The sequence below is a fragment of the Magnolia sinica genome, chromosome 16 (assembly GCF_029962835.1).
Source record: "Magnolia sinica isolate HGM2019 chromosome 16, MsV1, whole genome shotgun sequence".
NCBI lineage: Eukaryota > Viridiplantae > Streptophyta > Magnoliopsida > Magnoliales > Magnoliaceae > Magnolia > Magnolia sinica.
In genome coordinates this window covers 36,619,154-36,763,332 of record NC_080588.1, presented here as the reverse complement: position 1 = coordinate 36,763,332, position 144,179 = coordinate 36,619,154, and positions in this window count along the sequence as shown.

Below are 144,179 nucleotides of genomic sequence, written 5' to 3'. Positions count from 1 at the left end.
TCATCAACCGGTCCACGATCACCCGTATGGAGTCATACCCCTTCCTCGTCTTCCGTAGCCCTGAGATGAAATCCATAGAGATGAAGTCCCACTTCCATTCAGCAATGAGCATGGACTGAAGTAGTTCAGGAGGTCAGCAATGTTCGGCCTTGACCTGCTGGCACGTGAGATAGCGTGATACATACTCTGCTATGTCGGCTTTCATGTTGTCCCACCAGTACGACCTTTTCACGTCGTGATACATCTTCGTATTGCCAGGATGCATTGTCATCCTTGAATTGTGAGCAGCCTCGAGAACTTCCTTCCTCAATCAGGAAGGTTTGGGACGCTTAGGTGACCCTGGTAACGTAAGCCCCCATCCATACCAACTCTCCATTCGGCGTCATCATCGCTGCTAGCCTGTTCTCTTATCTTCGCCAATAGCGCATCGTCTTTCTGAGCCGCGATGATCCTATCATCAATAAGGGGCCGTACCTGAATATGAGCGATGCCCTCATACGGCTCCTCCACCGTGAGTTTCTACTCAAAGTCTCACACAAACTCTACCATGTTCCACTCTGCTATCATAAGCGGAGTCATAAATACCAATGCCTTCTTGTGGCTTAACCGTATGCCACAAGGTTGGCCTTGCCAGGATGGTAAGAGACTTCGAACTTGAAGTCTTTCAGGGTCTCCATCCATCGTCGCTGCCTTATATTCAAATGCCTCTGCGTGAATATGTACCTAAGGCTCTTGTGTCACAAAAGAGCTCGAACTCTTCTCCGTAGAGCTAATGTTTCCAGAGCTTCAGTGCAAAGATGACAGTTGCGAACTCTAGGTCGTGTGTAGGATAGTTCTCCTCGTGTTTCCTCAACTGTCTCGAGGTGTAAGCAATCACCCTGTTCTTCTGCACAAGGACATAACCCAGACCAACGCGAGACGCATCGGTGTATATAGTATACTTAACCCTTGCTCTGGCAGTACTAGCATAGGGGCAGACGTTAGCTTGTCCTTCAGCTCCTGAAAAGTTATTTTCGCCTTCTCATTCCAGGTAAATTTCAGATCCTTCCGTGTCAATTGAGATAGCGGTCTAACAATCTTGGAGAAGTCCCTAATAAATCGATGATAGTATCCTGCCAGACCAAGAAAGCTCCTCACCTCAGTAACCGAACCAGGTTGTTCCCAGTCTTGAACCACGGCTACCTTAGCGAGGTCAATTGCTATCCCTTCCTTAGTCATTACATGTCCCAAGAACTTGACTTCTTCCTTCCAAAAGTCACACTTCTTGTACTGTGCAAACAACTGGTTCTTCCTGAGCGTATCGAAGACTGCCCGCAGGTGCTCCTTGTGATCTTCCTGACTCTTGGAGTATATCAGAATATCATCCATAAACACGATGACGAATCAGAACAGAAAAGGCCGAAACACCTTGTTCATCAGGTCCATGAACACGGCCGGTGCGTTCGTAAGGCCAAACGACATGACGAGAAACTCATAGTGCCCAAAACTGGTCCTGACGGCCATCTTCTGCACATCTTCATTCCTAACGCGCAACTAGTGATACCCTGACTATAAATCGATCTTCATGAAGTACTATGCCCCCTTCAACTGATCAAACAGATCGTCTATCCTGGACAAAGGATACTTGTTCCTCACCGTCACCAGTTTCAACCTGCGATAATCAATGCACAATTGCAACGACTCATCCTTCTTCTTCATAAACAACACGGGTGCTCCCCAAGGAGACACATTTGGCCATATGAAGCCAACATCTAATAGATCGTCGATCCGTTTCCTCAGTTCCTCCATCTCACACAGAGGCATGCGATATGTCGGCAATGAAATAGGTGTTGCACCAGGCACAAGGTCGATAGTGAAGTCGATCTCGCTCTGAAGAGGTAGTCCAGGTATCTTACTGAACACGTCCTCAAACTCTTGAACCACTAGTGTGTTTTCAAGTACCGGGCCGTCAACAGTCTTCAGTAAGGAAGCATAACAAAGAACTCGAAAAGGGCAACTGACCTGCACGGGAAACGTAAAGGGCGTGCCCTCAGGCCCGTGAGCTGTCACTAGTCGGGTCTCGTAGTCAATCTCGGCCCTCACTTCAGTTAGCTAATCCATACCAAGGATGACGTCGAAATGGTATATCGTGGTGACAATCAGGTCAATGCATATCATCCTGCTCCCTAGATCTATCAAGTAACCATCACACATTTTGGTGGCATCTGTAAAAGTCCCTGGTGCTACGATAGCTCGTACCCCAACCATCGGGGTCGTATTCAGCCCTAAGTGCTGGACTGCAGAACATGATATCATGGATATAGTGGATCACGTATCCACCAACAGAAATATAGGGGTACCTTCAATGTAGGCGGTGAGCTCGAAGGCCAAAGGTACGATAGGTGTAGAATCAGGCGCTTCCGCTGTGAGTGCATGGACGCGCGCCTGCTAAGATCGGTTAGGCTGAGGAGCCATAGGTCGCTGAGGTGGCCTAGATCGAGGTGTGGGTGGCCGGAATGATGGATGAGCTGGTACCGACCGTAAAGGTGGTGCTGATATAACCTGGGGATGCTAGCGGTTGATCCTCTGGGGTGGTGAGAAGTCGCTATCTCTCATCCTGGTGAAGCAGTCCACCTCCATGTGGCCAGGCCTCTTGCAGTAGGCACACCACACATCAGGTCACCTCACTAGGGCAGGTGGGGCCATCAGCCTTGGCAGTGAGTCTGTGCGCGGCCTCTTACCGAGGAATGGTCTACTCGGAAGATCAGGTCGCGGCCTGGGAGCCATAGGTGCTCGCATAAGGGACTGCCTGTCCCCATCCTGCTTAGCCCGCATAGACATGCTCACTAGTTTAATATAGCTAGGTATGCTAACGCAGCACATCTTCGAGAGGATCTCGGGTTGCAGGCTCTCAGAAAATCTTCGTATCCGCATCGGCTCATCTGCCAGAATCAACGGGGCGTATCTGCTCAACTCTGTAAATCTGTTCTCATACTCTACCACTAACATCTCTCTCTGTCGAAGGTGAAGGAACTCACTCTCCTTCTCATGGCAATAGGTGATGGGATAGTATTTCTTGTGGAAGTGGGTCTTAAAGGCTGCCCACGTCTATATGTGTCCGACCGCAACAGTACGGAGGACACTGTCCCACCATAAGCTGGCATCCTTCTCGAACATGAAGGTTACCAACTCCACCTGCTCAGGCTTTATGCAGTGCAGCGGCTTTAGCATCTTAGAGATGCGGTCAAGCCAATACTCAGCCTCCTCAGGTCTATAAGTACCCGTAAAGGTAGGGGCCGCATGTACTGAAATCGCTCAAAAAGGCCGCTAGCACCCACATTCCTAGCAGGGGGCACAGGTGATGTAGGTGGAGCCACGCCCATGCCCTGGGCAAAAATCCCTGCCATGGTGGTAAAAAACTGCTACTGCTGTGCCTGCATTGCTTCTATTATACCTGTTGCTGCTGTATTAACAACATCATCTACTCCAACCTATCAGTAGGGGGAACTAACTGAGGTTCAGGTGACGTCGAAGAGGACGCACGGTTCTGCTTTGGAACCGGTGGTACAATAGGTGTAAGCCCATTGGTGGGGCTAGTGGCCAGCTGAGAATCCGGCATGGTGTCAGAGGGAGACGGGCCCGAACTGGGGTCCGTATGGCTATCGCTTAGGGGAGGTGCCCCGTCAAATGACTCGCCAATAGTGAGATGTGTCGTACTCTGTGCGACCTTAGGTGGCATTCCCTATACACAACATAGGGTGCAACCCAAGTCAGATTCAGCATACCCACTAACTCAACCACATAGCATTCACACACAGTTTTAAGAAACTTTATGCATTTCATTTACCAAAATTGTCACAATTACATTAGATACGACATTACATGAATCATGACAGGAAATGCATATGAGCTATTACAAGAAAGGCTGCAAACATTAAAACAAACTAACAAACACAAACACACTTTCTACCTACAATACTACTAGGCCCATCAACATTTAAAACATGGACATCCTAAAACGGCAACAAAACAAGCTACAGGGCAACGACATGGATGACTAGACATCTGAGTTTGGCAACGAAGGAGGGGCGCCCTTATCCTGCCGGCAGCATAGGATAACTTTCAAGGTGCGAGTCACCTTCTTAAACTTGTGTTTCATAAGGGCCCGGGTATCAATGATCTCCTGTCACAGGGCAACCTGACCCTCCTTAAGTTGAGCGAAGCGGGCTTCCCTAGTAGCCTGATCAGTGTCATGCTCCGGTGCTGTAGGAGGGGAGCTCTCATTCGTATCCTGAGCCTCCTCTACTTCTTCCTGTTCTTCCTCTATCTCTTCTCTGCTTTCCTTCTCACTTTCATACTCCTCACTAGCCGTCTCGTCCTCACTCTCTTCGAGTCGGGCTTGCCGCTGCCGTGGCCCAATTTTCATCTGATTGAGAGTAGTTTCGTTGATGTAATGGGTCGGCACCGGCATTTTCACCCCGAGTTTATAGCCAAACTCACGTGCAATCTTGCATATGAGTCAGCCGAATGGGAGTGAATCAGATGCTCTAGTGGAACGTGCGATAAGAACTATTTCTCACAGAACATGCATAGGCACACACAACTTCTCTCCCTGCCCCACTTGGTACAGAAAATCTACCATCAGACGGGTGCGCTCACTGCGGTTGCTCCACCTAAGGTACACGTTGTATGTGAAGATGTGGTGGAGCAAGCGGAAGTCGTTAGTCATATTGGTTGCTAGGAGGCTGTTGTTTGGATTCCAGTGGGCCAGTTGTCCACAAGGAATCGCGTGCGGCGATCCCTTTCACGTGCACTCCTCAAATTCTTCTCACTTGTATGGGTCTCGCCAAGCAGCATTCTCATGAGTCAGGCTATCAAGCCAGCATCAATTGTTGCCTCCCGATCTTTACCCACTGGGATCTTGAACTGCAAGGGCTCCAACATGGCTCTCGAATGTGGGCATAGAAGGCTCGGACTGTCCCACATTTGTGCGGTACTCACCTTCGAATACGGGACTGCACCCGGCCTCGACCAGGCGGTCCATCACCAGATAGTGCCCAAAGAGCCTCTCATCCACATGAGCTTTAAAAAGGACCCTGCGACCATGAGATCTCCCATGAGACATATCCGTCAAAAGGATCCTTTCGAGGGGAGCCCTGGGATCAAGCTCCCGCTCATTCCTTATCTCTCGATCTACGCTTGCACTTGCGGTGGCGCCTCTCGGGCTCCTTGAACAAGTAGGGCGACTAGGCTCGGCTTCATTCATAGGAGCCCTTTTCTTTCCCATGATAGAGAGAATGGTGAAAATCGAGAAAAAGGCCGTCACAAGCTCGAATAGAGCCGTTAGAGTGGAATAATATGTGGGGAATAGGATGGGTTGTTGGACTTGGAGGTATATGAGACACAAATAAGAGATTTGTACACTCAAATCAAAGGAAAAGAGAGAGATAGGAGAGGATTTTGATGGAAAATGATGGAAGGGTGTGTATATTGAAGGGAAATGGGGAAATGTGTGGATGGAGGGGAGATTTAAGAGAGAAATAAGAATTTTTGAAGAAAAAAGAGAGCTTGGAGGGGTAGGTTATAAAGAGGGAAAGTATTGGGAGGGGTTTAAACCAGCCCAACATGCATTAGTGGGCCACACAACGCCTTAGAGGCATCGGCCCGAACCGGCCCGCCCGGCCAGGCTCGCCAAGCGGCGAGGCCTCGTGGAATCGGCGAGGCCCTCACCGACCACTAGACAAACCGGCGATGGCTTGCTGGTAGGGCAAGGTCCTCCTACCCCCTGGACCCTAAAAATGTGTGGGTCCCATCCTGGGTCCCCCCGAAGGTGTCCCATTTGGCCCCCCACTCCCTCTTGAGTTGTTTCGGGTCATTTCGAGTACTTTCTGATGTACATTCGCATTTATCGATTGTTGAAGGCTGGGAAGGGGGAAATCATGGTCTAAACCCATCGATTGATGGTCTAGGGGTGATCCGAGATCATTTCACGTGATCACGGGTGTGAATGGGCTCGATCTTGGCGGTCGATTTCAGTGAATTTTGCCGATTGGCGAAACTGGGAATCCTATGCCTGTTTTTACATTTTCTCACACCCTCCTAGGTCAAAGTACGTCAGTGTATGTGTCGTGTGACCATAACCGAGGTCCAATTTAATCCAAATCATGCTTTGATACCAACTTGTAACGCCCTGAAAATCGGGGGTCGAGCATCGGCCCAACTCCCGAGTTCCAACGCATCACTTATGCAACATGGATAATGATGATTAAATGTTGTCCATATTAGTGCATTTAATATGAATGAGATTATACCAAAAAAACATATCATACTCCGGAGACAGTTACATTACGCAAGCGGAAGACTGTGATAAGTATATAAAGTATGTAAGTGATTGCGAGTCTCCCAAGTATGATCATGTTAGCAGGTCGAATAGTTACAAGTATTATTTTAAAATATAAAATGTCAAAATTTGGTGGTCCACTACAAAGTATCAGCCCTGAAGCCCCTTTAATTCAGAATAGTCTACACAAACCCGCTTGAATACTGCATGTTTGAGAATGCTTCCTCATCATCCTCAAAGTCTAGCTCCGCCTCGTAAGCTACACCATCACCTGAAACTACAACAGGGTCTGGTTGGTGTTTAAAACACCATCCCATAATATGGGAGTGAGTGATCAACTTAGTGGAACTATAAAGCAAAGGTTAACATGCTATTAATTCAGTCAAGCAGTAATGATAAAGCAACACAATCAAACATCCCTAAATACTTTGATTAATGCAAGAATGATATGAAATAATGATGCATGCCCTCGCCTATTCTCCCTCAGTGACTTCATCTCACGATCACGGCATGCAACCCTTCCTCAGTGCTTGACCTGCTACGCCAAACGTACATATAATGCGGTGCATGAACGTGATTACCGAGTTTTTATTAGACCTTTTTCACACAGCAAGATTGGGAAGCTAAGGTACCTCCCTTATATCAATTCCCAACAATGATCCATTCTAGGGTCGTCAGTCCTAGTAAATCTCATACGATGTTACAGTTCTAGGTCACTGTGAAGGGCTCATCACCTGATCAGTGCAGGCCTAGTATGTACTCTTGTTGTTACATAAAGGTTCGTCGCCTCTACACGGTCTTAGAGTATGCTCGAGGTCACTACAAAGGGCTCGTCACCTTATCAGTAGAGGCCGACAACTTGAATATAGTGTCCCATACCACCGTATTCGGCTCACGAGGCTGTGTTGCTCACTAGACACTACGGGGCGGCTCGTCACCCCAGCATAGGGCGACACCTTGACCACGGTGTCCCATAGTACCATGTCCGGCTCATGAGACTTAGCGGATCGAGGTACCAAGGTTAACGAGGTTTCCAATAATAAGTTGGTACCTTAAGTTCAAGTAGTAGCGTCCATATATGATGAACATACATCGGGTCAATCGGGTTACTTGACGAGCTCGACTGGTACGAGCGCACATCGAATTGATCGACATGAAGTGCACGAGCACTCCGTGTGGCCTAACCACTGTCGACAACCGAAGTACGACTCGGACTCATCGAACACGTCCTATGGGGCGAAAACAACCTCAACCACCAAATCTGGGCCTGTTACCGATTGCCTGGACTATATCATAGTCCCAAGCGCATTCAACTTTAGTAGATAATCATATGAGAAGATCACGGCAGCAATGAATCAATAATTTAATTCATACAATCATTTAAGCATATTAGGAAATACAACTTAAACATGAATTCACACATATACATTCCATACCTAAACAGACACTATAGTATAAATACATGGAGGAAATCATACACATAATTAAGGTAGTTGAGAATCATATCTTAGTAATCATATAAAGTACAATTTACTAACTACTAGTTCCTTCGGACATTTTTACAAACACTTAGACTACACCTTTTAACATACACGACGTATGTTGGCCATAACATGTATTGGGGCAAATCCTTTCGCCAAGGAGTTATTACACATACAACTAGTATAAACACACAACAATTAATCATGGCAAACACATTTTCAAATTCCATACGTATATGACCCTTTCTACAAATACATGGAATACACTAAACTCAATATAGTTCATATATATCTGAAACGCGAAACAAGTTTCGTATTTGGCATGTGAAATAGCACCCATGTCAGTAATAAATCATTAACCAACATTGAAAGCCTTGAAAACCATAACTTATACATTTATAGTCCACACCTTACGCCGGTAAACACGTAACGGATTCGTTTTAGACACTTAGTCTTTGTCAACGGCGGATTGACAACCTATAACATGAATTAGGTTAGGTATTTCATAACTTACACTATCTGAAACCCTAAAATAGATTAGGGTTAGGTTTTCTTACCCAAGTACGTTGTTGAAAATGCCAGATTTATGATACAGATAGGGTGGCTAAGTGCGTGGAGCAACGAGACCAAATCCCAGGATGAATCTCCAACTCTCTCTCTCTCTCTCTCTCTCTCTCTCTTTCTCTCTCTTTTCTTTTCATTTCTTCTCCTCTCTTTCTTAGGGTTTAAAATTCGTATGGAATATAAGAGAGAGGGTTTAAGGCCCTTATATAGGACCAAAATTAATTGGAATGGCCCCAGGGCCATGTTATACTTAGGTTATGTCTAAAGATCGGCTGTTCCGATCCAACGAAGCACTTCTGGAGCTCCCTTTTCTGCGTGCGATTGGACTTAAGCTCCCTAACATTGGATCTAGGTCAGGTTGAGTTTTCACTCTGATCGGGTTTACAGATCGACCGTGGCGGACCAGTTTCAGTTCTACGGTCACCGTCACTCGATCAGGGCCACAAGTACATTGCCATGTATGGAAAATTTTTCCTGATCCAAGGGTATATTTGGGTCAGATTCTGACGGTCTGAATCCTTATATTTGGCCCGCAGGTGACATGACTCAGTTTACTTAAATTTGAATTTTTATTTCTAATGATATTCACGTTTCTCGCACACTTTACTCCGGGCTCAAGTTGTGCATTTCTAGACACAATTAAGACTTGATTTCCAAGGGGATTGTCAAGTCCAGTAATACGGTTATAGCTATATAGTTTTTCGGTTATCGAACTTTTGACATGTTGTCCATGTCCGATATGGAGTTTCGGTGTGCTCCCGAGAGCAACCGGGTTTAGGGATGGATTCTAGATTTCAGGGTAATGTAGCGTCAATGACTCTACATGTTTCGGGTCTTACAGATCATATTTAAAGTGATTAGTGCTAATTTCACAAGTACTTTAGTTTAACACTTACTAATCTTAACCTAATTGCTAAAGGTTCTGGTCTTAGGTGATTTTCGCCTGAGGTGGTACTCGGGTCCTTGTACGGATTTTTTCGAGACGTTACAATCGCCAAGCTCCTAGTTTACTACAGCCCATGCCCATAGCTAAATGGAAGTGGGATTTCATATCTATGGATTTCATTTCTGGGTTACTAAAGACGAAGAAGGGACATGACTCCATTTGGGTGATTATGGACCGATTGACGAAATCAACTCATTTCCTCCCAATTAGAGTTTCAAACTTAGTAGATGATTTAACCAAGCTGTACATCAAGGAAATCATACGTCTACATGGAGTTTCTATGGAGATTGTGTCAGATTGAGACATGCGATTCACATCCATTTTCTGGACTCAAATTCAGAAAGCAATGGGAGTGAAACTGAAGTTTAGCACCGCGTTCCACCCACAGACAGATGGGCAGACGGAATGGGTAAACAAAATATTAGAAGACATGTTGCGAGCGTGTGTGCTTGATTTCAAGGATAGTTGGGATGACTGCCCTCCCTATGCTGATTTCGCTTATAACAACGGCTTCTAAGAGAGCATTGGCATGGCTCCCTACAAAGCATTGTATGGGCGCCCATGTCGAGCACCACATTGTTGGGCAGAAGTTGGCGAGAAGAGCCTGATTGGCCCAGATTTGGTTCAGGTGACCTCAGAAAAGATTGATATTATCAGGCGTCGACTTCTTGTAGCCCAGAGCAGACAGAAGAGTTACATCGATACCTGACGATAGCAGCTGGAATTTGAAGTTGGGGACCATGTATTTCTTATGGTTTCCCCCATGAAAAGAGTACTTTGTTTTGGCAAGAAAGGGAAACTCACACCGTGATTTATTAGTCCATTCCAGATTCTAGACCAAGTGGGTGTAGTAGCATACTGTCTCGCTTTACCCACACCACTCGCAGTCGTACAAAATGTATTTCGTGTATCGGTGCTGAAGAAATATGTTCTTGACCCTTCCCATATTATCAAATGGGAGCAAGTACAGTTGAGTGAGGATGCTACCTATGTACTGCAACCAACACGTGTTCTTAATAGGAAGGAACAGGTGCTATAAAAGAAAGGTTATCCCGCTTGTGAAGGTATTGTGGACTCATTGCACTGAGGAAGAGGCTACTTAGGAAATAGAAGCCGAAGTCCATAAGACCTACCCTCAGATCCTCGAGGAGTACGAAAAGGTACTAATTTCGGGGATGAAATTTTTCTTTAAGGGGGGCAGATTGTAACGTCTCAGAAAAATCCGTACAAAGACTCGAGTACCACCTCAGGCAGAAATCTCTAAAGACCGTATACTGTGGAAATTAAATGAAAATTAATTAAGTACTATACTAAATAAATCGGTGGATTAGCTTGAACCACTATCTATGTGAACTGTATGACCCAAAACCATCAAAATTGCTAACTCAACATTACTTAAGAACCTAGGAAAAATTCCAAAACCCAGTTGCTCTCGAGAGCACATTGAAACTCCGTATCGAACCTGGACCGCGCGTCGAAAGTCCGATGACTACGAAACTATAAGGTTATGACCGCCTTATTGGGCTTGACAACCATCACGGGAATCGAGCCCAAATAATATTCAGGAATTCACAACTTGAGCCTTGAGCAAAGTGTGTGAGAAATGTAAATATCTTTAGAAAATGAACCTAAACTTATGTGAATTGGACCGTTCGCTTGCAGGTAAAATTGAAGGCTTCAGACCATCAGATTCTGACGCAAATCACCCATGGGTCAGGGAAACTTTGCTGCTCATATCCGTATACTTGTGGCCCTGATCGAGTGACGACGGCCGTCGATCAGATATAGGTTCGTCACGGTTGATCTGCTTATCCAATCGCGCTGAAAACCTAGTCCTGGCTTAGATCCATTGTCAGGGAACTTACCCCATGACATAGACAGGTAATGAACCTCTAGATAGGCCTCGTTTATTGGAAACGGGCACCCTTTGGCAATAACCTAAGTATACTATGGCCCTAGGGCCATTGACATCACTTTTGGGCCTATTTAAAGACCTTAACCACCCCTCTCTCATTCCATACAAATTTCTCTAACCCTAGGAGAGAGAAGAGAGAAAAGAGGAGAAAAGAGTGAGGAGTAGAGAGAGAGATCAATAGATCGTTGTTGGGATTCACTCCCACTACACCACGTACCGAATCACCACCCCACCATCGCTACGCTGTCGATTCTAACTTCGATTTGGGTAAAAAATCCAAACTCTAATCTTGTTTTAGGAATCTAAATAGAGGAATTAGTGAAATAGCTAACCTATTTCGATGTTTAGGTACTGTTGTTCTGTATACAAGGAAGTAAGATTCGAACCAAGTTCGAAATGAAAAATCTGACGAAAGGTGCGGACTATAAATGTTTAGGTTATGGTTTTTAAGGCTTTCAATGTCAGCAATGATTTATGTCTGACTTGACTGTTGCCATATGATCTTAGTTACGAGGTATTCAATAAATTATATATATGTGTGAACTATGTGAATATATAATGCATTCCATGTGTTTGTTGAAATGTTTGAATGAAATGAAATTATGATTTGTGCCTACTATGAATATTAATCTAGAATATATGTTTGTTGTATGAATGACAACTCCTTTATGAAAGGATTTGCCATAATATATGCTATAATTAAATTAGTTCATGTATGTAGTAATGTGAAGTCTAAGTGTTTGATAAAATGTCTGAATGAAACAGTGTTTATTGAATCGCTTTTAATGAGGGTGTTGAGATAGGATTCTCAACTACCTTATCCATATCTATAATTTCCTTCATGTAATATAAAGTGCTACTATGTGATTCATAGATGAAATGCGTATGTATAGTAACATGTTATATGGTTTGATAAAATGCTCAGTTGAAAATTTTATTTGAATTGTTTGTTAAATATTATTATGAATAACATATGTGACTACTTAGTGCGTTTGAGTATGATTGGGACTACTATGTAGTCCAGGCAATCGGTAATGGTTCCCATTTGAGTGGCTGAACTAGTTTCACCACATTGGATATGTTCGACGAATCCAAGTCGTACAGTGATTGTTGACAGTGGTTAGGCCACGTGGAGTGCTTATGCGCTCCATGTCGATTACCTCAGCATGTGCTCCTACCAATCGAATTTGTCAAACAACCTGATTGGCCTATTGTGTGTTTACCATGTATGGACGCTACTGCTTGAATCTAGGGTACCGCTTACTAATGTAAAACCCATCTCAACCATGGTACTATGATCCACAAAGACTCATGAGTAGGACATGGTGGCATGAGATACCGTGGTCGAGTTGTCCGCCTATGCTAAGGTGACGAGCCTCCCCGTAGTGACCAATGAGCAATCCAAACTTGTGAGTCGAATATGGTGGTATAGGACACTGTATTTGAGTTGGGCCTACGCTAAGGTGACAAGCCTTCCCATAGTGACCTCGAGTATAAACTAGGCCTACGCTGAGGTGATGAGCCTCTCGGTAGTTACCTCGAGGGTAAACTCATGAACTTACCTATCCAATGCTTTTCATTAGGAGTGATGCCCTACAACTTGCCTATTATATGTGATTAACTAGGATTGACGACCCTAGATGGATCTTTCATTTGGGTTAATGATATAAAGGGAGGTACCTTAGCTTCCCGAATCTGTTATATGAACAGGCCTAAATACTTTGCTAACATGATCATGCACCACATTGCATGTGCTTTGGCAAGGAAGTGCATGTTTAGGGAGTTTGCCATGCGCGATCGTGAGATGAAGTCGCTAAGAGAGTATAGGTGAGGGCATGCATCATTACTGTATATCATTTCTGCATTAACAAGAGTAATTAGGAAGTGATTGATGTATTGCTTTATCATTACTGCTTGATTGAATTGATAACATGTTAATCTTTGCCTTATAATACCACTGAGTTGATCACTCACTCCCACTCTGGGACGGTGTTTTAAAACACCAACTAGACTCTGATTTAGATGCAGGTTTTGACGAGGCTTATACGACGGAGCTAGATTTCATAGACGAGGAGGAGGAGTTCTCCTACGTTCAGCTCTCAGGTGGGTCTGTGTAGACTTAGAGCTGTGTCACTGGGATTATAGGGTTATAGATTAGTTGAATATTTACACTTTAAGATTTTGTAAATTTTGGAACAATACATGTATATATTTAGCTTGGTATCATACTCATACTCTGGGGGTTGAGAAACACTTACATACTTTATAAACCTATCTCAGTCTTCCGTTCGCTTAATTTAATTATCTCTGGAGTATGATATGTTGTCTTAGTGTAATCCCACTCATGTTTAATGCACTAATATGGACAACATTTAAACATCATTATCTATGTTGCATAAGTGATGCGTTGAAACTCGGGAGTTGAGCTTTGCTCGACCCTCGATTTTCAGGGTGTTACACTGAATTTAATAAGCACCACATGAAATCATTTGTATCTCTGAATTTGTAATCCATATAAGCTCTTGTTGTTTATTTGAAAATTTAACGCATTGCTTACTCTTTATTTCCTTAAGCTCTGTATCATCCTCATCTATTATGGAACGTGAGTACTCGATCCTCTATTATTTAATTGAGTTTTGTCTTATGGCAAGCTTCCATTGCTTAACAATTCACTAATAAAGTGTCATTGTATTGGTTTTAAGATAATGTCTATGAGAATCATCTGCTGTTATGGCAGGGAGATGGAATATGAAAACAAGCAATACTCGTACACTAGCGGGGATTCAAAATTTTTTTCGCTACGTGTCGAGACTACGTATGAGGATCTTCTATCTAGAGATGTACAGTACTGATATGTGGACTTATTGAGCAAGGTTACATAGTTAGCATTTTACTCATTCATTCATTCACTATCCACTTGGGCTGGTGGTGCACAACTAATTGATATGTGTACCTTCGCAATGGCTAGAATTTCGGTTAGGGTGCGCGACTAACCTGAGATCAGGAGTTTACCACATTGAGTCTGACTATCCAAATTAGGTATGGGACTGGTTTGGATAGAAGTCCCTTGTGATGGACCCCATAGCCTGTGATACTATGTACTATCATCCTGACTTCACACTTTAGCATGGTCATTCCACTCGCACTGCATATTGCATTACATCTGTGGCATATGACATTTTGGGTTACTATGTTTCTGCATGGCCTAGATACTCCTGACGATATTCATGGACTTATTAGGAATTGTATATCGCATTGCATCTTGGCATCTGATATATGTCTCTTTATGACTCCTCATTTACATAGTTGATCTATATTGCGTACTCTGATATTGTATGACTCATGAACTTGTCAGTATTTTCACTTACTCTAATATCGTATGATTCATGATCTTGCCAGTATTTCTGATATTGTATAATTATGACATTGTATTGAATACTTGGCACGTGCATCGCACACACTTACACCACCCTCTAAGCTTTCTACAAGCTTATGCACGATAAGTGCGTGCAGGTGATGTTATGTTGCAGCAGCGTTGTGCTTGGAGTGTACAGTGGTCTTTTGGAGCTTTGATTTTGACATATGTATTTCCCTTTCAGCATTGTATTCAAAATTTTATATTAGTGGATATGTGATGTTGATGTTGCCTTTGTGATTTGGGTAAACTTGTGGTTATACTTCTTATGAGATAAATGTATGTTAGAAAATCCTCCTTGTAGGATCCCAGGATCGAAATCTGGCATATGGGTGCTGGGAGTCGAGAATGGGGTACACGGAGGTTGTCAGCACCAGATTCGGTAATCGGAAATTTTGTGAGCCCGATTTTCGGGTTTGGGGCATGACATCCTTCTTTAAGGCCTCCCTCTCATTCGCTAACTTTTTAGTTTCTCTCAATAACTCACACATTCGCCTATTCAACTCCTCTTTCTCCCTGAAAAACAATTCCTTCTCTTTCTTCAATTGCGCTCTCTCGTTCAGATCTTCTTTCTCCATCTTCAACAATTCCTTCTCTTTCAACAACACCTCCTTCTCATCGAGCCTCTCTTCTCTCTTACTCAACTCTTCCTTCTCTTTCCTCAGCTCATCCCTCACCTTCTTCAACTCCTCTCTCTCCTTCTCAAACTCATCTCTCTCAACCCTAAATTCATCCATCAAAAGAGATGGCTTTACGATATCCTCCCTCCCCCCTCCCCCCCCCCAATCCCTCTCCCTGTACGCCTTTTTCATCATTTTTCGTTGATCCCTCCTCACCCTCGTCATCATTCTCGTTACCCTCATCCTCATCCTGAGTTTCAATGACCTACAGAATGTATCAATGCACATATAAGAGTTGAAAAACTTTTAACGATGAATTAAACAACATTCCATTTTAATTAAGCATTCATGATGTCTCACCTGAAAATTATCACAGAGCAACCGAAGGGCGACCGTTTCCCATTCTCGTAGGGTGGTTCCAAGTTCATTATTAAGATAATCTGCAAAAGAACCTAGACTGATGTTAATATATGGAGTGTAAGTGTCAAATTAAGCAAAGTGAACAGTGAAGAAATACATATACTTACAGCTTCACTTGAAAAAATTAACATCTATTTTGTTGTACCTCCAACCCTTCTAGCCTCGATTTGAATAAAGCATGGAATTTGCGAGGGAACAAACAAAATAACAGACTCTCGTAGGGCCGGTATTCTCTCTACATCCCATATCTATTTTAATGAGATTGCATGAGGATAAAAATCCACAATTGAATATAATCATGTAGAGTAAAGAAAGAGTTCTTACCTGCAAAGGAAAGACACAACCATGTACATTGTAGCAAACCGCACCTGATGCCATCATAGCAGTTGCGACCCCTCGTGACATTGTATTGTAAGCCAAACTACCCCAAGGATAGCTATAAAAATCCTCCATGGAGTCTACTAGGAACATATAATCCATGTTACACATAGTTTTCGATTCGATTCCCCTAACAAAACACTCTACACACATAAGTAGAGCAACCTTCATGACATCCTCGTGCTTATTGGTGTCAACTAATTTATTAAACACATCTAATAAATGCTTCTTAAAAACTGGATATTCTTTGAAGTATTTGTCCATTAATGTACTCCTAATGGGACGTTTTTTCGGTATTGTAAGCTCCCTAGTCTTAAGCTCCGTTATGAGGGCGAAGTCCATCTCCGTGAATTGTAACCATGTCCCCCGTATCTCAAATATAGGATCACCTTTATATCTTACAAGAAGACGATGAAATAAAGCCCCTATAAATCGAAAGGATGAGAGGTGCAATAAGAAGGAAAATGGGAATTGCTTGAACAAACTTAGCCGAGTATCATGCTTCTCTAATCCACCCTTCACCGTGTCGAACCACCATCTCAATGAACACTTAGAGGATGGGTTTGGGAATTGAGAATAAGAATCGTCACCTACAAACATGTAATGGAAAATATATTAAAAATAAAGTTCACTACGTAAAGAATCATAACGAAAAAAATTAGACACAGTTGAAATTGAGTAAGGCAAACTAAAAAAATGAGCGAGGCAAGGTAGAAAATGAGTGAGGGAAACATGAAATTCAGTAAGGCAAGCATTAAATTGAACGAGGCAAGATGAAATTGAGCGAGGCAACCTAACAAATTGAACAAGATAAGGTGAAATTGAATAGAAAACCTAGAATTTGAGTGAGGCAATTAAGAATTTCAGCGAGGGAACCTAGAAATTCAGCAAGGCAACCTTGCGCGAGGTAACGTACAAATTGAACGAGGCAACGTAGAAATTCAGCTAGGCAACCTACGAATTGAGCGAGGTAAGTTAAAAATTGAGAGAGGGAACTTAGAAATTTAGCAAGGCAACCTAGGAATTGAGTGAGACAACTTACGAATTGAACGAGACAATGTAGGAATTTAGCAAGACAACTTAGAAATTGAATAGAAAACCTAGAATTTGAGTGAGGCAACTAAGAAATTTAGCGAGGGAATCTAGAATTTCAGCGAGGCAACCTTGCACGAGGCAATGTACAAATTGAGCAAGGCAACGTAGAAATTCAGCTAGGCAACCTACGAATTGAGCGAGGTAAGTTAAAAATTGAGCGAGGGAACCTAGAAATTTAGTAAGGCAACTTAGGAATTAAGCGAGGCAACTTAGGAATTAAGCGAGACAATGTAGGAATTCAGCGAGGCAACCTGGGAATTGAGCGAGGGAAGCTAGAAATTGAGCGAGGGAACCTAGAAATTCAATGAGACAACTTGCGCAATTTCTAGGTTACCTCGCTTAATTTCGAGGTTGCCTGGTTGAATTTCTAGGTTGCCTCGCTGAATTTCTAGGTTGCCTCGCCGAATTTAGGTTGTCTCGCTCAAATTCTAGATTGCCTCACTCAATTTCTATGTTGCCTCGCTGAATCTAGGTTCCCTCACACGATTTCTAGGTTGCCTCGCTCGATTTCTAGGTTTCCTCGCTCAATTTGCCTCGCTCAATTTCTAGGTTCCGTCGCTCAATTTCTAGCTAGAAATTCAACCATGCAACCTAGAAATTAAGTGACGCAACGTAGAAATTGCGCAAGGCAACTTAGAAATTGAGCGAGGCAATCTAGAAATTGAGTGAATGAACTTAGAAATTGATTGAGGCAACCTAGGAATTGAGCAAGGCAACATGGAAATTGCACGAGCTAATGTAGAAATTGAGCAAGGCAACCTAGAAATTGAGTGAACGAACCTAGAAATTGACCGAGGCAATCTAGAATTTGAGTGAGGGAACCTAGAAATTGAGCGAGGCAACCTAGAAATTTGTGAGGCAACCTAGAAATTGAGCAAGGGAACCTACAAATTCAGCAAGGCAACCTAGAAATTCAGCGAGGCGACCTAGCAATTAAGCGAGGCAAACTAGAAATTGAGTGAGGCAAATAAGAAATTAATCGAGGCAAGGTGAAAATTGACCAAGGCAAGACAAAATTTGAGCAAGGCAAGCTGGAAATTGACTGAGGCAACCTAGAAATTAAGTAAGGGAAACATGAATTTGAGTGAGGCAAGTTTGAAATTGGGTGAGGCTAACTTGAAATTCAACAAGGCAAACATGAAATTCAGCGAGGCTAACATGAATTGGAATGAACTTTAAATGTAATTGAACTAGCCTAACAATTTGCTCTTCGGTGAATTTGACTGAGCAGTTAATGAAATTGACCAAGCTTTACATGAAATTCAATTTCTCTTCGGTGAATTTGACCGAGCAATTAATGAAATTGACCGAGCGGTTCATAAAATTTTTCGTTACATTACATAAATACATGGAAGTTCCCCATCATATTTTTATGATATCTCTGTCAAATTTATGAATTGCTTGAGGAATTTCACCAAACATGAACTGAGAAGTAGGTCAAATGGACCAAAACCTCTTGCAAATTAGATTTACAGTTTGCTTAGTACACTCTTATAGTACTGAGTTAACTGAGTTGGGCCTGCCTTGAATGTATGTGGACTATCCATGACATTCATCCGTTTTTCCCTCTAAAGTAAGGGTTTGAGCCCAAAATGGTGGCATATCAAAATATCAAGTGGATCATATCATAGGAAATAGTGGTTCCACCGTAGAAACCTTGTTATGCCCCCACAATGATGTTTTATTTGTAATCCATCATGTTCATGGGATGATTTTTACATGGATGAACAGAAAACCAAGATGCAAGCTTCATCCAACAGTTCAATGGCCCACAAAAAATTTACATCGTTTAGGTAAATATAGTACATTATACCTGTGGTGCATGCTTTCTTTCATGGAGGGACCATTTTCAGAAAATCGAGAGAATTTAGATGAATGGAGAGGGTGGGATCCAGCTAGAGGATGGTGCGATCCAAGCAACGAAAGTACGTTTAGGATTTTTCATCTCTTTTTTTTTCAAAAATGAAGCAAGGAAAGGGAGGGAGAGGAAGAGAATAACAGTGCAAATGGAGGGGTATTTTCATCCTAAAAATGGCTGTACATACGTGGAAGTCTAAGTTGGTGAGTTAAGTTTCGTTTGCTTTATAAAAACTGCTGGATAAAAGGTGGCGTCTACAGTGTTTAATTTCTCCTCAAAGATCAGCCACAACCATAATATAGGTGGGCTACCTTAGTGGAAATAGTGTTGGGTGACTCTCACCATCCAAACATTTTCAGTTTTTTTTTTAGCTCACATAAATCATGCATCCCCATGCATGAATTTCCACAAGAAAGATAATGGTTGGAGTGGATCTCACATAAGCATCTTGGTGGACCTTGTAAAAATTCAATAGTAGGTGTTAATCTCTCTCACATTTTCCCTTGTTGTGGCTCACTTGAATTACTAATCAACCTACTTTTTGAGCCTTGCAGATAAATTATCATCACAAACCTCATGGTCAGAATGGATTTCACAAAACAATCACAGTGAAGTCCACCCTGAACCTACAGTTTAAGAGAGCCCACCTTAGTGCACACGAAGTTTCTTGATCGTACGGTGCATATATATATATATATATATATATATATATATATATATATATATATATATATATATATATATATATAGAGAGAGAGAGAGAGAGAGAGAGAGAGAGAGAGAGAGAAATGCTCACATTAGCATTAATTAATCGAACTAGTTAGACCGTCCAACTAGTTTGATTAATTAATGTTAATTAACGTTGAGACGGAGATAGGACTTTGTTTCACGTTACCTTTCAAACGGGTCTTTCAAAGTGGTTAATGGCTTGGGTGGGCCCTTTTGTAGTGTTAATGTAAAATCCATCCGACCATCATGTGTGTCACCCAATGTTAGACTTGTGGACTGAAAATCAACCCCATTGGTGGTTCAGGTGGACCACACAGTCAGAAATAGTGTGTTGAAATAACTCACCCTCCAAAATGAATCATTTGATGAGGCCCACTTGAATCACGTGTGGATCTTATTTTTTGGTCCCACACCTAGAATTTTCTATCTCATCTAATAGTTGGAGTGGATTTTACATATTTATGATTGGGGTCCTATAAAAATCAAAGGTGGACGTCTCTTCCTTAAATGTTCAATTGGTGTGGCTCACTTGAATTACAAGTCTGTCTTATATTTCGGCTCTAGACCTATAACGAGATTACACATATGATAGTCAGAGTAGATCTTATATATATGACTCGGTGGGCCATATCAAAAATCAAGGTAGGCCTTTTCTCCCTTTGTTAAACTTCTTCAGATTCCAAGAGAAAAGGTGCGTGTTTTGAAAAAAGAGGGAGTGGATTAGGTGCAGCCTGTCCTCAAGTAGTACTGTGCATCCCTAACCCTGGGGCCTACCTTGATATAAGTATTGTATATCTATGCCCTACATCCATATTTTCAGCTCATGATAGGACATGATTCAAAAAATGAAGTAGATAAAATTCTATCACACCACAGAAATTGTGGTGATTAGCCATTAAAAAATTTTTGTGGGCCAAAAGTTTTGAATCAAGCTGAAATCTGTTTTTTATTTTTAATTTATTTCATCAAGGTCTTTGTGAACTTATTAATAAGTTGGTTGGCAAGTAAAAAATTACATTGAGCCTTCAAAAATTTTTAATGGTAAGAGTTCAATATCCACTATTTCCTGTGGTCTGTACCACTTGAGATTTATAACTGCTTCACTTTTTATATTAATGTTCTAAAATGAGCTAAAAAAAACCAATGGATAGCATGGATATACAATACCTACATCAATGTGGGCTGCATGATCAGGGACGAACTGTGTTGCATGAGGAAGGGGCCGCACTTAATCCACTCTTTTTTTTTTTTTCCTTCAAAAAATATAATAAGCACTTTTTTCTTCCAATGGAGCCGAAGAAACTTAACAGCTGAAGAGGAATGTATAACCTTATTTTTATTGGGTCCATCGTGATGTCCATGTGACATCCAGTCTGATCGTCAGATGTGTCATCTCATTCTACATACGTCTTGGTACAAAATATCAAACTGACTATTGATTTAGGTAGGCCACACCAATAGAACAGTAGAGGGAGAGATGTCAACCTTTGATTTTTATAATACTCACAATCATGAGTAAATTAAATCAACTCCAACCATTAGATGCCACACCAAAGGTTAGACGTAGAACTAAAAAATTAGGGCCATACTTGATTTAAGTGTACCTCATCAAAGGAATTATTTTGGAAGGTAAGCTTTTTCGCACATTATTTCCAATTGTGCGGTCCACTTGAACCATGAATAGAGTTAATTTTTGGTTCCTAGGTCTAACCTGGGTTGACATACATGATGTTCAAGGTAGATTCTCAAGAGACCTCTTAAAAAGCTAAGGTGAAGCAAACACCCTCTCTCAGCATTAAATGCCTAGCTAGTTGGACCAAAACGCAGTGTCCAACTAGTTGTGTGTGAGAATTTCTCATATATATATATATATATATATATATATATAGATGCACACGCATCCCACACACTCACGCTAATGGAATTTCACCACCCATGGGTACTCGAACCCTTGACGGGTGTTGAAACTCCTGAGAGTCTACCACCTGAGCAAGAGACTAGAGAGAGAGAGAGAGAGAGAGAGAGAGAGAGAGAGAGAGAGAGAGAGGCAGCCATGCTCACCTATGCACTTACGCACGTGTGCACCTTTGCACACATGTCATAGGTGTCTAATCCGAATAGTTCATGTGAAGCGGAATCCCATCAAACCCCAAGGGTCCAATTTTCACACCGATCTAAAACTATGGTGGGCCATAGAAAAGAGATGCAAATCAAGGGAGGAAACTGTTTTCTTTTTCCATGGCCCTCTAAGTTTTGGATCAAAGTATAAGTTGGGCCTTAGGGGTTTAATGGGGTGCTGCATCACATGGACCGTTCATATTTGGGACTCACATCACGTATGATGAGTCCTCAAAAGTTCGCACGAGTTCCGTTCGAACTGGTGCGCAGTTGAGCATTTCACGATATATATGAGGCATGCTCACTTGCGCACCTTTGCACGCGTGTCATGGGCACCTAATTTGAACAATTTATGTGATGTGACATCCCATGAAACCCTTAGGGACTAAATTTCACCCTAACCTAAAACTCTGGTGGGCCATAAAAAAGAGATGCAAATCAAGTGAGGAAATTATTTTCCTTTTCTATGGCCCATTGAAGTTTTGGATCAAAGTAAAAGTTGGGCCTTGGGGATTTCCTGGGGTGCTCCATCACGTGGACGGTTCAGATTTTGGAATCACATCATGTGTGATGAGTTCTCAAAACGTTCGCATGAAAAATCCCGTGAACTAGGGCGTAGTTGAGCATTTGGCTATATATATATATATATATTGAACGTTCTAGAAAAAAACAAGGTTTCTTAAGCCACACACATGTAACAGAACTCATTTAAATGCATGTGTGCGGGATCTAATCCATCCATCGGAAGGCCCAACCATTTAAATGCTCTTATTTATTATGAATGCAAGTCCAAACATCAATCCAAAGACCTAATGGATACCAATGGGTACCCGAAACCCATCGAATTCGAGTACATATCTATTACAAAAAAAAAAAAAAAAAAAAAAAAAACATCCGCATACAATTGATGTAAGCAAAGAAAAATCATAAAACAAAAGAGCTAAACAAAAACTCAAGCACCAAATAAAAAACAAATGATGAGGCACAAAGATTTACATGGTTTTGCAATATGCTTACATCCATGGGACAACAACATAACGTGTTCATCTTCATTAAAATAAAAATAATTAAAAATACAAGACTTATCTCTCTCTCCCACTCTTTCACTATACAAGGAATTTCTCACCTAGAAAGTCTTAAAAGATTGCACCCACCACTCTCTATCTATGTTCCCATATATTAACAAGACTATAGGAGAGTACATGCTAAAAGCTTAACCCCACTAGGCTTCACATGTACCTGCATATGTATGAAGTTATGTATACAAGAGGAGGGATAGAATCATCTTCTCATCAGATAGGCATTATGATGCTTGTGTATATACATTATTGTCTTAGATGATGGTGAGTTACCACCTCAACATTTTTTCACTTGAAGACTAGTTTCTTTAATAGTGTGAAAAACACTTACCATAACAGCCAACTAAATGTCATCAATCACTAAGTAACAATGAGAACAAGAAAAGTCGTGTACCAAACAAACTTCTCCCATGTAATAGACTTCGTTAACATATCCTCTATATTGTCATATAATATCCGTTCATCTTTCACCACATCATGAACAAAGTAAAAGTGCCCCGGTTTGTCAATTAGCGTGAGTATTAAGTCAGTTAGACAAAGGAGCCCCATAGGAAGATTGATCAAGCTTCTGCCTCAACTGGATGTGTGCCCAAACTCATCACAGGTAAATCTTAGCCTCACATCCCATGTCCCAAAACACCAGGTAATTAAAACCCTTAAAATTGGATAGAACATCCTAGGGTTTTTGGTTAGAAAACTTTTTCAAACTTCAGGAAAATCTTTAAGTTTTCTACCTTTTTCGATTTATCGACAAGTGGTTCGATTAAATCAAACACTGTTGTCGATGTCCTCGAAGCTCACTCGATCTTATCAAAATGAGGACCAAAGATGTCCAACAACCACAAAGATATCTAGACTGAATTATCGATGGATCGATGGAATCGTCGATATAATCGATGTTTGAATCTCGAGTCCATCAAGCCAACTCGATAACATCGGCATTTGGTCCACTGTGTCCAAAGAACTGCTAAGGCAAAATCATATAATCCTCGATATATCGAAGAGCTCCTCGATATCCTCGGAATTCAAATCTCGTTGATATCAGAAGCCCTTCGATGATATCGGTTTGGGACACAAACCTATCTAGCAAGTTTTTCAGGCTATTTTTCTTGGATCGAGGGTCACTCGATAAAATCGATATTTAAATATCGATCATATCGAGGGATGGTCAATGTCATTGAAAGTGGACAAAAATTGTCTAGCAAGCTTATAGGAAAATTCCTTAAAATTATCGATGAATTGACACTGCCCTCGATATCATTGATATTCAAATTCTAATTGTATCGAGTGATGCTCGATCATATCATATACCTGAAATATTTCAAAGGCAAGTGCTCTCACATTTTCAAATATTGAGGAATCAAACCTCGTGTCGATGAAATCGGAGTTCGAAATCCAATGACATCGATGCTCGTTCGATTTCCTTGACCAGTTGGCAAAAAGGTTTTAAAAGCATTTGACAGTTAAGTTCGTGTCATCGAGTGGCTAGTCGAAGCTATCGAGAGTATACGCTGATATCGAACTCTGTCAAAAACATGAACGTTTTATATCTATTGGAACCTTTTGCCTATTTAATGAGAGCTTTCCCTTGGTTGTTGGTAGAGAAAATAGAGAATGCTTTTGTGTGTTTAACCCTAGATCATATACCCTAAGCCTTTTCTCTCATGGAAGTTCATCCTCCAATCCACCCTCATCATTGACATTCAATAGAGTCGATTGGGGAATGAACTTCTGCATTCAAGGATCCTGCAGTCACTACCTTAATGGCAAATCATTAAGCTGGGATGCCTTGAATGCATAGATTATTGGAATCTCTCTATCTGCTTTATAGGAAAACATTTAATATAGTAGGATTTCATCATAACCTTGACTCAACCCGTCGCCATGTATTGGTACATCTTCTAAGTTACGGTTCAAGGGAGGTGAAGATTCTTCGTCATCAAAAGAGGAGATCTTCATCAACGCACTGAATGGTGCTCATCTACTTATCTATAAGTTATTAGAGTCTAGAGGACCCTTGTGATCATTCCTTTTGTAGGATTGGGTCTGAGGTTTTCTCACCCCTTGCAAGTCCTCATAGGAGGCCTCCAGCGGGAGTGTACGTGGGGTGTTTTGTGTTGACCCTTGCTCATGGGAGCATAAACTGGTGAGGTTCCTTGTTTGGTTAGAGGTGACCTAATTTAAAACCTCCAGTTTGAGGTGAACCTGTTGTGAAACCTCTGTTAGTGAGATCCGATACACTCAAGGGTTGAGTGCGTTCGCCGGGAGTGGAGTAGACAAGTAGTCGAACCACTATAAAAATGACTATGTTTGAGATTGCTATTGCCTTCCATTACTTGTGTGATTTCCTTAAATACTTTCATATTTGATTATCTGAGATCACATCTCACACACAGTCACATCCATCATGAACTATGATTTGCATCTTGTTTATCTTTCAAATAATTTTATGACTGAATCCTCTATTTGGCTTAGAAGCCATTAGAGTTACTTTAAAGAAATCCTGATGCATGCATATTTACTCAGGATAAGATTGATAGGATTTTGAATAACCATAAAATATTAAAAAGTCCTATTCACCCCCTCTAGGACATATTGGCATATTCCTACTTCAACTAAAGCGGTCAATACCATAATTCCTACTTCAACTAAAGCGGTCAATACCACAAAGCGGTCAATATCACTGCCTAGAGAGTGATCTTGACTGAAGTTGGAATTTTGTCTAAAAGTGCATTAGAGGGTGTGAAAGATCGGAACAATTGCCTAGTAATTCATACTACTCTGAAAGTTAGCAATAATTCAAAATGGTATCTTGACAGTGGATGCTCCAGACACATGACTGGTGATCAAACTCATTTTTGTGAGTATTCAAACTTTGATGGTGGATCAGTCACATTTAGAGATGGTAGCTCTGCCAGAATTATTGGACAAGGAATGATAGCTATACCAGGTCTTCTAAAAATAAAAAATGTTCTTTATGTAGAAGGTTTGAAACATAATCTTCTTAGTATCTCCCAAATCTGTGACAAAGAACATTTGGTCACCTTCTTAAAGGATGTGTGTAGGATCTTAGACCATACAGGAAAATCTATCATAAAAGGTTTACGCACTAGTGATAACTGTTACGTTATTGAAAGTACGAACGAGAGTGTATTATCCACAAAATGTAACATGGATATAAAGAGTGAATCCAAATTGTGGCACCAAAGGTTGGGACATGTTCACTACCAAAATTTAGCAAAGCTAAGTTCAAAAAATTTGGTTAGAGGACTTCCCAAGATTAGAAAAGAAGAAAAAGTTGTATGTGGTGATTGTCTAAAAGGTAAACAGATAAAAGTTGGTCATAAAAAGGCAACCACCATAGCAACAATAAAACCTTTGGATCTTTGACATATGGACCTAGTTGGTCTGACCAAAGTGGAGAGTCATGGCAAGAAAAGATACTTCCTGGTGATAGTAGATGATTATACCAGATTTACTTGGGTCGCATTTCTTCGGGAGAAATCAGATGCCTTTGATGAATTTGTAATTTTGGCTAAGCGACTTCAAAATGAAAAAGGATATTGCATAAATTGCTTCAAGAGTGATCATGGTGGCAAATTTGAAAATGAGTGATTTGGGAGATACTGTGATAAGAAAGGAATCCATCATGAATTCTCAGCCCCAAAAACCCCACAATAAAAAAATGGAGTCATTGCAAGGAAAAATTGAGTGCTACAGGAAATGGGGTCAATTATATTAAATGGAAAAGATATGGCGAAGAGTTTCTGGGCTGAAACTGTCAACACTGCCTACTACATCATAAATAGAGTTTATCTTAGAGCAGGTTTGAACAAAACTCCATACGAACTATAGTATGGAAAACAACCTAGTGTGAAATACTTTCATGTTTTTAGAAGTAAATGCTATATCTTGAGAGACAGAGATCACCTAGGGAAATTTGAGTCTAAAAGTGATGATGGGGTCTTTCTGGGGTATGCCTCGAATAGTCGTGCTTATAGAGTGTACAATCTAAGGACCCTCACTATTCAAGAATTAGTCAATGTGGTGATCGATGACCAGCCTCATGAAGAAGATAGCCCCTTGGATGAATTAGAAGATGATGTAGATTCTTGCATTCTACATAAATTAGATAATAAATCTTCATCATCTAATGAACCACAACCATCATCCAACATACCGATCATTAAGGATCACCCTCGAGAGCAAATTATTGGAGATCCTAATGATGGTGTAAGAACTCGATGGCAGATAAAGAATATCTATAATCACTTTTGCTTTACCTGAAGGATTGAACCCAAGAATATTGTGGAAGCTCCTTAAGATGAAAATTGGATAAATGCTATGCAAGAAGAACTTCAATAATTCCAAAGAAATGAGGTATGACAATTGGTTTCCAGACCACTCAATACAAATGTCATCGGAACCAAATGGATCTTAAAAAATAAATCCAATGAATCTGACAATGTGATTAGGAACAAAGCAAGACTAGTGGCTCAAGGGTATTCATAGATAGAAGGCACTGATTTTGATGAAACATTTACTCCTGTAGCTCGTCTTGAGTCTATTAGAATACTTATGTCTGTTACATGTGCGTGGAAATTTAAACTATTTCAAATGGACGTAAAAAGTGCTTTCCTTAATGGGGATCTTGTTGAAGAAGTTTATGTAGAACAACCTAAGGGATTTTCAGATCCTAAGTATCCTCATCATGTTTACCATCCGAACAAAGCACTCTATGATCTCAAACAAGCACCACGTGCTTGGTATGATGGGTTGACGAAATTTCTTTTGGATCATAAATTTTACAGAGGAAGTGTAGATAAAACACTATTTACTCAAATGACAAAGGATTCATTACTTATTGCACAAATCTATGTGGATGATATAGTCTTTGGTTCAACATGTGAAGATACTACATACAAATTTGCCAATCTCATGAAATCAGAATTGAAATGAGTATGGTTGGTGAATTGAACTTCTTTTTAGGCTTACAAGTGAAGCAGTTAAATGATGGAATCTTCATATGTCAATCCAAGTATGCAAACGACTTGGTGAAAAGATTTGGGCTCGAATCTGGTCATACCTATTATACTCCTATGAGCACCACACTCAAACTCTCCAAAGATGTTAATGGCAAAAGTGTGGACCAACATCTCTATCAGAGTATGATAGGAAGCCTACTATATCTCACAGCCAGTTGTCCAGATATATCTTTTAGTGTGGGAGTATGTGCTTGGTATCAGGTAGATCCTAAGGAATCCCACCTAACGAGTGTTAAGAGAATCATCAAATACATAGCAGGAACTACCTCTTTTGGGTTGTGGTATCCATTTGAAACAACCATCACCATTGCTGGATACTCTGACGCCGATTGGGCTAGAAATTTGGATGATCGAAAATCGACAAGTGGAGGATGTTTTTATACTAGAAACTATCTGGTCTCTTGGCAGAGCAAGAAGCAAAATTCAATATCCCTATCTGCTGCCGAGGCCGAATATACTGCTGCAGGTAGTTGCTGCGCACAATTCCTTTGGATGAAACAAATGTTGTTGGATTATGGGATTGAGCAACCTACAATGAGTCTTTTCTATGATAACACAAGTGCTATCAACATCTCAAAAAAACCTGTTCAATATTCTCGGACCAAGCATATTGACATTCGTCATCATTTTATCCGAGAACTTGTTGAAGATAAAATCATTGTGTTGGATTATGTATCTACAGAAAAGAAACTTGCCGATATTCTAATAAAACCTCTTGATACAAACAGGTTTAGTGATCTTCAAAAATCAATTAGAGTATCTACTCATTAATGATATCTCAGTAAACATGATTCACATAGGTAAATCTTTAAGCTGAGATATTCATGGTTAATTATCAATCACAAGTCTAAACCTCATGAATTAACCATGTTAGCTTTGGGAACAAAAATGCCAAATTGTCACATTCTCGATAATATCTAGATTGTTCCGATATCATCGATATTTAAATATCAATGATATCGAGATGTTGATACAATCGAAGAGTCTCGAGAATGCATTGCTAAAACCACCGGTCCTTCCCAACAGCTGGACTGCTTCAGTGTCCACTGGATATTTGCGTCGTCCCAACGACCATCGGCTGTCACACCCCAAACTCGGTAACCGGGTTCACAAAATTCTCAATTGCCGAATTTGATCCGACAGCCTCCGTAGTACCCCATTCTCGGCTCCTGGCGTCCATACGCCAGGTTCCGATCCTGGGATCCTACAAGGAGGATTTTCCAACGTACATTTATCTCGTAAGAAGCATAACCACAGGTTTACCTAAATCACAATGGCAAAATCATTATCACATATTCACTAATATGATCATTTGAATACAGTGCTGAAAGGGAAATACATATATCAAAATCAAAGCTTTAGAAGTCAGCTACATGCTCCAAGCTCCACGCCGCTGCAACCTAACGCCACCTGCACACATCTATCGTGCATAAGCTTATAGAAAGCTTAGAGGGTGGTGAAAGTATGTGCGCAAGATAAGTGCCAAGCACACAAATACAATGTCATAATCATACAATATCAGAAATATTGGCAAGATCATGAATCATACGATATCAGAGTAAGCGGAAATACTGACAAGTCCATGAGTCATACAACATCAGAGTACGCAATACAAATCAGCTATGCAAATGAGGAGTTATAAAGAGTCAAGTATTAGATACCGAGAATGTAATGCAATATGTAGATCCTGTAAAGTCCTTCTAAGCCATATAAGTGTAGAAACACAAAAATCCAAAATGTCATATGCTGCGGATGAAATGCAATATGCGATGCGAATGAAATGACCAAAATGGAGTGAAGTCGGGATGATAGTACGTAGTATCACAGGCTATGGGGTCCATCACAAGGGAATTCTATCCAAGCCAGTCCCATACCTAAATTTGGATAATCAAATACAATATGATAAACTCCTAATCTCAGGTTAGTCATGCGCCCTAACCGAAATCCTAGTTATTGTGAAGGTACACATAATAAATAGTTGCGCACCACCAGCCCCAGTGGATAGTGAATGGACGAATGAATAAGTATGCAACTCCTGCTCAATAAGTCCACGTATCAGTATAGTTCCTCTTTGGGATCATCACCAGGGTCTAGTACACTCCACACTGATTACCGCCTCCCTAGCCACACAGCCCAGCGAGTGGAAAAGACCACACTATCCACCTTACCAATAGTTTACCAATACCTACCCTGCTCGTCGATAGCGGACTCATTTGCGAACTGGTCAAACTCATCCTAGCTTACATCCCCCTCACTCGGGCGGATAAGGCCACACCCCCTCCCAACGGACCATAACACAGTGGGAGACACGGCTTACTGGTATTCGGCACTCAGACGCTCATGTATCCACTCGGTCTAGACGTTGGGGCATCTCCTGGCCTCGGAGGTTTAGGACTTTCACCCACGGACATCCAAAGTACCCAGATGCTCGAACCCAAATATTTTCGGTGTCCAATCCGGCCATCCATGATGTGCCTATGAAGGCCATGGCCCTGATGTCGCTAGGGCGTACAATGATCATGTCACACATATGTGAGATGCATGAGTCACACCCTCCAGTCATGCAGTAATTTTGCGCATACCACGCACTCATGTGAGTAACTCCTATCAGTGAGTCCCATAAATAATTTGCCCAGTGGCATATGTTATGATCAGTCGCTACTCATATCAAGCATACATATGATGCATATGGGCATAAGTCATGAAGTTATACTAAGCATGTTAAATGGTGATGAACTATTCTCACAATGAAGATGGGCCTAGATGGTTAACACACAACAAGTATGGGCCTATCAATGGACCCTAGGGAGAGATACAATATGGACATTTAACTAACATTATTCTTACAATGTGGACGTTAAACCATCATTGCTCCCAAGGCATGGCCCGCCATAAATATCATTACATAAACCATGGTGGAATCACACAATGCAATGGACCTTATATACCATTCCATTGGGCCTCAACCCATGGGCCTCAAATACATCAAATGGGTTGCATCACATGGGCCTTATATATATCAAGGTGGGCCTCAACAATAGGCCTCATATATCACATCGGGCCTAATCAAATGGGCCGAATCAATAGACCAAATCAAATGAGCCAAGTCGAATAGGGTGAGTTGAATGGACCAAACACAATTCATCTATTTTTAGAGATCAATATAGAGTATTGTATAAAAATGAACCATATCAAAAGATAACTGGAACATACCATATTTAACCATGGTGATAATGATTTCCATAGTTAAATTCCAGTGGGCCCTACTATAGGGTTTACTTCCCATCCAGCCTATTCATAAGGTCACAAAGACCTGGATTTAGAGGAAAAACAATTATCATATTGGTCCAAACTTGGTAGCCCAAGGGTTTTAATGGTGGACGTTCAAAGCCACTATTTTCTATAATGTGGTCCACATGATCCTAGATCTGTCTTATTTTTAGTCTTAAGCTGTAAGGCGAGCTTGCCAAAGGGTTAGACGGTTTGGATGCAACACATGCATCAGCCAGCCCCACAGGGATGGACAACATAGATAAATCACATACCTCATGGTGGGGTTCACACTAATGGAAGGTGTGGAATACAATACATACATCAATGGGTCTCACCATAACATTTATCTTCCATCTAATCTTGATAGGGTCACACAGACCTAATAAAAATAAATAAATAATTTTATATTTATCCAAAACTTCTGGAACAAAAGTTCCAATGGCAGACGTTCAATTCATCACTGTTTCCTGCTGTGTGCACCACCTGAACTTCCACGTACGACTGATTTTTGGGGTGGCCCACATCTAGAAGGGGCCCCCGTCAAATGCACGGTATGATGTTCAACACACATCACGTGGGGCCCACGGCTGGGACCCACGTCCCTGCCCTCCAACGTACAACAGTAGGACGCTGCTGCAACATCCTCTGGACATGCAGCAGTAGCAGCGCCTGCTGCATTTGTTATTTTAAAAAAAATTCATTTATTTGTGGTTTTTCCTAGGTGGGGCCTGCATTAGATGGATCCACTCCACCCATTGGTTTTTAGGACTCAAGATGGACTAAACAAGCCCAATATTCAGCATGTTTTGGCGTGTAGAAACATCAAGATGGGCCCTAACTGATTTAAGCGATAAAAATCATTATTTTCTAAGCTATGGCTTGCCATAAAATCGAATTGGCTTCATTTTTTAGCTCAACGCCTAAAATGAGTTGGGAAACAGGATGGACGACGTGGATTTGATTTATACATCAACGTGGGGCCTACATGAGCGGTCCACCCAAAGCTTGTTGAATCAAGCTAATATTTATATTTTTTTTATTTGCTAGAAGTACACCACACCGTCAGTTCACACTTCACTATGTAGCCATGTCCAGCGTCCCTGGACGCTGGACGGTTTGGGTAACACATATATAAGGTGGGCCCCACCTACAGATGGCTTGGATAAAACACATGCTTCATGGTGGGGTCTATCCGGGTGGGCCACACAGCCACATCATCACACAAAAAAATGAAAAAGAGAGGGAGAGAGAGAGAGGAAGAGACATGTGCGATGGAGGGACCCCGACACTATGGGCCCTCCCTTTCATGCATTCAATCATGTATCAAGTGCGTCCCAATACATGTGGGCCCACCAAATCAAAAATCAACGGTAGAGATTCCTTCTCCACCAAAATGGAAGGTTTAGATGACCTCTTTCAAACTTAGAAAAGTAAACATCATGATAGGGTCCATGGAGAATGGCCCCATCATGGAATGATCATCAGAAAAGCATCAATTGGTGGGCCCCACTTGGCCCATCATCAAAGCATGAAATCTATGCCTATAAAACACCCACCGTTCAATCTTCTTGGTCTGATGGAACACCGAACTCCTTGCATCTCACTTTGATGGAAGATGATAAGAAATGAAGGGCTAGGATGATGAATCTTGGGATAGGAAGTGGGCCACACAACACACTCTTTTATCTCTTGGAAGTGCTTGGACGTGCACTTCTTGGTTGTTAGAAAATGTGAAGAGAAAGAGAGAGAGAGAGAGAGAGAGAGAGAGAGAGAGAGAGAGAGAGAGAAGGGGTGTTTGTAAGAGAGTGGTGATGGTTGTGAGTTGATAGATGTACTTAACATGTATGGGTGTGTACGAGAGAGAGAGAGAGAGAGAGAGAGAGAGAGAGTTGACTTTGAGGTTACTCTTGTACTTGACATGATATGATTGATTGATTGATTAATTGATAGGATATGATGTAGAGATCTCTTGGGATTGCAAACATGCGGTATTTTCTCGAACTGAACGCGGGTCCACATCTCCTGGCCAGGGTATCTGATCAGTGTGCAAGACGCGACGTTGGAACCACGGCGACCGTGCGGTTGTAGTGGTACAAGTCTCAGATTAAATTGACTCAGATCTACAGGATATGACTTAAGATCACATGTAACTGCTGATTACAGATCGCGAGTTGCCGGAATTCGACCGAGAGGATTGCGGAAGCTTACGGAACAGTACGGGCTAGGATACGGGCCTCACATCGGCACAGTCGTCGATATCATTAGGAGCCTGATTTTGATGTCATCGATGTGGGATTGATATCATCGATGATGCTTAAAAAGGCCAAGCTATATGTCCTAGAGGGGGGGTGAATAGGACAATGCCAAATAAAACTTATAACAGCGGAATTTAAAAAGAATATGATAGCCAAAGTAAATCACAATGCAGTAAATTAAGATAACCTCAAAATTTAGATCTTGAGAGGTTGATACAAACGTTGTTCTAAGGACAACCTTACACTAAAAACTAGAGTTTATGGTAGGACAACCTTATTTCTAGAAAGATCTTTGTATCAAATCTCAAATCGAAGAGGAATACAAAAATAAATACAAACTGAATTGAAATAAATTGTAATAAAAAATGTATTGTTCTAGGGACAGCCATACACCATAAAAATGGCAAGGCAACCTTGCTGGAACAACTTTCAAAAGAAATAGAATATCGAGCGATAAAGGAATAGCAGAAAATAAATTCTAAACTATTACAACATTCTCACAATGCTTGAATTAAATGATTACAACATTCATCACCATACATACATCCCACAAAAATTAATTAAAGATTAGAAGAATAAATCAATCAACCACAACACAAGGGTTTATAGTGGTTCGCCTGTGTGTTCACCAACTGTTAAACAACAGCCACACAAAATGCTACTCCACTCCTAATATCCTCACATAGGGGATATTAGCGTTCACTAAAAATAGGTTTTCCTAGGTTCACCCAAAACCTTTACAATTGTGTCTTTGTCTGTGGGCTTACACAATTAAAAAAACCCCACTTCTGAGTTTTCCTGGCTCTCCTTAGAAAACCAATACAACAAGATTTTTCTGGCAAATCTTGAAAGAAACCAAAATAGAAAGGGATTTACAATTAAATGTAAAATACCTGATTATCTCCTTCGTTGTAGCAGCCCGGTAGAACCAAATCAAAGTAGATGATTGAATGTCCAAGTTCAATGTCCAGTACTCGATTACAATGGTTCTAATTCTAATAGATTTTAAATTAAACCAAATAGGGCTTGCCTTAATTGATTTTGATTCCAAAGAAAGGGAATAACAATTCCTCTTATCAAATCAGATTGGAATAGCAGAAACAAAATCAATTAAATAAAGCTAAGGAAAGAGAATATTAAATAAGCACACTTAGCTTAGATGGAGCACAGAATTATCTCTCAGAAGTTCGACGAAGATTGGCTTGAATGAATTAATTAAATCGATGATTTCTTCTGAGATTCGTGCACTATTTATAGGTGAGAAGATCGGGTCTTTGACTGGTCTAGAGAGCTCTTCGACTAGTCGAAGCAACAACAGATATTTGAAAAATCCGGCAGGATATGCTCTGACCGTTCTACGACTGGTCGAAGCTCTCCTACGACTGGTCGTAGGTCCTGAAAAGCTTCGCTGGAATTCGAGTCGAAGATGTTCGACTGGTCGAAGATGCAGTCGACACTGTTCCTACGACTGGTCGAACAGATTCCTGGACTAGTCGAAGCCTAACAGATTTCATTCGAAATTTGTAACAAACTCACGACTGATCGAGGAATTTCTTAGACTGGTCGAAGCAAGTCTAGGACTAGTCGAAGAAGGCCTAGGACTAGTCGAAGAACAGACCAAACTCATGTAAAATAAACATTCGGTTTATGTATCCGTAATGACCTACTTCTAAGGTCAACCTATGGTCAGTCAAACCTCAACTATGAAGTATGGACATTGAAACATTAGGAACAAGTGACCTTGAAGTATGAGCCTTGAAGTCTTGAGATCTTTACAAACTGCCTTGTACTCTTCTTGAAGTCTTGCAACTTGAGTCTTGTCTTGTGAGTAGTTCTTCCATTCAAGATTGATCCTTGTACTTGTGAGCTTTGCTTGATGTGAGCTTAGCTTGTTCATGAATGTTGATCCTTGAGAGAGCTTCACTTATGCAAGTTATATATAACATAACAGTGATTTTGGCACCACAAATTTGACAACAGACATGGATATAAACTATAGCACTTACAATCTCCCCCTTTGTCAAATTAGTGACAAAACACATAACCAAGATAAACATAAAGTAAAACAACTGGTTAATACCTGCAAATCAATATTCAATATTCAAATTTCAACATTCAACCAGTTTCATTCAACAAGCTCAAACATACTTCAACAAGCTCAAACATACTTTCCCCCACTCCCCCTGAGTAAAATAATCAATGCTACTCCTCTCACAATCACATCGTTAAGAACAAACCATTCTCCCCCTTTTTGTCACAATATGACAAAGGAGAACTAAATAAAGGAATATATGAGAGTAAACATGAGGAGGTAAGCATAAAACATGAGTATAGCAAAAGAGTGATAGCATCACATAGAATAAATATCCAGCATAAAACATAAATAGAATCCAACTCTAAATCAGCCAAGTGCTAAGTTATAAAGTTATTACAGACCAGAAGTCTCATAAAAACTACTCAGAACTAGAACTTGAAGACGGAGCAGGAATAGAGGGATCAAGTTGGTGCATGCCTTTGTTCAAGCGCCTAAGATATTTGCACATGTACTTGAATTGTAAATCATGAGCAACAGACATGTTTTCCAACTTTACATTTATATTCTCAACTTTATCCTCTAATGCACTTAAACGTGCATCAACATCAGATGGTTCAAAATCTGGATCATTAGCTGAGTCAGAATCCAGTTCCTCAAAAATGTCATCCATATTAATGTCAACACCAGCTTCTTCATGACCACCACCACCACCACCACCTTGTTCAGGAATCAGATCCAACTTCATCTTATTGATATTAGTATTGTTGAAGATCAAATGATGGATTGGTGCCTCATCAACAGGCATATCAACTAACATATGTGTAGCCAATACAGTCATAAAATAGATAAATAGAATGTCACTATGACCAGGATAGAGTCGAAACTGAAGAATGAAATGACAGATTAAGGATGGCAAACAAATCTGAGTACCATTGGAAATAACATGGATAACACGAACCATAAACGAAGTCAAGTCAGATTTATTACCTGAACGAGGATACAGATTAGACACAAAGATTCTGTGGAGAATTCTGTATTTGGGTAACAAATACCTTGCGGGGAGCGCTTGTTGAGTCCATTGAACATCCATGTTGCACAAGTCTCTAGTGAGCATGCGTTTTTCAGACATTGAGGGTTTATCAGTTAAGTTATGGATAAGAATACCCTCATCATTCACAGGAATGTCCATAAGGGCTGAAATTAAATGACGATCAACGTCAAAAGGCCCTTCTTTAGTAGAAATTTGAAAAGTTAAATTATCCTGTGAGAAAGCACTAATACATGTAAACATGTATTGGGCAATGGACCGGTATGCAGGCCCACCCCAATGTAATAAGTTAATCCAACCTACAGCTTCAAGCAGAGGAAGGATGTCAAAAGGTGCAATATGATTAACATCAACAGGATGTTCAACAATAACATTACGTAATCTAATATCCCTAACATATGATGGATCATCATTGGGAACAAGAAGATGACGCTTAGAGATAGCGGTCGATTTGGAGGAAGAAGAAGGACCACGGGAAGTAGTTTTTCTACCTCTAGAAGCCATTTGCAACAAGGATTTCAAGAAATTAAGAAGTTGCAAAGGATTGAGAAGTGGGTTTATACAAAACAGATTTTTCAAAATCCAAACCCCAAATCTCAATGATTTTCAAAATAGAAAGCTTCAAGAGAGAAAAGGAAACAATCTAGACACAAATCTGTAAGAAAAAGTGATTTGGAGCACTAACCTTGAAGAACTTGAAGGATGGGTTCGACAAGTCGAAGCTCGGCTCCAAGGAGAAGAAGGAAGAAATGAGGAAGAAAGGAAAAAAATCCCCAATTTAAGTGAAACCCGTGTTCTATGACTGGTCGTGGGTATCTACGATCGGTCGTAGGACGACTGGTCGTGTATACTCACGACTAGTCGAAGAAACCCCAAAAATTCAAATTTCTTACAAATTATACAAAAATTGGAATTCAATCTAGCAAATATATACACTATAATACAAGAAGGCATAAATTATCAATTTAAAATGCGCATGCTAAGATCAAATTTCATCTTTTTGAACCTGCCTTTATCGAGAGGTTTTGTAAAAATGTCAGCTCGTTGATCTTCAGTAGGAATATATTCTAGAGATATAACTTTTTCTTCTACTAATTCCCTTATATAATGAAATCTAATGTCAATGTGCTTAGTACGAGAATGCTGAATAGGATTTTTTGAAATATTTATCGCACTGGAATTATCACAATGTAATAACATAGAATCCTGTTTAATTCCATAATCACTTAGCATTCGTTGCATCCAAACAAGCTGTGTACATGCATTACCAGCTGCGATATACTCAGCTTCAGCTGTTGAAAGTGATATAGAATTTTGTTTCTTACTAAACCAGGAAACTAGACAATTTCCAATAAAAAAACAACCACCACTGGTTGATTTTCTATCATCTAAATTACCAGCCCAGTCAGCATCCGAGTACCCAGCTAATTGGACACTAGTCTCATGAGGATACCAGAGACCAAGATTTACAGTACTTGCGACATATCTAATAATTCGCTTGACAGCAATCAAGTGAGATTCTTTTAGATCAGTTTGATATCTTACGCAAATACCAACACTTAGAGAAATATCAGGTCTACTAGCAGTTAAATATAACAAACTACCAATCATACTTCGATAAAGTTTTGAGTCAACATTTTTACCATTAGAGTCTTTTGATAGTTTCAGGGTAGTACTCATAGGAGTATCGAAATTTTTGCCATTCTCAAATCCAAATCTCTTGATTAGATTCAAAGCATACTTAGATTAAGAAATGAATATTCCTTCAGGTTGTTGCTTTACTTGCAATCCAAGGAAATAAGTCAATTCCCCAACCATGCTCATTTCGAACTGTGATTTCATCAAATCTGCAAACTCAGTAGTCAAGTCAGTATAAGTTGATCCATAAATGATTATCATCAACATAAAACTGTACCATTAAGATATGATCATTATGTTTTTTAACAAACAGAGTTTTATCGACAGAACCCATTTGAAAATTATGACTTAAAAGAAATTTCGTTAGTTTCTCATACCATGCCCTAGGTGCTTGTTTTAATCCATAAAGTGCCTTTTTAAGCCGATATACATGATCAGTATTTTTGGAATCTTTAAATCCCATTGGCTGTTCAACATAGACTTCTTCATGTAAATCGCTATTTAGAAAAGCACTTTTTACATCCATCTGATAGATCTTTATCTTTTTAAAATATGCAATGGATATAAATAGTCTGATAGATTCAAGACGTGCTACTGGTGCAAAGGTTTCATCAAAATCAATCCCTTCGATTTGATTATAACCTTATACCACTAGTCTAGCCTTGTTTCTAATTATATTTCAACATTCGTCAGACTTATTTTTGAAAATCCATTTTGTTCCAATGATGTGTTTATTTTTTGGTCTTGGTACGAGATACCAAACATTATTTCTTACGAATTGGCTGAGTTCATCTTACATCGCAACAATCCAGTTCTCATCAGCAAGAGCTTCTTTTACGTTAGATGGTTCAATTTGGGATGTAAAACATACATAATTACATATATCCTCAAGTTGTCTACGAGTGCGAACACCGGTGAGAGGGTTTCCAAAAATTTATGTGGTTGGATGATCTTTAACAGTCCTCAACTCAGAATCAGTTTGATTCGATGAAGTATCGGGTTTATCAATGATTAGTACTTCATCATTATCTGAATTAGAAATTGGTGTGTTTAAGTGATCATCAATGACAACATTAATGGATTCTTAAATCACACCAGTCCTTTTGTTCAGAATCCTATAAGCTTGACTGTTTAAAGAATATCCTAGAAAAATACCTTCATCACTCTTCATATCGAATTTTCCCAAATTTTCACGATCACGTAAAATATAGCACTTGCTGCCAAAAACTCGAAAGTATTTAATAGTAGCCTTTTTATTGAACCACAATTCATAAGCCGTTTTATTGTTATCTTTTCTAGTGTAGACTCGGTTAATAATATAGCAAGCTGTGTTGACTGCTTCAGCCCAAAGATTTTTAGAGAGCTTCATGCTATTTAACATGACATTAGCCATTTCTTGAAGCACCCTATTCTTTCTTTCAACAATTCCATTTTGTTGTGGAGTTTTGGGAGCAGAGAATTCATGTAATATTCCTTGGTCGGTACAGAACTTCTCAAAATTGCTATTCTCAAATTCAGATCCATGATCACTACGAATTTTACTAATTTGAGAAGATTTTTTAGTTTGAATCCTTTTAAGAACTTTTCTTACTTCTTCAAGGGTTTCAAATTTATCCCTTAAGAAGACTACCCAAGTGAATCTGGTAAAGTCATCAACTATTACCAAGATATACTTTTTACCACCACGACTTTCCATTCTGGTAGGTCCTATCAGATCCATGTGGAGAAGTTCGAGTGGTCTTGATGTGGTATTTGAATTCACCTTTTTGTGTGAGTTCTTTGTTTGTTTGCCTATCTGGCACTCACCACATATTTTATCGAATTTCTGAAGTTTGGGTAAACCTCTTACAAGTTCTTGTTTGCTCAATCGATATAAATTTCGATAATGTACATGTCCAAGACGTTTGTGCCATAAATCAGTCTCGTCTGTATGGACCATGTAACATGTTTGATTAGATGAGCTGGATTCACTAATAATATAGCAATTTTCAGACGTTCTACGTCCAGTTAATATTACAGAACCCTTATTGTTTAGTATTTCACAGCTTTGATTAGTAAACCGAACATTATGGTTATTATCACATATTTGTGATATACTAAGCAAGTTATGTTTTAAGCCTTCAACATATAAAACATTTTTAAACACAGGAAGATTAAAAAGTTGAACCGTACCTTGGCCTATAATCTTGCAATTGCTACCATCACCAAATGTGACTGAACCATCAGTCATATCTTTCAGACCGTGAATAAAGCTTTGTCACCTGTCATATGCCTGGAGCATCCACTGTCTAGGTACCACTTTGAATGAATTGTTGCTTTGAAAGCAGTGTGAGCAACCAAGCAGGTAACTTTAGGAACCCATTTCATAACTGTTTTGGGTTTAGGAACATAGTTGGTCTTCTTTTGTGTACATTTGTAGGAATGACCTATAGAGTTAGATTTTAAGAGCTCCTTGAGTAAATCAACTATCTTTTCAGCTAGTGGATTTCGTTTCTGATTAAAGTTGACATGGCTGCTTCTAGGTTTTTTAAAAGTTTTTGAATTTCTAGAAAAATCTTGATAAGTACTTTTTCCTTTTGAGTTTGAGGACTCTCCTTTAACAAACATAGGAGGAGTATACTTTTGTTTAGGAGGTAAATTTTTATCATAGCCCAACCCGGATCGATCACCAAATTTTCTTGATCCGGATAAAAGTTTCTCTAACTTTGAATCACCTTGGGCATATTTCCATGTGTCCTTTAAACTCAGAAGAGAAGATACTTCAGTTTTAAGTTTCTCAATTTCAGATTTTAAATCAATAATTAGGGAGTTTTTGAATTCCAAATCGCATTTTGATTTTTCAAAACAATCTGAAATTTGTGATTTTTCTAAGACAAGTGATTCAAAACAATTTTTGAGTTTAGAAAACTTTTCTTTTTGAAGTTTAAGTTTGTAACAATTTTACAACTTTCCTTATATAGGGCATTGTAAGCGTCTTGAAGATCATCTTCATTTTCACATTCACTATTGATTTTCTTCACTTGTAGAGTCATTATCGAAAATGTGAATTTGGCTAGAGTCATAAGAGCTTTAACCTCATTGCCCGACTCGGAATCATCTGACTCAGAGAAACCTTCAGAATCAGATGATTCATCCCATGTAACCAACATACCCTTCTTCTTGGGTTTGTCCCTTTTAGGACATTTATTTGCTAAGTGCCCATAATCTTGACAGTTGTAACATTGACTATCTTTCAAAGATTTTTGAAATTTGGGTCTAAACTTCTTTTTATCATTTGATTTTTGAAAATCAACCCTTTTCTTGCTTTTGAAAATCTTGTAAAATTTCTTAGTTAAAAGAGCCATATCATCTTCTGAATCAGAATTTTCTTCTAAATTACATTTAGATTTTAGTGCGATAGATTTACCTTTAGGAGCTTTAAAGTTTAACTCGTAGGTTTGTAGTGAACCAACTAGTTCTTCTACCCTCATATTATCCGTATCACGAAGTTCCTGGATCGCGGTTACTTTAGAATTGAACCGTTTAGGAAGTGAGCGTAATATTTTTGCACACACTTTACTTTCTGGGATTTTATCGCCAAGACCCCATATTGAGTTTACAATGTTATTCAATCTAGTGTAAAAGTCCATAAACATTTCATTTTCCTCTATATGAATTTCTTCAAATCTGGTTGTGAGGAGTTGGACTTTAGATTTTTTGACAATTGTAGTACCCTCGTGTGTCATTTCTAATATATCCCAAGCTTGCTTTGCAGTATCACAGGAAATGATTCTTTTGAACTCATCTGGTGATAGTGCGCAAGTAATTGCATTTAGTGCTTTAGCATTTGCACTACTCTCACTTTTTTGAAGAGTGGTCCATTGGTAATATGGTGTGACTTTCATTGATTTTGAACCGTGAACCCTAGTAACTTCCATGATAAGAGGATTCCATTCAGTCACTGTGGCTTGTCACACATTTTCATCCATTGATTTGAGGAAGATCCTCATTCTGGCTTTCCAATAGGCATAGTTGGAGCCATCAAAGGGTGGAGGCCTTGTGACTGAAAGGCTATCAAAATTTGACATCTTAAATAGCTTAAATTGTTAGCTCAGGAATTAAATCCAAGAATAAAAAAGAGCTATTAGGCTTTGATACTACTTGAAAAGGCCAAGCTATATGTCCTAGAGGGGGGGTGAATAGGACAATGCCAAATAAAACTTATAACATCGGAATTTAAAAAGAATATGATAGCCAAAGTAAATCACAATGCAGTAAATTAAGATAACCTCAAAATTCAGATCTTGAGAGGTTGATACAAACGTTGTTTTAAGGACAACCTTACACCAAAAACCAGAGTTTATGGTAGGACAACCTTATTTCTAGAAAGATCTTTGTATCAAATCTCAAATCGAAGAGGAATACAAAAATAAATACAAACTGAATTGAAATAAATTGTAATAAAAAATGTATTGTTCTAGGGACAGCCATATACCATAAAAATGGCAGGGCAACCTTGCTGGAACAACTTTCAAAAGAAATGGAATATCAAGCGATAAAGGAATAGCAGAAAATAAATTCTAAACTATTACAACATTCTCACAATGCTTGAATTAAATGATTATAACATTCACCACCATACATACATCCCACAAAAATTAATTAAAGATTAGAAGAATAAATCAATCAACCACAACACAAGGGTTTATAGTGGTTCACCTGTGTGTTCACCAACTGTTAAACAACAGCCACACAAAATGCTACTCCACTCCTAATATCCTCACACAGGGGATATTAGCATTCACTAAAAATAGGTTTTCCCAGGTTCACGCAAAACCTTTACAATTGTGTCTTTGTCTGTGGGCTTACACAATTAAAAAAACCCCACTTCTGAGTTTTCCTGGCTCTCCTCAGAAAACCAATACAACAAGATTTTTCTGGCAAATCTTGAAAGAAACCAAAATAGAAAGGGATTTACAATTAAATGTAAAATACCTGATTATCTCCTTCGTTGTAGCAGCCCGGTAGAACCAAATCAAAGTAGATGATTGAATGTCCAAGTTCAATGTCCAGTACTCGATTACAATGGTTCTAATTCTAATAGATTTTAAATTAAACCAAATAGGGCTTGCCTTAATTGATTTTGATTCCAAAGAAAGGGAATAACAATTCCTCTTATCAAATCAGATTGGAATAGCAGAAACAAAATCAATTAAATAAAGCTAAGGAAAGAGAATATTAAATAAGCACACTTAGCTTAGATGGAGCACAGAATTATCTCTCAGAAGTTCGACGAAGATTGGCTTGAATGAATTAATTAAATCGATGATTTCTTCTGAGATTCGTGCACTATTTATAGGTGAGAAGATCGGGTCTTCGACTGGTTTAGAGAGCTCTTTGACTAGTCGAAGCAACAACAGCTATTTGAAAAATCTGGCAGGATATGCTCTGACCGTTCTACGACTAGTCGAAGCTCTCCTACGACTGGTCGTAGGTCTCCTTCGACTGGTCGTAGGTCCTGAAAAGCTTTGCTGGAATTCGAGTCGAAGATGTTCGACTGGTCGAAGATGCAGTCGACACTGTTCCTACGACTGGTCGAACAGATTCCTGGACTAGTCGAAGCCTAACAGATTTCATCCGGAATTTGTAACAAACTCACGACTGATCGAGAAATTTCTTAGACTGGTCGAAGCAAGTCTAGGACTAGTCGAAGAAGGCCTAGGACTAGTCGAAGAACAGACCAAACTCATGTAAAATAAACATTCGGTTTATGTATCCGAAATGACCTACTTCTAAGGTCAACCTATGGTCAGTCAAACCTCAACTATGAAGTATGGACATTGAAACATTAGGAACAAGTGACCTTGAAGTATGAGCCTTGAAGTCTTGAGATCTTTACAAACTGCCTTGTACTCTTCTTGAAGTCTTGCAGCTTGAGTCTTGTCTTGTGAGTAGTTCTTGCATTCAAGATTGATCCTTGTACTTATGAGCTTTGCTTGATGTGAGCTTAGCTTGTTCATGAATGTTGATCCTTGAGAGAGCTTCACTTATGTAAGTTATATATAACATAACAGTGATTTTGGCACCACAAATTTGACAACAGACAGGGATATAAACTATAGCACTTACAATGGTAGCAATTGCAAGATTATAGGCCAAGGTATGGTTCAACTTTTGCTGCTATAAAGAGAAGCGTGCATCCGATTTAAATCAACCCACTCCTTCTCTTCTTTGGTTGTTTCTTCTTACCTTTACCTGTCCTTTTGAGCTCTTCTCACAGAGGTAAGGATCTTTCTCAATCCTCAAAATTAAAAATTAAGCAACCTGAATCTAGTCAGTCTCATCTGAATTTGGTAGGAGGATGCCTAGCTATCATAGTTGAACATCTTACCCTCAATAGTGTCATTGAGCCATTTGGCGTGGATCTTCTCTTAGAGGTGATAGGATGGCAGAATATCCTAAATCTTGGTGGTCCTTATCAACTGGGTTTGATTCATGAATTCTTCAATAACTGTCATATCATTCGTGATAATCCTCCTTATATTCAAATCGAATTTGTGCATCACTCAAAACTCATCACTCCCATCACTCTTGCACGTCTTCTAAATCTTGAAGTCACTCGTATCCCCGTGACAAATTGTAATTTGAATGGGTTGGGTGTTTGGGGAGAGATAACACGTGCATTATGTCATGGCACAACTGTTCCCCAGAATGATGAAAATTCTCTTCACATTAATCACCTTGGTCCTTCTTTCAAAGTTCTCCATAGCATCCCTGGGACTAATGTGTATCCATGTGATGGAAAGGGTAGTCACCTTACTCCCTTTGTCCTCAATGTCCTGTATGATGTGCATCAAGAGATCCAAGTGTGCCTTCCAACTCTTCTTCTGGGGCAACTCATTCATATAATTCGAGGTGATCATCGGGATACGCTGTCATTCCCTGCACTCATTTGCAAACTTGCTCATTATGTGGGTCTCTCAGCCACATCCAATGTTGTTCATCCAGAAGCATGGTTCGATAACGACACGGTCCAGAAGGCACAACAGTTATGCTTCACTTCCTCCCTTCCGAAAAATAGTCCTCCTGAACAGTCGGCTGAACACAATGATCAACCCTCGTATTCACCTACCCCATGGGGATCCAATCGCACGCCGCTGATCAGTCCAAAGTCCATCACCAATCACCGAGATCATCACCTTAAACATCACCTGCTTAACGGGATGACTGGTATGGAGGAACGTCTCTACAACTGTGAAAGGCGTCTCACAGTGATTGAAGATAAAGTTGATACCCTCTAGCATACCAGTGAGCAAGTCTTGGACTTGCTCACAAATGGTGACACTCGCGGCCATTAAGTGCCAACTGGGATGTGTGATAGAGTTCTTCTTTTTGTTGTGCTCATATTTGGGCCAGATTGAATGGTCTTGTTGTCTTGGATTGAATGTTGCTCACCTGTCAACCTTGGGCAGTACATATTTTTGGATATTCTGTTTATGGCTGGTTATAATTCGTATCTACTTACTGCCATGTTTATATTTTGAGATCCACTATTTTATTCGATTTCTATCAACTGTGGCGTGTGATGCTTGATCTACATCTCAATATTAACTGCTTATTTCATTGCTCTTCTTTGCCCCAATATGCATACATGGTTTCTATATTGCGATGTTCTTTTACATCTATCTATTATGCCTAGGCTATCTGACGTTTGATTCTCCCATACACTTCAACTTCAGTCAATATCCATTATTATATCCATTGCCAATGACTGACAAAAAGGGGGAGAACAAATCCACACCCCTAGACAAAAATTGTGTGTATCTGTTTAACAAATCCACACCCCTGGACAAAAATTATGTGTATCTGTTTAACAAATCCACACCCCTGGATAAAAATTGTGTGTATCTGTTTGTGGATGGCGGTGCAGGTGTTAGGGGGAGCAGCTGCAAGAAGACAGGGGGAGATTGCTGTTAGGGGGAGCAACTGCAAGAAGACAAGGGGAGATTGCTGTTAGGGGGAGCAGCTACTGAATGTGTGTGTATGTGTGTACGAACTAGATAGCTTTATAAAATTGTGTAAAGTTCATGTACACACAATTTAGGGTGTTAGTCTATATATTGTTCTAGGGTGTTTTGGTGTTTTGTCAAATAATTAACAAAGGGGAAGATTGAAAGTGCCCTGATTTGTTAATTAGCGTGAGTGTTGAGTCAGCTAGACAAAGGAGCCCCATTGGAAGATTGATTAAGCATTTGCCTCAACTGGATGTGTGCCTAAACTCGTCACAGGTAAATCTTAGCCTCACATCCCATGTCCCAAAACCCAGGTAATTAAAACCCTTAAAATTGGATAGACCATCCTAGGGTTTTTTGTTAGAAAACTTTTTCAAACTTTAAGAAAATCTTTAAGTTTTCTACCTTTGTTGATTTATTGACAAGTAGTTCGATAAAATTGAACACTGTTGTTGATGTCCTCAAAGCTCACTCGATCTTATTGAACTGAGGACCAAAGATTTCTAGCAACCACAAAGATATCTGGACTTTATCGATGGATTGATGAACTCATCGATGTAATCGATGTTTGAATCTTGAGTCCATCGAGCTGACTCGATAACATCGGCATCTGGTCTATTGTGTCCAAAGAACTACTAAAGAAAAATCATATAATCCTTGATATATCGAAGAGCTCCTCGATATCCTCAGAATTCAAATCTCGATGATATCGGAAGCCCTTCGATGATATCGGTTTGGGACACAAACCTATCTAGCATGTTTTTCAGGTTGTTTTTCTTGGATCGAGGGTCACTCGATAAAATTGATATTCAAATATTGATCATATCGAGGCATGGTCGATGTCATCGAAAGTGGACAAAAACTGTCTAGCAAGCTTATAGGAAAATTCCTTGGAATTATCGATGAATCAACACTGCCCTTGATATCATCGATATTCAAATTCTAATGATATCGAGTGATGCTCGATTATATCATATACCTAAAATATTTCGAAGGCAAGTGCTCTCACATTTTCAAATGTTAAGGAATCGAACCTCATGTCGATGAAATCGGAGTTTGAAATCCAATGACATCGGTGCTCGTTCGATTTCCTCGACCAGTTGGCAAAAAGGTTTCAAAAGCGTTTGACAGTTGAGTTTGTGTCATCGAGCGGCTAGTCGATGTTATCGAGAGTATACGCTCGATGATATCGAACTCTATCAAAAATATGACCACCGTTGGAACCTTTTACCTATTTAATGAGTGCTTGCCCTTGGTTGTTGGTAGAGAAAATAGAGAGTGCTTTTGTGTGTTTAACCCTAAATCATATACCTTATGCCTTTTCTCTTATGGAAGTTCATCCCCCAATCCACCCTCATCATTAACATTCAATAGAGTGGATTGGGGAATGAACTTCCGCATTCAAGGATCCTACAGCTACTACCTTAATGGTAAATCATTAAGCTCGGATGCCTTGAATGTATAGATGATTGTAATCGCTCTATCTCCCTTATAGGAAAACATTTAATAGAGTAGGATTCCATCATAACCTTGACCCAACCCGTCGCCATGTATTAGTACATCTTCTGAGTTGCAGTTCAAGGGAGCTGAAGATTCATCATCATCAAAGGAGGAGATCTTCATCAACGCGCTGAATGAGGCTCATCTACTTATCTGTAAGTTATTAAAAATCAGAGGACCTTTGTGATCATTCCTTCTGTAGGATTGGGTCTAAGGTGTTTCTCACCCCTTGCAAGTCCTCATAGGAGGCCTCCGGCAGGAGTGTACGTGGGGGTGCTTTGTGTTGACCCTTGCTCTATGGAGAGCATAAACTCTTAAGTCCTTGTGTAGGTCCTTAACCTGTGTGGTCTAAAACTTGGGTGCTTTGTGTTGACCCTTGCTCATAGGAGCATAAACTGATGAGGTTCCTTGTGTGGATCCTTGGCCTGTGTGGCATAAAATTCGGGTGCTGTGTATTGACCCTTGCTCATTAGAGCATAAAGTGTGTCATGTAGACACGTTGTGTCAGCCTAAGTGTAGGTTGTACTAGTTAGAGGTGAACCTAATTTAAAACCTCTCGTTTAAGGTGAACCTGTTGTGAAACCTCCGTTAGTGAAATCCGGTACACTCAAGGGTTGAGTGCGTCCACCGAGAGTGGAGTAGACAAGTAGTTGAACCACTATAAAAATGACTGTGTTTGAGATTGCTATTGTCTTCCATTACTTATGTGATTTCCTTAAATACTTTCATATTTGATTATCTGATATCACATCTCACACACAATCACATCCATCATGAACTATGATTTGCATCTTATTTATCTTTCAAATAGTTTTATGACTGGATCCTCTATTTAGCTTGGAAGCTATTAGAGTTACTCTAAAGAAATCCTGATGCATGCATATTTATTTAGGATAAGATTGATAGGATTTTGAATAATCATAAAATATTAAAAAGTCCTATTCATCCCCCTCTAGGACATATTGGCATATTCCTACTTCAACTAAAGCGGTCATTACCGTAATTTCACAAAGTTATGTTAAACATCAATGTGCTTGGTCCAAATATAAAATACCGAATTCTTAGTCAAGTGTAATGCACTCTAACTATCGTAATGAATCATAATTACTTTTTACTTTAATTTCAATTATTTTAGTAACCTATTCAAATAAATACCTTCTTTACATGCTTGTATAACTAACATATACTCTGCTTCTATAGTACACAAAGCCATCATGGATTACAATCTTGATATCCAACTAGTTGCATTGCCGGTTAAAGAGAAAACATAACCTGTGGCAGATTTTTTTTTATATCAAATCTCCTGCATAACTATATCTACAAATCCAATAAATTTTAAATTTTGGCCACTATAACAAATAGCCACCTCAGAAGTACTTTTCAAGTAATGAATAATCTACTTCACAATAGTCCAATGATCTCTACATAGGTTCACTATGTTATTTACTTATTGCTTCCAGTACTTGTGCAATATTTAGTCTAGTGCACATTATGACAAAGATAAGGCTCCTTAATGTCGATCAATATCGTACTTGAGATAGATCTGCTTTCTTTACTTATGTGCTAGGACACTAATCTAAAGACAACTTACAACTAAGAAGGAATGGGGCACTGACTATATTAGAATATTGATGCAAAAGCAGCGTAGAACTCTTTTAACATAATTCTTTTGAATTATTTAGACTCTTTTATTCTTCCCGTCTCTAAGTACAGTTATCCCAAGAATTTGATTATTGACTCTCAAATCCTTTATATAAAAAACTTGTAATGCTACTATAGTATCTCTACTAGTACTTGCAATTAACTTGTGATCTAATTGCAGTAACAATATAATGAAGCCATCATTACGATAACTACAAAGATAAGTACAATGATATGCCTCACATTTTTAAAATCTCAAGCTAACAATAGATGAGATAAATTGATTGTACTAATACATTAGTACTTTCTTGATATCGTAAAGCAATATGTTTAGTCGATGAAAGATATTATTTTTATTTTCTTTAATAAAACCTTAAGGTCATCTAAATTTTTTTCATTAAGATTTTTTTTATAAAAAAGTAATTTTTATATATGACTACTCAGCTCCAAGTCAAATATTGCTACGTACTCAACAAAGTAAGAATAACTGTCAACTAAATAATTAGATAGAATATGTCATTAAAGTTGATACCTTATTTTCTAGCATTCTCGTTTCCCATTAATTAGGCTTTCTATCTTTATATGTTTAAATTAGTATCTTTCTTCAACTTGCAAAACTATCTATAACCAATAATAACTTTCCACCACTTGTTATGAACACGACCTATGCTCTTGTGTCATGTAAACATAAGCAGTAACATAATCCCTAAGCAAAACATAAGGTGTTGTAGCTCTCTTTTGTTGGCCTTGATCACTTTGAGTTTCATCACCTAGTATCTTGTATAATGCTCTTCATCTTCAATTATATAATTAGCATTTGATATTTTAAGTTAGTATGGTAATTTCAAACATCATTTGAAGATTTTAATTCAGTTATCTCTCTCAATTCTGAGTTCGACATTTTTTGTCTTTTTATATAGAAACTTCATTAAAAATGATAGCTCAATTAATCACAAACTTGTGAACATTTGAATCTCACAATTTGTACTTATTTATTCCATCTACATAGCCAAGACACTTTCTTAACCTCACATCCAGCTTAGTCTTTAGCTATTTAGAAATCCATACATAAACACTATAAAAAATATGAATAAATGAATAATTTATAGGTTTTTCAAACCATATCTTTTAAGGGATCTTGCAATCTAACATAATTGCAGAAAATTATTTACCAACTAATAAGCTATTGTTTATAATCGATATTGCTATTGCATAGCCATTCACATTTATAGTCACATTCATAAATATTCATAGACATTGTCATATCCACATAAAATAGACAATTACACATAATTAGAAGGCTTTATAATTAGAAGACTATTATTAAATCTTTTAATAATTTGGATTCTTACTACATTCCAAGCTATGGTATAACATAGACCCTTAATTACACTATAGAAAGTAACCCTTAATTATAAGGCATTAATAGAAAAGAAAGTGGCTTTTAAAATAAAAAGAAAATAAACAATGTAATGCAATAAATGTTATAAAGATGCATAATATACGCAATGCAAGGGTGAGCAAGCCCTTGTGATCAGAGCGTAGCTAAAGTGTCCCACATAACAGTTGTGTCCAATGGATTCAGGCTTTACACCTTATTAATGGACATTGGCTTCGTGCCCCCTCACATAATCATCTCATGGCTATTAAGAACGAATTAAATAAGATGTTTCTATTTCTTAATCTTTCCGACTTGCTCCGGAGATGAATAGTGCTCCAAGCATTGTATTGGTAATGCCCCCATCTCTAATATTGAGTCAATGATGTCATCAGCACAACACAGACTCAGAAGGGAATATGGGGCTATGTAGTCATGCATATGTATCTCCTAGTGAGGATGTTACACCCCCAAACTCTGAAACCGAGCTTACAAAATTTCCGATCGCCGAATCCGGCGCCGACAACCTCCTTAGTACGCCATTCTCGGCTCCCGACACCCATATACCAGGTTCCGATCCTGGGATACCACAAGGAGGATTTCCAGCATGAATTTATTCCATAACGAGCATAAGCCATGCATAATAACTAGAAACCATCACAAAATCCACTATGATAAAAAAAAACTTTAAAGTACAATGCGCATAAAGGAAAACAATGATAATATCGAGGCTCCAAAAGCTTGGCTACATGCTCCTGTTCATACTCAGGTATGACTGTTTCCTGGTGTCACCTGCACGCATTTATCGTGCATAAGCTTATAGAAAGCTTAGAGGGTGGTGAAAGTATGTACGCAAGGTAGCAATACAAGTATGTAATATCAGAGTAATGCAAAAATATACTAATAAGTCCATGAATGCTATTAGCCATACCAAGGCTATGCGATGCAAGGCATGAATGCTATCAGCCACACTGAGGCTATGCAATGCATGACATGAATGCTATCAGCCACACCAAGGCCAAATGATGCAAGACCTACATAGCCAATGTCATATGCAAGATTCAGCTCAAGCATACCAATCTACATATCAATCCAACTCATCTCTGGAGTATCATATATCAATACAGTTCTCTCTGGATAATCACTGGGGTCTAATACACTATACACCACATTGTTGCCCTTCACTGGACGCATAACCATGCAAGCGAAAGGGACCTCACTATCTGCTTGACCAATAGTCAGCCAATATCTATCCGGCATGTTGATAGTAGACCTATTTATGAGCTAGTCATACTCAACCTAGTAATTGCCCCCTACCCTCGGGCGGGTAAGGCCACACCCCCTTCCAACCGACCACGACATAGTGGGAGACGCAGCCTCTTGGTATTCGTCCCTCATGCGCTCGTGTATCCACTCGGTCTCGACGTTGGAGCATCTTTTGGTACCGTCAGGTTTAGGGACTTTCACCCCGGGACATCCTTCGCACCCCATGTAAAGAGAAGATTTTCGGTGTCCAATCTTGTTATCATGATATGCCTGTGGAGGCTATGACCCTGATATTGCTAGGGCATACAGTAATCATAACACACAATGTAAGATGCATGAGTCATACAATCTAGTCATGCATCAATCCAGCGCATATAGTACGCTCATGCGGGACAACTTCATCTATCAGGGAGTCTTATAAACATCCTGCCCAATGACACATGCAATGACCAACCACATCTCATAAAAAATACGTAGATGATGCGTATGAGCATGTATCATGATGCTATGCTATCGCATACTCATAATCAGTATCGATAACCGGCCTATGTACAAGGCGGGGTTCATAGATGGACTACCGATCTAAACCATAACATAAGGATTGGCCCTCAACTATGGATATACCAAATTCGATAGCATGGATCCATCCATCTACGATGATGATGAACTCTCCTCATATCAAGATTGGGCTTAGGTGGCCTACCTATAATCCTAAGGATCCGGAATGAGTTTCCTTCACCAGACTATTATATAGCTAACTAGATGCCCTAAGGGACCCAAATAAGTCCTAGATGGACTCCAAGATTATAAAGAAATAATCCTACAACCAACTAATGGGGGCCCAACATCTTGGGTTATCCCAATACGAATAGATGGACCATGCAAACATTAATGGGGCCCATTGATTTGGGTTATTCTACTTAGAGAATGATGAGAATGAGCCTAATAAGACCTAAGGGAAGGTCACAATGTGGACATTTAACCATCATTGTGCATTAATGTGGACATTTAACCAACAGTGCTCCTAAGGAGTGGCCCACATAGAGCCTAACATATAGTGGGTTCATGGCCTCACATAAGGGCCTAATGTACACCATGATGGGCCTCACTCATAGGCCACATATGCTTCACATTGGGCCTTACTCATGGGCCACATATACATCATAATGGGCCTTATCACATGGGCCATATATAGATCACATTGGGCCTCACCATTTGTATAAGGCCCGTATCTTAGACTGTACCGTTCCGTAGGCTTCCATGATCCTCCCGATCGAATTCCAACAACCCTCAACCTGTATCCGACAGTTGTACGCAATCCTAAGCCAAGTCCTACAACACAGAGTTGGCTCGACCCAAGACTTGTACCCTTGCAACCGCGCCGTCGCTGCGGTTTCGATGTCGCGTCTCATGCACTGAGACGATACCCAGGCTAGGAGATGTGGGCCCACATTCATTTAGAGAAAATGCCTTGTGTTTGCAATCCCTAGAGAATCTCTACAACATGTCCCATCAATCAAGTGCACATCAATCACCTCATGTCAAGTACAAGAGCAACCCCAAAGTCAACTCTCTCTCTTACACACCCTTACATGTCAAGTACACATCACTCACCTTTTCACCCATCACACCCATCCCTCTCTCTCTTACATCTCATCCTCTCTCTCTCTCTCATTTTCAAACTCCATCTCCCAAGCAACCATCCAAGCAAGAGCTTCCATGACAGAGAGCTTTGTGTGTGGCCCACCTCCCTACCTCCCATCTTCACCATCCAAGCTTCATCCCAACCCTTGAATCATGATCCTTAGGAGCTCAAGGATGTGTTGATGAAAGAAGAATTCCAAGAAGAAGCATAGGTGGGTGATCTTGCATTTATTTTTTTTGGTGATTTAAGGGTCCACATTGGTGGGACCCATCGTGATGTATGCATTATATAGGGAGGGCCCATAGTGGCGGGGTCCCTCCCCTTCTCACTGATCTCTCTCTCTCTCTCTCTCTCTCTCTCTCTCTCTCTCTCTCTCTCTCTCCCTTTGATGCCATGTGGCGCACCTGATGCGTGTGATATATCCACGACATCCATCACGGTGGAGCCCACTTTGATGTATGTAGTGTATCTACACCGTCCAGCAACTTGGACGATGAGACCCACTGTGACGTATGTGTATCATCCACACCGCCCATCCACAATGGAGCCCACTGACGTATGTAGTGTATCCATGGCTGCCCAGCATGTGGGGCCCATGTGACATATGTATTTTACCCTGGCCGTCCACCAAGTGGGCCGGATTGCTGACCGTCCAAACATGGGACATCCAGCAGCAAACGCTGCTGGACAGTGTGAAGGGAAGAAATAAATACTAATTTGATCCCCAATCGGGTGGGCCACACTGTCATGGCACCACCTTTGATGTATGTGTTTTATCCACCGTCCATTAGGGACAGTGGGACTCCACCTATCAACCATGCATCCAGTCGTCCATCCATTGCTGGACGCTGGATGCTGGATGCTAGATAATAATACTAATAATAATAATAATAATAATAATAATAATAATTATTATTATTATTATTATAATGATATAATATAATATATATATTATGTATATATTGATATAATATATATGGTGGGCCCCACATGGGACCCACCTTTGTTAAGTGGTTTGGCTGGTGCTGCTATATTACAGCCAGCAAGTGGGATCCCCCACCGTGATGCTTGTGATTTATCCACACTGTCCAGCCTCCTGGACGGTGTGATGATGTGTGACCCACCAGATATACATCCAAGTAGTCCGTCCAGTACACCTGGATGCTAGATACGTATGATATTTTATTTTTAATATTTTATTTTAATACAATATTGTGGTGGGCCCTGATATAGGTGGGGCCCACATTGAAGAGTGTTGCCTCTAGTACGTGGGACCCACTTTGAAGATGAGATGTCCTTCAGCAAGTTTTGGGGCCACCGTGCTGTATTTGTTTCATCCACACCATCCAGATGATCTGGACGGTGCTGGACAGTTTGGACGGTGCAAAGCTGCCCCATATCTAATGTATGTGTTAAATCCAAACCATCCAGTCAGCAGTATAGCTGCTATATTATGTTAGCAACTCTGTGGTTCCCACCAGCTGCATATCTGCTGGATTGACGTCAGCAAGGTGGGTGGCTCCGATCATGAAGTATGCGTTATATTCCAGACCGTCCATCTGTGCAGGTCTCACTGTTGATGTATTTATTCTATATCGATGTTGTCTATCAGGTGGACCATTGCAGAAAATAATGGAGATGGAACGTCCACCATTAAAACCCTTTTGGGAGTGCAGAAGTTTTGAATCTGTATGAAATTTGTTTTCCCTCTTAACCCACGTCTTGGTGACCTTATGATCAGATTGGATAGAGAATATATGTTATGGTGGGCCCTACCTTGATGTATTTATGGCCCATCCATGGGGCCCACTCGGATGTATTGTGGCCCATTCATGATGCCCACCCTGATGTATTTGAGGCCCATCTTACAGGGCTCACCTGTTATGTACATTAGGCCCGGGAGATGCGGCCCACTTGATGCATGTGGCCCATGCAATGCGGCCCACTTGATTATATGAAGCCCATGTGTAGGCCCACCTATTGGTATGATGAGGCCCATTGGTGTGGCCCACTTGATGTATATGAGGCCCATGGGATGTGGCCCATTGTGATGTATTGAGGCCCATGGGTTGTGGCCCATTGTGGCATATTCGAGGCCCATATGATGAGGCCCATTGTGATATATTTCCAGCCCATATGATAAGGCCCATTGAGATGTATTTCCAGCCCATATGCCATGGCCTATGTGATGCGGCCCATCATGACGTGTATTAGGCACTTAAGAGAGGCCCATAGTGATGTATATTGGGCCATTGTGTGAGGCCTTGGGCCCACTATATGTTTGGCTCTATGTGGGCCACTTCTTAGGGGCAATGTTGGTTAAATGTCCACATTGATGGACAATGATGGTTGAATGCCTACATTGTGACCTTCCCTTAGGCCTTGTTAGGCCCATTCTCACTGATTTCGATTGTTGACTTTGTTTAGTCAAGGTCGATTCCATTTGATAAGGCTGATTCCATTTATCGAGGCCGATTCCATTGTTGAGGCCGATTCCATTGTTGAGGCCGATTCCGTTTGTCGAGGCTGATTTTAGTATTGAGGTTGATTCCATTGGTCGAGGTCGATTCCATTGTTGAGGCCAATTTTGATGGTCGAGGCTGATTCCGTTTGTCGAGGCCGATTCCGATTATCGAGGTCGATTCTAATTGTTGAGGCCAATTCTGATTATCGAGGTTGATTCTGATTGTCAAGGCCTAATATAATGTATATAAAGCTCATGGGATGTGGCCCTTTGTGATGTATATTAGCCCTGTGTTAAAGGCCATTGTGATGTATATGTGGCCCATGTGATGCAACCCACTTGATGTATATGAGGCCCAATGTGACATATTTATGGCCATCCATTAAGGCCCACCTTGATGTGATGCATAATGGACCCGTGTGAGAGGCCCATTGCAATGTGCTTGGGGCCCATGAGTTGTGGCCCATTATGATGTATTTGGGGCCCATGCGACGTGGCCCATCTGATGTATATAGGCACATGTGATGCAGCCCACGTGATGTATATTAGGCCCTTGTGATGCGGCCCATTATGATTGTATGAGGCCCATTGTGGTGTATTTGAGGGTCGGGCTATGGAGCCCATGGTGTTGTATGTTAGGCCCATGTGAAAGGCCCATCGTGATGTGTATTAAGCTCTTGAGTAAGGCCCATGGTGTGATATATTAGGCCCTTGTGTGAGGCCATGGGTCCACTATATGTTAGGCTCTATGTGGGCCATTCCTTGGGGGCAATATTGGTTAAATGTCCACATTGTCGAGGCCGATTGTTGATGCCGGTTATTGATACCGATTATGTGTATGTGACAATATAGCATCATGATACATGTCCATGCGCATCATTTGCATGTTTGTTATGAGATATGGTTGGCCATTGCATATGCCGTAGGACAGGTTATTCATAGGACTCCCTGATAGGCTGAGTTGCCCCACATGAGAGCACGATATGCGCAGGATTGATGCATAATTAGACTGTGTGACTCATGCATCTCACATTGTGTGATTATGATTACCATAAGCCCTAGTGACATGAGGATCGTAGCCTCCACAGGCATATCATGGATGGCCAGATGGGACAACAAAAATCTGTTCTACATGGGGTGCTATAGATATCCCTGGGTGAAAGTCCCTAAACCCTCTTAGTTCCAGAGGTTACTCCAACGTCTAGACCGAGTGGATGCATGAGCACATGAGGGTCATATACCATTAGGCTGTGTCTCCTGCTGTGACCTGGTCGGTTAGAAGGGGGTGCGGCTTTACCTTCCCAAGAGGAGGCGGCAAAGCTAGGCTAAGTTTGACCAGCTCGAGGAATGGGTTCGCTATCGACGAGTCGGGCCCGATATTGGCCAGCGGATAGTGAGGTCTCTTTCACTCGCCTTGTTGCACGTGATGGGGCTACAATCTGGTTTGGAGTGTAATAGACCCTGGTGATTTCGCAGAAAGGAACTGTACTGATATGTGGACTTATTGAGTAGGAGTTGCATACCCATTCATTCATCCACTCACTATCCACTCGGGCTGGTGGTGCGCAACTAATTGTTGTGTACCTTCGCATGTCCAGGATTTCGGTTGGGCGCGCGACTAACCTGAGATCAAAAGTTTACCACATTGAGTCTGACTATCCAAATTTAGGTATGAGACTGGTTTGGATAGAAGTCCTTTTGACAGACCCCATAGCCTACGATACTACGTATAATCATCCTGACTTCACACTCCAGCTTAGTCATTTCATTCGCATCCATATTGCATTGCATCCTCATCACATAGCATTTGGCATAATTTATCTCTGCATTGCATAGCTGATCTATATTACTTCCTCAGTATATGATATTGGTTTATTATATTTTTACGTCGCATAGCCTGCATAAGGCTGATGGTATTTATGGGCTTATCAGCATGTTTTCGCGTTACTTTGATATTGTATGATTTATAAACTTACTAGTATTTCTAATATTACAATATTTATGGGCTTGTCAGTATTTTCGCTTACTCTGATTACTTTGATATGGCTTACTTGGCACTTACCTAGTGCACACACTTTCATCATCCACTAAGCTTTCTATAAGCTTATGCACGATAGATGCGTGCAGGTGGTGTTAGGTTGCAGCAGCGTTGAACTTGGAGCATGCAGCGGACCTCTGGAGCTTTGATTTTCGATATATGTATTTCCCTTTCAGCATTGTATTCAAATGATTATATTAGTGGATATGTGATGATGATGTTGCCTTTGTGATTTGGGTAAACTTGTGGTTATGCTTCTTACAAGATAAATGTATGTTGAAAAATCCTCCTTGTAGGATCATAGGATCAGAATTTGGCGTATGGGTGCTGAGAGCCAAGAATGGGGTATTACGGAGGCTGTCGGCACTGAATTTGGTGATCGAGATTCCTATGAGTCCAATCTCCAGGTTTGGGGCATGACAATCTGGGCCTCATATACATCACATTGGGCCTCATCATATGGGCCTCATATACAACACATCGGGCCTCATCATTTGGGCCTCATACATCACATCGGGCCTCAGCAAATGGGCCTAAAATACAACACATCAGGCCTCATCATATGGGCCTTATACATCACATCGGGCCTCATCAAATGGGCCTCAAATACATCACATCGGGCCTCATCATATGAGCCTCATGGATGCACGGGGTGGATGTACAATACATTCATCAAAGTTGGGTCCCAAATAGTACCGTCCAGGGATGGACGGACTGGATATACAACACATACATGGGGTGGGTCCCACCGTCCAGAGTGCTAGACGGTGTGGATCAGACCCATACATCATGGTCAAACCACTTAGCACCGTCCAAATCTAGACAGTGTGTATACAAAATACATATATCAAGGTATGGCCCCACCCCACATGTACAACACATGTGGGTGGGTCCCACCATCTAGAAAAATGGGATGGATGGCTTGGATAACAAGTACATCATGGTTGGGGTCCCACGCAGCACACCGTCCAGTGATGGATGGTGTGGATATAGAATATATACATCAAGGTGGGTCCCATCCCACACATGCAACACATGTGGGGTGGGTCCCACACAATCCCAAATGGATGGTTGGTTGGGATATACCACATACCTCATGCCAGATCCACAGAACTTGCTGACGTCAGACAGCAGCTGCAGCTGTTGGCCGTCTAGTAGATGGACGGCCCAAATATAACATATGCATGAGGTGGGTCCATACGTGTGGGACCCACCAGTAGCTTTGCATGAAGCTGATATTTATGTTTTCTCTTCATCTGGTCCTGTCCAGACGGACAGGCTAGCAGGCCTGTCATTGGACAATCCAACAATGGTGGGTTCAACATATGGATGACATGGATGTAATACATACTTCATGGTGGGGGTCCATCAGGGTGGGCCACACGGCCTCATCATCACTATAAAAAAAGAAAGAGAGAGAAAGAGAGAGAGATCGGTGGAAATGGGAGGAGCTCCGCCACTATGAGCTCCTCCATGTACATGCATACATCAAGATGGGTTCCCTCATTGTGTGGGCCCTCAATCACAAAAATATTAAGGGTGGAGATCCCATTTCCACCACAAATCAGGGCCTAAGTAGCCATACCAAGTACATAACATGGAAACTTCATGGTGGGATCCATGGAGAATGGTCCCACCATGGATACATGCAAGGTGTGATGGGCCTTTGGCCACATCTAGGGACCAAGATGGGATCTCCACCATTAATTGGTAGGTCCCACTTGCCCAATTCTAAAAAGGATGAAGATCTATGCAAAGATATGAAGAAACAAGTGTTAATGAGCACCCACCTTCAAACCTAGGACTTCTTCTTCCACCAATGGCTTCCAATGCTCCAAGGGGATAAGATTCAATGGTTGAAATGGTCTCTTGATGGTTGGATTGTAGGTACAAGAGAGAGGAAGTGGCTGAAATTTTTAGATGGGTTGGGATGTTGGGAGCTCTTACAATGGAGGAAAATGGGAAATGAAAGAGGGAAAGAGAGAGATGAAGGAGAGAGAGAGAGAGAGGGGTAATGATGATAGCCAGCCTCTCTCTCTCTCTTAGCTAGGAATGATTTGTTGTAAGATGGCATGGCTAAAATCATCATTGCCTTGTAAGAGGCATGAGGCTATGGAGTAGGGTAGTAGGGTGGCTAGATGTAAGGGTGATGTCACCCTCATAATGGCCTAGGAAAATATGTCATAAGGGATAGATGGGTCTCGCAACGTGCGGTCCACGACCATGATCATGCGTAGTCCACATCTTATGATCTAAGCATCGGATTGGCGCACGAGACGCGGTTGCAATGGCACAGGTCTCGGATTGAGTCGACTCGGGTTTACAAGATATGACTCAAGGTCACGCGCAAATACAATATATGGGTTGTAGGTTGCCGAAATTCGATAGGGAGGACCGTGGGATCCTATGAAATAGAATGGTCACTAGGACATGGGCCTGATAGAGGAAGGGTTGAGTTGTGTCACCATGGAGCACACATCACGACATAGAAAAAAGCATGCAATCTAATTATTGCATAGCAGGAGAGTAGTATGGGTGATGCATAATGTACTCAAGGCATCATAAATGCTATAAGGGGGAGAGAGAGAGAGAGAGAGAGAGAGAGAGAGAGAGAGTGTGTGTGTGTGTGTGTGTGTGTGTGTGTGTGTGTGTGTGTGACCCCAGACCCGAAAACTGGGCTCACAAACTTCCCGATCGCCAAATCTGACGGCGACAGCCTCTGTAGTACCCCATTCTCGGCTCCTAGCGCCCATAGACTAGGTTCTTATCTTGGGATCCTACAAGGAGGATTTCAATAATACAATTTTGATTCAAAATGAGCATACCCAAGATCATAACATCGTAACCATAGATAAATAACCGCAGGAACATTATCACAAAATCTACTAGAAATTTAAACTTTTACAATAAAGAGTTCCAAAAGGGGAAATACAATGATAACAAGAAGAAAGCTCTAAGAAGATCAACGACTGGCCCCTGCTCCTGCTCCACTCGCTGGCCTGGGATCACCTACACGCATCAATCGTGCATAAGCTTATAGAAAGCTGAGAGGGCGGTGTAAGTGTGTGTAGGACAAACGCCGTGAATGCAATGACAGAATGTGAAGGATATGCGATAAGAACCATAAACACCGCCAGCCATAACAAGGCTATGAAATGTAATGCAGGGATACTGACAGCCTTCCCAAGGCTAACAATGCAATACATGGCTTATAGAGCCACTGCCACATGCAATATGCAATATGATCAAAATCATCCTCATATCAATCCAACGTATCAATATAGCTTTACTCGGGGGAATCCACCGGGGTCAAATGCACTACAGATGGACTGTCGTTGTCCTAGTCGTATAGCCCAACGAGCGTAAGAGACCTCATTACCCGCCTATGGACAAACAATCACCAACAAGGCCCAACGGTAGCGGACCCATTTACGAGCTGGTCAGACTCAGCCTAGTTATTGCCCACTCACTTAGGAGGGTAAGGCCATACCCCTTTCTAACCGACCACGATATAGTGGGAGACGCAGCCTCATAGTAGTAGGCATCGACACTCATGTTTTCCACTTGGTCTTGGCCACCACGAAGGTTTTGGGACTTTCACCCAAGGACATCCTACGTGCCCTAACTGTTCAAACAACATTTTCGGTGTCCAAAACTCAGTCATCCATGATATGTCTGTGGAGGCTACGACATTGATGAAGCTAGGACAGATAAGAACGTGTTATGATAATGTCAGATACATGAACAACACTAGTCAAACATGCATTGACCCTGCACATCAGTGCACTCAAGAGGGGTAACTCCATTACCCATGGGGTCCTATAAAATAATCTATCCAATGGCCAAAGTCATGATCAATCATACCATGCTCCAAGTATACATATGATGCATATGGATGAATTATGAAGCTAACTAGGTATGACATGTGACAATGTTGTACTCTCCTTCTATCAAGATTAAGTTAGATACTTAAACAATTCCTCACAATGTGAAAGATACATACTACTAGTGGGGGCCCAGTAGTTCGGGGTAGCCCACAAGACTAAGTAGACAAAGCTATGGGCCTAAATGATATAGATGGGCCTAACAAGAGTCTAAGGTGGGCATTCAACCACTCTTAGATGGAAATGGGCCTAGAGGGGTACATAATGGGGACATTTAACCACCATTTCCCCAAAAGGCATTCCAACAATAAACTATATAAATACAAGGCCCAAGGCCCACATTCAAGATAAAAATAGGTGGCCACATACATATATCTACATAATGAGCCATAAGAAAAATGGTCCAATCTACATACAACAATATGGGCCAAAAGAAGGGAATCAAGGCCCAAGTCTCAATGGCCACCAAATCCATGTATTAAGTTGGACTTGGTGGGCAGCCCATGAACATAAGTACCTGGCCCAAAGTCAAGTTTAAGTTGGGTAAAACGGGCCTCACAACATCAGCTCAAGAATTGGTAATATAAGTGGGCAATCAAGGGCCCAATTTCACCCTTATCTCAGCCCACAAGTCCACTAAAATGGTGGAAAACAGCCCATACACATGGCTGGGCCAAGTTGGGACTTCCCACCCCAAATCTGGACCCGCTGGATGTCCCAAAAATCTGATCTAAGTTGGGGTCCTCATATGATCACTAAAGGTGACCCAAAAATGCACTAATTAAGCCCAAAAATTCTAAAAATATAAGTATGAAATATATACATAAGTTTCTCAATATGGTGGGTCCCACATCTAATAAATTTTCAAACACAACAATGTATATTTAAGGCCCATTGCTGGACTTTCAGCCCACCCAACTTCCTGGACCTGCTGAAGTCTAGAAATTAGTCAAATTATGTGCAAAATAATCTCATGAAGGCCAACAATACTCATAGGGGGCCCCACGAGATGGAGAGTGTGTATACATCACAAAAAAATAAAGGGGACCTGCTGTAGGACTGCAAGTCCAGTAGTAGCCCAAGATAGTGGGCGTCCCCATGGTTAGGCAGTCCAAGGCCTGGACGGCCTGGACCATACATACATTAAGGTGGGTTTCACAGTGGGCGTCCAATAGGGGTGGACACTCCCACGTGGGCCACACCAAATGGGGGGGGGGGGGGGGGAAATGAAACACATCATTATGGTGGGCCTAAGAATTGGGGATGGCCAGTCCATGCTGGACATTAACCCAACTGGGACGTCCAGCAGGGCTGCTGGCCCAGCTTGGTGGCCTCTAAAAATCATGGTTCAGTGGGCCCTAAAACATCAGAGGTGGGACTCATTAAGATGGCCATAATGAACAATGGGTTGGGGCTCAAAAACTTCTACAATGATATAATGGAAAGCAAGGTTTTCTAACAAAAATTCTGCTACTACATATTGTTGTCCTCATCTTATGCACTCCATTAGAGTGGGTCCAGGACCTCCAAAAATTTGAAAATAGAGGGCCAAGATCCCTTAACATGTGTACATCAAGGTGGAGTCCAAAAAAGTAGCCTAACCCTTCTAGAAAAATTTATGAATTTAAGTTTTCATCAAAGAGTATTGAAGGACTGTCTAAAAAAATCTGGACTGTCCAACCCTCTTGGCCCACTCTTTTAGATGCCCAAATGAGGTCAGATGGAGGTGAAACTTAGCATACATCTAGGTGGGGTGCACATCTCTAGGAATATCCTATTAATGGGGATCAAACACCCCTAAAACATTCTAAAATCAAGACAACCCAAAAATCTGTTTAGAAATTTTGGACAACAACATATAGCTGAAATAAATTAAATATAAATACTACTAAAAGGGGAAATTCCCCATAAAAATTGTGATATGGACTACCTCAGTGGGCCCCACAAATATTCAGACCCTTCTCACCACTAAAAACTCTTTGCATGTACCCATTTTGGGGCAATTTGGGCACTAACATCCATAGAGTGGACTGCCATGGGCGTCCACTCTCCTTGGACGGTCTGGATGTTTCCGGGTCACAAGGTGGGCCACACACATCAGAAATAAAGGGATAAACAAAGGAATAAAAGGATCTGGCCACAAGAGAAGGGGCTCCGCCACATTGAGGCCCTTCCCCTCATCACACATTCACTATTTCATGATTTACATGGATCTACATGAGTATAACTCTTCCTACTTAAGATCTATGGTGGAGATGCCATCTCCATCAAGGATCAAGGGTCTAGATGACCCAAGGATCCTTAAACATAAGAGAGAAAACCATGATGAGGTCCATAGAGGATGGCCCCAAGTATGGATCATGCATGCACAAAGGGGTGGGCCATTGGCCACACCCAAAAAGACATTGGGGCCTCCACCATCATTTAATGGGCCCCATATGCTTCTAAGATAGAAGAAGAGGGAAAGAGCATCTATGAAATCAAAGAAAATCAAAAAATCCTAACTACAAGAGCACCCACCTTAAGATCCTTCTTCTTTTCTTCAACACAATGACCTTCTAGCTCCAAGGAAAGGTTTTCAATGGTAGAGATGGGGTTATAATGGTTGGATTGAGAGGGATTAGAGAGAAAGAGGGCTGGAGAATGGAGGAGAGGTGGGATGTCCAAGGGGTGCTTACTATGGAGGGAAGGAAGAATGAGGGAGAAAGAGAGGGAGGGGGAGTTTCTAGCAAAACAATGATGGTTTGTGGGGTAATGATGTGCTTAGGGAAGAAAAAGAAATGTTGGTATGGGAGAGAAAGCTAGCATGCCTCTCTAGAAAAGAAAACCTATCACAGCTAGGCTAGGCTAGCTAGGGGTTAAGGTAGGCTAGGCTCTAGCTATGATGGAAAGGGTGATGTCATCACCTAGGGATTTGTGCTCTAGCACAAGGTGGGTCCATGATCATGATTAACGGCCTAAAAGATGCGTGGCATACAACTTTTGATGTACTACTCGGATTACCACACGAGACACAGTGTTGGAATCGCGGCCTCAATGTGGATGCTATGTTGCTAGTCTTGGGTCAACCGGGGTCAAGTTTATGTGATAGGACTTAAGGATCATTGCAAATGCAAACCGTAGGTCGCAGGTCGTCGAAATTCGACCAGTTGGACCATGGGGCCCAATGGAACAAAACGGCTACAAAGGCTACAAGTCTTACATCTCTCCCACCCTACAAAAGAAATTTCGTCCTCGAAATTTACCACATTCAGGACAAAACACAGAATGGAGACAAGAACATCATATATATATATCAATCATCATACAACATCATAAAGTATAAAACAATTAATCAATCAACAAACAAATGTGGATAACGGTCCCTGATCTCTGCCTCTCGCTCCCAAGATGCCTCTGACTCCGAATGATGACCCCACTAAACCTTCACTATGGGAATGACCTTGGTCCGGAGGACCTTCTCCTTCCGATCAAGGATACGAATCAGATGCTCAATGTAAAAAGCATCCTCACGGACCTCGAGGGACTATCAATCAATCACTAAAATGATGTCCAACCTGCACTTCCGGAACATCGAAACATGAAACACATTGTGGATATCGGACAACTCTGAAGGTAAGGCAAGCCTATAGGCCATAATGCTCATGCGCCCAATGATCTCAAAAGGTCCTAAGAATCTTGGGGAAAGCTTGCGCTTCACTCCAAACTGCACTACGCCCTTCATGGACGAGACCTTGAGATTCACCATGTCCCCTACTGCAAACTACAGCGGACAATGCTGACGATCAACAAAACTCTTCTGCCGGCTCTGAACTATGCACATCCTCTGCCCTATAATATCAATAATCTTTGATGTCTTCTGCACAAGCTCGGAACCTAAGAGTCGACGCTCTCTAACCTTGGTTCAACAACTAGGAGATCTGCATGGTCTGCCATACAGTGACTCAAAAGGAGCCATGTCAATAGTTTCCTAATAACTATTGTTCTATGCGAACTCGGCCAGGTGTAAGTGCTCTTCCAGCTACCCGCAAAGTCGATCATGTAAGCTCTGAGCATATCCTAAAGGATCTGGTTAACCCTTTCGGTCTGCCCATCTGTCTACAGATGATAAGTGGTGCTGAGCTGCAAAGTAGACCCCATCACCTGCTGGAAGCTCCTCCAAAATCGAGACGTGAATATGGGGTCTCGGTCAAAGATGATCGAAACCGGAATGCCGTGCAATCTCACTATCTCCTTAATGAATACCTTCGCAAGCCGATCTCTTGTCTTTGTCGCACACATCGGGATAAAATGTGCCGACTTCGTCAGACGATCGACGATAGCCCAGATAGCATCGTGACTGGCTGAGTCTTCAGTAAGCCCATGATGAAATCATTCGACACGTGCTCCCACTTCCAAAGTGGAACGCTCAATGGTTGCAAAGGACCAGGGGGTTTCTGGTGGTCGGCCTTGATATGCTACCAAGTGTCACACTCGGCCATAAAACTAGTAATCTGTGCTTCATCCTTAGCAAGAAATACTGCCTCCTCATATCTCTATACATCTTCGTGGAGCCCTGGTAGATCGTAAGTCTCAATCGATGTGCCTCGGTTATCAGATCTCTACGCAACTCTTGCATGTCCGGAACACACAATCGGCCTCTATAACAAAGTCCACTATCGGAACCAATTTGCTAGTCTGACTGCTCCATAGATGCTGCCTCTACTCCATATCCCTGTAACGACTGGTCTGTCTGCTGAGCCTCGATCACCCTTGCAATAAGAGAGGGTTGAATCGACAGGCATGAAAGCTGAACAATAGAGGACTGCAGGCCGAACTCAAAGTCGAACTCTGATACATCCTTGAGCATCTTCCATTCACGAACCATCGTTTGTGCCACCAGGCCTCGTGGTTGATGGCTGAGCGCGTCTGCCACCACGTTTGCCTTGCCAGAGTGATATTGAAGGTCAAAATCATAATCCTTCAGGAACTCCATCCATCACCTCTGTTGCATATTCAGCTTCGACTGTGAAAATAAATACTTCAAGCTCTTAGAGTCCGAAAAGAGCTCGAACCTAACCCTATAGAGGTAATGTCTCCACACCTTCAGTACGAAGACAACAGCTACTAACTCCTAATCATGCATGGGGTAGTTGACTCATGGACCTTGAGCTAACGTGAGGCATATGCCACTGGCTTCCCGTGCTACATTAGAACAACACCTAAACCAACTCTAGAGGCATCAATGTAAACAATAAAACCATCAATTCCATCAGGAAGAGTGAGAACAGGAGTGGACGTGTTGCGGTCCTTCAACTCCATAAATGCCTCCTCACAGGCGTCACTCTAGACGAACTTGACGCCCTTCTACATCAACCGGGTTAGCGGTGCTGCAATACAGGAGAAACTCTCGATGAATCGTCAATAATAACCCGTTAGACCAATGAAGTTACGGATCTTGGACGCGTTCATGGGTTGGCCCCACTGACGCACTGCATCAACCTTCGAGGGGTCCATAGCGATACCCTCCCTCGTCACCACATGATCGAAGAACTTCACCGCCTCCTGCCAGAACTCACACTTCTTTAGCTTCGCATACAGCCGGTGGGCACGGAGGGTCTCAAGCACAATCTGTAAATGCTCCTTATGGTCCTCAAATATACCAGAATATCATCAATGAACACCACAATAAATTGGTTGAGGTAGGGCCGGAAGACCTTGTTCATCAGCCGCATGAACATGGCGGGTGTATTGGTCAGCCCAAAAGACATGACCAGAAACTCGAAGTGACTGTAGCGCGTCCGGAAAGCTATCTTCGAAATGTCCTCCTCTCAGACCCGAATCTGATGATAACTAGAGTGCAAGTCAATCTTGGAAAAGAACTGAGCACCCTGCAGCTGGTCGAACAAATCATCAATCCAGGGGAGCGGGTATCTATCCTGAATAGTGACCTTGTTGAGCTCATGGTAATTCTCGTAGAGCCTTAACGAGCCATCCTTCTTCTTCACGAAAAATACCGGGGCTCCCCATGGCAAACTATTAGGACAAATAAAACCCAACTCTCGGAGCTCATCTAACTACTCTTGCAGTTCCCGTAACTCCACCGGTGTCATCCGGTAGGGGGCCTTTGAAATAGGCACGACACTGGGCACCAAATCAATCTGAAAATCTATCTGTCGGTGTAGCGGCAAACTTGGGATCTCCTGAAACACATCCGAGAACTCGCAAACTACTGGCAATTGCTCAAAACACCTCGACACTGACTCCTTAACAGCACAAGCCAACAAGCTCGATAGAGGCTCTCCTCTAGGCTCGGCAACGAACTGGAATATTGGTAAGCCGAGAATATGAAATGTGACTGTCCTCATGGCACAGTCTAATATAGCATGGTACTCGGCAAGCTAGTCCATACCCAGGATAACATCATACTCTACCATCGGCAACATGAACAAATCAGTGGGTAGGAACATCTCACCAACCAAAACCAGACAAGGCGAGCAATGAAGGCTTAAAACTGTAGACTTCCCTAAGGGAGTCGAAACAGATAAGGCCTCAGGCGTGGACTCTGACAAAATACTGGTCGATCGGCAGAACTCCTCGGCCACGAATGAATGAGATGTGCCAGAATCAAATAGCACATGGGCAATACAAACAAAGATAGGAAGAATACTCTCGACTACTCCTCCAGAAGATGACTGTGAGTCCTGCTGGGCGGCGTAGAATCTGCCCTGAGCTGGTAAGGGAAGCAAACCTAAAGACTACGAATCCTGACCTTTCACCTGTGTGTGGCATATACTCAGCCTTGGGTCTACAGGGGAGGTGCCTGTCCCCTCTGTTGTGGTCTCTGCTACTACTGCGGTTGCCTACCCTACTGCCTCTACTGCTGTGGAGGAGGCCTAGGAATAAGAGTCTGATACTGGGGTCGATGCTGCTATGGAGGATGGTGCGAGGGCTGCTGCTGGGGATGAGGACACTAACGCCTATGGTGCCCAAATTGCCCACAACCATAACATATGCCGGAGAATGGCCCAGATGAAGAAGCTGGCTGCGATGAGGATGAAGCTAGTTGTGCTGTAGGCGGTCTGAATTCAGAACTGCCCAGATGTCGTTGGTGCTGGTGCTGACGAGAGCTACCGGAGGGTGCCTTCCTCTTCCGGTCTCCACTGGAACTCTGCTCGCTGGACCTCTGCGTCATGGCCTAGTCCTCATCATAAACCAAGGCCCTATGCATGACCTCATCAAATGTCGTCAACAAATGTCCTACGACTCGACTGCGAAGGGCGAGATGCAAGCCGCTCACAAAATGGCAAGCCTTCTGCTTCTCGTCATCGACGAAGTAGGAGGCAAAATGAGACAGTGCAACATATCAGGCCTCATACTGAGACACCGTCATCTCACCCTGCACCAGGGTCTCAAACTCTAGGGCCCTTTGCTCACAGATATGCTCTGGGAAAAACTTCTGGTCAAAATGGACCACGAACTCCTCCCCGTCTACACAAAATCTAGACTGGCCATCAGGGAAATTGAAGTCCACCAATGCCACGCCTCACCCTAGAGAAGGAAAATGGCCAAAGAAACTCTCTACTCACTAGTGCACTGCATGGTGTTGAATATCTTCTCCACCTCGGTGCACCATAACTTTGCTATAGACGGGTCCAGCTCACCCTGGAACCATGGGGGATCATGTAACCTAAATTCTCAGAGCAGTGCGCTCGCTCGCAACAGTAAAGACTACTCGGGGGTCTCAGAAACTGGCTGATAGGTCTGTCCTTGAAGAACAATAGTGACAGCTTACATCATCTTCTGGAAATGCTCAGCCCTAATTGGGATCGTAGGATAAACGGGGGCGGCACTAGCCTCTGGCGTAGGCGCAGGTGCAACGGGAGCCTCAAGAACAGGTACGACAGGCTCAGTGGGGGAACAGGTGCCACTGGGGATGGAATCACAACCTTAGGATCAAGGTCCTTAATAACTGGAGCGGGATTTGCTCGGGTCGCTTGAGCACCTCGAGCACCACGGGCTCCTCTACCTTTTGGGCCTCGACCACGGGTGCCTCGTCTAGGTGGCATCATCCACATAAAGAACAAGGTGATGGATGCATTAAGATTAGAACCTCAAAGACTCAAAACACACGGGACACAACTTGTCCTAAGCTCGCAGTAGATATGTGATGTCATCCTAAGTTATTCCATAAGTTACTTGTTATGCTCTGATCCAACTCCTGTCGTGCCCTAGACCCGAAAACTAGGCTCACAAACTTTTCGATTACCGAATCCAGCAGTGACAGCCTCCGTAGTACCCCATTCTCAGCTCCTAGCGCCTATACACTAGGTTCCGATCCTGGTATTCTACAAGGGGATTTTAATAATACAACTCTGATTCAAAATGAGCATACCTAAGATCATAACATCATAACCATAGATAAATAACCTATAACGCCCTAAAATTGGGGGTCGAGCAAAGCTCAACTCCAGAGTTCCAACGTATCACTTATGCAACATGGATGATGATGATTAAATGTTGTCCGTATTAGTGCATTAAACATGAGTGAGATTATACCAAATCAGCATGTCATACTCCATAGACAGTTAAATTATGCAAGCGGAAGATTGTGATAAATATATAGAGCATATAAGTGATTGTAAGTCCCCTGAGTATGAACGTTACTAGGTTAAATAATTACATGTGTAACTTTAAAATTTACAAAATGATAAAGTGTAATGTTTAACTAGTCTGTATTCCCATAACCCTGGTGACGCAACTCCAGGTCTACATGGACCCACCAGAGAGTTGTATGTAGGAGAACTCCTTGTCATCGTAGAATACAGGCTCCAACTCATAAGCCTTGCCATCATTTTAAACTAAAACAGGGTCTGGTTGGTGTTTTAAAACACCGTCCCAGAGTGGGAGTGAGTGATCAACTCAGCGGAGCTATAAGGTAAAGGTCAACATGTTATCAAATCAGTTAAGCAGTAATGATAAAGCAATACAACAATCATATCCTAAGTACTCTTGTTAATGCAAGAATGGTATATATTAATGATGTATACCCTAGCTTGCACTCCCACTACGACATCATCTCATGGTCGCATATGCTAAACTCCCACTGTGCTCAACACCCACGCCAAAGGCACATGCAATGCGGTGCATGGTCGTGTTAGCCAAGTTCTTAATTAAACCTACTCATACAGCAGATTCGGGAAGCTAAGGTACCTCCTTTTATTCATTTACCCAAACAATGATCCATCTAGGGTTGTCAATCTTAGTTAATCACATACGATAGGCAAGTTCGCAAGTTTACACTATAGGTTGCTACGGGAGGCTCGTCACCTCAGCGAAGGCTTAATTCACACTCGAGGTCACTACGAGGGGCTCGTCACCTGATCGTACGCCTATTTTATACTTGAGGTCACTACGGGAAAGGTTCGTCACTTAGCGTAGGCCGACAGCTCGAATACAGTGTCCCATACCACCATATTCTGCTCACAAGTTTGGTTTGCTCACTGGACACAAGGGGAGGCTCATCACCCCAGCGAAGGCCGACAGCTCGACCACAGTGTCCCATACCACCATGCCCAGCTCATAAGTCTTAGCAGATCATGATACCAAGGTTAAACGGGTTTTTCAATAGTAAGTGGTACCTTAAATTCAAACAATAGCATCCATACATGGTGAACATACATTAGGTCAATCGGGTTACTTGACAAGCATGACTGGTATGAGCGCATGTTGAATTAATCGACATGGAGCGTACACACACTCCTTGTGGCCTAACCACTGTCGATAACCACTGTGCGACTCAGATTCATCGAACGTATCCATTGTGGTGAAACTTCAGCCACTGATAGTAAATCATTACCGATTGCCTGGACTATGTATTAGTCTCAATCATACTCAAATACAATAGGTATTCATATGTGATAGTCAAGACAGTATGTGACAACCAATTTAAATAGAAATCTCATTCGAGCATTTTAACAAACACATAGTGCACATGTTTAACATACGTAGGCATTTCATACATGAATCACGTAGCTGAATGTAACTTACATGAAGGAATCTATTTGTATATATAAGGTAATTGAGAATCTCATCTCAACACCCTTAATAAATGCATTTCATCAACTAATTACTCATTCAGACATTTCATCAAACACTTAGGCTACACATTCAATATACATGTAAGAAATTAGTTATAATATATAATATGACAAATACTTTCACTAAGGAGTTGTCACATATACAACAATCATGAATCCTCAATTAGTAATCATGTCAAGCACAAAACATCATTTCCATATTCCTTCAAACATTTCAACAAACGCATGGAATGCATCATTTCAACATTGTTCATATATGTGTAATACACGAAAAACATCGTATCTAAATGCATGTGACAGCAATCAAGTCAGTCATAAATCATTAACTGACATTGAAAGCCTTGAAAACCATAACCTAAATGTTTATAGTCCGCACCTTTCGTTGGTAAACTCGTATCGAACTCAGTTCGAACACTATGTCTTTGTTTATGGCACAACGGCTACCTAAACATTGAAATAGGTTAGCTATTTCACCATTTTACTTATTTAAATACCTAAAATAGATTAGGGTTAGGATTCCTTACCCAAGAATGGAGTTGAAATCGCTGGTATAGCGACACGGAAGAGGGGATTCAGCACGTGGAGTGGCAGGATTGAATCCCAGCAATAAACCACAACTCACTCTCACTTCTCCTCACTTTCTCCTTCTCTTTTCTCTCTTCTCTCTCACAGGGTTTAGGAAATTCGTATGAAATGAGAGAGGGGTGGGTTTAGGGTCTTATATAGGCCCAGAAGTGAAGTCAATGGCCCTAGGGCCATGGTATACTTAGGTTGTAGCCAAAAGTCGTCCGTTTTGGGCCAACGGAGCTCATCTGGAGGCCCATTACCTGCATGGGATCCGGAAAAACTTTCCTAACGATGGATCTATGCCATGCTAAGATTTTAGTTTGATCGGATTTATGGATCGACCGCGGTGGACCTGTTTCGGTTCAACAGTCGACATCTCTCGATTAGGGCCACGAGTACACTAACATGTGTAGAAAAATTTCCCTGATCCGAGAGTGTAGTTAGGTCAGAATATGAAGGTTTGAACCCTTAAATTTGGCCCGCAAGTGAATGACCCAAATCACTAAAGTTGGAGTTCATTTTTTAAAGATATTTCCGTTTTTCACACACTTCGCTCCGGGCTCAAGTTGTGCATTTCTGGATGTTATTTGGACTTGATTCCCAAGATGGTTGTCAAGCCCAGTAAGATGGTCATAACTGTATAGTTTCACGTTAATCAAACTTTCGACGCACGGTCCAGGTCTGATACAGAGTTTCAATGTGCTCCCATGAGCAACTAGGTTTTGAGATTAATCCTAGGTTTCTAGGTAATATAGAGTTAGTGTTTCTACTAGTTTTGGATCTTGCAGTTCATATAGAAAGTAGTTCAAGCTAATCTATTGATTAATTCAGTTTAGTACTTAATTAATTTTTATCTAATTTCTAAAGGATTCGGTCCTTAGTGATTTCTGGCTGAGGCGGTACTTGGATTTTTGTACGGATTTTTCTGAGACGTTACAATCTACCCCCCTTAAAGAAAAATTTCATCTTCGAAATTAATACCTTTTCATACTCCTCGAGAATCTGAGAGTAGTTCTTATGGACCTCGGCTTCTGTTTTCCATGTAACCTCTTCTTCCGTGTGGTGTGTCCACAGTACCTTCACAAGCGGGATAACCTTACTGCACAACACCTGCTCCTTCCTATCTAGAACCGCGTCAGTCGCAGTACATAACTAGCATCTTCACTCAACTTTACCTTCTCCCATCTTATAATGTGGGAACGATCGGGAATGTATTTCTTCAGCATCGATACATGAAATACGTTGTGCACGCCTGTAAGTGGTGTGGGCAAAGTAAGGCGGTACGCTACCACACCCACTCGAACTAGTATCTGAAATGGGTCAATGAATCTCAACGTGAGTTTTCCTTTCTTTCCAAACCGAAGGACTCCCTTCATTGGGGAAACTTTAAGAAACACATGGTCCCTAACCTCAAACTCTAGCGGTCGCCGCCTCGTATCGGTGTAACTCTTCTGTCTGCTCTGTGTTGCCAGGAGTCGACGCCTGATAATGTCGATCTTCTTCGAGGTCGCCTGTACTAACTCAGGGCCAATCAAACTCTTCTCGCCAACCTTTGCCCAGCAATGCGGTGCTCGATAAGGACGGCCATACAAGGCCTCGTAGGGAGCCATGCCAATACTCGCTTAAAAACTGTTGTTATAAGCAAACTCAGCATAGGGAAGATAGTTGTCCTAACTGTCTTTAAAATCAAGCACATAAGCTCGCAACATATCCTCTAACACCTGATTCACCCGTTCCATCTGCCCGTCAGTCTGTGAGTGGAACGCGGTACTAAACTTCAATTTCACACCCATTACTTCTTGGATACGAGTCCAGAAGATAGATGTGAATCGCGTGTCTCGGTTTGACACGATCTCCATAGGCACTCCATGCAGACGCACTATCTCCTTGATGTACAACCTGGCCAAATCGTCTGCCGAGTTTGAGACTCTAATTGGGAGGAAATGAGCCAATTTCGTCAATCGGTCCACAATCACCCAAATGGAATCATGTCCCTTTCTCATCTTCGTTAACCCTGAGATGAAATCCATAGAAATGAAATCCCATTTCCATTCTGCTATGGGCATGGGCTGAAGCAGTCCAGGAGGTCGGTAGTGTTCGGCCTTAACCTTCTGGCATGTGCGACAACGCGATATATAGTCTGCTATGTAGGCCTTCATGTTGCCCCACCAGTACAAGCACTTCATATCTCGATACATCTTCGTACTACCAGGATGCATCGCCATCTTTGAATTATGAGCAGCTTTGAGAACTTCCCTTCTCAAGTCATGGAGGTTTAGGACGCATAGGCGGCCACGATAACATAAACCCCCATCTGTACCAACTCTCCATTCTGAGTCTTCACTATTGCTCACCTGCTCTCTCATCTTTGTCAATAGTTCATCATCTTTCTGAGCTGTAATAATCCTGTCATCAATGAGGGGTTGCACATGAACGTGTGCAACACTCTCGAACGGCTCCTCTACCGTAAGCTTCTGCTCGAAGTCTCGCACAAACTCAACCATATTCCATTCTTGTATCATCAGCAGAACTGCAAATGCCATCGTCTTCTTACGGCTCAACGGGTCTGCCACAAGGTTGGCCTTACCAGGATGGTAAGAGACCTCGAACTTGAATTCCTTCAAGGTTTCCATCCACTGTTGCTGCTTTATATTCAAGTCCCTCTACGTGAATATGTAACTGAGGCTCTTGTGGTCACAAAAGAGCTCGAACTCCTCTCCATAAAGGTAATGTCTCCAGAGTTTTAATGCAAAGATGACAGCCGCTAACTCTAGGTTGTGTGTAGGGCAATTTTCCTTGTGCTTCCTTAACTATTGCGATGCATAAGTAATAACCCTGTCCTTCTGCATCAGAACACAACCCAAACTAACACGAGAAGTGTCAGTGTATATGGTATACTTGACCCGTTGCTTTGACAATACTAGCATAAGGGCGGATGTCAACTTGTCCTTCAGTTCCTGAAAAGCTGCTTCTGCCTTCTCATTCCAAGTAAACTTAAGGTCTTTCCGAGTGAGCTAAGACAACGGCCTAGCTATCTTGGAAAAGTCCCTAATGAATCGATGGTAGTAACTTGTTAGGCCAAGAAAACTCCTCACTTTAGTAACCGAACCGAGCTGCTCCCAGTCCTGAACTGCGGCTACCTTAGTAAGGTCTACTGCTATTCCTTCCGTAGACACCACATGTCCCAAGAACTTGACTTCTTTCCATAAGTCACACTTCTTATACTGGGTAAACAACTGGTTTTTCCTGACAGTATCGAAGACTGCTCACAGGTGCTCCTCATGATCTGCTCGACTCTTAGAGTATATCAGGATGTCATCTATAAATACGATGACGAATCGGTACAGATACGGTCAAAACACCCGGTTCATCAAGTCCATGAACACGGCAGGTGCGTTTGTGAGTCCAAACGACATCACAAGGAACTCGTAGTGCCTAAAGCTGGTTCTAAATGTTGTCTTCTACACATCCTCATCCCTGACGCGCAACTAGTGATACCCTGACTGTAAGTCGATCTCAGTAAAATATTATGCCCCTTTCAACTGATCAAACAGATCATCTATCCTGGGCAAAGGATACTTGTTCTTTATTGTCACTTAGTTCAACCTGTGATAATCAATACACAATCACAGTGATCCATCCTTCTTCTTCACGAACAACATGGGTGCTCCCCAAGAAGATACACTCGGTCATATGAAGCTAGCATCCAACAGATCATTGATCTATTTCCTCAGTTCCTCCATCTCACATGGAGGCATGCGATACATCAGTAGAGATATAGGTGTCGCACCAGGCACTAGATCAATGGTAAAATTGATCTCGTGCTGAGGAGGTAATCCAAGTATCTTTCTGAATATGTCCGCAAAATCCTAAACTACTAGTGTGTTCCTAAGTGTCGGACCACCAACATTCTCCAATAAGGAAGCATAACAACTCATGCAGCAAGGCAAACTGACCTGTACTGGAAAGGTAAAGACCGTGCCCTCAAGTGCACGGGCTGTTACCACTCTGGTGTCACAATCGATCTTTGCCTTCATCTTGGTGAGCCAATCCATACCGAGGATAATGTCATAATGGTATAGTGGGGCAATGATCAGGTTAACGAGTACTGTCCTGCTTCCTAAGTCCACCGAGTAGTCCTTACAAATCTTGGTAACATCTGAAAAGGTCTATGTGGTGGTAAGGATTCTCACCCCCTTCTTAGGAGTTATTTCTAATACTAGTCACTTGACTGCTGCGCATGATATTATAGAGATAGTGGACCCGGTGTCCACCAATAAGAAGACTGGTGTACCTTGAATATGTGTTGTGACTTCGAAAGCCATCGGTGATGTAACTGCTGTCTTGGATGCCTCAGTTGCAGTGAGTGCACATGAACCTGTTAGGAACGGTTCGGCTGCGGTGCCATAAGTCACTGAGGCAGCCTAAATCAAAGTGCAGGTGGCCTGTAAGAAGGCTGTGCAGGCGGTACAGAACGTAGGGGTGGAGCCGAGATAGCTGGTGACATCTGACGTTTCATCCTATAAGGGGGCATGAAACCGTTGTCCCTCATCCTGGTGAAGCAATAAGTTTCAGAATGGCCCGACCTCTTGTAGTAGGTACACCATACATCAGGTCGCCTCGGCTAAGTTGATGGAGCCATAAGCCGAGGAGGGGAATCTACACGTGGCCTCTTACCAAGGAACGGCCTGCTCGGCAAATTTGGCCGAGGCCTAGGAATCATAGGTACACGTGTATGAGATAGCCGATCCCCATCCTGCTCAGCTCGCAGGGACATGCTCAGTAACTTAGCATAGTTGTTAATGCTAGCCAACACATCTTTGAGTAGATCTTAGGCCACAAACCCTTAGAGAATCGCCGCATCTTCATCGACTCGTTTGCTAGGATCAAAGGAGCGTATCTGGCCAGCTCCGTGAATCAGTTCTCATACTCTGCCACGGTCATTCCTCCCTGTCAGAGGTGAATGAACTCTCCCTCCTTCTCATTACGATAGGTGAGAGAGAAATACTTCTCGTGGAATCTCAAAAGCCTCCCATGCCCATACGTAACCAGCAACAATTTTCCATAGGATGCTGTCCCACCAAAGACTGGCTTCCTTCTTGAACATGTAGGTGACCAACTCGACCTGCTCTGCCTCAGTGCAGTGCAGTGACTTCAGCATCTTAGAGATGTGGTTAAGCCAATACTCGACCTCCTCGGGTCTGTGAGTACCCACAAACATGGGAGGCTGGAAGCGCTGGAATTGCTCGAATAAGCCACTGGCACTTATGTTTCTAGTAGGCTGCACAGTTGGTGTAGGCGGGACCGTGTGCATGCTCTGGGCAATAGCCCCCGTAATGGTGGCCAAAAACTATTGTTGCTGCTGCATCAAGAGCATCATCTGATCCAACCTATCAGGAGGAAGAGCCGACTGTGGTATGTATGACGTCGATGTAGATGCACGGTTCTACTCAGAAACCAGTGGTGCAATAGGTGTTGGCCCATTTGTGGGGCCAATGACCGGCTGAGAATCCGGCATAGCCTCATGATTCGAACCCAAACTGGGGTCCATATGGCTATCACTGAGGGGAGGTGCCCCGTCAATTGATTCACCAAGTGTAAGGCATGCCGTACTTTGAGTGGCCTTAGGTGGCATTCCCTACATGCAACATAGGGTGCACCACATGTAAGATTTAACATAAGAACATACACTTATCCAAACATCATTCACATTCCAAACTAAAAGGAACTTCATGCATTTCATTTACCAAAATTGTCACAATACATGAGATACAGTCTTACATGAATTATGACAGAAGATATATGTGAGCTAATCTAAACAAGCTTTAAATACTAAAACATACTAACAACCAACCAAGCCTGCAAAGGCTAGTACAGAAGAAGACTAACAATGAAACAAACTAAAAGACAACTACCCATATGACTAGTCATCTGAATCTGGTGATGGAGGAGGGGTTCCCTTGTCCTACATGTAGCACAAGATAGCTTTCAAGGTGCGAGACACCTTCTTGAATTTCTGTTTCATGAAGGCTTGACCCTCTTCAAGCTTGGCCCGGGTCTCACTGACTTCTTGTCGCAGAGCGACCTGGCCCTCCTCGATCTGAGCCAAGTGGGCTTCTATAGCAGCCCGATCACGGTGGGGCTCATGTGTAACAGGGGGAGAGCCCTCATCAGAGTCTTGGGCCTCTTCTTCTTTCTCTTCCTCACTTCCTTCTTCATTACTTCCTTCCTCACCTTCACTTCCCTCTTCCTCTTCACTTTCTTCCATTATCTCATCCCCATACTCATCACGATGGGCTCGACGTGGTCGTTGCCCAATGCCCATGTTGTTGAGCGTAGAGTCATTCATGAAATGGACCGGCGTAAGCCTTTCTGAGCCAAGTCTGTCTAATTCTCGAGCAAGGTTGTATATGAGTCTGCCAAAGGGGAGGGAAAGATCTGTCCTAACAAAGCGTGCGGTCTGTACTATCTGTAGCAGGATGAATGTAGGCAGACATAGCCTGTCTCCCTGCCCTGCCCTATATAGGAAGTCCACCATCAATCGTGTGCATTCAGCACGATTGCTCCACCTGGGATACACATTGTATGTGAATATGTGGTGGAGTAGGCGAAAGTCAGGAGTCATCTTCGTCGCTGGGAGGTAGTTGCCTTGACTCCATTAGATCAGTCGGCTATAAAGAAATCACGTACAACAATCTCTTTCACGCGCACTGCTGAGGTTCTTCTCGCTAGCATGAACCTCACCGCACGACATCCCTAGATTTGAGCTATCAAGTCCACATTAACAATGGCTTTTCACCTTCCCACGGGGATAGAGAATTGTAAAGACTCCAGCAGTGGCTCTCATATATGGGCGTAGAAGGCTTGGATAGTTCTCTCATTTGCACGAGACTTGCCCTCAAATTTGGGACCCCAACCGGCATCCAACAAGAGATCCATCACCGAATAAAGCCCAAATACTTTCTCGTCCACATGTGCTTCAAAGAGAACCCTATAGCCTTGAAACCTTCCATGTGTCGTATCTACCAGTAGAGTTCTTTCGAAAGGAATCTGGGGATTGAGATCCCGCTTCATCCTTATCTCCTGATCGATGCTTATGCTAGCCCCAACGCCTTTCTGCCTCCTTGAACAGTTAGGGCGGCTAGGCCCGACTTCATCCGTGGAAGCCCTCTTCTTTTCCATGAGGGAAAGAAGTGTGGAGAGGGAGAATATTACAGCCACAAGCTAAAAAAGAGCCATGGAAGTGAAATAAGATGGAGGGATAGGGTGGATTGGTGGACTTTGAGATTTTTGAGACGTAAAGGACGGTTTGTGTGCTCAAATGAGAAGAAATGAGGAAGATAGGAGATGAGTTTGAAATGAATGGTGGGAGGTGGGTATGTAGTGATGAAGAAGAAGATGATATGAGAATGGAGGGGAGGTTTGAGAGAGAGAAATGGGATTTTTGGAAGAATTGGAAAGCTTGGAGGAGTGAAAATGAAGGAAAGGGAGTAAATGGGGATGAAAAGGGGGTCCCCACACAATTTCGTGGGCCCCACTCACGTGTACAATGGTCAACCCAACAGGCCCGCTGCGACCCGACCGACCCGGGCGAACCGGACCACGATGCATCGCAGTAGGGACGATGCCATCACGGTCCGCTGGACCTCCGGGCGATGGCATCCCCCTCCTGGGATGCTAAAAATGTGCAGGAACCACTCCGGATCCCACTGTTTTACGCGGTTTGGGCCCCCACGCCCATTTGATGATGTTTCGGGTCCTATCTTGCCCGTATTTACACTTTTCAGGTTATTTGAGCGTGGAATACACCGAATTATCATCTAAACTCATCGATTGATGGTCTGAAAAAGAATTAGGATCATCTCGCATGATCACAAATGCCTACGGGTCTGATTTCAACAGTCAGTTTCGCTTGTCGGTGAATTTAGGAATCCTATGACTGTTTCTATGTTTCACCGCTCCCTCCTAAATCAAAGTATATCAGTGTACATTGTGTTACCATAACCCAGGTTCAGTTTAATCCAAATCATGCTCTGATACCAACTTGTAACGCCCTGAAAATCGAGGGTCGAGCAGAAGCTCAACTCCCAAGTTCCATCGCATCACTTATGCAACATGGATAATGATGATTAAATGTTGTCTGTATTAGTGCATTAAACATGAGTGAGATTATACTAAATCAGCATCTCATACTCCAGAGACAGTTAAACTATGCAAGCGAAAGACTGTGATAAATATATAGAGCATAAAAGTGATCATAAGTCCCCAGAATATGAATGTCACCAGGTTAAATAATTACATGTATAACTCAAAAATTTACAAAATGATAAAGTGTGGTGTTCAATTCGTCTGTATTCCCGTAACCCCAACGACGCAACTCCAGGTCTACATGGACCCGCCAGAGAGTTGCATGTAGGAGAACTCCTTGTCATTGTAGAAGACAGGGTCCAACTCATAAGTCTCGCCATTATCTGAAACTAAAATAAGGTTTAATTAGTGTTTTAAAATACTGTCCCAGAGTGGGAGTGAGTGATCAACTCAGTGGAGCTATAAGGCAAAGGTTAACATGTTATCAATTCAGTCAAGCAGTAATGACAAAGCAATACAACAATCATGTCATAAGTACTCTTGTTAATGCAAGAATGGTATATATTAATGATGTATGCCCTTGCCTGCACTCCCTCTGCAACATCATCTCACGATCGCGCATGCTAAACTCTCACTGTGCTTAACACCCATGCTAAAGGCATATGCAATGCGGTGCATGGTCGTGTTAGCCAAGTTCTTAATTAAACCTATTCATACAGCAAATTCGGGAAGCTAAGGTACCTCCCTTTATATCATTTACCCAAACAATGATCCATCTAAGGTCGTCAATCCTAGTTAATCACATACAATAGGTAAGTTCGCGAGTTTACACTATAGGTTGCTACGGGAGGCTCGTCACCTCGGTGTAGGCTTAATTCACACTCGAGGTTACTATGAGGGGCTCGTCACTCGATTGTAGGCCTATTTTATACTCGAGGTCACTGCAGGAAAGGCTCATCACCTTAGCGTAGGCCAACAGCTCGAATACAGTGTCCTATAACACCGTATTTAGCTCACGAGCTTGGTTTACTCGCTGGACACTACAGGGAGACTCGTCACCCCAGCGTCGGCTGACAGCTAGACCACGGTGTCTCATACCACCATCCCCGGCTCATGAGTCTTAGCAGATCGTAGTACCAAGGTTAAACAGGTTTTTCAATGATAAGTGGAACATTAGATTCGAACAGTAACATCCATACATGGTGAACATACATTAGGTCAATTGGTTTACTTGACAAGCATGACTGGTACGAACGCACGTTAAATTAATTAACATAGAGTACACACACACTCCTTGTGGCCTAACCACTATCAATAACCACCGTGCGACTCAGATTCATCGAACTTATCCGTTGTGGCAAAACTAGTTCAGTCACTGATAGTAAATCGTTACCGATTGCCTAGACTATGTATTAGTCCCAATCATCCTCAAATACAACAGGTATTCATATGTGATAGTCAATACAATATGTGACAACCAATTTAAATAGAAATCTCATTCAAGCATTTTAACAAACACATAGTGCACATGTTTAACATTCATAGGCATTTCATACATGAATCACGTAGCCGAATGTAACTTACATGAAGGAATCTATTCGTATAGATAAGGTAATTGAGAATCTCATCTCAGCACCCTTAATGAATGCATTCATCAACCAATTACTCATTTAGACATTTCATCAAACACTTAGGCTACACATTCAATATACATGTAAGAAATTAGTTATAATTTATAATATGACAAATCTTTTCACTAAGGAGTTGTCACATATACAACAATCATGAATCCTCAATTAGTAATCATGGCAAACATAAAACATCATTTCCTTATTCATTTAAACATTTCAACAAACACATGGAATGCATCATATTCAACATAGTTCATATATATGTGTAATACACGTAAAACATCGTATCTAAATGCATGTGACAGCAATCAAGTCAGTCATAAATCATTAACTGACATTGAAAGCCTTGAAAATCGTAACCTAAATATTTATAGTCCGCACCTTTCATTGGTAAACTCGCATCGAACTCAGTTCGAACATTATGCCTTTGTTTATGGCACAATGACTACCTAAACATTGAAATAGGTTAGCTATTTCACCATTTTACCTATTTGGATACCTAAACTAGATTAGGGTTAGGATTCCTTACCCAATAATGGAGTTGAAATCGCCGGTATAGTGACACGGAAGAGGGGATTCAGCATGTGGAGTGGCGGGATTGAATCCCAGCAACAAACCACAACTCACTCTCACTTCTCCTCACTTTCTCCTTCTCTTTTCTCTCTTCTCTCTAATAGGGTTTAGGAAATTCGTATGGAATGAGAGAGGGGTGGGTTTAGGGTCTTATATAGGCCCCGAAGTGAAGTCAATGGCCCAGGTTCACCCAAAACCTTTACAATTGTGTCTTTGTATGTGGGCTTACACAATTAAAAAACCCCACTTCTGAGTTTTCCTGGCTCTCCTCAGAAAACCAATACAACAAGATTTTTCTGGCAAATCTTGAAAGAAACCAAAACAAAAAGGAATTTACAATTACATGTAAAATATCTAAATATCTCCTTCATTGTAGCAACCCGGTAGAACCAAATCAGAGTAGATGATTGAATGTCCAAGTTCAATGTCCAGTACTCAATTACAATGGTTCTAATTCTAATAGATTTTAAATTAAACCAACTAGGGCTTGCCTTAATTGATTTTGATTCCAAAGAAAGGGAATAACAATTCCTCTTATCAAATCAGATTGGAATAGCATAAACAAAATCAATTAAAATAAATCTAAGGAAAGAGAATATTAAATAAGCACACTTAGCTTAGATGGAGCACAGAATTATCTCTCAGAAGTTCGACGAAGATTGGCTTGAATGGATTAATTAATTCGATCATTTCTTCTAAGATTCATGCACTATTTATAAGTGAGCAGATCGGGTCTTCAACTGGTCTAGGGAGCTCTTCGACTAGTCGAAGCAATAACAGATATTTGAAAAATCCGGCGGGATATGCTTTGACCGTTCTACGACTGGTCGAAGGTCTCCTACGACTGGTCGTAGGTCACCTACGACTGGTCATAAGTCTCCTTCGACTGGTCGTAGGTCCTGAAAAGCTTTGCTGGAATTCGAGTCGAAGATTTTCGACTGGTCGTAGATGCAGTCGACACTGTTCCTACGACTGGTCGAACAGATTCCTGGACTAGTCGAAGCCTAACAGATTTCATCCGGAATTTGTAACAAACTTACGACTGATTGAGGAATTTCTTAGACTGGTCAAAGCAACTCTAGGACTAGTCGAAGAAGGCCTAGGACTAGTCGAAGAACAGGCCAAACTCATGTAAAATAAACATTCGGTTTATGTATCCGAAATGACCTACTTCTAAGGTCAACCTATGGTCAGTCAAACCTCAACCATGAAGTAAAGGACATTGAAACATTCGAAACTAGTGACCTTAAAGAATGAGCCTTGAAGTCTTGATGTAGATCAATTTTGAAATCTTGATGTAGCTCAATCTTGAAAGGGTCTTGGGTACTTTACCAACTGCCTTGTATTCTTCAGCTTGAGTCTTGTCTTGTGAGCTTTACTTGTTGTGAGCTTAGCTTGTTCATGAATGTTGATCCTTGAGAGAGCTTCACTTACACAAGTTATATATAACATAACAGTGATTTTGACACCACAAATTTGACAACAGACAGGGATATAAACTATAGCACTTACAATCTCCCCCTTTGTCAAATTAGTGACAAAACACATAACCAAGATAAACAAAAGTAAAACAACTGGTTAATACCTACAAATCAATATTCAATATTCAATATTCAACATTCAACCAGTTTCATTCAACAAGATCAAACATATACTCTCCCTGACTCCCCCTGAGTAACATAACCAATGCTACTCCTCTCATAATCACATTAAGAACAAACCATTCTCCCCCTTTTTGTCACAATATGACAAAGGAGAACTAAATTAAGGAATTCATGAGAGTAAACATGAGGAGGTAAGCATAAAACATGAGTATAGCAAAAGAGTGATAACATCACATAGAATAAATATCCAGCATAAAACATAAATAGAATCCAACTCTAAATCAGTCAAGTGCAAAGTTATAAAGTTATTACAGACTAGAAGTCTCATAAAAACTACTCGGAACTAGAACTTGATGACGGAGCAGGAATAGAGGGATCAAGTTGGTGCATGCCTTTGTTCAAGCGCCTAAGATATTTGCGCATGTACTTGAATTGTAAATCATGAGCAACAGACATGTTTTCCAACTTTATATTTATATTCTCAACTTTACCCTCTAATGCACTCAGACGTGCATCGACATCAGATGGTACAAAATCTGGATCATTTGCTGAGTTAGAATCCAGTTCGTCAAAAATGTCATCCACATTAATGTCAACACCAGCTTCTTCAGGACCACCACCACCACCTTGTTCAGGAAGCAGATCCAACTTCATCTTATTGATATTAGTATTACTGAAGATCAGATGATGGATTGGTGCCTCATCAACAGGCATATCGACTAACATATGTGTAGCCAATACAGTCATAAAATAGGCAAAAGGAATATCACTATGATCAGGATGGAGTCGAAACTGAAGAATGAAATGACAGATTAAGGATGGTAAACAAATCTGAGTACCATTAGAAATAGCATGGATAACACGAACCATAAACGAAGTCAGGTCAGATTTATTACCCGAACGAGGATACAGATTAGACACAAAGGTTCTGTGGAGAATTCTGTATTTGGGTAACAAATACCTTGCGGGAAGCGCATTCCCTTTTTGAGTCCATTGAACATCCATGTTGCACAAGTCTCTAGTGAGCATGCGTTTTTCAGACATTGAGGGTTTATCAGTTAAATTATGGATAGGAATACCCTCATCATTCACAGGAATTTCCATAAGGGCTGAAATTAAATGACGATCAACGTCAAAAGGCCCTTCTCTAGTAGAAATTTGAAAAGTTAAATTATCCTATGAGAAAGTACTAATACATGTAAACATGGATTGGGCAATGGACCGATATGCAGGCCCACCCTAATGTAATAAGTTAACCCAACCTTCAGCTTCAAGCATAGGAAGGATGTCAAAAGGTGCAATATGATTAACATCAACAGGATGTTCAACAATAACATTACGTGATCTAATGTCCCTAACATATGATGGATCATCATTGGGAACCAGAAGACGTTTAGAGATAGCGGTCGATCTGGAGGAAGAAGAAGGACCACGGGAAGTAGTTTTTCTACCTCTAGAAGTCATTTGCAACAAGGATTTCAAGAAAATAGGAAGTTGCAAAGGATTGAGAAGTGGGTTTAATCAAAACAGATTTTTCACAATCCAAACCCCAAATCTCAATGATTTTCAAAATAAAAAGCTTCAAGAGAGAAAAGGAAACAATCTAGACACAAATCTGCAAGAAAAATGGGATTTGGAACACGAACTTTGAAGAACTTGAAGGATGGGTTCGACAAGTCGAAGTTCGGCTCCAAGGAGAAGAAAGAAGAAATGAGGAAGAAAGTGAAAATCCCCAATTTGAAGTGAAACCTGTGTTCCACGACTGGTCATGAGTATCTACGACTGGTCGTAGGACGACTGGTCGTGTATACTCACGACTGGTCGAAGAAACCCCAAAAATTTAAATTACTTGCAAATTCTACAAAAAAAAAATAGAATTTAATCTAGCAAATATATACACTATAATACAAGATGGCATAAATTATCAATTTAAAATGCACATGCCAAGATCAAATTTCATCTTTTTGAACCTGCTTTTATCGAGAGGTTTTGTGAAAATGTCGGCTCGTTGATCTTCAGTAGGAATATATTCTAGAGATATAACTTTTTCTTCTACTAATTCCCTTATATAATGAAATCTAATGTCAATGTGCTTAGTACGAGAATGCTGAATAGGATTTTTTGAAATATTTATCGCACTGGAATTATCACAATGTAATAACATAGAATCCTGTTTAATTCCATAATCACTTAGCATTCGTTGCATCCAAACAAGCTGTGTACATGCATTACCAGCTGCGATATACTCAGCTTCAGGTGTTGAAAGTGATATAGAATTTTGTTTCTTACTAAACCAGGAAACTAAACAATTTTCAATGTAAAAACAACCACCACTAGTTAATTTTCTATCATCTAGATTACCAGCCCAGTCAGCATCCGAGTACCCAGCTAATTGAACATTGGTTTCATGAGGATACAAGAGACCAAGATTTACAGTACTTGCGACATATCTAATAATTCGCTTGACAGCAATCAAGTGAGATTCTTTTGGATCAGATTGATATCTTACGCAAATACCAACACTTAGAGAAATATCAGGTCTACTAGCAGTTAAATATAACAAACTACCAATCATAGTCCGATAAAGTTTTGAGTCAACATTTTTACCATTAAAGTCTTTTGATAGTTTCGGGGTAGTACTCATAGGAGTGTCGAAATTCTTGCCATTCTCAAATCCAAATCTCTTGATTAGATTCAAAGCATACTTAGATTGAGAAATGAATATTCCTTCAAGTTGTTGCTTTACTTGCAATCCAAGGAAATAAGTCAATTCCCCAACCATGCTCATTTCGAACTGTGATTTCATCAAATCTGCAAATTCAATAGTCAAGTCAGTACAAGTTGATCCATAAATGATATCATCAACATAAATCTGTACCATTAAGATATGATCATTATGTTTCTTAACAAACAGAGTTTTATCAACAGATCCCATTTGAAAATTATGACTTAAAAGAAATTTTGTTAGTTTCTCATACCATGCCCTAGGTGCTTGTTTTAATCCATAAAGTGCCTTTTTAAGCCGATATACATGATCAGTATTTTTAGAATCTTCAAAACCCATTGGCTGTTCAACATAGACTTCTTCATGTAAATCGTCATTTAAAAAAGCACTTTTCACATCCATCTGATAGATCTTTATCTTTCTAAAACATGCAATGGATATAAATAGTCTGATAGATTCAAGACGTGCTACTGGTGCAAAGGTTTCATCGAAATCAATCCCTTCAATTTGAGTATAACCTTGTACCACTAGTCTAGCCTTGTTTCTAATTATATTTCCACACTCGTCAGACTTATTTTTGAAAATCCATTTTATTCCAATGATGTGTTTATCTTTAGGTCTTGGTACGAGATACTAAATATCATTTCTTACGAATTGGTTGAGTTTATCTTGCATCGCAACAATCCAGTTCTCATCAGCCAGAGCTTCTTTTTCGTTAGATGGTTCAATTTGGGATGTACAACATACATAATTACATATATCCTCAAGTTGTCTACGGGTGCGAACACCGGTGAGAGGGTTTCCAAGAATTTGTGTGGTTGGATGATCTTTAACAGTCCTCAACTCAGAATCAGTCTGATTCGATGAAGTATCGGGTTTATCAATGATTAGTACTTCATGATTATCTGAATTAGAAATTGGTGTGTTTAAGTGATCATCAATGACAACATTAATGGATTCTTGAATCACACCAGTCCTTTTGTTCAGAACTCTATAAGCTTGACTGTTTAAAGAATATCCTAGAAAAATACCTTCATCACTCTTCGTATCGAATTTTTTCAAATTTTCACGATCACGTAAAATATAGCACTTGCTGTCAAAAACTCGAAAGTATTTAACAGTAGGCTTTTTATTGAACCACAATTCGTAAGCCATTTTATTATTATCTTTTCTAGTGTAGACTCGGTTAATAATATAGCAAGCTGTGTTGACTGCTTCAGCCCAAAGATTTTTAGAGAGCTTCATGCTATTTAACATGACATTAGCCATTTCTTGAAGCACCCTATTCTTTCTTCAACAATTCCATTTTGTTGTGGAGTTTTGGGAGCAAAGAATTCATGTAATATTCCTTGGTCGTTACAGAACTTCTCAAAATTGCTATTCTCAAATTCAGATCCATGATCACTACGAATTTTACTGATTTGAGAAGATTTTTCAGTTTGAATCCTTTTGAGAACTTTTCTTACTTCTTCAAGGGTTTCAGATTTATCCCTTAAGAAAACTACCCAAGTAAATCTGGTAAAGTCATTAACTATTACCAGGATATACTTTTTCCCACCACGACTTTCTGTTCTGGTAGGTCCTATCAGATCCATGTGGAGAAGTTCGAGTGGTCTTAATGTGGTATTTGAATTCACCTTTTTGTGTGAGTTCTTTGTTTGTTTGCCTATCTGGCACTCACCACATATTTTATCTAATTTCTGAAGTTTGGGTAAACCTCTTACAAGTTCTCATTTGCTCAATCTATATAAATTTCGATAATGTACATGTCCAAGACGTTTGTGCCATAAATCCGTCTCGTCTGTATGGACCATGTAACATGTTTGATTAGATGAGCTGGATTCGCTAATAATATAGCAATTTTTAGACGTTCTACGTCCAGTTAATATTACAAAACCCTTATTGTTTATTATCTCACAGCTTTGATTAGAAAACCGAACATTATGGTTATTATCACATATTTGAGATATACTAAGCAAGTTATGTTTTAAGCCTTTAACGTATAAAACATTTTTAAACACAGGCAGATTAAAAAGTTGAACTGTACCTTGGCCTATAATCTTGCAATTGCTACCATCGCCAAATGTGACTGAACCATCAGTCATATCTTTCAGATCCGTGAATAAAGCTTTGTCACCTGTCATATGCCTGGAGCATCCACTGTCTAGGTACCACTTTGAATGACTTGTTGCTTTGAAAGCAGTGTGAGCAACCAAGCAGGTAACTTTAGGAACCATTTCATAACTGTTTTGGGTTTAGGAACATAGTTGGTCTTCTTTTGTGTATACTTGTAGGAATGACCTATAGAGTTAGATTTTAAGAGCTCCTTGAGTAAATCAACTATCTTTTCAGCTAGTGGATTTTGTTTCTGATTAAAGTTGACATGGTTGCTTCTAGGTTTTTGAAAAGTTTTTGAATTTCTAGAAAAATCTTGATAAGTATTTTTTCCTTTTGAGTTTGAGGACTCTCCTTTAACAAACATAGGAGGAGTATACTTTTGTTTAGGAGATAAATTTTTATCATAGCCCAACCCGGATCGATCGCCACATTTTCTTGATCTAGATAAAAGTTTCTCTAACTTTGGATCACCTTGGGCATATTTCCATGTGTCCTTTAGACTCAGAAGAGAAGATACTTCAGTTTTAAGTTTCTCAATTTCAAATTTTAAATCAACAATTAGGGAGTTTTTGAATTCCAAATCGCATTTTGATTTTTTAAAACAATCTAAAATTTGTGATTTTTCTAAGACAAGTGATTCAAAACAATTTTTGAGTTTAGAAAAGTTTTCTTTTTGAAGTTTAAGTTTGACAGCAATTTTACAACTTTCCTTATATAGGGCATTGTAAGCGTCTTGAAGATCATCTTCATTTTCACATTCACTATTCAGATTTTCTTCACTTGTAGAGTCATTATCTGAAAATGTGAATTTGGCTAGAGTCATAAGAGCTTTAACCTCATTGCCCGACTCAGTTTCAGAATCTTCTGATTTAAAAGAACCTTCAGAATCAGATGATTCATCCCATGTAGCCAACATACCCTTCTTCTTGGGTTTGTCCCTTTTAGGACATTTATTTGCTAAGTGCCCGTAATCTTGATAGTTGTAACATTGACTATCTTTCAAAGATTTTTGAAATTTGGGTCTAAACTTCTTTTTATCATTTGATTTTTGAAAATCAACCCTTTACTTTCTTTTGAAAATCTTGTAAAATTTCTTAGTTAAAAGAGCCATATCATCTTCTGAATCAGAATTTTCTTCTGAATTACATTTAGAAGATTTTAGTGCGATAGATTTACCTTTAGGAGCTTTAAAGTTTAACTCGTAGGTTTGTAGTGAACCAACTAGTTCTTCTACCCTCATATTATCCGTATCACGAAGTTCCTAGATCACGGTTACTTTAGAATTGAACCGTTCAGGAAGTGAGCGTAATATTTTTGCACACACTTTACTTTCTGGGATTTTATCGCCAAGACCCCACATTGAGTTTACAATGTCATTCAATCTAGTGTAAAAGTCCATAAACATTTCATTTTCCTCCATATGAATTTCTTCAAATCTGGTTGTGACGAGTTGGACTTTAGATTTTTTGACAATTGTAGTACCCTCGTGTGTCATTTCTAATATATCCCAAGCTTGCTTTGCAGTATCACAGGAAATGATTCTTTTGAACTCATCCGGTGATAGTGCGCAAATAATTGCATTTAGTGCTTTAGCATTTGCACTACTCTCACTTTTCTAAAGAGTGGTCCATTGGTAATATGGTGTGACTTTCATTGATTTTGAACCATCAATCTAAGTAACTTCCATGATAGGAGGATTTCATTTAATCACTGTGGCTTGCCACACATTTTCATCCATTGATTTGAGGAAGATCCTCATTCTAGCTTTCCAATAGGCATAGTTGGAGCCATCAAAGGGTGGAGGCCTTGTGACTGAAAGGCTATCAAAATTTGACATCTTAAATAGCTTAAATCGTTAGCTCAGGAATTAAATCCAAGAATAAAAAAAGAGCTATTAGGCTCTGATACCACTTGAAAAGGCCAAGCTATATGTCCTAGAGGGGGGGTGAATAGGACAATGCCAAATAAAACTTAAAATAACGGAATTAAAAAGAATATGATAGCCAAAGTAAATCACAATGCAGTAAAGTAAAATAACCTCAAAATTCAGATCTTGAGAGGTTGATACAAACGTTGTTCTAAGGCCAACCTTACACCAAAAACCAGAGTTTATGGTAGGACAACCTTATTTCTAGAAAGAACTTTGTATCAAATCTCAAATCGAAGAGGAATACAGAAATAAATACAAACTGAATTGAAATAAATTGTAATCACAAATGTATTGTTCTAGGGACAGCCATACACCATAAAAATGGCAGGGCAACCTTGCTGGAACAACTTTCAAATGAAATTAAATATCAAGCTGATAAAGGAATAGCAGAAAATAAATTCTAAACTATTACAAAATTCTAACAAAGCTTGAATTAAATGATTACAACATTCACCACCATACATACATCCCACAAAAGAATAATTAAAGATTAGAAGTATAAATCATTCAACCACAACACAAGGGTTTATAGTGGTTCGCCTGTGTGTTCACCAACTGTTAAACAACAGCCACACAAAATGCTACTCCACTCCTAATATCCTCACACAGGGGATATTAGCGTTCACTAACAAAATAGGTTTTCCCAGGTTCACCCAAAACCTTTACAATTGTGTCTTTGTCTGTGGGCTTACACAATTAAAAAACCCCACTTCTGAGTTTTTCTGGCTCTCCTCAGAAAACCAATACAACAAGATTTTTCTGGCAAATCTTGAAAGAAACCAAAACAAAAAGGAATTTACAATTAAATGTAAAATACCTAAATATCTCCTTCGTTGTAGCAGCCCGGTAGAACCAAATCAGAGTAGATGATTGAATGTCCAAGTTCAATGTCCAGTACTCAATTACAATGGTTCTAATTCTAATAGATTTTAAATTAAACCAAATAGGGCTTGCCTTAATTGATTTTGATTCCAAAGAAAGGGAATAACAATTCTTTTTATCAAATCAGATTGGAATAGCAGAAACAAAATCAATTAAAATAAAGCTAAGGAAAGAGAATATTAAATAAGCACACTTAGCTTAGATGGAGCATAGAATTATCTCTCAGAAGTTCGATGAAGATTGGCTTGAATGGATTAATTAATTCGATCATTTCTTCTGAGATTCGTGCAATATTTATAAGTGAGCAGATCGGGTCTTCGACTGGTCTAGGGAGCTCTTCGACTAGTCGAAGCAATAACAGATATTTGAAAAATCCGGCGAGATATGCTTTGACCGTTCTACGACTGGTCGAAGGTCTCCTACGACTGGTCGTAGGTCACCTATGACTGGTCGTAGGTCTCCTTCGACCGGTCGTAGGTCCTGAAAAGCTTCGCTGGAATTCGAGTCGAAGATTTTCGACTGGTCGTAGATGCAGTCGACACTGTTCCTACGACTGGTCGAACAGATTCCTGGACTAGTCGAAGCCTAACAGATTTCATCCGAAATTTGTAACAAACTCACGACTGATCGAGGAATTTCTTAGACTGGTCGAAGCAACTCTAGGACTAGTCGAAGAAGGCCTAGGACTAGTCGAAGAACAGGCCAAACTCATGTAAAATAATAGGTCAACCTATGGTCAGTCAAACCTCAACTATGAAGTAAAGGACATTGAAACATTCGGAACTAGTGACCTTAAAGAATGAGCCTTGAAGTCTTGATGTAGATCAATTTTGAAATCTTGATGTAGCTCAATCTTGAAAGGGTCTTGATTACTTTACCAACTGCCTTGTATTCTTCAGCTTGAGTCTTGTCTTGTGAGCTTTACTTGTTGTGAGCTTAGCTTGTTCATGAATGTTGATCCTTGAGAGAGCTTCACTTATACAAGTTATATATAACATAACAGTGATTTTGGCACCACAAATTTGACAACAGACAGGGATATAAACTACAGCACTTACAGAAAGCTCCAAGAAGATCAACGACTGGCCCCTGCTCCTGCTCCACTCGCTAACCTGGGATCACCTGTACGCATCAATTGTGTATAAACTTATAGAAAGCTTAAAGGGCAGTGTAAGTGTGTGTAGGACAAACGCCGTGAATGCAATGATAGAGTGTGAAGGATATGCGATAAGAACCATAAACACCACCAACCATAACAAGGCTATGAAATGTAATGCAGGGATACTGACAGCCTTCCCAAGGCTAACAATGCAATACAGGGCTTATGGAGCCAATGCCACGTGCAATATGCAATATGAATAAACTCATCCTCATATCAATCCAACGTATCAATATAGTGCTACTCTGGGGAATCCACTAGGGTCAAATGCACTACAGATGGACTGCGCTATCCTAGCCGCACTGCCCAACGAGCGTAAGAGACCTCACTACCCTCCTGTGGACAACCAATCACTAATAAGGCTCGATAATAGTGGACCTATTTATGAGCTAGTCAGACTCATCCTAGCTATTGACTCCTCACTCAGGCGGGAAAGGCCACACCCCTTTCTAACTGACCATGACACAGTGGGAGATGCAGCCTCATGGTAGTAGGCATCGACGCTCATGTTTTCCACTCGGTTTCGGCACTGGAGCTCTCCTGGTACCATGAAGGTTCTGAGACTTTCACCCAAGGACATCCTACGTGCCCTAAGTGCTCAAACAATATTTTCGGTGTCCAAAACTTAGTCATCCATGATATGTCTGTGGAGGCTACAGCCCTAATGAAGCTAGGGCGGATAACAATGTGTTATGATAATGTCAGATACATGAACCACACCAGTCAAACATGCATTGACCCTGCGCATCTAGTGCACTCAAGAGGGGCAACTCCATTACCCATGGAGTCCCATAAAATAATCTACCCAACGGCATAAGTCATGATCAATCATACCATGCTCCAAGCATACATATGATGCATATGGATGAATCATGAAGGTAACTAGGTATGACATGTGACAATGTTGTACTCTCCTTCTATTAAGATTAAGTTAGATACTTAGACAATTCCTCAAAATGTGAAAGATACATACTACTAGTGATGGCCCAATAGTTTAGGGTAGCCCACAAGACTAAGTAGACAAAGATATGGGCCTAAATGATATAGATGGGCCTAAAAGAGTCTAAGGTGGGCATTTAACCACTCTTAGATGGAAATGGGCCTAGAAGGGTCCATAATGAGGACATTTAACCACCATTTCCCCAAAAGGCATTCCAACAATAAGCTATATCGTTACAAAGTCCAAGGCCCACATTTAAGGTGAAAATAGGTGGCCACATACATATATCCCACATAATGGGCTATAAGAAAAATGGTCCAATTTACATACAACAATATGGGCCAAAAGAAGGGAATCAAGGCCCAAGTCACAATGGCCACCTAATCCATGCATTAAGTTGGACCTGGTGGGCAGCCCATGAACACAAGTATCTGGCCCAAAGTCAAGTTTAAGTTGGGTAAAACAGGCCTCACAAAATCAGCCTAAGAATTGGTAATATAAGTAGGCAATCAAGGGCCCAATTTCACCCTTATCTCAGCCCACAAGTCCAGTAAAATGGTGGAAAACAGCCCATACATATCGCTGGGCCAAGCTGGGACGTCCCAACCCAAATCTGGGCCCATTGGATGTCCCAAAAATCTGATCTAAGTTGGGGTCCTCATATGATCACTAAAGGTGACCCCAAAATGCACTAATTAAGCCCAAAAATTCTAAAAATATAAGCATGCAACATATACACAAGTTTCTCAATATGGTGGCCCCCACATCCAATAAATTTTTAGCCACAACAATGTACATTTACGGCCCATTGCTGGACTTTCAACCCACCCAACTTCCTAGACCTGTTGAAGTCTAGAAATTGGTCAAACTATGTAGAAAATAATCTCATAAAGGCCAGCAATACTCATAGGGGGCCCCACCAGATGGAGAGTGTGTATACATCATTAAAAAAAATTCAAGGGGGCCTACTCCTAGACTGCAAGTCTAGCAACAACCCAAGATAGTGGGCGTCCCCATGGTTAGGCGGTCCAAGGCCTGGACCATACATACATTAAGGTGGGCTCCACATACATTAAGGTGGGTTCCACTGTGGATGTCCACCATGGGTGGACATTCCCACGTGAGCAACACCAAATGTGGGGGGGGGGCAACCCAGCTGGGACTTCCAGCAGGGCTGCTGACCCAACTTGGTGGCCTCCAAAAATCATGGCCCAGTGGGCCCTAAAACATCAGAGGTGGGCCTCAATAATGAACAATGGGTTGGGGCCCAAAAACTTCTACAATGACATAACGGACAGTAAGGTTTTCTAAAAAAATTTATGCTACTACATATTGTTGTCCTCAACTTGTGCACTCCATTAGAGTGGGTCCAGGACCTTCAAAATTTTGAAAAATAAGGGACTAAGATCTCTGAATATGTGTACATCAAGGTGGAGTCCATAAAAGTGGCCCAACCATTCTAGAAAAATTTATGAATTTAAGTTTTAATCAGACAGTATTGCTGGACTATCCAACCCTCTTGGCCCACTCTTTTGGATGCCCAAATGATGTCAGATGGAGATGAAACTTAGCATGCATCTAAGTGGGGTGCACACCTCCAAGAATATCCTATTAATGGGGATCAAATACCCCTAAAAATTTCTAAAATCTAAGCTCAAAACAGCCCAAAAATCTGTCTAGAAATTTTAGACAGCAACATATAGCTGAAATAAATTAAATATAAACACTACTAAAAGGGGAAATCACCCCATAAAAATTGTGATATGGACCACCTCAATGAGCCCAAAAATATCCAGACCCTTCCTACCACTAAAAACTCTTTGCATGTGCCCATTTTGGGGCAATTTGGGCACTAGCATCCATAGAGTGGACTACCATGGGCGTCCACTCTCCTTGGACGGTCTGGATGTTTCCAGGTCACAAGGTGGGCCACACACATCAGAAACAAAGGGATAAACAAAGGAATAAAAAGGATCCGGCCACAAGGGTAGGGACTCCGCCACATTGAGGCCCTTTCCCTCATCACACATTCACTATTTCATGATTTACATGGATCTACATGAGTATAACTCTTCCTACTCAAGATATATGGTGGAGATGCCATCTCCATCAAGGATCAAGGGTCTAGATGACCCAAGGATCCTTAAACATAAGAGAGAAAACCATGATGGGGTCCATATAGGATGGCCCCAAGTATGGATCATGCATGCACAAAGGGGTGGGCCATTGGCCACACCCAAAAAGACATAGAGGCCTCCACCATCATTTGATGGGCCCCACATGCTTCTAAGATAGAAGAAGAGGGAAAGAGCATCTATGGAATCAAAGAAAATCAGAAAATCCTAACTACAAGAGCACCCACCTTAAGGTCCTTCTTCTTTTCTTCAACACAAGGACCTTCTAGCTCCAAGGAAAGGTTTTCAATGGTGGAGATGGGGTTGTAATGGGTGGATTGAGAGGGATCAGAGAAAAAGAGGGCTGGAGAATGGAGGAGAGGTGGGACGTCCAAGGAGTGCTTGCTATGGACGGAAGAAGGAATGAGGGAGAAAGAGAGAGAGGGAGAGTTTCTAGCAAAACAATGATGGTTTGTGGGGTAATGATGTGCTTAGGGAAGAAAAAGAAATGATGGCATGGGAGAGAGAGCTAGCATGCCTCTCTAGAAAAAAAACCTATGATAGCTAGGCTAGGCTAGATAGGGGTTAGGGTAGGCTAGGCTCTAGCTATGATGGATAGGGTGATGTCATCACCTAGGGATTTGTGCTCTAGCACAAGGTGGATCCATGATCATGATTAACAACCTAAAAGATACGTGGCCTACAACTTTTGATTTACTGCTCGGATTGTCGCACAAGACGCACCGTTGGAACCGCGGCGTCGATGCGGACACTATGGTGCTAGTCTTGGGTCGATCGGGGTTGGGTTTATATGATGGGACTTAAGGATCATCGCAAATGCAAACCGTAAGTCGCGGGTCGCCGAAATTTGACTCGTAGGACCACGGGGCCGAACAGATCAAAATGACTCCTAAGGCTACGGGTCTTAGAGAGAGAGAGAGAGAGAGAGAGAGAGAGAGAGAGAGAGCACCACACACTGGTCTATACACTCATGAGAGTAATAATGGCTCAATCGCCATGTAAATAGGCATGGGCTCAGATCAAAGCACTCGTAGATATGGGGCTTTGTCAAATGATCATAATTAGTATGTAAAATACTCTGTTGAAAGCCTTATAACCTGTTAAGTTATTGGATACACTCTGCATAAGGTAGGGATATTAAAATATGAATTGGCATAAGAAGATGTTGGAGTCATCTCAATTCATCAGGGTGTTAGAGGCATTAGTATGTGGAAGTACTGCTCAGGCAGCAAAGAGGAGATGAGCACCACCGGGATAGTATAGTACGTAGGGCACTATAGTGAGGTAGCTCACAAGGGGCACTAGTCAGAAGGTCACAAGATCACATAGCAGCATGATCTTAATATCAAATGCATAGAGCTACGAGTGTGGCCATCAGTCCATCATGATGAATGAATGTAGATGCATTGAATTAAGCACAACCCATCTGATAGATGCCTTGGAATAAATTTCTCTATGCTATGGATGACCAAGATAATCTAGCCACAATCTTTTTTAATGGTTAAGATGAGATTGGCCATGTGAGGATGAGATCTTCACCATACATGAGATCAACTCATAACCATGCAATGTGGCAGAGGCATGAAGATGTCATTTAGTCAAATGAGGTCGGGAGCGGATTGGATACTGAACGCTTCAGTAGCCAAAACGCTACTGAAGTGATGTGGCAAAACGCCATTGGTGGATGCCAAGCTGCTGTTTCCTTACAATAAATACTCTTCCAACGGAGATGCGTTAGCGGATGTTTGAGGTGTTTTTCCGTTTAGGCCGTGGACGCACTCGGCCACGTACAGGTAATTGTTTATCTTAAGAAAAAACCGGACGATGGATTTTCTGCCAAAAGACCCTCCGGGAAGGTCTTGCGCTGGGAACCAAGTGGGGCCAACTGTGATGTTTGTGAGAAATCCTACCCGTCCATCTGTTTTTTGAGTTCAATTCAGACTTGAAGCCAAAATGAACCATTTCTAGAGCTCAAGTGGGCCAAAAACGTGATAATTAAACGTCCACAGTGGAAATATTCGTGGGCCACAGAAGTTTTGAGTCATGCTAATATTTTTTTATTTCAGTTCATCCCAGTAGGAGTGAAGTTATTAAAGGTATGGATGGCTTGTAAACATCACTGTCGAACCCACGTAGTTTTTAACAGTAGGAATTTCCCTAACCACATTTTCCTTTTGTACGGCCCACTTGAGCTTTGGATACGGTTCATTTTTGGCATCATATCCCGAAATGAACTCAAAAAATGGATGGAAGGGGAGGATTTCTCACAAACATCACAATGGGCCTGGGTTACCAGCGCAGGAAGAAATCCGCGTACAGAAAAAATGCATGCCGAGTTTAACAGGGCCAAGGGAAGCGGATTGCGTAAGTAAACTCTATGGGTCCACCGTGATTTATGTATTTTATCATGTCTGTCCATCCATTTTATAAGATAATTTTATGGCCTTAGCTCAAAACCTAAGCATATAAAAGGTTAAAATTGACCACACCAAAGGAAACAGTGTGAGTTGAATTTATACCGTTGAAAAATTCTTGGGGGCCATGGAAGTTTTGAATCAAGATTATATTTGCTTTTTACCTTCATATATGTTTTTTGATCCTTTGAACAGTTTGGATGAAAAATAAACATCTTGATCCTTTGAACAGTTTGGATGAAAAATAAACATCACTGTGGGGCCTGGAAAGGTTTCAACGGTGGAAATCATTATTTCCACTGTTTCATGTGGTATGGTCCACTTGAGATTTTTACTAGCTTCAATTTTGGGCTCAACGTGTAAAATTAGAGGGAAAAACAGATAAAAAGTGTGGATAAATCACATAAATTCATAGTGGGCCCAACTGAATTTTCTCAGTATAACAATCCGATTTCATGGCCGAGTGGTGCACGGCGTAAAGGGAGAAAGATCCGTTAAATGATCTAACGGAGTAGCATTTATACCAGGGGAACACGCCGTTGTTATCTAACCAATGCCATTTTGCCGCATCACTTCAGTAGCGTCTTGGCTACTGAAGCGTTAAGTATCCAATCCGCTCCCGTCACGGCCATACAACATTTTGATGCCTGAAGGAAAATGGCATCACATTGATGTATGAAGGTGAGATAACACCATGTTAATATATGTAGTTGAGATAACACTACGTTGCTGCATGTGGAGGAACACGTGTAACTAGCCTTTGGGCAATTGTTGTTGTCAGCAAAAAATGAGATTTAAAAATAGAAAAAATAAATAAATTTTACTATTTTATCTATTTCGTTGTTTTGTTTTATAGTGTTACTTATTGTTTTTTATCGTGTAACAGATTTTTAATCCTACATCTACTAGGAAGAGGGATGAGAAGACCCTCATATAAGATTCATCTTCTTGTAGTTTGTATTGAAAATCTAAAGTACACCTTGGGAGCAACCTAGCCTGTGTGCACGTAGACCGTAGCCATGGCGAACCATAGCGCAAGGTGGCGTTATGCAGTGTGTATAATTTGTGCACCTTTTATTTTTTCTTTGACTAGATGATGCAATCCACGCGTATAAAGTTGTCGTACATGCACAGAAAGTTATTGTACGCCGCCACACATGCACCAAGATTTTAGTGCACGTATTGATACGTCTACCATGCATGCCCTACATGAGTAAGATTGTCTCTTTGGAAACCTTTATAAAAGAAATTTGTTTTTCATTTCAAATATATATATAAAATAAAATAAAAACTACTTCCTCTCTTTGTTTCTCTTATTCTTTTTTGCATCTTTCTCCATGAGCAAATCAGAGAATAACTCAAACTACTAGTGGTTGTGATCTTGCGTGCACCTGATCCTAGTTGTCCATCTTCAAGGAGAGATGGTGTATCCCAAGGATAGAACCGCTAAAACTCAGTACATCGAGGATTCATCCTTATGGGGATAAATCTATCTTTAAGACAACAATAATAACATGCCTTGAATCTTTGGTTTTTATTTTCTTTTATTTTTTATCTCTAATTTTTTTCATTATATTTCTATAGTTCACAACAATAATTTAAAGACAAATTTCTCCTTTAAATTCTCGATCTCTATGGAAACCATTTATGAAAATCCTATAAGTAAGATTTTTTTATGGGAAGAACTTTAAGAGATGATAGCAAAAAACTACCTCACCACCCTTAAGTTGATCTATGTTATCAAAGGCCTTATTCCTTCACTAGAGGAAAATGAACCTTTGACATCTTTTAATCAATCCAAGTGGAAGAATGACGATACTTGTGTCTAGAATTGAACACAAGTCGAGCTAGTTTGAGAAACTTGCTCGAATCGACTTGGTTGAGATCGATCTAACTCGACTCGCAGATTAGTTCGGGTCAAGCCAAGTGCCTAAACTTGTAGCTCAAAAAAATCGAGTCAATTTCGAGCTCTGTTAAGCTCGAATCGACTCGCTTAAAATTTATAAATTTTACATTATATATATTTTGTGCTTGGTTTGGGTCAAGTTGAGTCAGGATTGGGTTGTGTCAGGTTGGGTCAGGACCAAGTTGCGTCGGTTGGGTCAAGGTTAGATCAGTGTCAGGTCGGATCATGGTCAGTGTTGGGTTGTGTCGGGTTAAGTTAGGGTTGGGTCGTTTCAGGTTGGGTCAGGGTGTGATTGGGTCAGAGTCGGGTCGGGGTTGGGTTAGGGTGAGGGTTGGGTTGCGTTGGGTTGGGTCAGGGTCAAGGATGGGTTGGGTTGGGTTAGGGTCAGGGTTGGTCGGTTGTGTCAGGGTTGAGGTCAGGTTGGGTCATGGTTAAGGTTAAGGTCAGGGTCGGGTTAGGTCAGGGTCAGGTTTGGGTTGGGTTAGGTCAGGGTTGGGTTAGGTTAGGGTCAGGGTTGGCCAGTTGCGACAAGGTCGGGGTTGGGTTGGGTCAAGGTCAGAGTTGGGTAAGGGTCGAGGTCAGGTTAGGTTGGATCAGGGTCGAGTTGGGTCAAGGTCGGATTGAGTCAAATGATGTATTACTTGAACTTGAATCTTATTTACTTGAATTTGAAATCTAGAATTACTTGAATTTGAATCTTGATTACTTGAATTCTAGAATTACTTTAATTTGAATCTTGATTACTTTAACTACCTTGAATTGATAAATTTTATACTTGAAGTTGATTACTTGAATTTGATTTATGCTTAATTCAAGTATATAACTACAAATCATATATTAAATATATAATTTGTAGTTGTATACTTTAATTAAATACAAATCAATTAGATTTAGAGCAAACCCACTTAACTGTTGAATTTAATAAGCTACTTATCTGTTTAAGAATTTATATACAATAAATTATATTCAAATCAATTATTGGTTTGATATTCTTTATATATGTAAATTGGACAATTTGGTAATATATCATGTACCTAATATTACTTACACAATTTACATGGAGTTCAAGATTCTGTTCATCAACCAATTTATTCTCTTAATATATGGTTTTCAACTGATTGATTGTCTCCCGTATATGAATAACATATAATGGTGATGAAACTCAAAATAGTAGAGACTTTTTACATATATTTTAGAATTACAGGGAGATGTTATCGAATTTTCGATTCGCATGTAAATTGTGTGAGTAAAGTACATGATTTATTACTGAATTGGATAAAAAATGAAATTAAAATTTAGGAGACATTAAAAAATGCCTACTTACAAATTACATATTACAATGACACCTTTTAACTTCATATATCTTATGTTTATTTTCATATTTTTCATATTTAAAGATGACTAGTGATGAAGTCTGCACTACTCCAGGTGCTGGTGCATCTGTTACATCCCCTCTAGTTGTTGATGTCCAACAAGATGGGAAAAACTTCAATTCAGATATATCTAATAAAGGGAAGAAAAGATCAGCAATTTGGAAAGATTTTGAAGAGTTTGAGGTAAAAGAGCGTGCGAACTATGTAACCAATGTTAGATATAAGCATTGCAAATTAACCTTCACAAAGCATTATGTTATGAGGAATCAACTTCACATTATCGTAGTCACGGTCTTAATTGTGTTATAAGACCAAAAATTTCACGTTCAGGTCAACAATTGCTCTTATTTTCCTCATTTGGAGTAAGCAACTTACAAATTTCTATCATTACTCATATTTTATTTTATTTTTTAAAAAAGACGAATTAAAAGAGTGGTTTGCAAGAATAGTTATTGTTAAGAATAAACCATTTACATTTATAGATAGCAGAGTTTTTAGTGAATACAATAGATACTTGAATCCCAAATTTGAGAAGTGTTCGTGGATCATGGTGAAAAGAAAATGCTTGAAAATGTATATGAATGAGTAAAGATGAAAACTCTTTTGTCATCTATCTCAGTCTCACGCATAAGTCTCACTTCTTTTTTTTCAAAAGGGGGAACCTTTCATATCACTATATATCATCGAAATTTACATTTGGGCAGCCCCATGACACAAAAAGCTGGGGGAACTTATCATGGCAAAAGACCAAAAATCTGCACAAAAACATAAAACCGAAAATGAGAAATGTCAAGCTACCCTAATCGTGCCTAGCCCAACCTCATAACTCCTACTTCAAACTTGTAGAAGGCATCTAACCAATGGAGGGGGTACATGTCACTAACTGCACATTATGTGGATGCATATTGAAATCTATACAAGAAAATTTTAAACTTTTGTCACCTTCCTCCCCCTCATTCCAGTTTGATTATTTCAGACTACATATATAGTTTTCTTCAGTAGTGGGGCATCGAAAGTAGGATATCTACAATCACGCTAGATAATGCATTTGCAAACAATGTTGTGATTTCTTTTTTTGTGGACCCAATTCAAGACTATAAGAAATTTTTATTTTGGTGAAAAAAAATTTATATAAGATATTGTGCTCACATTCTGAATCTAATTGTATAAGAGGAGTTAAAAATAATAAATGAAACGATTGAGAACATAAGAGAGCGCGAAGTATATAAGGGGGTCACCATCAAGACTTAGTATTTGAAATGATATACTTCCATGTTTAAATGTTGGATCACAAAAAATATTTAAGTTAGATGTGTGAACCGATTGAAATTCGACATATAAAATGTTGGATGTGACAGTCAAGTTGAAAAATTGCGTTCTCAAAATTTACGATCTGTGACAAGGCATATGCTTGGTTATCTAATGAAGATGATTGGAGAAGGTTTGAAGATGTTTATAGTTTTTTTTTTTTTTTAGTTTACTATGACCACACAATATTATTTTCTAGAAATAAATATCCAATGGCAAATCCGTTTCTTCCAAAGTTTTGGAAGATTAATGATGCTCTTCAGAGAAGTGTCACAACAGATCCAAATTATATTCAGAATATGACATTAAGCATGCAAGTAAAATTAGAAAAGTATTGCACAATATTATTTTGCAGAAATAAATATCCAATGGCAAATCTATTTCTTCCAAAGTTTTGGAAGATTAAGGATGCTCTTTAGAGAAGTGTCAGAACAGGTCCAGATTATATTCAAAATATGACATTAAGCATTCAAGTAAATTTTGAAAAGTACTGAGCAAATGCCACCTATTAATGGCTTTAGTTGTTGTCCTTGATCCTTAATGCAAAATGAGTTTGGTTAGTTTTATTTATAGGAAGATTTATTTATTTGACAAGGCAGCAGTTGAAACATCCAGTGTTCATGTGGCAGTTGAAAAATTGTACTCTTCTCATGTTGTTAATTCTACCACAAGACAGGACACGATTTATGCATGAACGTGGTTGTAATTTGTCTGCAAGTGATGGTAACTCTTTCGATGAGTACTTCTTAGCCTTAGAACAAGATGAAGCAAGTGAACAAACAAATGAGTAAGAATTAGATGTATATCTTAAGGAGCTAGTCGTGAAGGTCTCCAACCAAGACTTTAATGGCTTAGATTAGTGGAAGACTGAAGATCGTGAAGGAAAATACCCTACACTATTGTTGATGGTTAGAGATATTTTATCGATTCCAATTACAACAGTGACATCAATGTTTGCATTTAGCACCGGAAATAGGGTGATAAACATGCATAGAAGCTCTCTTGAACCTAAAACAATTAAGGCGCTTGTTTGTAAACAAGATTGGTTACATCCAGTTTGGGGTGGTAGTTCTTTTAATGAAGAGGACAAGACCAAGAGTCTAGGCGAGACTGCACCTTCATTTATTTAAAGTTTAAACATGTTTTTTAATTTTTAGTACATCTTGATCTTGTTAGATGTTAATTGTTATAATTCATATTTTGTTCTGTAAGACTTTAAATTCTGTTATTTTTGGAGTGACTTGACATTGGCATTTAAATTTTAAACATGATATAATTTATTTCTTATAAATTATGTTGGCTTCAAGACTTCATCTAAAATATAATTCTCTAGTAATAAAAGCCCATGTGCTGACATTTGACATCATGATACCCAACATCTGGTAGAATGAAAATTAAATGGCTTTTGTGTGGAGACAAATTCATGAATAAAATAATCTGGCTAAGAATACACTTATCTGGTCAGGGAAGATATGCAAAATCATGTCCCAATGCCTCGCAGGAAGTACGAATTCTATTACAGATTCTTTTGAACTCAAATAAGAAGAAGTTCACCGTCTCCACACTAAATTCAATTAACCACAAAAAATATAATAACAAGCCTATTATAATAGATGAATATTTAGAAATAGATAGAGTGCAACAAATTAATAAGAAAGAAGAAGAGGAGAATGCCATATTAAAAGCTCTGAAAGAAGAACAATTGAAACTTTCCTTGAAGATAAGTACGGAAGAGGCGGAGGCATCTAAATATTGATGTCCTCCAAGACAACATGACGCCAAGGTAGGGCCAAGCACGGGAAGTAAAAAGAGCTATAAAACATCAAAGTTTATCCCCAGGCTCTCCTCATTCTATAAGATGTTCGAAACTCCTTATAAATCAACTCATAAAGAAAGCTTTAAAAAGTTAGTTAACTTTATACAAGAACATGATGATAAAGTTTCACCACCTTCTAATTCAGAAGAAGTAAATAATTATCTAGGAGAATATAGCACATTTGGATCTACTAACATATCTCATGTCGTTGATGAAACTAAAAACACGTCAACTAGATGGCATGACAAAAGCGATGTTGATGGATTGGATTCAATTGAAGGTGATAACTCTCATATCTGCCGGCCGGGAAGATGCTCATCATATGGACCATACTAACAAGTTGTTGATGAATGTTGAGTGGGTTTAAGGTTTTGTAGTAACAAATTAACATTCTCATGTTGTTACCTGTTAGCTTATAATAACTTGTTATACACTTTTGCTTCACCTACCTCGATTCTAACAATCTTGATTTTATTTTTAAAATAGTATTTAAAAAATTAATATGACTTGACTCAACTCAACTCGAACAGCTCGCTCGACCCGACTTAATCCTAGCTCAAATCAGCAAGCCAAGGCGAGCTAGAGGGGTGAGCTCGAAGACTAAGTCAAGCTAAGCTCGAGCTTAGGTCATGGTGGGATCAAGCTGAGATGAGTTTGGCATAGCTCAACTCGAACTCGACTCTTTTTTAACTCTATTTGTGCCAAAGCAATATTCTCATTGTGTGACAAATGACAACTATGATATCTACTGTCATCATTCACTGGCCAAGAAACTGTGAGAACACCTAGAGAAAAGTTCAAAATAGATCATGCTAGAACCAAGAAATGTGTTATTTGTCATTATATAGATTTTAAAATGATGGGTGATAAATTTATAATGGATCAAGTACATGATCTACAAAAGATTGCCCATGAAATCTCATCCGAGGATATGATTACTGATGAGGCCTTCTAAGTTGTAGTGATAATTGAGAAACTTCCAGAATCATAGGAGTATCACTTGAATATAAGAGAAATGATGTGAGTTTAAATGACCTTATTCTTCATATTTGGATAAAAGAAGAGGTAAGAAATTGTAATAAATAGTACATTGAGTTAAAATTTGTAACTAAGCTCATCTTATTGGAAATAATAAAAAAGGGTCAGGATAATCAAAGGTCTAGACCACTAAAGAAGAAACACTCCCATTTTCACAAGAATAAGAAAATTGATGGGGACATCACGTGCACACTCACTCGCACGCCGCCCCCTACGCACGTACGCCAGGAGGATCCCACCATCAATCTGGATTGATGAGAGGGCCTCCTAGTTAGGAGATGAAGTTTTGATTCAAAAGAGTGTGCCTGACAATCAAGAAAAGCCCACCATGGGATCTCATGATCGTAGCTCACTAGTCAGATTGATTTCATATTTTAGGTTTTGCTTATTATTATTATTTAGAACATCATGAATGCTTTAGATTTCTTTGTTTGGTTTATATTTTAGTTTACTCCATCGCCAATTAATAGGTTGTGCACATGACGCAAGTTTTGGTGTTAAGGTTTTCCTATAAATAGGCACCCCTTATAGTTCTTTTGATTCATTGAAGATTAATAAAAATTCTGCGTTATCCTACTCTCTGAGTTGTGAAGCCTAATTGGGTGCGAAGCCCTCCCTTCTTTGAAGGGTTAACTACCGTGGTGCGAAGCCACATCTAGCTCGATTCACCCCCACCTTCTTTCATCTATATTTCTCTTCTCCTACAAGTATTCCATCTGCAAATCCATCAATAGTTGCAACCATTTTTCTCTCTACAGTAGATTTCCTGAATCTGGCCCTATAGGAGGGCTGAAACTTCAGTGGAGTACCACGCACAAACCGGGTATCAAATCGAGCTAAGATTTGGGAGTTTTGGAGTCCATCCCTGGACGACTGGGGCCAAGGTGGCCTTTTTCTGAATTGTGGGCCCCACACATGTGCGACCGTGATTACACGCATGTGCGTCTGGGCCATTGTTGCTGTCCGCGCGCGGGAACTGTCTTCCAGTTTAGGTTTTCTTTTATTTTACCCTCTCATACCAGTTTTTCATAAACTCTAACCCTATATTGCATTATTCTTAATTTGTTTGCCCCTTTTCTCACCCTAGGGTTCCTTGAATTGAAATTGGTGAATCCCTTAGATTAGGGACTGATTGTTGTGCATGTGTGGATGATTACCGCTTATCTTTGAGCATTGTTTGGTTTATAATTTTTATTGATCCAGCCCTAACCTGTGTAGGCCTAGACTCGCATAGATTCCCCTTTACTCGAATGTTTAAGCTTTTGTGTAGGATATGGAATTAATATGGATTGTTTTGAATTAGTATGATCTAAAGCCTAAGATCTCGCACATCATATTTGAATTTCATGTCCTGCATCAAAAATATGTAAATATAAGAAAAAGAATGATGGGTATTATGTATGTGGAAATTTTGGTTATTCTGCCAATGATTGTCACCTTCATAAGGGTAAAAGGGGGAAAAAATTACGTACATGTAGCAAAGGAATTTGTGGGGGTGCTCACTGAAGCTTTTGTGGCATGTAACATGATTGAGTGGTGGATAGCTACCAAGCATATCTGCTTCGACCAAACCGTGTTTTTCTCCTCCGAGAAGGCAGGGGATGGGATTGATATTTTCATGAAAAAATTGTTCTAAGCTAAAGTTGTGGGTAAGACAAAGTGAGCTTGACACTCACTTCTAGAAAAATGTTAACCTCCTTGGATGTTCTTCATGTTCTCGACCTCCAAAAAAATCTGATCTCTAGTTCGATGCTCAACAAGAATGGGTTTAAGTTAATTTATTAGCCTGAAAATTATATAAATATCAAATAATGGTTTTTTGTTGGAAAATGTTATGCATGTGATGGTCTATTCAAACTCAGTATAATGAATGAAAATTGTGCTAGTTCTTTTGCTTGCTTGCTTGAGACTCTTGATATTTTATATGTTAGATTAGTACATGTAAATTTCCATTCTCATGATAACATGGTTAAAATGGAGTTAATTCCTAAAATTAGAAGAGAAAGTAAAAAAATAAGTGTTGAGTTTAATATAAACACTCCACAAAACTATTTAATCAAGTTAAGAGGAACAATCAAGTCCTTAATTTGATTCACAGTAACATATGTGACTTGAAGAACATTGAACCGGTGAAGGAAAGATGTACTTTATCATTTTCATAGATGATTACTGCAAATATGTTAAGATATATTTATTAAGAGTAAAAATAAAGCTAATAATAGAGTTGTAGCATATGTAAACGGGGTTTAAAAAATTAAAAAATCAATTACATAGAAAAGTGGAGATTTTAAGGTTTGATAAGGGTGGAGAATACCTTTCGCATAATTTTGCATCATTGTACAAATCCAAAAGTATTGTACATGTGTCGTGCCCCAAAAATCTGCACCCGAGTACAGAGACCCCGGTCCAGAGTTCCCGAGTGTGAACCAAATTAAATGCACGTGTGACCTTGTTCAGATTCCCACTCATTCCACACACGAAAAATCAGAGTAACGCAATTCAACGTAGCGGATTTAAAGCGAGGTAGAGATAATGAAAAATCCAAAAATATAGAGCTAACAGTCAAAAATACAATTCTAATAGCGGTGATCACCCAAAATAGGGATTATACAAGACACAATGAACATACAATAAAATCAACATGCGGAGCATACCCAGTCAGGGACTCTAACATATATAAGTATAAAATTAAATAAATGAAAGGTCTTCCAGTTTCGCCCGACACTCCCAAGCATCACGATGAAAGTACAAGCCAATTCAAGCCTACTAATCGGAGGCATTGATAGAACCTGCTTCAACAACAATGCTTGGTTGGTGTTGTAAATCGCCGTCCCAGGTGGGAATGAGTAGCTAACTTAGTGGTTCCATTAGTTTTAAGTTACATATGTTATCAACCCAATTAACGTAGGCAATGATGAAACATAAAATCAATCACTTCTTAAATACTCTTATTAAATGCACGTATGAGGTTATGACATGATGTATGTCTTTTTCAACCAGCACTTTCTCACAAGTGACTTCAACGCCTATTTCGCATATGCCAATACTTCCCCACAAGCGACACCACCACCCAATCACAAAATCTGATCTAATGCAGTGAAGTGAATGCCTATGTTAGATGAGTAGCTATTAAGTTCCATTCATCCAGCATATTAGGGAAGCTAGGGTACCCTATTTTATTGTGGTCTCAACTGGATCACGAGGCTCGGGGCAGGCGGGTGGCTGAAGTGGCTCCTTACTTGTGTCCCTTGATCCGTTTCCCAGGTCATCACCCAAGTGATAACTCCCTAGCCAATGAGGGACTAACACTTGCCTGGCCAACTGGCTTGACCGTTCACAAAGGACCCGAATGACACAACCCAAACACACAGGGTTAGGCACCCATCGACATGTGGTGGATGCCCATAATTGATGCAAGAGTCATCACCAAAACGTAATTGTGGAGCAGTCACGACATCATCCCAGTTTGATGTAATAGGCTCATAGCCTTCTGGATTACTCATTGATCTCTATGGGGTGGCTCGTCACCCTAGCGTAGGCCAACAGCTCGGACATGGTGTCCCATACTACCATGCTCGACCAATGAGTTTGGTAGATCATATTGTTAATGATGATAAGTACACTCATTCCGTGGGCATGGGTGTTGAGTGTCAAATATTACATATTTCCCCTTATTTATATTTTGGTTTTATGAACATGATAATGCTTAATGGGTATATTTTATACATGTTTGTATTGCAAGGTGAATTTGAGAGCTTGGATTGAAAAGAATGTTAAAAGCATGGATGTGATGATAAAAAAAATCACCAAGGCAAAAGATGAATCTTAAGAGACTAAGAATGAAGAATTCACATACCAAAGATCCAAGGAAACTAAGTACAAAAGATGAAGAAAAGACTGGAGAAGATTATTTGTCACGCCCCAAATTCGAAAACTGAGCTCAAAAAATTCCCGATCACGAATCCGGCATCAACAGCCTCCGTAGTACCCCATTCTCGGCTCCCGGTACCCATATACCAGGTTCTAATCCTGAGATCTTATAAGGAGGATTTTCAACACCAATTTGTTTCATAATAAGCATAACCATAAGCATAACCCATAAACAAGAACCAACAACATTATCACAAATCCACTATGATAAAAAAAACTTTGAGTACAATGCATAAGGGAAATATAATATCGATAATCAAAAGCTCCAAAAGTCCACTGCATGCTCCAATCTCAATGCTACTGCTCAGCTACGACTGCACCCTAGCGTCATCTGCACGCATCTATCATGCATAAGTTTATAAAAAGCTTAGAGGGTGATGAAAGTGTATGCACAAGGTAGCAGTGGAAGTATGCAATATCAGAGTAATGCGGAAATATGCTGGTAAGTCCATGAATACTATCAGCCATACCAAGGCTATGCGTTGCAAGACATGAATGCTATCGACCATATTAAGGTCATACGATGCAAGGTATGAATGATGTCGGCCATACCAAGGTCATGCGATGCGAGGCGTATGTAGCCGAATGTCATATGCGAGATGCAACGCACGCATGCCAGTCCTCATCTAAATCTACATAACCATACAACTCATCACTAGAGCATTAAATATCAATACAGATCTCACTCTAGACAATCACCAGGGTCTAGTACACTCTACGCCAGCTTGTCCTCCCTATCCAAGCGTACAATTGGATAAGTGGAAGAGACCTCACTATCCGCATGCCAATATCGGGCCCAGCTTGTCAATAGCGGACCCATTCCTCCAGCTGGTTAAACTCAACCTAGATATTGCCTCCCTCACACAGGCGGGTAAGGTCACACCCCTTTCCACTGACCACGACATAGTGAGAGATGCAGCCTATTGAGTGACGGCCCTCATGCACTCATGTATCCACTCGGTCTCGACATTGGAGTCATCCTTTGGTACCATCAGGTTTAGAAATTTTCACCCAAGGACATCTATGGCGCCCCGATGCTAGTAACAGTATTTTCGGTGTCAAATCATGTCATCCACGATATACCTGTGGAGGCTAGGGACCTGATGTCACTAGGGCGTACAGAAATCATATCACACAAATGCGAAATGCATGAATCATACTATCCAGTCATGAAACAATCCTGGGCGTACCGCGAGCTCATGCGGACAACTCCTCCTATCAGGGAGTCCCATAATAATCTGCCCAATGGTATGTGCTATGATCAATCACTCCTCATATCAAGCATACATGTGATGCGCACGGGCATGGATCATGAAGCTATACTAAGCATGTTACATGATGATGATGTACTCTCCTTATATCAAGGATGGGCCTAGACGACCTATTCATATCAAGAATGGGCCTAACAATTTTGGGGGCCTAATGTTTTGGGTTAGCCCACTAAGGAGAGGTGAGAATGGGCCTAAAAATGGGCCCTAGGGAAAGTTACAATGTGGACATTTAACTATCATTGCTTATAATGCCCCGAATTTTGAGAGTCGAGCAAAACTCAACTCCCGAGATTCAACGCATCACTTATGCAACATGGATAATGATGTTTAAATGTTGTTCATATCAATGCATTAGACATGAGTGAGATTATACTAAATCATCATATCATACTCTAGAGTTAATATAGTTAGCAAGTGGAAGACTAAGATAAATATATAAAGTATGTACATATTTCACGACCTCCAGAGTATAAGTATGATACCGGGCTGAATATAAACATGTATTGTTTCAAAATTTATAAAATATCAAAATGTACATGTCCAACTAATCCATGTATCCCTGTAATCCTGTCGAATCAGTATAAAGTCTACGTAGACCCGCCTGATAGCTGAATATAAGAGAATTCCTCCTCCTCATCTATGAAGTCCAGATCAGCTGTATAGACTTTGGCATCACTTGCATCTAAACCAGAGTCTGGTTGGTGTTTTAAAACTCTGTCCCAGAGTGGGAGTGAGTGATCAACTCAGTGGTACTATGAGGCAAAGGTTAATATGTTATCAATTCAATCAAGCAGTAATGATAAACCAATACAACAATCATTCCCTAACTACTCTTGTTAATGCAGGGATGGTATGTAGTAATGATGTATCCCCTCGCATAGAGCTCCCTCAAGTGACTTCATCAACCATTTGCGCATGACAAACTCCCTAAACATGCAACTTCCTCGCCAAAGCATATGCAATGCTGTACATGGTCATGTTAGCCAAGTAATTAATTACGCTGATTCATATAACAGATTCGGGAAGCTAAAGTACCTCCCTTTATATCATTAACTGAAGGATCCATCTAGCGTCGTCAATCCTAGTTAATCACATACGATATGCAAGTTGTAGGGCATCACCCCTAATGAAAAGCAATAGATAGGTAAATTCAAGAGTTTATACTAGAGGTCACTATGGCTTAAATACAGTGTCCCATACCATCGTATTCGGCTCACGAGTTTGAGTTGCTCACTGGTCACTACGGGGAGGCTCGTCACCCTAGCGTAGGCCGACAACTCGAACACGGTGTCCCGTACCACCATGCCCGGCTCATGAGTCTTAGCAGATCATGGTACCATGGTTGAAACGGGTCTTTACATTGGTAAGTGGTACCTTAGATTCAAGCAGTAATGTCCATACATGGTAAACACATAATAGGCCAATCGATTTATTAGACAAGTTTGATTGGTACAAGCATACGCTGAATTAATCAACATGGAGTGCATAAGCACTCCACGTAGCCTAACCATTGTTGACAATCATCGTACAACCCGAATTCATCAAACGTATCAAATGTGGCGAGACTAATTCGGCCACTCGAATGGGAACTGTTACCGATTGCCTGGACTACGTTCTAGTCCTAATCTTACTCAGATGCAATAGATAGATACATGTGATAAGCATATCAACATTTAACAAATATTCCAAATACAACTTCTCATTTAAGCATTTCATCGAACACGTTGAACCTGTTACCAAATATTACATTCCATTCATAAATTGTGTATTCAAAATTAAGGTTGCATGAAGGAAACTATACCTATAGATAAGGTAATTGAGAATCCTATCTCAATACCCTTTTTAAATACAATTCATCAACAATTTCTCCTTCAGACATTTTATCAAACACTAAACTACACATTACTAAATACATAGAATAGATTAGTTATGACATGAACTATAGCAATTCATTACACAATATCGGTTATAAAGCATATAACAAACATGGATCTTAGATTAGAAATCATAACAAGCATAAATCGGAATTTCATACTCATTCAAACATTTCAACAAACACATGGAATGCATCTTATATTCAACATAGTTCACACATGTATAATTTATCTAAAATGTCGTAACTAAGATCCTATGGTAGTAATCAAGTCAGACATAAATCATTGCTGACATTGAAAGCCTTAAAAATCATAACCTAAATGTTTATAGTCTGCACCTTTCATCGAAATGCATGATTCGGACGTGGTACGAATCCTACGTTCCCAAACACAGAACAACGGGTACCTATATCACGAAATAGGTTAGCTATTTCATCGATTACTCAATCCGGCTTTCTAAATCAAGATTAGAGTTAGGATTTCTTACCCAAATCGTAGTTGAAATGAATTGGTTAGCTAGATGTAAAGGCGATTCAGTGCGTGGAGTAGCAGGAAAGATTCACTGCAGCGAACTCTAAGAATTTCCCCTCACTCCCTACTCTTTTCCCCTCCTTTCTCTCTTCTCTCTCCAAGGGTTAGAGAAAATTCGTATGGGATAGGTATGGGGGGGTTTAAGGGCTTTATATAGGCCTAGAACTGGTGCAAATGGCCCTAGGGCCATGGTATACCTGATTTACATCCAAAGGGCGACTTTTCTGATGAATGGGGTTCAAATGGAGGTCCACTACTCACAGCGCAGGGTAAGTTCCCTAACGATGGATCTATGTCAGGATGTGGTTTCAACGCGTTTGGATAGGCTGATCGACCGTGAAGGACCTGTATTAGATCAACGATCGTTGTCACTCGATCAGGGCCATAAGTATACCGATATGTGTAGGGAAATTTTCCTGATCCATGAGTGAAGTTCAGTCAGAAACTGACGGTTTGAAATCTTCAATTCATGCACAAGCGAACGGCCCAATTTACTTAAGTTTCATTATGTTTTCTAAAGATATTCGCGTTTCTCACACACTTTGCTCAGGGCTCAAGTTGTGCGTTTCTAGACATTATTTGGGCTCGGTTTCCACGATGGTTGTCAAGCCCAATAAGACGGTTATAATCCTATAGTTTCGCGGTCATCGGACTTTCGATGTGCGGTCCAGGTCTAATATAGTGTTTCAATGTGCTCCTGAGAGCAAAAGGCTTTTGGGATTTCTCCTAGCTTTTTAAGTAATGTTGAGTCAGCAATTTTGATGGTTTTGGGTCTTACCGTTTGTATAAATAGTGGTTCAAACTAATCCATCTATTAATTCAGTTTAGTACTTAATTAATTTTTGTCTAATTTCTATAGAATACGGTCCTTAGGGATTTCTGGCTGAGGTGGTACTCGGGTCTTTGTACGGATTTTTTTGAGACGTTATATTGCTCTTACAATGTGGACATCAAACCATCATTGCTCCCAAGGCATGGCCCATCATAAACATCATTACATACATCTTGGTGGAATCACACATCACATCGGTCCTCATATACATCACTTCGGGCCTCACTCATGGACCTCACATGCATCACATTGGGCCTCATACAAGTACCTCATATACATCACATTGGGCCTCATACAAGCACCTCATATACATCACATTGGGCCACATCCCATGAGCCTCAAATATATCACAATGGGCCACGTCCCATGGGCCTCGAATACATCACAATGGGCCACAAACACATCACAATGGGCCTCATATCTGGGCCCAATATACATCACATCAAGGTGGGACCCATATAGTATATTTTCATTTTATTATATCTACACCATACATCTATTTTTTCTAGAAATTATTATAGAGCATTACCCAAAAAAATGAATCATATCAAAAGTTCATCTAGACCATACCACAAATAGCAGTGGAGATAACGATTCACCGTTAGCAATTCAAGGGCCACCATAACATTTATTTTCCCTCCAATCTATTCATAAGGTCACAAAGGCCTAAGCTAAGAGGAAAACCAAATTTCATATTGATCCAGAACTTCTGTGACCCCAAACGGTTTCCATGATGGATGTTCAATCCTCCACTAATTTTTGCAGTGTGGTGCACCTAATAGGCAAATCTGTCTTATTTTTCTTCTCAACCCTTGAGACGAGCTTGCAAATAGGATGGATGGTTGGGATATAACACACACCTCAGGATCATACCCACAGAACTTGCTGACGTCAAACCATCAGTTATATAGCTGGTGGATGGACGGTCTGGATCTAACACTTACTCATGATCAGACGCACAAAACCGGCTGACGTCAAACCAGCAGTTATATAGCTGGTGGAGCCCACTTCCTTAGATGGACGGTTGGGATGAAACGCATGCCTCATGTGTGGGGTCCACCGTTAAATGGATGGTGTTGATAAAACACTTGCATCACAGTGCAACCCACCGTCCAGTAATCTAGACGGTGGAGATAAAACACATTACATCAGGTGGGTGGATCCCACCATCCTGCTAGATGGACGGTGGTCTAGATATACATCAGGTGGCTCCCACGTGAGTGGGCCACCCCACGATCAAGCCGATATCAGCATTTTCCCAGCATCTAGACTTGCTGGACAGTGAGGATATAACATTCATCAGGTGGGTCCATATGGACAGACGGTGTGGATACAACCCATACGGCATGTGGGTCCCACACATCCCACGTGGACGGACGGTGTGGATGGAATCCATGAAACTTGCTGATGTTAATACCACAACTATATAGCTGTGTAATGTACACCAGCCAATCCTTTTTAGGTAACACCAAGGTAGGTCCACATGTGTGGCCCACCTCAGCTTTGAATAAGCTGATATTTGTATTTTCCTTTCATTCAGGACTGTTGGATGGTGCCAGCAACGTTGGACCATCCAGCCACTTGCTAGACATCGAAAATGTGGGCTCCACGGGTGGCTGACATGGATATAGAATACATACTTCATGGTGGGGTGCATCAGGGTGGGCCGCACACATATCATCATCAATCATAAGAAGAAGAAGAAGAAGAAGAAGAAGAAGAAGGAGAGAGAGAGAGAGAGAGAGAGAGAGAGAGAGAGGCGTGATGGAGGGGAGGGGCTCCGTCACTATGAGCCCTCCTTATACATGATAGCGAACATACATCAAATGGGTCCCATTACATGTGGGCCCACCAATCAAAATCAACGGTGGAGATCCCTTTTTCACCAAAAATGTAAGGTCTAGATGACCTTTTCTCAATGGAAAATAAACATCATGATGGGGTTCATGGAGAATGGCCCCACCATGGGATGAACATATGAATCATGGTGGGCCATCAACCACACCTAAGGTCCAAAGTGAGATCCATACCATCAATCGGTAGGCCCCACTTGGTCCATCATTAAAATCACCACTCTAGTCCTATAATCACCCACCGATTACACTTCTTCTTTAGCTCCTTGGAATCCTTAGCTCCTAAGCTCTCTCTTTAAGGGTTGATGATGAAGATTTAAGGGTTGGATGGTGAGATGTGGGGGTAAGAAGTGGGTCTTGATCTTTTCTCTCCTTAGAATTTTCTCTCTTATTGCTTGGGATGGTAGAGAATGGAATGAGATGGAGAGAGAAGGTGATGGGATGAAAGGGATGGAATGGATGGGAGGAATGGTGTGGTGTAAGAAAGGGATGGGTGGAGAGAGAGAGAGTTGACTTGTGGGGGGTGAGGTGGCATGGGGTATGGGTTGCTTGTCTTTATTGATAAGAAAGAGATGGGAGAGGCATGGGTTGTGTACTTGACTAGTACTTGATCGATTGATGTGATGAGGTTGTAGAGATTCTCTTGAAATTTGCAACACGCGGTGTTTTTCTCAAAATAAACACGGGTCCACAACTCCTAGCCTAGGTATCGTATCAGCAGGCAAGTTGCGACATTGGAACCTCGACAACAGTGCGATCGCTAGGGTATAAGTCTTGGGTTTAGTCGACTCGGGTTAACAGGGTACGACTCAGGGTCGCGCGCAAATGCTATTCACAAATCACAGGTCGTCGGAATTCGACCGGGAGGACCGCGGGATCCTAAGGAACGGTACGGACTAGGTAACGGGCCTTACATTATTTAATCTACAATAGAAAACAGATAGATTTGGTCCAACTAAAGCCAACTTTGGGCCAACTGAAATCGCACAAAACAGTCCATCAACCAACGATGGATTTCAAAGCCAATTCGATTCAACCGAAGGATAATTCGGTCCAACCGAATCTAAGTTTGGTCTGACCGAATGAAGGATTCAATGCAACCGAAAGTGCACGAAAAGCTTAATTTGGTTCGACCGAGGATTAATTCGGTCTGACTGAAACTTAAGTTCGGTCCGACCGAACCCAAGCTCGATGTGACTGAAATCGGGCAACTACTGAAAAAGAATCCTGTCATGATTCAAACTCGACTTCAGTCCAACCGATGCGTAATGGCTACGTAAATTTGAGGCGGTTTCAAGGTTAGTTTACGGAAATTCCAAGGCGGTGCGAAAGATAGTATTTCACAACTATAAATAGGAGTCCCTAGGACATCCTAAACCATCTTCTAGGGTTCAAGGAGTGGAGCCAAAGGGTGAAGCAGCCTCCCAAGAGTTTTTCTTCCTCTTCCTTAGTTTATTTTTATGTTTTGTTTAAGAGTTTTTAGTTCAATCATATCTATGGTTAACTAAACCTCTCAACTAGGGCTAAGAGGTGAAGCTTATATTGTGTTTGGAGGTTTATCTTTATTGATTCTTATTCTTATTGAACCTCATTGATTTCTAGTTTGATATTAAAGGAATATTTTCAGTTTTCTATGATTTATTATGACTTAAATTACAATAGATGCTATGATAGCTTTGGATATCTTCTTTCCCTATTTTAAGATTGTGAGATTGATAAATCCTATTATTCACCATCGTCTCCTGGGCATGGTAGGGTAATAGAAGCCCATCCAATCATCACAAATCTCCTCCATTGAGAATTAGGTCAATGAAAAGTTCAGATTTGATTTAAATTGCTTTATCTTCCAATTGGATAGGATAAGACTCCAATTCCAATTGTGTTCCTTGAATCAAGTCTAGAAAAACTCTTAGTGACAACTTCTCCACCATTTTGCTCCATTCCTTAAACCTTAGAAGATGCCTAAGAACATCCTAGGAATTATTTATAGTTGTGGAACTCCAACTTTCGCACCTAGTTGGAAAAGTCTAGAAATCACCTCAAATTTACATAGTTTGCTAAAATATACTCTAATCTGCGCAGTTTTCCAAAATATACTTCACTCTGCACAATTTCATAAAATGACCCAGAGTTTTAGAATATGTTTTTTTAGGATGATTTCAGGATTCCTTTTCTTCACTTCAAATCTTTAATTCTCTTCATTCCTCACTTGGTTTTCTTAGATCTTTGGCATGTGAATTCTTTAATCTTGGTCTCATAAGATCCATCTCTTGCCTTGGTGATTCTTAAATATCAAATCCATGCTTTTAACACCCTTTTCAATCCAAGCTCTTAAATTCACCTTGCAACACAAACATGAGTAAAATAGAACATTAAGCATTATCATGTTCATGAAACTAAAATATAAATGGGGGAAATATGTAACATTTGACCCTCAACACAATCCCCAACCAGCATTTTGCTAGTCCCGAGCAAAGTATGCGAAAAATAATATTTCAAAAACCACAGGATAATTTCTATAAGCTCAAGTAGTTTTAAAAAAAACAATCCATATAATAGAATTCTGAAATACATCAATGTTGTGCATTACCTTCTCCTAAACTCTAGCACTCGGTAAGCTCAATAATCAAGTTCAAAACATTAATCCTCCAATTATAACAATTCCAAACATTAAGTTCCATAGGTGTATAATGAAGTCTAGACTTACCACAATCAGAGGTTTAATTCATCACTTTCATGATAACATTGATAATTAAAAGAGCATTCAGGACAACCAAAACCTAAACCATAACTTGCCTTACAGTTCATCTTTTAGTTCCTTCTTGTATTCCTCTAGCTTTTAATTTTTTCCATCGATGGCTTTCACGCTATGTCAACTTTTTCAAAGATCTTTAATAGGTAGCCCTTTTCGACGACAACTATTTTTTTAGCTAGGTATTTCTTTTCTTTCTTTTCAATTCTTCTCATTGAACATGATCGACAAATTCCCTAGGTTGGTTCCTTCCATGCTTAATAATCATCAAGTTAACAATTCAATATCAAACTGACACTTTAATGTGTCTGGATGTAACATGTGAAATCATGACTCAATCAATGTTTAAAACTTCTAATCGATGATCAATGACTTGACTTAATTTTGAGATCTCCCAAGTGACTAAAATCTAAGAGACATAAGGCATCAACATTAAGTATTTTGTAATTATAATTCATGGATTAACTTTGAGATTACTTAAATTTGCAGAAATTTTAGAAAATTTTCTCAAATTTTCACAACTTCACCTAAAGACCAAGAAAACAACTGATTAGCTTGCCTAATCCACACCCCCAACGTAAAATCTACATTGTCATCAATGTAAAAGAGATAAACATTCAATGCAAATGAGGCAACGAAAAGAAAAGGGAAGTAGTGGAAAGGTAGTACCTGAAGAAGGAATTCTGAGGTTTTCTTTTTTTCAAAATATCCGAATGTGAAGATGGTTTAGCACAAGAATTAATCCATCAGAAAGGAAAGTTTCCTAAACAGCAAAAAGCAAACTATCTTAAAGCGCAAAAAGCAAACTATCATAATCTTAAATTCTTTGAAAGAAATAAACCTAACTAGGAAAACAGGGAAAAGCTACTTAGTCATGCCACAAGGTTCCTCCTTCGGCCAGTATCTTGATAAATTTCTTAGTAGGTTTCATAACAAGATTATCCAAAAGCCCTTTTTTACAATAGGTTTGGATGCCCTGAAGCATGATTTTCTAAAGAAATTTGTCGACCTCAGCATAAAGTTTCCTTTTAATCTCTTGAGGTGTCCAAAGTACATATGAATCACCTGATACAGAGAAAGTTTTAGAGTTAGCGCAACATGGTGAATCAGAGACTACAAGTAAATAAAATTCAAAAAAATTCTTGGTAAGTGATGTAGTCTTAACATATTCCGAAGTTTCAGGCTTCGGTTCAACTTTCAGCTCTTTCTCCCTTAATGGTAAATATTCAAGATTTATGGAAGGAGGGGCTTCAGAATAAGGGTTCCCTTGGTCAGTAACAACCACCGAGGTATTGTTTTGCAAGGCATCCATTATTTCTTTTATCATGGGATCATTTGAATCTGCAAAATATGTCAAGCAATCTTCTAAAAAGTCAGGAGATTCAGTTGAGAGAGACTCATTCTCCACATCGAGATCTGTGATGATATGCATAATAACTCTAACGTCTTTGAAAGTAGATGGAAACATGTTCTCTTGCTCTTCATGTTGGTGAGAATAAATCGTCACCGGATGCATCTTGCCTTGCCCTGCATAGATAGATGTAGGATTAGCAGGCGAAGAATTGATGTGAAGACTTTGTTCATTGATACCACTCAGTAAAGGCATTGTTTCATCAAGGGTTAACAACTCAAATAGTTGCATCCACTGGGTGTTTTCAAATTTCAGAGTCTCATCGAGCAACTCGTCTATCTCCCTAACCATATTATAATTTAACTTAGTGGAGTGGTCTAAATATGCATCTGTAGACACCCCACCCAGGCAAGCATCTTGAGTAGGCTAAAGAGAATTCGGGAGTCGTGATTATATCCTAAACCCTAATCCCAACTTAAACCTAAACCTAACCCAAAACCCTAACCCAAATCTCAAATTTCCAATCCGCAACCTGAAACGCTAATCTAAACCGTTCAATCCATATACAGCCCCCACCTATACCCTACACAATAACCAGAGCCCTTTACCCCAAACCCTAAACCCACCTATCCGAACCCAAAAACTCCAAAAAGAGGACTATTGGATGAACCAATATGCCAAATAAGCCCGCACGCATGAGCCCGGCCCGAGCCTTTATCGAGCGGTAGTCCAACTACCGTCGGCGGTACTTGGAGTGCCGCCTCTCGTGGCCCACGTGTGAATTTCTGGAGACAGCTGTCCCAACGTCCGAAAGTCAACTTTCTTCAGAAATTACCCCCCATCTGACATTTTTTACCATTTTACCAATCCCAATAGCCAATGAGAGTGTGTCATGTGCCATCTCTCTCCTCTCAACTAATCACTACTTGCCACATCAGCATTTACCCCTCTCAAACCCAGAAATTACCACATTGCCATTGGAGAGGCTATAAATAGCCTTCTCCTCTTCACATTTGACAACAACCACTCTTCATTTCCAAGCTTAAGTGAGAGGGAGAAAAAGAGAGAGGAAGAGAGTGAGGATAAGGGAGAGCTCTCAAGCCTCCAAGATCAGATTTTTTAGCCATCTCTTAGCCTCCTCCTAACCTTCCTAAACCCAAGTCTAGTCTGGATTGGTCATGGTGCAACCCATATCTTAACCTACTTAAGTTCTAGCCAAAGATCATCTTACTTTATGCAAGCATTCATCATAACATCTATTCCATTCTCAACCCCCTGCTTCTCTAGATCTCTAGTGAACGATGCTCTATGGCTTGCTGTATATCGGATCCTGTCAAATTAGAAATTCCTAGTGGTCTAGTCCACTTTTTCTTACCTTTTTGCATAAGCATGATCATATATGCCTTTTAGACACGTTGTTGGACGCATGCTCTGTGGCTCGCCGACATCTCGGATCTTACCGTATCAGAAATCCATATGTGTGCCTAGTCCTATCCCAACCACATCAATCCATCCCCTTGAGATTGTTTTACCACACAAAGTAGAGACCGTACATTCGTACGAATAGAGAGGGTGCCTAACACCTTCCCTCTTTGTAACTGAGGTCCCTTACCCGAAATCCCGGATCGCAGACCAGGAGTCAACCTAAGGTAGGAGAGTTTTCAGATTTCTCTAACCTTACGTATTCCGCGGTTTCTAGCCGACTGTGGGATTCTGAGATTAATTGGCTAGTAGTGACTCCAACATTCACAAATCAGCCTAAACACACCCCCTGTTGCAATACTATAAAATACGCTAAATTTACATAGGCGTCGAATTTTCAGTGTCTACAAAATAATGACTCCACTGGGGAAGTGTTAGAATGCTTTAGCTGAGACCCGACTCGAAAGTGTGTACTACTTTAATCTTAAGGGACATCATCACTGCATTCATACTAAAAAAATAACAAAAAATATCTTTGGCTTATACTTGCTTAGGCATCAATTCGAATCATGACCACTCGATCCTGGGCAGCCATGACCTCCCAGGCTACCCATGAAGAAGAGCCGATGGCTCCACCAAGTTCGGAACAGTCAACATCAGAACCAACACCTATGCAAGCACCGACACCAGTACCGATGGCCCAAATAGATTTGCTAGTTGCAGTAGCCTTGAATGAGATATCTCAGAATTTCAAGGCTTTACAAGAGTTACTACTCCGCTTAGTACAACTGGTACCAAACACGCAGGCAGCACAGCCTAGTGTACAGAATAGCTCAATCCCTCAAACCCCTTTTGCCTTTTGCCTCATTCCTCCAGCAAACCCTGTTCTCCCTCTCCTGGAAGAGTCAGCACAGGATCAGCAGTAACCAGCAAACGGGAGTAACCCTCCCACACATCTTTACTCAACACATCACAACAATCAGGTTACAACATAAATTCCCCCTAACGGGAACCACAGACAAGAACTGTCGGATGTCTATGAAGGGGGTCAGTTTCGAGTCCAACTCACTCCCCCTAAAGGGAGCAACATTCTGGAATTAGCAGATACCCTAGGTAGGAGCCATTTCCGAACATCACATCCTCCTCCGAAAGGGAGTGGTGTTCAATTCCAGCTACCTCCCGCCACTAGGAGCCCATCTTCTTTCCAACAGGCCCCCATTCTTGATCCATATGAAGAGGAAGCAGCACAAGCCCTACAGCAACGGGCAAGGTATCCACAGCAAAGCAAGTCAAAAATTGAGGAACTATGAGAACAACTACAAATGGTGTAAAACCAGCTATAAAGGCAGTAAGGAGTGGATCACCCATCCACCAAATTTAGAGATTTGTGTCCCATCCCGCGTGCTCGGGTACCTCCGAACTTTAAGGTGCCTAAATTCAAAAGATATGGTGGTGGTGGATGCCCTACAACATAGTTAAAAGCATTTTGTGAGGAACTCAATGTGATAGCAGGGAACGATGGAGCCTTGATACGGCTCTTCTAGAAGTCCCTTAAAGGTGATGTTTTGGATTGGTAGACCTTGCTGGATAGCCATTAAATCAGAACCTGGGAAAGACTATCTCAGGATGTCATTGACAGGTTTTCATACAATCTGAATATGGCTCCAAGAAGAGCAGATCTTGCTGCCCTAAGACAAAAAAGTGACGAGTCCTTATCATCATATGTAGGGCGATGGCGAGCTATGGCAGCCTGAATGATAAATGTCATCGATGACGAAGAGCAGATATCCATGATCGTGCATTCAGTAAATCTCAACATTTCAAGATATCTAATCTCGTATCCCTATGTAAATTTCTCCCAACTCATCCGAGCCGGAGAACAGGTGGAAGTCGGAATCAGGGTCGGGACCATTTCCCCATGGCCACACTAGGCCTCCACAATCAGAAGAAACAAGGTTGAGGGGAAACCTGTGGGATACGAGAATGGAAACGGCACTGCTCCTGCGCAACGCGCTACAGAAGTCAACAATATCGTCTCCAATACTCAAGGTGATCAATACGCTCCGTAACCGGAGTCACATCAAGACAGCTAGTATCAGCCACAACCAAATAGGCAGTACCAACCACAGCAAGCCCAACAAGGATATCAGGCACAACCATCTCAGCAGCAATAGCCTAAGGGGAATGCGTAAGGTCCATACAAATAGGCAATGTTAGGAAGGAAGTTCACCCCTTTAGCACAGACATACAGTCAGGTTCTAACAATGTTAATGCAAAAGCAACTGCTAACACTGCTCCAGCCTCGACTTCCACCTAATCCCATACCACCTGGTTATAATGAAAATTAATATTGCGCATATCACCAAGATCCTGGCCATTTAATAGACCACTATTTCTCTTTGAAACATGCTGTCCAAGATCTAATCGAAAGCCAGAAGATTGCGATCACCCCGCAGGCTAACAATATGACTCAAGCTAACATTCTCCAAAATACCCTACCATCGCATCAGGTAGGACCCAGCACATCAAGTACCTCTACTGTCAATCACATTGAGGGAGGACGTCCTATGTACTCTTCCCCGCATCATTGTATACAAGCAATCATGCCCGATACAGCAAATCAGACACGGGAATATCAACAGGCGCCATCGCTCGAGCCACAAGTATTCCTTGAAGCAGCACCAACAACACATCCTCTTGTATTCCTTGAAGCAGCACCGACAACACAACCTCTCGTCCTTGAAGTGGCACCAACAGCACCGCCTCTCATCTACCTCGAAGCAGCACCAAAAAGGTCACTTCCTCAGCATTTTACCCCCTAAGGGGCACATTCAAATCCAAAAAGGTTGAATTCTGAACCCCTCATTCTTCCAATAGGCCTCCCTAATCTATCCTCGCTAACCTTGCAAGGGACACCCTCGGTTCAAACACCAAGTTTCCTAATGCCTCACCAACTGACACATGCCCAGAGGATCCCTCCCACACATCAAGAGGAGGAGAAAACCCCATAATCAAATCCTATTAAGAGAAATCATCAAGTTCACAACAGATAGTTCCAGCGGCACCTTCTTAGCCTCATGAACCATTGATATACCTGGAAGGGAGGATGGTTCCCTCCTATAACACAAAAGCAGTTCCCATGGCATTACCCAGAGTGCACTGAAGTAGGCAACAATGGCAGGTATCTCAGGAAAGACAATCAGAACACAAAGGAAACCCGGGGAACTTTGTTGGGAGTAACCCACAAAGTTGACGCCGCTTATGACATATGGGGTTAGCTTAAGTCCATTCTTGCACAGATTTCCATTTGGGAACTCTTGTGTATATCAAGATCACACCGAGAGATCTTTGCAAAGACCCTGAATGATGCACACATCTTTCCTGACGTACCTCCTGAGATGGTGGCAAGCATGATATGATAACTCCTCGCCCTACGAGCCATTACCTTCTTCGATGATGAGTTGTCCCTAGAAGGACGCAAACATGGGCGCTCATTAAACATACTAGTCCGTTACAAAAATTTCAAAGTCCCAATTGTGCTCATTAATAACAGATCCAACCTTAACATTTACCCTTTGAGGACTGACGAACATTTAGGGATAGTCCCATCCTCCTTTTGGCCCAGCACCATGAGCGTCAGAGCCTTCGATAACTTCCGAAGGCAAGTAGAGGCAGAAATAGATATCGAGTTGCAAATTAGAATAGATATGACGCTTGTCACATTTCAGGTCCATGACATTCTTGCCTCATTTAACCTTCTGTTGGGACAGCCATGGCTCCATGCTGTCGGAGCTATCCCTTCTACCCTCCATCAAAGGGTTAAATTTCCTTCGGGAAATCGAATCATCTCAGTACTGGCCGAGCCAGAAATCATCCTACTGGTGACAGTTAATATACCAGACACTAACATCCTAGTGATTGACGTTCAACACGTAGAGGGTGATATATCGTATCACAGTTTCGAGTTTGAAATTGTGAACTCAATCGCCAATTCACGCCCTCTCGCCGTTGAATATGTCATCCCTCCTGCTGAACGGTTAATCTTGAACTACCGTACTGAGTTCCATGAGAAAGGTATGGTAGCAAAGCCAGCACGTGGTAACAAGCAAAGACAGGAACTGGGATATCAACCAACACTAGAAATCAGGCCGCAAGGTCAAAGAAGAGGCAACCATTCAAATGCACACCTATTAAGTTTGTTAAGGCTGGAATGGTCTGTGGTAACAAGATGACTTCTCTTGAGGATCACCTCCGACGGCTCAATCTAACAGAACATTCTAGTCAGGACTCCATTTGGCCACTCATATGGTGGAATATGATCCTCAAGACATCAAAAGCACATCCAATGCTAGGGGCAGAACCCTCAGACCCATCACATGAATCTAGGGGCATGAAAGCAAGGTCACCCATAGAGGACCTAGGACCAAGAGTGCCCATTACAATGGACACAGGTAAAAAAGGGGTAGCACTCATCCCCACCCACGGTTAAGGGGACACACCCCCACCATCAACTCAACAACACAAGGGGTAGAAGCAACCCATCCATTCGATCGATAAAGGGAAGTGGCCTTCCCTTGACTGGACAGACATCAAGATCCCACCGTAAGGTGAGTCCGGGGAGCCCCAAGAGCTCCAACTTCTGTGCGAGAAGATCGAATCAGATTTCGACTCTGAGCCCAGCCCAGCAGACATCATGGTCGTCAGAATAGACAACCATCAGGAACAAACAGAACAGAACAACAGAATCGAAAGGGGGAAAGAACCAAGCTGGTCAGCCATCCCCCTGACGATCGAATCAGCCGGTAAACCACTCATGGATGCCGGTCCCAAAAAAAAGGCTAATGCAAATAATAGTTGGTATCCCGAACTAGGACAGGATCAATCATGGTTCACAACACTGTCCTGTTTGGGACCTCTGGGCAACACGAAAACATAAAAAAACCTTCAAAACACAAAAACATCACATATTCCAAAAAATACAAAAACATCAAATATTTCTTAAAACCACAAAACATCAGAAAATCTTCAAAACACAAAAACATTACATATTCCAAAAAGCAAGAAAACACCAGATATTTCTTAAAAATCACAAAACATCAGAAAATCTTCAAAACACAAAAACAACAGAAAAACCTTCAAAAACCACTGTGCCAAACACTTCACACGCAACGCATGAGTTTGAGGTCAACTCATATGATTTCAATCTAGAGTTGGACTTTGAACTCATGGGTTTAGATGAAGCCCTGGATGAGGGAAATGATGATACGGCTCTCGAACTCCAGGATTCCCTCAAACGGTTCGAAACAAAGGCCAACGTTACGGCGGACGACTTCGAAATTGTGAACTTGGGATCACCGGAACTCCCCAGAGAAGTGCGCATCGGTAGATCATTGTCTCCAAAACACAAGCAGAAAATAATGGAATTCCTAAGACTGAGGTTGTCCAACTTTGCTTTCTCTTACGAGGATATGCCAGGGCTCGATGAAGATTTGGTAGTGCCCACTTGCCTACTAAGCCAGACATGAAACCTATCAAGCAAAAGCTGCGGAGAATGAAGCTAGAATGGGCCCTGAAGGTCCGTGATGAAGTCATCAAGCAATACAATGTGGGATTCGTGGTAGTCTCTAACTATCTGGAATGGCTCTCAAATGTTGTACCAGTTCCAAAGAAGGATGGCAAAGTCAGAATGTGCATTGACTTTAGGGACCTCAATAAAGCAAGTCCCAAAGATGATTTCCCTCTGCCTCATATCGACACACTAGTAGATAATACTACTGGACATAAGATCTTCTCCTTCATGGATGGCTCTCAGGCTACAATCAGATTAAGATGGCCAGTAAAGATCGAGAGAAGACTTCTTTCATCACACCATGGGGAACTTTCTGCTACCAGGTCATGCCTTTTGGATTGAAGAATGCAAGAGCTACATATCAGCGAGCCATGATTGCCTTATTCCACGACATGATAAATAAAGAAATAGAAGTCTATGTGGATGACATGATCGTCAAGTCTCGCATGATCGAAGGACATTTCGAAGACCTCGAGAAGCTCTTTGACAGGCTAGAAAAGTTCAAGCTCCACCTCAACCTGTAAAAATGTGTCTTCGACGCAACTGGGGGCAAACTGTTAGGCTTCATCATCAGCGAAGATGGCATACAGGTGGACAAGACCAAGACAAAGGCAATCATCGAAATGCCGCCACCCAAGACTGAAAAGGAGATTCAGGGTTTCCTTGGATGGATCCAATATATCAGCAGATTTATCGCACAGCTCACGCCCATCTATGAGCCCATATTCAAGATTCTCAGGAAGAACTCGTCAAAAGAATGGAATAATGACTATCAAGCAGCCTTCGACATGATCAAAAAGTACTTGCTAAACCCTCCAGTGCTCATGCCATCTACTCCCGGTATGACATCACTGCTGTATATCTCCATTGTAGTAGAAGCAATCGGATGCGTCCTAGGCCAACACGACAACACAGGAAGAAAGGAGCAAGCAATCTACTATCTAAGCCGACGCTTCACAAGTTACAAAGCCAAGTACTCTAGCTTAGAAAAAGGTGCCTCACCCTTATTTGGGCAATGCAACGGTTACGACAATACATGATCGCTCACCCAGTCCTCCTGCTCACTAGCATGAACCCATTGAAATACTTGTTCGACAAACTAACACTAACGGGTAGGATCGCCAAATGGTAACTACTGCTTTCCGAGTTCGACATCACCTATGTCACTCAGAAGGCAATCAAGGGGCAAGCACTAGCCGATCACTTAGCAGCACACTCGCTGCCTGATTATCAACCACTGAAGACCTTCTTCCCTGACGAAGACATCCTCCTGATTGAGGAAGAAGAAGGAAGTAAGGCAAGAGAGTGGACACTCTTTTTCGATAGAGCCGCAAACTCAAAAGGAAGTGGAGTAGGCCCCATACTCTACTCTCCCGATGACGTTTCAATCCCCATATCTAGGCGATTGGCATTCCAATGCACTGACAATGTAACTGAATATGTGTAAGTGCTATAGTTTATATCCCTGTTTGTTGTCAAATTTGTGGTGCCAAAATCTCTGTTATGTTTTATATAACCTGCTTAAGTGAAGCTCTCTCAAGGATCAACATTCATGACTTCATGAACAAACTAAGCTCACATCAAGCAAAGCTCTCAAGTACAAGACTCAGGATCTTGAATGAAAGAACTGATCACAAGACAAGACTCTTGAATGCAAGAACTGCTCACAAGACTCAAGCTGAAAAGAAAAAGTAAGTACAAGGCAAGACTCAAGCTGAACTCAAGACTCAAGTTGAAAGTCAAGCTGAACTCAAGACTCAAGCTGAAACTCAAGCCACTTTCATGATTGAGCTACTTCAAGGTTTAGTCTACATCAAGACTTCAAGGCTCATTCTTCATGGTCTCTTGTTTCAATGTCCATACTTCATGATTGAGGTTTGTTTGACCATAGGATGACCTTAGAAGTAGGTCATTTCGGATACATAAGTCGAATGTTATTTTACATGTGATTGATCTGTTCTTCGACCAGTCTTAGGTCTGCTTCGACTAGTCCTAGACTTGCTTCGACCGATCTAAGAAAATCCTCGACCCGATCGTAAGTTTGTTACAAATTCCGGATAAAATCGTGTAGCCTTCGACTAGTCACGGAATGCATTCGACCGATCGTAGGAAGCAGTGTTTACGCATCTTCGACCGATCGTAGAATCTACGACTCGAAGTCGAGAACCTTTGCGGGACCTACGACCCGATCGAAGGTGACCTACGACCGATCGTAGGAGGGCTACGACCGATCGTAGAAGCGGTCAAAGCAAATCCCGCCGGATTTTTCAAATATATATTATGGCTTCGACTAGTCGTAGAGCACTCTAGACCCGATCGAAGACACGATCTTCTCACCTATAAATAGTGCACGAATCTCGAAGAAATCATCAATTTAATTATAGTATTCAAGCCAATCTTCGTCGAACTTCCGAGAGATAATTTTGTGCTCCATCTAAGCTAAGTGTGCTTATTTAATATCTTCTTTCCTTAGCTTTATTTTAATTGATTTTGTTTCTTATATTCCAATCGATTTGATAAAGAGGAATTGTTATTCCCTTTCTTTGGAATCAAAATCAATTAAGGCAAGCCCTATTTGGTTTAATTTAAAATCTATTAGAATTAGAACCATTGTAATCGAGTCTGGACATTGAACTTGGACATTCAATCATCTACTCTGATTTGGTTCTACCGGCTGCTACAACGAAGGAGATATTCAGGTATTATACATATTGTAAATTCCTTTCTATTATTTTGGTTTATATCAAGATTTGCTAGAAAAATCTTGTTATTAAGGATATCTGAGGAGAGCCACGAAAACTCAGAAGAGGGGGTATTTGAAATTGTGTAAGCCCACATACAAAGACACAATTGTAAGGGTTTTGGGTGAACCTGGGAAAACCTATTTGATAGTGAACGCTAATATCCCTGTGTGAGGATATTAGGATTGGAGTAGCATTTTGTGAGGCTGTTGGATAACAGTTGGTGAACACACAGGCGAACCACTATAAAGCCTTTGAGTTGTGGTTGATTGATTTATTCTTTTAATTGTTTTTATTCTTTTTGTGGGATGTATGTATGGTGGTGAATGTTGTAATTATTTCAAGCTTTGTGAGAATGTTGTAATAGCTTAGAATTTACTTTCTGCTATTCCTTTATAAGCTTGTTTTTCAATTTCATTTGAAAGTTGTTCCAGCAAGGTTGCCTTGCCATTTTTATGGTGTATGGCTGTCCCTAGAACAATACATCTTTAATTACAAGTTATTTCAATTCAGTTCATATTTGTTTTTGTATTCCTCTTCGATTTGAGACTTGATACAAAGACCTTTCTAAAAATAAGGTTGTCCTACCATAAACTCGTTTTGGTGTAAGGTTGTCCTTAGAATAACGTTTGTATCAACCTCTCAAGATCTGAATTTTGAGGTTGTTTTACTTTCCTGCATTGTTATTTAATTTGGCTATCATTTTCTTTATTATTCCGCTATTATAAGTTTTTATTTGGCATTGTCCTATTCACCCCCCCTCTAGGACATATAGCTTGGCCTTTTCAAGTGGTATCAGAGCCTAATAGCTCCTTTTTAATTCTTGGATTTAATTCCTGAGCTAACGATTTAAGCTATTTAAGATGTCAAATTTTGATAGCCTTTCAGTCACTAGGCCTCCACCCTTTGATGGCTCCAACTATGCTTATTGGAAAGCCAGAATGAGGATCTTCCTCAAATCAATGGATGAAAATGTGTGGCAAGCCACAGTGACTGAATGGAATCCTCCTATCATGGAAGTTTCTGGGGTTGATGGTTCAAAGTCTATGAAAACCACACCATATTACCAATGGACCACCCTTGAAAAGTGAGAGTAGTGCAAATGCTAAAGCACTAAATGCAATTACTTACGCACTATCACCGGATGAGTTCAAAAGAATCATCTCTTGTGATACTGCAAGCTTGGGATATATTAGAAATGACACACGAGGGTACTACAATTGTCAAAAAATCTAAAGTCCAACTCCTCATAACCAGATTTGAAGAAATTCATATGGAGGAAAATGAAATGTTTATGGACTTCTACACTAGATTGAATGACATTGTAAACTCAATGTGGGGTCTTGGCGATAAAATCCCAGAAAGTAAAGTGTGTGCAAAAATACTACGCTCACTTCCTGAACGGTTCAATTCTAAAGTAACCGCAATCCAGGAACTTCGTGATACGAATAATATGAGGGTTGAAGAACTAGTTGGTTCTCTACAAACCTACGAGTTAAACTTTAAAGCTCCTAAAGGTAAATCTATCGCTCTAAAATCTTCTAAATGTAGTTCAGAAGAAAATTCTGATTCAGAAGATGACATGGCTCTTTTAGCTAAAAATTTTTACAAAATTTTCAAAAGCAAGAAAAGAGTTGATTTTCAAAAATCAAATGACAAAAAGAAGTTTAGACCCAAATCTCGAAAATCTTTGAAAGATAATCAATGTTACAACTGTCTAGAATATGGGCACTTAGCAAATAGATGTCCTAAAAGGGACAAACCCAAGAAGAAGGGTATGTTGGCTACATGGGATGAATCATCTGATTCTGAAGGTTCTTCTGAATCAGAAGATTCTGAAACTGAGTCGGGCAATGAGGTCAAAGCTCTTATGACTCTAGCCAAATTCACATTTTCAGATAATGACTCTACAAGTGAAGAAAATCTGAATAGTGAATGTGAAAATGAAGATGATCTTCAAGACGCTTACAATGCCCTATATAAGGAAAGTTGTAAAATTGCTGTCAAACTTAAACTTCAAAAAGAAAAGTTTTCTAAACTCAAAAATTGTTTTGAATCGCTTGTCTTAGAAAAATCACAAATTTCAGATAATTTTGAAAAATCAAAATGCGATTTGGAATTTAAAAACTCTCAAATTGTTGATTTAAAATCTGAAATTGAGAAACTTAAAACTGAAGTTTCCTCTCTTCGAGTTTAAAGGACACATGGAAATATGCCCAAGGTGATCCAAAGTTAGAAAAATTGTTATCCGGATCAAGAAAATGTGGCGATCGATCCGGGTTGGGCTATGATAAAAATCAACCTCCTAAACAAAAGTATACTCCTCCTATGTTTGTTAAAGGAGAGTCCTCAAACTCAAAAGGGAAAAGTACTTATCAAGATTTTTCTAAAAATTCAAAAACTTTTCAAAAACCTAGAAACCGCCATGTCAACTTTAATCGAATCGAAATCCACTAGCTGAAAAGATAGTTGATTTACTCAAGGAGCTATTAAAATCTAACTCTATAGGTCATTCCTACAAGTATACACAAAAGAAGACCAACTATGTTCCTAAACCCAAAACAATTATGAAATGGGTTCCTAAAGTCACCTGCTTGGTTGCTCACACTGCTTTCAAAGCAACAAGTCATTCAAAGTGGTACCTAGACAGTGGATGCTCCAGGCATATGACAGGTGACAAAGCTTTATTCACCGATCTGAAAGATATGACTGATGGTTCAGTCACATTTGGTGATGGAAGCAACTGCAAGATTTTAGGCCAAGGTACGGTTCAACTTTTTAATCTTCCAGTGTTTAAAAATGTTTTATATGTTGAAGGCCTAAAGCACAACTTGCTTAGTATATCACAAATATGTGATAATAACCATAATGTTCGGTTTTCTAATCAAAGCTGTGAAATACTAAATAATAAGGGTTCTGTAATATTAACTGGACGTAGAACGTCTGAAAATTGCTATATTATTAGCGAATCCAGCTCATCTAATCAAACATGTTACATGGTCCATACAGACGAGACTGATTTATGGCACAAACGTCTTGGACATGTACATTATCGAAATCTATATCGATTGAGCAAACGAGAACTTGTAAGAGGTTTACCCAAACTTTAAAAATTAGATAAAATATGTGGTGAGTGCCAGATAGGCAAACAAATAAAGAACTCACACAAAAAGGTGAATTCAAATACCACATCAAGACCACTCGAACTTCTCCACATGGATCTGATAGGACCTACCAGAACGGAAAGTCGTGGTGGTAAAAAGTACATCTTGGTAATAGTCGATGACTTTACCAGATTCACTTGGGTAGTCTTCTTAAGGGATAAATCTGAAACCCTTGAAGAAGTAAGGAAAGTTCTCAAAAGGATTCAAACTGAAAAATCTTCTCAAATCAGTAAAATTCGTAGTGATCATGGATCTGAAATTGAGAATAGCAATTTTGAGAAGTTCTGTACCGATCAAGGAATATTACATGAATTCTCTGCTCCCAAAACTCCACAACAAAATGGAATTGTAGAAAGGAAGAATAGGGTGCTTCAAGAAATGGCTAATATCATGCTGAATAGCATGAAGCTCTCTAAAAATCTTTGGGCTGAAGCAGTCAACACAGCTTGCTATATTATTAACCGAGTCTACACAAAAAAAGATAATAATAAGATGGCTTACGAATTGTGGTTCAATAAAAAGCCTACTGTTAAATACTTTCGAGTTTTTGGCAGCAAGTGCTATATTTTACGTGATCATGAAAATTTGGGAAAGTTCGATACGAAGAGTGATGAAGGTATTTTTCTAGGATACTCTTTAAACAGTCGAGCTTATAGAGTTCTGAACAAAAGGACTGGTGTGATTCAAGAATCCATTAATGTTGTCATTGATGATCATTTAAACACACCAACTTCTAATTCAGATAATGATGAAGTACTAATCATTGATAAACCTGATACTTCATCAAATCAAACTGATTCTGAGTTGAGGACTGTTAAAGATCATCCAACCACACAAATTCTTGGAAACCCTCTCACCGGTGTTCGCACTGTAGACAACTTGAGGATATATGTAATTATGTATGTTTTACATCCCAAATTGAACCATCTAACGTAAAAGAAGCGCTTACTAATGAAGAACCGGATTGTTGCGATGCAAGATGAACTCAACCAATTCATAAGAAATGATGTTTGGTATCTCGTACCAAGACCAAAAGATAAACACATCATTGGAACAAAATGGATTTTCAAAAATAAGTCGGACGAATGTGGAAATATAATTAGAAACAAGGCTAGACTGGTGGTACAAGGTTATACTCAAATTGAAGGGATTGATTTCGATGAAACCTTTGCACCGATAGCACGTCTTGAATCTATCAGACTATTTATATCCATTGCATGTTTTAAAAAGATAAAGATCTATCAGATGGATGTAAAAAGTGCTTTTCTAAATGGCGATTTACATGAAGAAGTCTATGTTGAACAGCCAATGGGATTTGAAGATTCCAAAAATATTGATCATGTATATCGGCTTAAAAAGGCACTTTATGGATTAAAACAAGCACCTAGGGCATGGTATGAGAAACTAACAAAATTTCTTTTATGTCATAAATTTCAAATGGGATCTGTTGATAAAACTCTGTTTGTTAAAAAACATAATGATCATATCTTAATAGTACGATTTATGTTGATGATATCATTTATGGATCAACTTGTACTAACTTGACTACTGAGTTTGCAGATTTGATGAAATCACGGTTTGAAATGAGCATGGTTGGGGAATTGACTTATTTCCTTGGATTGCAAGTAAAGCAACAATCAAGGAATATTCATTTCTCAATCTAAGTATGCCTTGAATCTAATTAAGAGATTTGGATTTGAGAATGGCAAGAATTTTGATACTCCTATGAGTACTACCCTGAAACTATCAAAAGACTCTAATGGTAAAAATGTTGACTCAAAACTTTATCAGAGTATGATTGGTAGTTTGTTATATCTAACGGCTAGTAGACCCGATATTTCTCTAAGTGTTGGTATTTGCGCAAGATATCAATCGATCCAAAAGAATCTCACTTGATTCCTGTCCAGCGAATTATTAGATATGTCGCAAGAATCGTAAATCTCGGTCTCTGGTATCCTCATGAAACCAATGTTCAATTAGTTGGGTACTTGCTGACTGGGCGGGTAATCTAGATGATAGAAAATCAACCAGTGGTGGTTGTTTTTATTGGAAATTGTCTAGTTTCTGGTTTAGTAAGAAACAAAATTCTATTTCACTTTCAACATCTGAAGCTGATATTGCAGTTGGTAATGCATGTACACAACTTGTTTGGATGCAACGAATGCTAAGTGATTATGGAATTAAACAGATTCTATGTTATTACATTGTGATAATTCCAGTGCGATAAATATTTCAAAAAATCCTATTCAGCATTCTCGTACTAAGCATATTGACATTAGATTTCATTATATAAGGGAATTAGTAGAAGAAAAAGTTATATCTCTAGAATATATTCCTACTGAAGATCAATGTGCTGATATTTTCACAAAACCTCTTGATAAAAGCAGGTTCAAAAAGATGAAATTTGATCTTGGCATGTGCATTTTAAATTGATAATTTATGCCTTCTTGTATATTATTGTATATATTTGCTAGATTAAATTTCAATTTTTGTGTAAATTGCAAGAAATTGAATTTTTGGGGTTTGTACGACCAGTCGTGAGTATACACGACCAGTCGTACTACGACCGGTCATAGATACCCATGACCAGTCGTGGAGCACGGGTTTCACTTCAAATGGTATCCATGCTATCTCAAATGGTACTCAGATTTGTTTGCCTTCCTTAATCTGTCATTTCATTCTTCAGTTTCGACTTCATCCTGGTCATAGTGACATTCCATTTGCATACTTTATGACTGTATTGGCTACTCATATGTTAGTCGATATGCCTGTTGATGAAGCACCAATCCATCATCTAATCTTCAACAATACAAATATTAATAAGATGAAGTTGGATCTGCTTCCTGAACAAGGTGGTGGTGTTGATGGTGGTCTTGAAGAAGTGGTGTTGATATTAATATGGATGATATTTTTGAGGAACTGGATTCTGACTGCTAATGATCCAGATTTTGTACCATCTAATGTTGATGCACGTCCGAGTGCAATAGAAGATAAAGTTGAGAATATTAATGTTAAGTTGGAGAACATGTCTGTTGCTCATGATTTGCAATTCAAATACATGCGCAAATACCTAAGGCGCTTGAACAAAGGCATGCACCAACTTGATCCTTCTATTCCTGCTCCATCTTCAAGTTCTAATTCCGACTAGTTTCTATGAGACTTTTGGTATGTAATAACTTTATTACTTTGCTCTTGTTTGATTGAGTTTGAGTTGGATTCTATGCTGTTGGATATTTGTTTTTCATGTAAAATTTATGCTGGATATATGTGATGCTATCTTGAGTATCTCTATGACTCTTTTGCTATACTCTATTTCCTCCTCATGTTTACTCTCATTCCTTTATTTAGTTCTCCTTTGTCATCTTGTGACAAAAAGGGGAGAATGGTTTATTGTTAATGTGATTGTGAGAGGAGTAGCATTGGTTATGTTACTCGGGGAGTGGGGTGTCAAGAAGAATATATGTTTGATCTTGTTTCTTGTTGAATGTTGAAACGGTTGAATGTTAAATGTTGATTATTGATTTGCATGTATTAACCGGTTGTTTTACTTTTGTTTGGTTATGTGTTTTGTCATTAATTTGACAAAGGGGAGATTGTAAGTGCTATAGTTTATATCCTGTTTGTTGTCAAATTTGTGGTGCCAAAATCTCTGTTATGTTTTATATAACTGCTTAAGTGAAGCTCTCTCAAGGATCAACATTCATGACTTCATGAACAAACTAAGCTCACATCAAGCAAAGCTCTCAAGTACAAGACTCGGGATCTTGAATGAAAGAACTGATCACAAGACAAGACTCTTGAATGCAAGAACTGCTCACAAGACTCAAGATGAAAAGAAAAAGAAAGTACAAGGCAAGACTCAAGCTGAACTCAAGACTCAAGTTGAAAGTCAAGCTGAACTCAAGACTCAAGCTGAAACTCAAGCCACTTTCATGATTGAGCTACTTCAAGGTTTAGTCTACATCAAGACTTCAAGGCTCATTCTTCATGGTCTCTTGTTTCAATGTCCATACTTCATGATTGAGGTTTGTTTGACCATAGGATGACCTTAGAAGTAGGTCATTTCGGATACATAAGTCGAATGTTATTTTACATGTGATTGGTCTGTTTCGACTAGCTTAGGTCTGCTTCGACTAGTCCTAGACTTGCTTCGACCGATCTAAGAAATTCCTGGATCGATCGTAAGTTTGTTACAAATTCCGGATAAAATTGTTAGCCTTCGACTAGTCACGGAATGCTTCGACCGATCGTAGGAGCAGTGTTTACGCATCTTCGACGATCGTAGAATCTACGACTCGAAGTCCAGCGAACCTTTGCAGGACCTACGACCAGTCGAAGGAAACCTACGACCAGTCGTAGGTGACCTACGACCAGTCGTAGGAGGGCTACGACCAGTCGTAGAACGGTCAAAGCAAATCCCGCCGGATTTTTCAAATATCTGTTATGGCTTCGACTAGTCGTAGAGCACTCTAGACCAGTCGAAGACCTGATCTTCTCACCTATAAATAGTGCACGAATCTCAGAAGAAATCATCAATTTAATTATAGTATTCAAGCCAATCTTCGTCGAACTTCTGAGAGATAATTTTGTGCTCCATCTAAGCTAAGTGTGCTTATTTAATATCTTCTTTCCTTAGCTTTATTTTAATTGATTTTGTTTCTTATATTCCAATCTGATTTGATAAAGAGGAATTGTTATTCCCTTTCTTTGGAATCAAAATCAATTAAGGCAAGCCCTATTTGGTTTAATTTAAAATCTATTAGAATTAGAACCATTGTAATCGAGTACTGGACATTGAACTTAGACATTCAATCATCTACTTTGATTTGGTTCTACTGGGCTGCTACAACGAAGAAGATATTCAGGTATTTTACATATTGTAAATTCCTTTCTATTATTTTGGTTTCTTTCAAGATTTGCCAGAAAAATCTTGTTATTTTGGTTATCTGAGGAGAGCCAGGAAAACTCAGAAGTGGGGGTTTTTTTAATTGTGTAAGCCCACATACAAAGACACAATTGTAAGGGTTTTGAGTGAACCTGGGAAAACCTATCTTTAGTGAACGCTAATATCCCCTGTGTGAGGATATTAGGAGTGGAGTAGCTTTTTGTGTGGCTGTTGGATAACAGTTGGTGAACACACAGGCGAACCACTATAAATTCTTTGAGTTGTGGTTGATTGATTTATTCTTTTAATTGTTTTTATTCTTTTTGTGGGATGTATGTATGGTGGTGAATGTTGTAATTATTTTAAGCTTTGTGAGAATGTTGTAATAGCTTAGAATTTACTTTCTGCTATTCCTTTATAAGCTTGTTTTTCAATTTCATTTTGAAAGTTGTTCCAGCAAGGTTGCCCTGCCATTTTTATGGTGTATGGCTGTCCCTAGAACAATACATCTTTAATTACAAGTTATTTCAATTCAGTTCATATTTGTTTTTATATTCCTCTTCGATTTGAGACTTGATACAAAGACCTTTCTAGAAATAAGGTTGTCCTACCATAAACTCTGTTTTTGGTGTAAGGTTGTCCTTAGAATAACGTTTGTATCAACCTCTCAAGATCTGAATTTTGATGTTGTTTTACTTTCCTGCATTGTTATTTAATTTGGCTATCATTTTCTTTATTATTCCGCTGTTATAAGTTTCTATTTGGCATTGTCCTATTCACCCCCCCTCTAGGACATATAGCTTGGCCTTTTCAATATGAAGCATGCATCGCCAACCTAAGGGAAGCCATGATCCTCAACGTGAAGAACTTACGAGTCTTCGGAGATTCGCAACTCATCATCAATTAGACAAATGGCGACTGGAAGACCAAGGATGAAAAGCTGATCCCGTATCACGTCTATCTGGAAAATCTAATCGAGGAATTCGAAGAAATCACATTCTCTTACATGCCTAGAGCTAGAAACCAGTTTGCAGATGCTCTGGCTACCCTCGCCTCAATGTTGGAGATCCCAAAAGGAGTTGTTGAGTGGGAACTCACCGTCGAGCTCTAGGAGGAACCAGCATTCTGTCTACAGATTGAAGAAATCGAAACTTCTCCAAATGATCAGCCATGGTATATGGACATCAAAGAATGTCTCAAGCATCAGAAGTACCCGGAAGGAGCAACATTAACTGATCGCCGCACTATCCAGCAGCTAGCGGCCCAGTTTACAATCACCGGGGGCATCCTCTATAAGCGATCCTTCAACCAAGTCCTTCTCCGTTGTGTCGATGAAACAGAAGCAGCACAGATAAATCCATGAAGGACTATGCAGCCCACACATGAACAGACATATAATGGCGAAGAAGATCCTACGACTCGACTACTATTGGTTTACGATGGAGATAGATTGTTACAAACATGTCAAAAAGTACTTCAAGTGTCAAGAACATGCAAACCAGATCTATGCGTCCACTTCCAAACTTTACAACCTAACAACTTTATGGCCCTTCTCAATATGGGGACTTGACATCATCGGCAAGGTCAACCCCAAACTTCAAACAGGCATGACTATATCCTAGTGGCAGTAGATTACTTCACCAAATGGATAGAGGCAGCATCCTGCACCACCATTGCAGCGTCACACATGGTCAAGTTTATGAAGAACAATATTATCAGCCGATATGGAATTCCTCAGGCCATCATTACAGACAACGGAACTCCGTTTGTCAATAAAAGGATGGACGGCTTCCTCGAAAAATTCAAGATTCAATGCCATCGGTCAAGTCCCTACCATCCTCAAATGAATGGTGGGGTCGAAGCCGCAAATAAAACTATCATTCACATACTAGAGAAAATGGTCAGAACATACCGTGATTGGTCAGAAATGCTTCCTTATGCACTTTGGACCTATCGGATGTCTGTATGGTCTGCTACAGGCGCAACTCCATACGAGCTCGGGATGGAAACAATACTACCAGTCAAAATCGAAATTCCATCACTCCGGATACTACTAGAAAGCGAAGTCGAGGAAGGCGAGTGGCAACAAGCAAGGTACGATCAATTGCATCTGGCAGACGAAAAGCGCATGCGTGCGCTAAACCACTCCCAATGTTATCAAAGAAGGATCACACGAGCCTACAATAAGAGCGTCCGCAAAAGGAGTTTCAAAGTCGGTGATATGGTCATGAAACGCATCCTATCGTCGCACTTGTCAGATCCCAGAGGAAAGTTCAAACCCTCGTGGGACGAACCGCTAATCATTCGGGAGGTACTCCTAGGAGGCGCTTTTCGGCTCACTAGTCTGAGAGGAGAAAACCTTCCCAAGCCCATCAACGCCAACAACGTGAAAATCTATCATGAGTAATCGTACCTAACTTTGCCAATGATTATAATCGCGAAGCTGTCACTTTCCCCAACCGAAGAAAATCTGCCATCTCTCCCACCAGAAAACACCCGTCATTTTTCCCACAAAAAGAAAAAGAAAACCAAAAAAATGAGATAAAACAAAAAAAAAATAAAAAAGAAGGAGAAAACTCGAAAGGAAGGGAGAATAAAATAAGGTTGATCATATCCCCAAATACTCTCCAAAAGTCATCCGATCAAAAACAGTTTACGATTGTGATCAAAGACAAGGACAGGAAGGCAACTAGTCGGCCGGCTATGAAGGATGTCTCTCCGTCTCTCCAAAATACAAAAACAAAAAAAGAAAAAAGAGAGAGAAAAGTAGGCCAAGCACTAAGGGCGAGTTAAAAACCTGAAAGGGCAGCTCGAGTAAAAACAGCAGGCATATAGCAGACTTGGTGAAAACCCAAAAGGGCACCAAGGGTAAAAACAATACAGCTGCCAAGGGACGGGCAAGAATAAAGACTTGGGACGTAGTGAAAATCTGAAAGGACGCTACGGGCAAAAATGACGAGAAGAGCTGGACGTAGTGAAAACCTGGAAAGGCACTACGAGCAAAAATGGCTAGAAAAGAAAAAGAAAAAGAAAAGAAAAAAGGAAAGTGCAGGTACAGAAGAAGCCAAGGCAACAAACACCACAACGAGATACAAGGAAAGATTAACTTCGGATTAGCATTCTATCAAACTCTACACAAATCCAAAGAATGTGATCCCGAACACCCTCTCCGAGAGGGAACTGAGATCTCAAGTACACAATTTAGACTACGGCACGCAATGGGGGCTGAGCTTAATATTCTGATCCCAATCATCCAAAGTACAAATCCAAACACCAGCGAGCACTGATAAATTTGGCACAAGCAAAAATTTTCATTTCTATAAAAGTCTTTTTACAAAGTACTTTACTTTCTTTCTTCAGAAAAAAACAAAACCCAAAAATAAAAACCCATGCATACAGGACAAACAACCGATCAAAATCAATGATCCCAGGTAAGCTCCTATCCCTCGTACACCGAAAATCTCTGCATGAGCCTCTCTATCTCCATGCGCAGGTAGAAGGCCTCATCCATGTCCAGGCGATGTGCCACGAACATGCTCTCATCATACCATCGCCCCTCTGCCAATCGACGGGCCATATCCTCACAGGCATGATGTAGGACAGTAATCTCGAAAATCAGGTGACCATGCATGGCAAGAAAGAGGGATCAATGAAGGGCCGCTCCTCGAAGGCCTCGAAAGAATCATCAACACATGAAGAGGAGGAAGCAGTGTCACCAACCATGTCCTGATCAGCAGCCTCGTCTGCCAAATGCCAGCCTGGAACCCGACGATAAAGCGATTGCTCTGCCACCCATCGCTGATACGGCACTGTGGCCACGAGAGGAGCCTAAGACTCGAGCTCCAGAACCGTCGCATCTAAAGATCCCTGCCAGGAAATCCAAACTCGTCGGTACAGAGCAATCAAATTAGAAGGAAGAGGAGCATGTCCAAATCTGAAAAAGGCAAAATCTGGGATATCCTACCAAAAGCCAAACTGCTTGAGGAAACGAGTGGGATGATAAGAGCAGTATCCTCGGAGGCCTAATAACAACAGAGGAGTACGAGCCGCGCTACAAATCAGCGGTGAGCGATAGAGCCAAGGAGCCTCCTAGCTAATCTCCCACCCTCACAACTGAGAGAGTATATGGCGATATAACGACTCAATGGCCTCAGCACCTGAAGGAAGTCTATCGAGCAACAGGGACAGCACATCATTACGGCGAGAATCAAGCCATACAAGTGGAGGGGTCATATAAAGGTGCTCCCACATCCATACCTGGAGAAAGGTTCAAGTCGAGCTTAAGTTGTAAGTAGAAAATAAAAAAAAAATTGAGAAAAAAGGACCAAAGCGAAAAGTACCAGAAGGAATGAGCAGCAACCCTGAAGAATGCGGGTGTGTCCAAGCGAGCACTCAGTCAAACCCAAGAAGAGCTCCATCAGCACCACAGAAGCGATGCTCCTACGAAACAGAACGCGGCGGAACACATCTAACAAAACTGCCAACGATGACTGCCGCCAGCCCGAGAAAAGCAGCTCAACCAAGACACAAAATATCAATGCATTCAAGCACTGAAGCTGGCGATCTAATCTGGGGCCACCTCGAGCAGCAGAACAACGATCATACAGGAGCTCAAGTGAAAGCTCACCAGGCCTACCCTCAGTAGTAGGAAGAGAAGCGAGAAATTCAAACCAGGAGAGCAATTAGTGGGACGAACCCGCTTAAACGAGGAATATAAGGCTCCTGGGTGAGAGGAAGCCAGACAAGTGCGCAAACTCCTCCAGTGATGGGCCCAGCTCCAGATCATTAAAAGAAAATAGGTTTAGCACTGGAACCCAGTCATACGAAGCCGCACTTAACAGTCGCCAGTCCAGGCCAAACTCAGTGAAAATGGAGAACCTCTCGAAAGCCCAAGGAGCCCAACTCAAAGATCTCAAACTCGGTCAAGCACTTGGTCCAGATGTGTAGTCACTCAGAACAGGTGCCGCGTGGCTGCAATCGGCAGGTCCGAATAGGCACACCCTATACAATCTGGACCCCTAGGTCAATGGGAGACTTATCGAAGATGGGCATCCCCTGGTCCAACAGATCTATCTCATGGTAGTAGAAAAAACCAGACTCACCCATCGTGTCCCGAAGAGTGCCCTGAAATGCACAAGCCCCAGGAACTGCGACGCCTAAAGTATCCCAATAGCTAACTAGACTAGTATCCTGATTCCCGACAACAGTTGCTATCCCATCACTACCTCGAAATCCACACTAAATATCTGACCCAGGCCATCTGCAAGGAGTCCATCACCTATCAAATCTAAACCATCCAAGCCGCTAAGGTAGGGCCCATAACCCATCAGAACCTGATTTGTCCCATCCACACCATCCACCATCACCATGCTATCACTCACACCATCCATGGGTCCATTGATCGTATCACCCATCACCATCATCATACCATCCATATCATTAAACCTATCCATCCTCCTCATGCTAACATCCACAAATCCTGGTGGCCCATCAGGTGTAGACCCATCAAGCCCATCCAATTCAGTCAATCCTTCCCTACAATCACCATCAAGTCCATCCTTTCCAATCCAACCTCACACCCTCCATGAATGGTAGTAGAAACCATGCCATAAATGGCATTAACCTCCTCACCACCAACCGCCATCAATCCATCCATGAATGGATCCTCTCCACCATTTAT